The sequence below is a fragment of the Stomoxys calcitrans genome, chromosome 5 (assembly GCF_963082655.1).
Source record: "Stomoxys calcitrans chromosome 5, idStoCalc2.1, whole genome shotgun sequence".
Lineage (NCBI taxonomy): Eukaryota > Metazoa > Arthropoda > Insecta > Diptera > Muscidae > Stomoxys > Stomoxys calcitrans.
In genome coordinates, this window is record NC_081556.1 from 81,109,725 (window position 1) to 81,231,756 (window position 122,032).

General features: G+C 37.5%; 1 protein-coding gene across 2 annotated transcripts; it reads left to right on the forward strand.

The window, feature by feature from the left end:
- Positions 1-1,580: 1,580 nt before the first annotated feature.
- Positions 1,581-113,206, forward strand: LOC106083738 (ubiquitin carboxyl-terminal hydrolase 31). Of its 2 annotated transcripts, XM_013246963.2 has the most exons (8): positions 1,581-2,759; positions 74,008-74,079; positions 78,058-78,291; positions 91,033-91,167; positions 91,255-91,389; positions 105,638-107,504; positions 107,577-108,553; positions 112,788-113,206. In XM_013246963.2, exons 1-8 carry the CDS (start codon positions 1,917-1,919, stop codon positions 112,836-112,838), a joined length of 4,314 nt encoding a protein of 1,437 aa, XP_013102417.2. In that variant the 5' UTR covers positions 1,581-1,916; the 3' UTR covers positions 112,839-113,206. The 2 variants fall into 2 exon arrangements, with proteins under 2 accessions (XP_013102417.2, XP_013102418.2); XM_013246964.2 differs by lacking the exon at positions 74,008-74,079.
- Positions 113,207-122,032: the final 8,826 nt, after the last annotated feature.

Here is a 122,032-nt window from a genome sequence, read left to right on the forward strand (position 1 = left end):
TGGGGCTAGTAAGATTTTTGACAGCAGAGCAAATTTTGACGTTTCATTGGGCAAAGTCCCATGCCAATAATTGTAAATTCATTTGCGTTTTGATAACAAACTTGCGTGCGCCATAACTAAGACTCCCACATTGTGAGCAGACGTCACTAAATTCAAACGACTTATTTGGCATAAAATAAGTAAAATAAATAAAGTAAAAAAAGTATTTTTCTATAGAGGCGTCAATAGTTTGTTTACCTGGCATGAATTTCGTTCATCATTTTCATGTAAACATCCCCATATCATCTCCATTTTCTGGCTTTTTCCTGCATTATTATGTGGCGCGCACATCTTGTTTACTTTTGATTTTTGACAAACGTCAAAATTTGTCAGTGTTAGAAAAAATAGTCGATTAGCACAGCAATATGATTTTTTTCTCACCGGTGTAAAAGACAACCACCACGTAATTTTTACAACTGACCATAGGAGATTGCAATCATTCGACACACGCCATAAAACATGAACTTTTGATTGCAAAGTACTAAATGCTTCGTGGTGAAAAGGTATCAGCACAAGTAGAAAAAGTACCAAAGACTCTCATCCCTGATTCTATCAACGCCCAATAGATGACTCAACATTACAATCGATTTTTCGATTGTTTTAGCTGCAAAAAGATGACTTCGATTTTGTCACACAAAAAAACCGAATAAGCGACTAGTCCAAATTTGAGTTTATGTGGACTTTACATGGCACATCATGCTGCTTTGTGATTGTTGTTGTTGTAGCATTGTGTTATACACTGATGCGGCAGCCCTCGGTACGTTTAACCGGCTGCCATGGGATTGTAATAGCATTGGTAAAAAAAATGAGTGTATACGTCACAAGTACACATAATAGAGCTGGCAAAATATAGACGTCACTATCGATATTTTTTCTGAATATCGGTTGATATTTTCCAATCGGAACTGTGTTGTTTGTGTGTTCTATGGTTCTTAACTATAATACACTCACACAACGAAAACTCGTTGACCGATAGTGCACTTCGCGAGAAAAAATTGTACTCAGCTGTTTACGGTTGTTTTATCAATTCACCCGAAATTTGAAAATAATTCATATTTGTATTTAACTCTTAAATACCTTCCATTAGAATCCCATTTTGTCCCGTTTGGCATACATGGGACTTAATTTTCATATAACCATATTATCCCGTTCGATGCATATGTCCATTTGAGGCATAATTTTGGGGTGGGGCGACTCGCCTGGAATAGACATGTGTTCTACTCAAGTATCTTTCGTTTGAATTTTTTATTATCCCGATCCATTTCGATTTATTTTCTGTGCTTTTTTATTTGTTAAGATTACTTTTGTAACTATTGCAAACATAGCTAAAAAAAAGTCGAAGCAGTCGTCAGCAAAATTCGACTTGAAACTAGATCCATTTAGACTTTTTCGATTTTTTTTCGAATTTTTCGATTTTTTTTCGACTTTTCGATTTTTCTCGATTTATAGACTTTTTTAGTCAATAAAAGTCGACTTCGACTTTTCGATTTTTCATACAATTAAAAAATTCGTTTAATCGATTAGTCGAAAGTTGACTCTCAGATCCCTAATGCGTGCCGTGCTGTAAAAAAAACAAAAAAACGAACGACGGACGGATAGACGGATAGTCTCGTATATTAATATAAAAAAATAATAATAATATAAGCAAGTGTAATAATAGTGTAAATTGGAAAAAAAGAGAGGTGTGAAATCCGGAAGAAGAAGAATATTAGAATTTTGTGTGTGGTGTCTCCTTGCTCGCTCGTTCGCCTGGGAGTATTGAGCGACTCTGTGTTTGTGTTGTTGTATCAAAGAAAAGAGAAATTTACGAATTTGCCAATATTTTTATTTATGCAAAAATTGTGCGATAATTGTTGCTATAGTTTTAAAGTGTAAATATGGTCACCATAAAAGCGACTAAAGCGGAAACCCCAGCTCCTCCGTCAACATCATCATCATCATCAGCAACATCAACATCATCGTGTAGAGCAAAAACCAGTATTGACCCTGTTAAAATGACGGTGCCTGCAGAAGATTCAGTCAACAGAGCGGCGGTAGCCACCCACACTATTTCAGGCAAAGACAATAACACCACCACTAACACCAACACGTCGTCATCGCCGCCGCCTCCAATGGGCGATGATGGCAAAATCAGTGAATTAACAGAGCAAAATGTCAAATTATTGCCGAAGGCCTCACCACCTCCGCAAATAATTATTATTCCCGCTGCAGCCCAACAGCAGCAGGCTTCCACAACAGTCAAGAAAGTTAGGCGTGCATTTTCTATGCCACGAAATCCTTTTCGCTGGTCTCACAAACTAAAGACAAACACGGCCGATAACCTCGCTGAACGCAAGACCGGAAGAGCTCAAGACTCTGGTGGAGGTAGCGGTGGCGGTGGAGTTCTCTCCATAGGCAAATCATATACCTTATCGTCGTGTGTTGGCGGCAACCGTGAAAGGTCTGGTAGTTTTGTATCCCTCAACAGCATTGAGAGAGGGGGCGGAGAAGGCGGCAGTGGTGGTGCGGCTGGCACACATCATACACCGGGTGATGACGCCACCACCTCGAATGGCACAAAGAAACAGCTAAAAGTGAAATCAAGCACGTTGAATGGTGGCAGTACAAATTTGCAAAACTCTTCGCCAGCCATGGTGGGGGCCAACAACACAAATCGTGTCTTTAGACGTTCATCTTTTCGGAAATTCTTAAACCGAATTGCTCAGCATATGACAACCACGGTAAGTGACGAAATGTTATAGCGTAATTTTGCAATGTGATATTGTTGTGTCGGAGCAAGGGTCATCAAATACACGAGCATTTAATACAATCACAAATTGTTTCGACGGAAAATCCATTACCCAACCCACTCATTTGACTTTTCATTAAATATGAGTTATTAGCATTCATATCCTTCACCAAACTAAGTCAACTAATGAAAGTATTAACCCTCCTTGTGGTGGCTAAGGAAATTATTTGTTGCCTTAAGTGATATTCGGAAATTGTTTATGAAATGCCATTACCTCTTCCCTGTCTTCTTCATTTCGATATGGTTGATAAGTAAAAACTGTTTTACAGGTTTCCTTATAACTTTTTTTGGCATTGGAAAGCGGCGAGGCTTTATGGGGCTTCTTAGTCAAATTATTTTCTTAATCTAAAGTTGATGAGAAATTAAAAAAGCAACAAAATCTTCAGGTATACCGATCGCAACATTATAGTCTAGAATAGAAATCAATGGGCCGAAATTCATTTCTTAAAGACGAAGTTTTGGTAGGTGTATATTAAAATTTCGTACAAATACCTATCACATACATACTTGCAGACGTTGTTTTAAGATTTCAAAACGTTTATGTATGAGGTCGGACTATATACAGATGTATAACCATCCCCATATCTGTTGTTATTGTAGTCATAGGTCTATACGGCAGTTATATTCAAATATTGGATATATGTAACTGCTGAGCAGTCTGCTACAAATTTCTTAAAAAGTTGGCTGGGGGGTTTAAATGAGCCCTTTGTGAGCTCAGGACATCAAATTGGGCTATTGGTGTGTATTGTATGAACAGAAATCATATTCAATACGAATCTCAAGGAGTCTAAATCAACTCACTGTATCAAATTTTACCAAAATGGGGTTATAAATGCCATTGATATGGTTCGCTTTTTCCAAGAACATAACCTGAATATTTCAAAATAAGAATTTCTTCCAAATTCAGCTCAAAATCTTGGCCTGAATTACTGCATACGTGAACGAGTAAAACCGTTCGAAATCTCTCTATTGTGAATTAAGTATTTCTCTATTGAAAGGGAGTTTTTGATATTAAAGAACGCAAATTTTTAAATCGATCATGATTTATAAAAAAAAGATATTAAATTGTGTATGAAAGAGTTATAACATCCATTAAATACGAGATTAATTTTAATTCGATACGAAAGCGTTTCCGATCACGTATGCGGTGAATTTGAATTTTTACAGGCGATCCTGACGGACGGAAGGACTTTCGTTAATTTGCAACAATCAAGAAAATATAGAAGAAAAAACATAAAAAGTATACGAATAGAATAGGAAGCAAACGCATATCCCTCAAGCCACCACGCGAGTACTTCCCCGGAGTGACGGCTTATGCTCATTGAAGTATTCATTCGCCTATTATCAATCATTATCACTTCGCCTCTGTGCATGCACGACAATGTGTTGGATACATATGCAAGTTTGCCGATATCGGAGGAGAACCACCTCAGTAGGATGGAAAGCATTCGTTCCTGTAATCCCGGACACGAGCATAGAAGTTGTTCGATCGTCCCCTTCCGGTGGAAAAGTGGGCGACTTCGCGGCCCACCGACTACCGATTATGGCTTCTGTCATCGTACTCATTGATTATGATCAAGAGGCAGAAATTTCCTCGCCCTCTTCTGATCAACAGTTGCCTAAAGTGTTTTGACAATCCGACATTCATCCACAGACTTCCCTCTCCCCACCTCCTGCGCACTGGCCATCTATCTCCTCTACTATGTTCAGTAGTTCGACAAAAGACAAGTGTGCAAGACCAGCCACAGGTTTGCCTGCCGTAGAGGATATCCTCCTTTCATACACATCCGCCCGTTGGTTATCCACAATACCTAGTTTCTACCGACAAACTTGCGAATTTTCCAAGTTTTGGTCAATTCCGTCAAGTCTTCAAAGAAATAGTATATATATATATAATAGTAGAAATAGTAACCTAATGTGGCACATCTTCTGGTTGCCACTGCGACCCATATACACAGCTGCAAACTTAAGTCTACCAGCATGTTGTCCAATCAGACAGTGACCTTTTACGATGGAGACAGTGAGTGAGACTGTTCTACTCACCGAGGGCAAAGTGTTGGACCTCTTTAGGTTTAGATTGTACCATATAATCGTGGATCATTAAAAAACTCAAAATTGTGTCGTTCCTTGACCATCGTGCATTATCTCGAAGAACTAGCTTACATGTCGCCAGAGACATATCTACAGATTCCAATTCCTGTAGAATGTGTAAGGGGGCTACTAGACCGTCAAGCTCATCTGTATTGCAATTACCTGGTATATCTCTGTGGCCCGGCAACCGAAACAATCTTCTATTATAGTTGAGCCATATCGTTGAGTTTCAAAAAAATTTGCAAAAATCTACTATTGGTTAATACTACAGTGATAGGGTACACCCTAAAACTCACATAATCTTCTAATGTGAAGCCATCCATAAAGAAATTTTTGTATCATCTATTACCAGTGATGTTGTAGTTTCTATCGGTTTTATCAGTTACAGCACTTATGATCATATAGCGACACGGAAAATCTGTATTTCACACAGCCTGGAACATCGGGCTATGTATAACGATTAAACGGTGTCGCATGACCAAAGAGAAAGCTCCCTTAGCCTCACAGCAGTGGTCGCAGCAATTTGTCTAGCAACAATGTACAGATGTAGCATTAAATTGAGCTCAACAGCTGGTGGCGTTCTCAAAGCGGCTGTGATGTACAAATGTGTCATCTTTTGAATTCGGCTGAGTATTGAAAAGCAGTATACAGCCGGGGAATGAGACGCGGTTTAAGTCTCCAACTTTTGGCAATGGCAAACAGGCAACAGTTGCTGAACATTCTAATAAGGTACAGCGGCAAGCTTCTCAGATATCGATGAGTGCTGTCCGATTGAAGTTTAAGCTCCTTTTTATAGCATAGTCCGAATGGCGGGCCGCTGTGCGACACCTCTTAGAAGAGAAGTTTTTACATTGCCTAGTACCTCACAAATGTCGCCTGCATTTAGAGGCGATTACCAAATATGATAACTTTTTGGATATTCTCGCCAGGATTCGCACCAAGGCGGTAGCGTCATAAGCGGAAATGCCAACCTCTGCGCTACGGTGGTCTCTCAACCACCGTACTTACGCTTTTAAACTATTCCCAAGACACGCGGTTTAAACCCCCAAGTTTTGCCATTGGCTCTCCTAATGGCAAAAGTTGTCTTTTTCGCGCTTTTCAAAATGTTAGATTTGAAGTTCAATTTCCTTTCAAGCAAAATACCCAGGTATTATGCACCCTCAGTAAAAGGAATATTCTCTCCTCCCAAGGAGACAGTTGCCACAGTGTGTAACTTGTATCTCCTGGTGAAAGGAAAAATGTTCGTCTTAAACGGATCAACGCCTCGCTATAGTCTTGCTTTTGTCCACTTGCTATAGGCTTGCTTTTGTGGAGTAAGGGAATCTTTAGGAATCTTCTTTACAAAATGTTTCAGTTGTTGCGGTACCCACATATTTGCATGTAAAGCATGCATGTCAAGCTTCTGTAGGTCCATACGACCGACGTCCGCGACAACATGGTGATCGTTGTTAATTTAAAGCCGCCTACAGTACTTAAGCAAGAACCGGTGCCGCCCCGCCCCTCACTGGCACTCTCTACTCGATACCGCTGATGTTCAGCTACTAAGAGTTTCAAAATCAAAGCTCTCAATCCCATAGCAGCCGGTTGTATGTTCTGGATTGACCCGATGAAAACTTTTATCGGCAAGGGCTGCCTCCTCAGTGTACAACACACTCCTACAACAACAACAAATTACCACACTATCCCTAACTGTGCCCTGTAGCTCTCAGCTGAGCTTATCACGATGATGATGACACCACATAGAACGTAGCTCAAGGTTCCAACCTGTGTGGTGTTCATAGTTATCCAGTGCCGGGCTCACCAAAATGTAGTACCTTTTAATGTCAATCTTTCATTTTTATAACCACTTCACCCCCCCTATACTAGCCTAGTCATTCCGTTTCCTAGAAATATCAATCTGTTATACCTAATATAATGATGCGTATCTATTTTTGATCGCTTTGCTAAAATGTACACAGATACTTCCTACTGAACATTTGACATGGAGTAATATCTAAAAAGCAGATAATATCAACAACTCCTTGCAATTCTATTTTAGCTTTCACCATTCAATTTATTGATATCATCAACTATTATATCACTTCAAAGTGGAAGGTTAATAGGTCGGTTTGTGAATAAATCAAATAAATAAGACAGTTAATGACAGAATCAAGGAAAATACGAACTTTAGTTTCAAGGATTTGGCCTTATGGCGTTGGTCATTTACAGCAAAACTACTCAACCATTTCCATTTCCCATTCCAATTCATTTTGTTTCTTTTTTTTTTTGGGAAAAAAGTGAAAACCAACAGCAGAACAAGACGACAGCTAGAGTTCAGAGAGAAGAAATGGAAATGTACAACAAAAACACAAAGTGCAACTAGAAAGTGAATCACGCGGTCTGGAAGACATACAAAACAGAAAGAAGAAAGAAAACAAACGAAAGTATTTCATGGAACAAAGAAACACTTACTTAGATGCACTCACTCAACGCTAAAGTCTGTCCCTTGGAGAAGGCAAAGACACAATGGCGACACTTTAATAGAAAAATAATTGCAATCTGTTATGGCAATAATCTGGCTATTTGTTTAGTATTTCCATGTATGGGGCCAGCCAAGCAGATGACTGACCAATGCTCCCAATTTACCGGGTGGTTTTATTTCCATCATTATTAGAGTAACAACTGCCGAGTGGCACAGATAATTTGCAGTTATTGCTGATTGTCATGCAGTTTTAATGGAAGTTAAATTTTTGAAAATATTTCACAATTGTCCGCTGCTTGAATTCACTTCTTGTTTATGATTGCTGTTTTTGTTGGTTTAGTTCGCTTTGTCCAAAGATTGTCTGTAGAAAATGCCAAGCTAAGCATTTATTAACTTAAATAGGTTTTAAATGCTAAAATTTTATATGCTAATCGTTATACGGCGGTTTCTGAAAAGACAAACCTGCAAGAGTGCTCTACTTAAACGTTCATATATACACAATTCAATGGTTTATTTCATAAACAAAGGACTTAAATATGTAAATATACATACATACGTAAGTTAGTAAATTTATAAGAATACAAAGACGTATGCGATAAGACTTTGGTTTTTTTTGGTTCGATTAGACTGAATGTTTTACAATAAGTCGTCTGAGCTGTCATTTATTTGGCCCTTGGGACTTAAGAAATCGGTTTGTAGGAGAGCTATGGATAAAACTGGCCGACTTTGCATTGCCAACCGTCCTAGGTCTATAAAAAATTATTTGTGTACAATTTGAAGTAGAAGAATGGTGGCCTTCAATTAACATTTCAAGGTTTACGAATGAATTGACGTTATTGACGAATTTTTTATACACGTCATCCAATAGATGGCACCGTAGCGCAGAGGTTGGCATCCACCTGTGACGCTGAACGTCACAACGTCTGGCTAGTACATCATAAAAAAATGTTCGGCCGTGGTAGCTATGTAAAAACTTCTCCCCAAAGATGTGTTGAACTGCGCCTCGCCGTTGGGTCTCGACTATAAAAAGGAAGTCACTTAACATTGAGCTTAAACTTGAATGAGAAAGCACCCATTGATACGTGAGAAGTTTGCCCTGTTTCCTAATACTGATGACCAAATTTGCGATTGGCCAAGTGAGGCCTTTAGAGACTCACTTAGACAATTTTAAGTCCATTGTGATACCACAGTAGCGACAGACCAAGGATTCTGGCGGTAATCGAACCCACGACCTCTGCATTGGTAATCCAAGCGCCCTGGAGGGCGCTTTAAATTTTTTCAATAGCATTTCAAAAACATGGTCAAGTTTAATGTGACCGAATATGCAGCGTTGAAATACTCATTAATGACGCCATCGTGCAAACTTTTTTGTACAGTTTTTAAGGACAATTCCTAATTCTTTTATAACTTTTTCCACTGGTATTTATTACTTATCTACTTTTTTTAATATTTTGTTTGAGAAAAATTGTTTCCCTGGTCCACTTCATATATTTTTGGCATATTTATAATCTATTCGTCGTAACACTCACACGTATGCAAATTTGCATTCCATTAAGGATCAAGGTCAAACTTCTCACAGATCAATGAGTGCTGTCCGATGTAAGTTTAATCTCAAACACTTTGATTTGGTGCACTTATGTTATTTTAGGTTGCTATCTTCTTCTTTCGGAGACTTTAGGTTCATTGTATTCGCCCTAGAAGAAGGCGGAACAGAAAAAGACGACGGAGAGAAGCTAAAAGATATTGACCCACGTAAGGTATATGATGGCAGAGAGGACAGAAAAACAAAAACCAACGCACAAGACAAAAAGAAGTGAATTAATCTGACCGGGTAGAAACTCTCAGCTGTGAGGATATGGTCCAGCCAAACAAAGCAGGCCTCTACAGAACTCCAGAAAGGCAAGAGGACAAGAGATTGAGGCGAATCTTGGTACGAATAATGGTGTTCACCAATTATTCTGATTTTTTTTTGCAATTAGGAGGCAGTGACGCAAAATGTGTACGATTGACCCCAGTTTACTTTATTATCAGAAGTGGAGCTCGGGTCAATGCAGAAGTCTACCCCACCCTGTGTCCATCACGACGTCAAAGACCTGACGTTGCAAGAATCATATGGGACCCAGAAGTCAGGCTTCTTTAGACCCAACATAAATGATTTACTCGGTCACAAAGAAGTCTGTGCAGGGAAGGGCTCAATAATTCCATAGGACGATCTGCGCTTATCAGCAGGACGTGGGACGATCAGCGCTTATCAGCAGAACGTAGGACGATCTGGGCTTAGCAGCAATCTATTACTGACCAGCTCGTCTACCGCCTCCTTCCCCGCCTCTTCTTGATGATCTGGTTATACAGCAGAGCCTGAAAGCCATAAGAGTTCGAAAAAACTTCATGCAACTTCTAATCAGTCTCGATTTATCGTAACAGTCTTATCGGGCAGACGCTCCCGACATCGGCTGAATTTTATTTGTTTGCCCAATTTTGTAATTTTAAACCGCATTTAAAATTACAATGGAACTAAACGTTGATATGAGGCAACTCTCTTACAAATATAATACAAAATATTTCAATGTTTTTTGTTTTGTTTTTCAAATACAAATTTAAATAAATTTTTTTCATAATTGAATTCCTACATAAATTAACAAATTAAAGATAGTAAACCAATCAGGTTAGGTTAAAGGACACCCGACTGGCGCCCGCAGTTGCCTATCGCTTCACTCGGAGACCATTGTGATAGTCCTAGAAAGAAATGAAATATGAGAGAGAATGATGAAAGTAGGGGAGGGAAAATTTTGGAAGAGAGAGAGAGAGAGAGAGAGATAAAGGATAAGTCGGCGTAAAAACCGAAAGTCTCTCTGACAGCCACAGCTCCTTACAGAAGTCCAAATGACTCGGGGGTCGAAAGATTGCGGAGAGCTAAGTGAAGTAAATAGGTGTTCACCCATAATTCTATTCCTTCTCCCTGCCATCACAGAGCATTGGCACAGCAGATGCTCGACCGTTTCCAACTCCTCTTCATCTCCACAGACCCTGCCGAAATCCTTCTCGTGTTCGAGCCCATCGCGATGTCAGCGACATGACATCGCAGTGGCCAGTCAGGACTCCTATCAATAATCCAAGGTCAATCAGCCTAGCCGAACTTCACACGCTTTCAGTTGCTCTTGGAAGCAGCTTTCGATATCAATACTAATTTGGGTTCTAAAACAACAAACCTCAGTGCAGAGTCACACAAACGTGTACAATAAACGACTGGGTGCATAAATAAAAACAACATCAAAGGTCATATTTCACTAATCAAGGTTGGCTTTTTTATCTGTGGCTGATAAAAAATAAATCATAACAAATGACTTTGTTTGTAGGGGTCTCTGCTATTCACACCATTATCAAAAACTAATCCATAAAACATGAATTCCTTGAAGGCATTTAATCCTAATAAAACCTCTCGTTTAACACACCACATCAGACATCATGCTGAGCTTTGTTTATGAATTCACAACAGTGATCCCTTTTTATTAATAGTGCTGTTGCACAGCTACTGTAACTGTTGTGTGAATTCATTGTGCTTTGGAACAAAAAATACAAATAAACCTTTCCATAGCAATTTTTTGGCCGAGAAGTATTTTGTTATTACTGTTAAGACATTTTTTAATTCTTTGTTTTGCCTGATTAACTAGATTTGTATTCTAAAAAAAACACCTTAGCTGCTGGATTTAGCAGATTTTTATTATTTGGTAACAAATTTTATGGAAAATGTTGTTAGACGAAGTTTGTGATTAAAATAAAGAAAAAAGTTCCCCAATATTCGAACCACCCTCGTACATATGTGTACCAGAATCTTGCATTTATATTTGATCTTTGATTTCGTGTCTGTTTAAACGAATTTAACTGAATTACAATACAGAAAAATTAAAATCACAATAAACAATTGAAACTGATTGATGACTCCTCTTTGAAACCAGAGAACGAAAGAGTGAGGCAGAGCAAAACGTCTTTATTCTAATATTCAAATTGCAATTAGTGAAATTTAAAACATCTTAAGTAAACGAAATACCTGCAAAGCCTGTCACCTTAATCAACATTATCGCTAAATAATATGTGTCTGTACAAAAAACTCCCTTCGAATATTGAACTCTAAAATGCAATAACAATAAATTAAAATGTAAAAACAAGTTGCAGGTTCATCAATTGCATTATACGAAAATTTTGAAAATAAAAATCAATTGGAATGTAAAGATTCGACTGCCAAAATACCTATCATTATTACCATTAAAATCTTTCTAGGGTTAAAGAGTGAGAAAGTGAATTAATTACCTGTCGTCTTTTCTGTTTCCAAATCAGCCCAAATGGATTTAAATTCGAAAGTTGCAACTTTGTTAAATAACAACTTGTTTGAAATCTCCTCAAATTTCACACAGCATTTCTTGTTTGAATTTTATTTCTGTTTCTATTTGCAATTGCATGGAAAAAGTAATTTCTGATTGGCCCATATAAGAAATTAATAAGCTAATAAAAAATGTTCTCATTGACACTTGTTTTCTCATTTATCTGAGAGACACGTTATTAAATTTGCCAACAAAAACACTAACTCAACCAAGCGACTTTTAAACTTTCATCTGTTTGGAACATGTCATTGCATGTTTCTCATTGAATTTTTAGTTAAAGTTAGGGCGGGGAACGAAGTAAAACAAAATGACACACATCACGCGACTAATGTGTGACTTTAGTCTTTGTTCTTTCTATCCCTTTGTTTCTTATTTTTGTTGTTTCAAATTACTCCTTTTGCTTGTCTTCCTCTTTCTTTATCTTTGACGTAAACAAAACCCAAGAATGTTGAAAATAATAACAAATGTAAGCCAGAGTTGCCGTTTTTAAAAAAGTTTCTATTTGAGCAATTTTATACGTAGAAAATGACTAACTAAAACTTTTATAACTAAAACTTCATACATTGAATTAAAAAAGTTTACCACAATACGGAGAAGAAGAAGAAGTGAGCTGTGTGAAGTTTTGCTAATTCCAACACTTCACACAGCTCACATTTTTTGTGTGATAATATTTTTTTACCCTACACCACATGACGGCGGTATACTGATTTCGTCATTTCGTTTGTAGCACTTCGTTATATTGGTCTGAAACCCAATAATTTATATATACGAGGGTTGTTATATAAGTTTCTGGCCTAGGCAACACCACGTGTTCCCAGGTGCAATCTGCAATCTTTCCATTGGAAAGTTTGACGTTTTCTAGCATAATCGTACTCAGAACAATCATTTGTATTGTTTGTGTTCCAGTGACTTAAATATTTTCATTCGACTGTTTATCAAATTTTTAGGCATGGATCATCAGGACAAGAGTGACAAGATGAACTTAAATCTTGCACACACAATCCGTCAAGGTCGTCCAGAAACGTCCGCTGTACTAGAGAACATTGATGCTGTGCGTGAACTTAGAATGCAAGTTCGTCATGTGACATACCGTTAGATAGAGACATCATTGGACATTTCTTCCACAAGCATACAATCGATATTGGACACACACCTTGGATACACACCTTGCCGTAAAAAAAGTTTGTTTTAGTTGGATTAAGCAAAATTTGACAATCGCTCAAACAAATGCTTATGTCGATTAGTGCGAAGAGATACTTAAAAAAATACGATAGCGATGTTTCCAAATACGTTTATGAGATCGTCACAGGTTGCAAATCGTAGATCTACCCCAGGGTCGCACAAAGCTAAAATTTTCTTTACGCTAGCGTTGATGCTCAATTCCCATATGTATATTATAATTATTTTGGATTCAGTTGTTGTTGAGACAGCAACGAATGAACACACGCATGAGTGTACGCATTATTTTCTATTTTCAATTCAACGACAATGTTTATTCAAATTTGACGCTAGACAGAAAATGAAAATTTATTTAATTTTCTTATTCTTATGTTTACTTTTAAAAAACTTCATTCGTTCTGTTAAACAATTTAATTTTTAGTCACAGAGAAGTTTAAAAAGGTTTGATGAGGGTAAATCATACAGTGGGCCACCGTAGCGTAGAGGCGAGAACATCATCAGCGTTGGTAATCCCTTCTTAAAGCCTAGTATTGACTACGAGGTTTCGCTCGAACAAACGTCAAAACGCATTATAAAAAATAAATGCGACATGTCGCTGCGTCAGTATTAATTTCGCTTCAATTTATTGCGAATGTGACTTGCCACCCAATGTTTTATTTTTATTCCAGCACATGAAGATAAAAATGCGTGGTCAATGATTTTCGTCGCCAAAAAATGCTGTTGAAGCTTTCAATATCAATGTTTTGGAGGCGTCTCAATCAGAGTGAAATAAGTGCTTCGACAATTGGTTAGAGCGCATGCAAAACTGTATAAATCATGCTGGAGGGTATTTTAAAAATCAATAAAATAATTTTTGATGATAAAAATTTGCAGTTTCATTATTGGGTCAGTTTTGTGTGTTCTGTCATAGCCAATCAAACTGCATTATTAGGCCAGAAATTTATATTGCAGCTCTCCTATACTCTCAATCGTCTTGATATTCTAAGTTAATTTAGCCATGTTCGTCCGTTTGTCTGTCGAAAGCACCCAAACTTTCTAAGGAATAAAGCTATGCGCTTGCGGTATGCTTATCAATGGCTCCAGTTCTTGCGTTAGACAAATGTACAAAATTACAATCAAATTGTTCCTGATGGGTATACAAATATTTGCTTGTGGCAACTCTGGTATATGCCGACAACATTTGCATGTGTCAATTGTTTGGAGTTTAATACTACGAAAGCGAAACAAAAAATACGGAAAAAACGAACTTTAGGATACAATGTTAAATGCCATATTTAAACTACAGGGTGCGCCAGAAAATCCTACTTCTTTGAAAAAACTACCGAGCGGTAACTTGGGCGGGTTTATTTCTCTTTCCAGTAAGTTGCCATCATTCTCTGGTCTAGGAAGCTGCGGGCTTTCGCCGTCGAGAGCTTCTTTTCTAACGGTTGCTCACTTGTTGCTACGCGACGTGCCTTGCGCGCCCAATCTGAAATCCCTCACAGAGTCGTTCCTGGCCGTAATTCGATTCTATCGTGGGTTAACTCATTAAGGGAGTATGGAAGTGTCACCTTACCCAGAAATGGACTTCGGTCATTGTGAACGATTGACTGTCAGGTGTGCGATGTCGGTAATGGGAATAATTGTTCCTTATTTTTTTTTTTTTTTTTTGAAGAAAACGAACTTGCAGTTACCTTGAATGCAGCTCGTTACATGAACATGATCGAGGAATTTTTTATTCTAAGCGTCGAAGAAATGAACGTTAGAAACGTGTGGTTTCAGCAAGATGGAGTCACAGCCCACAGAGAATGAGACTACATGAATTTGTTGCGACAACATTTCTCCGACCGCCTCATCTCTCTCAGAGGCGACCTCTAATGGCCTGTACACTCTTCAGATCTGAGTCCTTGCGATTTCTTTTTATGGAGTTATTTCAAATCCTTGGTTTATGTCGATCGACCACGGACCGTAGTACATTGCCAACATATCGATTGATATGCTGCTAAAAGTGGACACGAATTTCAAAAATCGACTTAATCCATGTACGCGCAATGAGGGTCGCTATTTACCCGATGTCATTTTCAAGACAGCATAAAAAAATTGCAAATTGTATTCTCAATTAAAAAAAGTATTTAAACAATAACTGAAGTAGTTTTGTTCTTATTGACTTTTCAAATAAGTAAGTTTCTCTGGCGCACCCTGTTCATACTTTCAACTGAACTTTTTTGTTTCTTGAAAACAAGCGCAGGCTTCAGCAACAACAACAACCAGAAGTACAAGCACAATGAACACGCACGTTTCTTCGCGTCATTGTCATCTTTACCCTTGATAGGGAGGTATATCCCCACTTCACTTAAACTACCCAAAGTATACGCAATCTGTCATAGTGCAGTTGTTGTTGCACATATGGATATTTGTATGGGGAGTGAGTACGCGTAACATATGTTGTACACCCGCACAAATTGAGCTCTCTACAAACAATACCAAGTGAGAGAAAATGAGTTCGGTTATTCTTGATTTGTTGTCAGTTTCCTTTGTTGGTGTAAATTTTCGCTTTGTTGATAGTTCTTAGTTGGTGGTTCATTGTTGTGAAAAACAATTACAGATTTAAAACAAATGCATGCGGCTGTGTGTGTGTGTGTTTGAAAATACAATAACTAACTACTAATTACACTCATTTACTAATTATGTAGTATCTACATACATATTAAGTTACATAAACACTTTTGGTGAAGGGGTTTTGTTTTTCTAATTAAACTGTTGTCATGTTACAAGCGAAGCGTATGCACGTATTGTACAGATTTACTTACCTACAAAAACAAATGTCAATGGTTTAACAAGTTACACTATTAGAAACAATTTTTCATGCTGTGTTTCCGGCCAGATTATTGAACCAGATTATTGAAATATTGTGTCCGAAATAGGCGGCAAATTACGACAGACTTAAATTATGTTGTTAATAATAATTTAAAACAAAAGGGTCAGATATGCTAAAGGTGCTATCATATGACATGTCAAATTTAGCATATGCAAAAGTTGTACACATCGTCTGATACATATGAAGCAGGTTATGTGAAAAACGGATGTTGGAACAACTACGATTTTTTTGATTAAAACGGACATGCATGCAGTCACATGTGGATAAAAAAGTACAATATATTTACTAAATACATATTGATAAGAGTGCGCTCTTTTCAGTCTTATGTAAACAAAAGGTGGCATGTCCTATAACAAATACATGCCATTTGACAGCACCTTTTAACTATACACCACAGTGGTCCCGACATTCAAAATAATAAAAATTAACTCTTAAAACATTAACAGATATTAAGTACATATGTATATTTAAAAATATATTTTTTTAAATTTTCCATTAACCATAACCCGTTTTGGTTTCCAATACACCCTCTTTAAGTTTCCTCAAGCAACTGTTAAATGAACTTGTCATGCTTATTAATATTCACTTAGATTCCTCATAGACCTAAGCTTCTACAATCTGCGACAAGTATTTGCACAATGTTTTATTTTGAACAATTATCTTCACGCTTCTTCTATTGGCTTTTGGTGGCGACAAGCCACTAATCCTAGTTGTCAGTGCTATATTCGAGAATATTATTTGCTATGCCAATTATCATTAAACAAAAATAAATTTATGAAGCGGTAGACAAAATGCGAAAATGCTTGGCCTTGTGTGGTGTCAATGGAAACACCAATTCAAGTAGGAAAATTACAGAGTTATGAATGTAGACTTTTTGACTCTTAAAAATATACAATTATAGTAGGCAATTCAGCTATAGGAGTAATATATAATTATATAGTGATATAATTTCAGCCATATTAGTTATAAATAAAACAAAACACATTTTAGTCATATGTACGTACAATTACTTTACTTTAATTGGCCTATGACAGAATATTTCCACTAGTCGAACGTAGAATAACTTTCCAAGCACCTCGATCTTCTGCGCTCATTCTAAAATCTCTGGCACCAAGTTTCGAGGTATCTCCCACCACTTGATCTTTCCATCGGGCTTTTGGTCTTCCCGGTTTGCGTGTACCACCGTGTTTGCTTCAAAAGTCTTCTTTGCTGGAGCTTCTTCATCCATTCTGACAACATGACCTAGCCAACGCAGCCGTTGTATTTTGATGCGTGTAACTATGCTATCGTCGTCGTACAGCTTGTGGTTCATATGTCGCCTATATTCTCCATTAACGCAAACTGGTCTGTCGAAAGGTGGCCTTGTTTCTAAACTGCTTACTTAGTCCAAAGTATCATCTGTTTGCCAGTAGTATTCTTCGCTTAATCGCAAAACTAGTGTCATTCGTTTCGGTTACGGCGGTGCCAAGGTAGATAAAGTTACTGACTGTCTCAAAATTGTGGTTCCCAACTTTCTCCATTTTCTATACGTACAATAGTTTGCACTTAATGTAAACTATTTATACCATACATGTCTACTAAAAACTTAGAATGTAATCAGTTTTGAAAAATGTCTCTTGATTTTTTTCCTGACGCTGTATATTGTCGCATTTTATGCACTCTTAAAATGGGATTCTACCCGTCAAATACCTACACATTAATATTTTAGGTATCATAGATTTAAGTATTTCTTTAAAATGCTAAGCAGAAGAAGAGCTTGATACATAGATCGATCTACTTATAATCGCTTTCTTATACTCTCAACTTATAATCACTTTCTTATTGCGTCCGTATATCTATCCACGCACAGACCTCATTTATTCGATGTGCCACCATTTTTTGGCCCAAGGACTACTGGATTTGATTTTGGGAAAAATTGTTTCAAGTTTAGATATAGCTGTCATACATATCTTAAATCTGATATATTTTTCTAAAACTGTAGTAGCCTTAATCTGTAAACAAGAAGTCATGGCATGCTGATCATATTTAGATAAAACTCCTATATAAAAGGTTTTTTAGCTATTATCTTTTTGTCAACACTGGTTTTGTTTCACTGTCAAACATCTACAGTTTGGTCTATAATTTAACCATGAATCGTTTTACAAATTAACAACTCTTGCAAAGTATTGAATTTTATTATCATAATGCGTGCTCTGTTAAGAGAGTTCATCGCGGAGTGAAGATCAGCCAGAAGCATTGCAAGAACTACAAATGCATCCAGAAAAAGTCACAGTTTGTTGCGGTTTATGGGCTTGTGGCATCATTGGATCGTACTGCTTAAAAAATGATGCGAATCGTAACGTCACTGTGAATGGTGAGAGCTATCGTAAGATGATATCCAACTTTTTTGTCCAAAATGAAAGAGCTTGACTTGCGTGACATGTAGTTTCAACAAGACGGTGCCACATGCCAGCCGGCACGCCTAACAATGGACTTATTGAGAGGCCAGTTTGGCGAACATTTTATTTCACGTTCGGGACTATTTTTTGCGGGGTTATGTTAAAGCTCATGTCTATACAGAAAAGCCCACTTCAATTGACACATTGGAAGACAACATTAAATAATTTATTCGTGAGATACCGGCCGAAATATTGGAAAGAGTATGCCAAAATTGGACTAAGCGAATGGACCATATAATTTTATGTTTGATGATTATTTCATGCAAATGTTGACCGTGCGCCTCAAATGGTCCTAGCGATTCCACCATGCACATCGTCCTCAACACACTCAAGTTTTGAAGGTGACAAACCATTTTCTCGTAATTATATTGCCGCTATTGTATTGGCACAGATTTCTGTCTAAAATGCCGCACATTTGCCCGGCAGTCTCAGTGATATGCCAACATCGAGTGTCTTGTAGTAGACCTCCAATCCCGTCCCTGATTCCATTTTGTAGCCATGAGTTCTCATGCTCAAAGCCAGAGTTCTCATGCTCCTCAAACACAGCACCCGTCTTCCAATTCTCTCTTTCGGGTAAGTGAGTGCAGGTAGCCTGATGTGCACAGTGACCTCCGGATTCTTTCCTTCGTATTCCCCTCTGAGAACACACTCGAATTGAGAACTGGGCCTGTCCGTCAAACAAATATCTACTTAAACCATGTTAATGCTTTTAAATAAAAAATGAACGCCTATAATTGACAAAACTAGATGTTAACAGCTTTTAAACTGTTTCCTTCAAAGGTGAAAAAAATATTGTAGTATAGAATCAGCGGACAGTGTTTGCTGATATTAGTAAACTTATTTTACCGGGTGTAGCATCACATTGCCCGCATATGAGATGACGCTGCATACCAATTGAGGAGATATTTGATCGATTATGCTTAAAAGGAAATCACTGATTGAATTTGTTAAACGCTGAAACAAAGAATTTACTAAAAAAGACTACTACTCTTTTATGTAAAAATTGTTTTTGTTAAAAAAGGAAACAGCAAGTCTCTAATAGCAGAATAATTCGTTTGCTGTCCTAGCAAATGTGGTTTGTTGGATAAGTAGTAATATGCGTTTATTATTTTAGTATACTTTGCAGTATAAACAGTGGTTAAAATAGCATCCAAAAGTTTGTTAAAACAACAGTCATTTGTTTGCCAACGCAGCAGTAATGTTTGTTTCCAATTTTTAAAAGACAATTAGCAATTTGTTTGCTGAGTAACAAATTTTGTTAAGTTTAATTGATTTATAACCTTAATATAGCTATATAAAGTCGATCTTTGAATTTTTACCTTTGAAAACATCCTCCTCAGTATTTTTTGTAGCTATCTACTAGCATTTGGGTCTGAATTTAGGCTATTACAAGATCCAATAACATATTTCTTCTCATAGTAATAATTTAAGGTAAAAATTATAAAAGTGATGGTGCGCCCCCTATTTTAAAACGATGGTTAGGGTAAATGTATTCTTCCTATGATATGCGTCATTTTAGCCTCTGTTGTTTTAAAGATCTGTTTACAACAACATAAGTTTGAAATCATTCTTATTTAATTGTTATTGTTTATGTATCTGACTCTGTTGTTTACAATCTCGTATTTTAGCATTTGAGTTTATTTTCATGTTAATGCACATGGTAGCCGCTTGCCTCTGTGTGTCATTCGAACACATTTTCTTCGTACTGCCACTGCCATTGCCAAATGGTGTAATGTGTAATGACTACATTCAGTGGTGGCGATATGGTAGAGCTGGTGACGTCGTTACTACAAGCAATGCTCACTTGATGATGAGTGCTACTTATACGGCATTCAAACAGCCTTCTTTAAATAGCATTTTTTTTGCCGTCATAGTTATTTGTTGGCTGATGGTAAAAGCAAAAAGTCGATGCCGGCAGTTACTTGGTTTGACCATTTACAGAAGTTGTTTGTTTGCCAATTACTTTAAGGTTTATTAGATGGTGGCGAGTAAGCAAAGTTTGAGAATAAGTACAAGCATAAAAAAAAGAGTTTTTTAACCAAATTATATATTATTATTAAAAAAAAAAAAACATTTATTTCAAAAAACCTTTTTGAAATATAAATATGAATTATTTATATTAATGCATCTAGAACAGATAATTATACTCAAAGAGAACAGTCTGTTGATAATAGCAAAAACTGTCTGATATTAATTTATCTGCTACTACAACATTAGAAATGTTGTTTAGCAAAATGTGTGCAATTTCAGAACAGCAGGCAGCTTGCTAAAAAACTGTCGTTGCTGAAAACGGTTGCTGTTCAATTTATGACGGACTTATTAGGAGGAGAGAATCTTATATATAAAAATCAACTTGTGTTTGTTTGTGTGTTCCTTACGGACTCAAAAACGGCTGAAACAAATTTCCATGAAATTTTCATTGATGCTGCATATTGATACCGTGGTGAAAATTTTTGATATCTGAAGGGGGGCGGACCCTCCCCCTTACCCTAATTTTCAGAAACGCCAGATCTCGGTGATGGGTGGTGCTATTTAAGCGAAATTTTGTGTGCTCTCTTATAGTAACCTTAAAATAAAATTTTGGTATCCAAATTTCGGATGGGTTACATAGGTGGCCGCCCCACCCTTAAACCTACCAAATATATATTTAGACCAATTATAGCAATATGGGACTCAAATGAACGGTATTTAGGATAAGAAAACTTATCTGATATCCAGCTGTTGGAACAAGTGTAAGGGGGACCCCCCAACCCCCAAAACACCCCTAAATCGTACATATTTACCGACCATGGCAATATGGGTATTTGCCAGTAGAATACGAATGTGATATCTAAATATGGGATCAAGTTTCTGGGGGTCCACCCCTTCCCCAAAACTACCCCCAATAAGGCTTTAATAAAAGGTATTTAAGTGTAGAACACAAATCTGATATCCAAATGTGGGACCAATTGTTTGGGGGCCGTTCAAATGAAAGGTCTTTGGGAGTAAAGCACTAATCTGATATCAATATTCGGGAAAAGTGTCTATGGGGCCACCCCACCCCCATAACACCGCCCATATAGGATGTTTTAACTGACCATCCCAATATGGGGCTGTAATAAGAGGTATTTTAGAGCAGAACACGAATCTGATATATATTTTCAAAGTCAAGTCGCTGAACGGCCGCTCTATGTATATATGGGGCTCCAATGAAAGATGTTGGGAGTAGACCACGAATCTGATATCATCATTCGGGATCTACTGCCTAGGACGCATTTGCTCACCATGACAATTTGGGTCTTAAAGGGAGTGGATCTCGATATTGATAGTTTTTAGGCCCCATACCCCAAACCGGAGATATTTGTTGACTTTTGCAATAAGGAGTTTAAATGAAAGGTATTTGAGATTCGAAAATTAATTTGAAATCCAATTTTGAGGCCAATGGCGATATGGGGTTCAAATAAATGATGTTTGAGAGTAGAGTACGATGCTGATATATTTTCAGGGCTAAGTGTTTGGGGGACCACCCCACTCCCCAAAACACACCTAAATCGGACATATTTACCGACCACGTCAATATGGGGCTCAAATGTAAGGTATTAGGAGAGATTTGATATGGTGTGTATTTAACATCAAGGGATCAGTTGATATTGCGGTTATATCTATTTATTCATCTATCTGGATAGCATTCAGTGTGAGCGCATATGTGTAGTTTTCGTACCAAATTTCATTATGCTCGGAAAAGAATTCAGCCTTTTTGGCCCTCAAGCAGTCAAATAGAAGAATCGGACTATATGGGGATATGATCAACATATGGACCTTTATGAACGATATTTGCGTGGATATGTGGAGGCAATAATATATTTCAAGTATCAAATTGCAATCAAATTGGATGAAGCATTTAGGGAAAAGTGTACGGAGGCCACCGTAACGCAGAGGTTAGTATGATCACCTATAATGCTGAATGCGTGGGTTCAAATCCTGGCGAAAATCCCCTCCTAATGCTGACGAAATTTATGAGATACGAGAGCTGCTGTATAAGTTTATGGCCTAGGCTACACCGAAGGTGTAGTTTGACATTTGATTGGACAGTTTGACATTATCTAGCATAATCGTACAGATAACGCTCTGACGTACGACCATCATTTGTGTTGTTTATAATAGGGATTTGAAGAAATTAATTTGTAAAAAAAAAGGAATTAACTCTTGAACATTTTTGTGCGACCATTTTTCACAACTTTCGGCGTGGATTATCACGACAAGAGCGCACTGATGAACTTTAATTTTTTATGGCTATGGCACCATCCTATAGCATTGTGAAAAACTGATGTTATGAATTCAGTCGTGGCTGATGCTCGCTCAAAGTCGAATTCCGTGATTGTATCAGAGAACATACCGTAAGATAGAGCCAACTTTGGGCGTTTCTTCCGCCAGCATACATTCGATATTGCATGAACACTTTGCCGTAAAAAAGGTTTATTTTCATTTGAGTAGTACCAAGAAATGTTGAAAAAGTACGATGGTGCTTCAAAATACGTTTATAAGATTGTAAGAAAAGTGGATCTATGCGTAAATGCCTGAAACAAAACAACAATCGACTGTATGGGTCTTCGAAGATGGGTCAAATTCTGCAAACGTTGTTGGTGAAAAAAAAAAAATACACTTCGAAGCAAATGGTCGTCTGCTTCTTTGGCAAAACTGGTCATGTGGCGACTGTTTAGCTTAAGCATCGTAGGGCGGTCAATTCTGAGTGGTACACCACAATTTGATTGCCTGAAGTCTTGGGAGAAGTTCGAAAAAATGAACAAGAGTAGACGAGTCATTTTCTCCTTGAAAATGTGAGCTCTCGCACATCGGCTCAAACCAACGATTTTTTTGAACGGCCAAAAGCAGTCAAATTGATGGGTCAACCGTCGTACAGCGCTGAATTGGCACCCAACGACTTCTTTTTATTCCCGCACATAAAGATAAAAATGCTAGGTCATTGATTTTCGTCACCAGAAAATGCCGTCGCCAGAAAATGCTGTTCAATTGCCATGTTTTGTAGATGTCTCAATCGGAATTGAAAAAGTGCTTCGACAATTGGTTTGAGCTCATGCATATAGAATCCGATTTCACACCAGACATCCATACGTGAGAATTGTCCGAACCAATGCCGTAAACATCCAGGGCCTATGTAAACCCTATTTTGAATCTTTCCTCAACGTTACATCTTCAACTTAGACTCTGTTCAAGAATCACTTACAGGTGCTTAGTCTCCGAAAAGAGCGTCAGCTCCACCAGGATGAGTCCTCTGAAAACTCTGCTTTTGCCTCCTGGTCAAAAGAACCAGCTCAGCTTCATTATTAACGCCAAGCGCTTTGGTCCCTGCCCATTCAAACATTCTCCACAACGATCCCTTCATGAAGTTTGTAATAGTAGAGAGGATATGGTCACCCACCATGAAGACGACCTCATACGCGTAGGCAACGACCTTCACTCTTTCTTTGAAAGACCTGAAAAACCTCAAAAGAGAGGATAAAATCACTACATGTAGAGTTTTCTTAGTAACAATCTTCCTAATCGGACTCCGCCCGATTGATTGTTTTTGACCTATGAATCATGGCTATACTAGTATAGGTGGCTAAACAACTCAGAATTCTTTCAAAAGTAAAATGAAGATTGAAGTCGGTACAAACTGCCTACGCTAAGAACAATTTCTTGGTCATTGTCTTGCGGGTGGGAAAATCAAATTTAGGGCGAGGTACTTGATACCTTGATAGTTAGGCGTGCTCAGGCCGATATTTTATATTGCCTTGCATATAACTTCTGCCGTAGGTGAGGTTCATATTCTTTAAGGATTTTTATACCCTCCACCATAGGATGTGGGTATAATAATTTCGTCATTTTGTTTGTAACACCTCGAAATATGCGTCTGGGACCCCATAAAGTATATATATTCTTGATCGTCACGTCATTTTAAGTCGATCTAGCCATGTCCGTCCGTCTGTCTGTCGAAAGCACGCTAACTTTCGAAGGAGTAGGTTAGCTGCTTGAAATTTTGCACAAATACTTTTTATTAGTGTAGGTCGGTTGGGATTGTAAATGGGCCAAATCGGTCCATGTTTTGATATGGCTGTCATATAAACCGATCTTGGGCCTTGACTTCTTGAGCCAATAGAGCGCGCAATTCTCATCCGATTTGGCTGAAATTTTGCATGAGGTGTTTTGTTATGACTTCCAATAACTATGCTAAGTATGGCGGTATAGAACCTGATATAGCTGCCATATAAACCGATCTGGGATCTTGACTTCTTGAGCCTCTAGAGGATGAAATTCTCTTTCGATTTTGCAGAAATTTTGTACAACGGTCTCTCATGACCCTCAACATATGTGTTTAATATGGTCTGAATCGATCAATAGCTTGATACAGCTGCCATATAAACCTACCAACCGATTTTGCTTCTTGAGCCCCTACAATGCGCAATTCTTATCCGAATGAACAGAAATATTACACAATGACTTCTACAATTGTTTAGCATTCATTTATGGTACGAATCGGGCCAAAACTTGATATAGCTTCAAGAGCATAACAGTTCTTATTCAATATTCTTTGTTTGCCTGGAAAGAGATACCGCGCATAGAACTCGACAAATGTGATCCATGATGGAGGGTATATAAGATTCGGCCCGGCCGAACTTAGCACGCTTTTACTTGTTTTCTTCTGACATATTATTTCAATCCTAACTTGGAATTACCAAGCCCACGAACGGGGTGTTATACGAAGTCGGTTTAGATAGCAAGCAAATTTCAGCTAAAGATTAATCCCACATTTAAGTGAGTTTCTATTTTCTAATATGAGGGTCAAACAATGGCTATACACATTGAAATTTACATTGAGCTACATACATGAACATGGTAATCCCATTGACAAATAATTTATAGTGCAATGTGATACAAAAAGGAGCCTATCGTATACATCATAACTGCATCGAGTTTACATGAGAATGACACATAAATTTAGTGCATGCCAACTTAAGTTGTGCACGTGTTTGTGTGGAGCTGAGTAGGGTAGGGTAGAGTGGGGCATTTTGTGTTTGTATTCAAACAGATTTGTAGTGTCACTGCCAATTAAAACCACTTTTGGGCTTTCAAACAATGAACCTTGTGAAGCAGGAGGTGGGGAAGGCTGATTGTTGTTTGCCACTCTTGCAATACTTGTTAGACAGGAAACCTAGTTTCTCTTTGCTGACTGTGTTTGCGCTTTGGCGCTTTTCTCTTAACTTGGTTTATTTGTTGTTGCAACCGGTGTTTCTGTATGTATGATGTGGTGTGGTGGTGGCACATTAAACTCTTTTATCGCTTATAGCGATGATGACCGAGACGATGGTTAGCTACAGCGATATTGATGACAGAGTGATGATTGTGGTGTTCATTTATGACGATACCACCAACGATAGCAGTGATGACGATAATGATTTTAGCCACATTTTGCACGCTATTCGTAAACTCGATAATGACGTTTTAGTTGAGACATTTTGTGCTGGTTTAATTATTATCGGGTATTGTTTGTTTGTTGCTGAAGTGTTGTTGAGGCCAATTCTTCGTGGTGTATTGTGAAGTGTAAATTATTTCGTTTGTTGTAGTTGTTGTTCGTTTGCTAGGTTTTTGTTTTTGATTTATTATTATGGCTGTGACTTCCGTAGCGTTAGACAAAACATATCCGCAGCTCAAACTGTGCTCACCATATTTCAGCCATCTAATAGACACGGTAGGCACAGGCACATGGACAGATACAATTTGCACCAACTATACAAAAAATACAATTTGCACCAATCTGTTTTAAATATGTGTGCGCGTAATCGCGTAGAAATTCGAATTTATGTTAGCAGTGAGAGCAAGTGTAAATTAAGTCAGAATTTGCTTAAATAAAAGTAAAGAAGTATGAGCGCATAAAGTTTGGGAGGGCCGAATCTTATATACCCTTTACAAAAGATCACATTGAACGGTTTTTTATGTGCAGATAAGGCGGTTTGTATGAGAATTACTTGCGTCCAAAAATATAATCAAACCGTATAAGAATTCGCAATCCAGTGGCTCAATGGATAGACTGATTTGGGCCATACTTAACATCGATGTTGACACTATGTGCCATTTTCAGAGAAATCGAATAATTGCTTACTACAGTTGGACATTTGCCATTTAAAACAGACCCAAATCAATGTGAAATTTAGGTCGAACGCTACACTCAACCAAATTTGTTATTCAAAACAGCAGAAAAGTTTGCTAAAACAGCCGTTTTTGTCTGCTGAAATTAGTAAAGCAAACATTACTACTGTTTTAGCAAATAAAGAGCGGCTGTATTAGCAAACATTTCTGTCAGCAAAAAATCAGCAAACCAAATCTGCTGCACAAGTCTGGTGATCAAAAATAGCATGCACCTACTTTTTGCCTGTTACTTGTTTTGATTACTTTAGACATTCTTTATAGGTTTTTTTTTTTTTAATTTTGTTGGAATATTAATGTTAAGAAGTTACCTGATCCATCTACGGGTATAGGTTAGGTTAGGTAAGAGTGACCTTTACAAACTCACGTTGACAATTTTAAGTCCATTGTGAAACCACAGCAGCGACAGATCAAGGTTTCCGGCGGGAATCGAATTCACGACCCTTGTACTGGAAATCCAAGCACGCTACCAACTCGGCTACCGGGGCGCCCATACATTTCGAAATGTGGCTGAGCTCGCTCGCATTTTTTATTATTGCTCTACTAATGTGTGCTTGACTGGCATGGCCTTTTGTTTCTAAACTTGAAGAAAACAGATTATGGAAAGTAAACATCCACTGAGACTCACATTTACATTTGTATTTTATTATTTCTTCTAACATCCCCCTCATAATTAAGCAGCATTCTTTTTCAGCAAACAACAGACTTTTCAGCAGTAAGCTTTTCTGAATTTCCAGAACTACTGCTGTAATAGTAGAACTACTGCTATAATAGCAGAACTACTGCTGTAATAGCAGAACTACTGCTGCAAAAGCAGCAAAATTAACTACTAACAGTCAGCAGACAGTGTTTGCTATTTCAGCAGACTAATTTCTATGAGTGCAGTTTTGTTCGGTCGGAAGATTTCGTTAAACGGACATAGGGCACTTAGAATACCAACAATATACTGGGTAGTTGTGTAGAAGTAATATAAATTTCAGACTCAATTTACTTTTGCTCGATGTGGCCACCTTTTGCCTTGCAAGCTGCTCTTCCAAAAGCAGGCAAGCTCGATAAAAACGATTTTAGAGCGAGCATCTGCGGTTACAGCTGCCCATGCCATCACTTGAGATGGAAAATTGCTAAAGCTTCTATTACACGATATGTATTGTCCTATATATTTTCAAGATATCAACTCTGAAAGTTGTACACATCATGTGATACGTGTGAAATATATAATATGAAAAATGGATTTTCGAATAAATATGCAACACTTTCGATTAAGCGAGCACTTATTTCATCGAACATACATGAAGACACATGTGTATGAAAAAATACAATACATATTATATGTCGAATAAAGCACACTCTATTCGTATTTGATGTACATAAGGCAATTCTGATGAATACAGAAAGTGACAGCACATATGTAACGCACATATCGCGTGAGAGCAGCTTTAGGTTGTTTGTATGCACATATTCTCGAACGTGCGCAAGGTTAAGTAAACACGACCAGTTTGTGACTTTACGAATTGTTCAATTGGGAAAATTTTTTTCACTACGTTCGTGCTAGCGTAGCATCTCCTTTGCATTTTCGAGTCTAACTTTTCTTTGCTTTGGTATAAGATCGTACTTCTTTTGGAACTTGTAAGGCTTTACATTGATCTCGTTTTTATTCCCTCCACCATACTAATTTCGTCCTTCTGTTTGTAATGCATCGAAATATTGATCTGAAAAAACCAAGGGTGATCTTTTAGCTATTATCTTTTTGGCAATACTGGTTTAAAAAGCTCACGCACGTTTCGTGTTTTATTTCACTGTCAAACATCATCTTACAAACGATCAACGCTTGTAAATTATTGAATTTCCGTTGAGCGACGAAGCTCATTTTTGGCTCAATGGGTACGTAAATAAGCAGAATTGTCGACTTTGTAGTGAAGATCAGCCAGAAGCATTGCTACCAATGCATCCAGAAAAAGTCACAGTTTGGTGCGGTTTATGGGCTGGTGGCATCATTGGACCGTACTTCTTCAAATATGATGCGAATCGTAAGGTAACTGTAAATGGTACAGTGAGATGATATCCATTTTTTTATTTGCCCACAATGCAAGAGCTTGACTTGCATGACATGTGCTTTCAATAAGACGGTGCCACTTGCCACACAGCACGCGTAACAATGGACTTATTGAGAGGCGAGTTCGGTGAACATTTTATTTTACGTTCGGGTTCCGTTCAATTGGCCGCCTAGACCGTGCGATTTAACGCATTTAGACTATTTTTTGTGATGCTATTTTAAAGCTCATGTTTACACAGGCAAGCCCGGTTAAATTGACGCATTCGAAGACAAATTAAAGCATTTATTCGTGAGATGCCGGCCGAAATGTTGGAAAGAGTATGCCGTATGCCAAAATTGGACTGGAGCGGATGGACCATTTGAGTCGCAGTCACGGTCAACATTTGCATAAAATAATCTTCAAACATTAAATTATATGGATCATACTATAGATTTCATGGATTTTTCTGAATTTTATATATTTGTTTTTTTTTTTGAAAAACTTTCCTACAGCTCTTAAAAAACCCCTTTAACCCTTTATATACCGAACTTGTGTTTTAACTTCTTAGGCCCTTAGAAGGCGTAATTATTATCCGATTTGGCTGAAATTTTGCACGTAATGTATTGTTTGGACTTCAAAAATACGCGCTTAATATTATCTAAATCAGTTCCTTACATACGGTTCCCATATAAACTGATCGCCCGATTTTATTTCTTGAACTTCTAGAGGGCGCAATGACCATCAGATTTCGCTGAAATTTTGTAGCAGTCATGACAAGTACGGTCCACATCGGTTCATTACTTAATAGCGCTTCTTTATATTTGAACACGTCATACAAATGCGATTCCATGGTGGAGGGTATATAAGATTCAGCTCAGCCAAATTTAACGCACTTTTACTGTTCAATATATGTTGCACCCTATCATGGTATATTTGCAGATCAATAGCGATTTGATTGCCACTACGGCGTAGATTTCGTTGAATTTGAGCCTTTACTAGCCGAACCATGGTTTGTTGTAGGTTTTTTTTTTACCACCACCATGACGTTTGATAATGTTACCAGTATCATTGTACTAATTATGGTGCGATACACAAACATTTTGTTCATTTTGAGGTGTATGAGTACGCCTGCAATAGCCGTTTGTGGTTTTCTAGCCAAATAAAACGCGCTTGAATTTCATCACTAGTAACTTCCTTTTTGAATAAAATCCGAAGCAAATGCTTTTAGTGGATTGTAAACAATATAATGAACTGTCAATAAAACAAATATTATATAGCTGTCATTTTAATTTGACAAATATACCACTGAGAACTCGGTAACACTTCGTGTTAGTCACCCTGAAGATATAACCCCCATAAAAACCGATTCCTGGATTTAATTTCTCAATTTTTGTCCGATTTAGCTGAAGTTTGATAAGTGAAGTACTCCTAAAACTTCCAATACTCACATAAAATTTTTATCAGAATCCTTGATGGTGGAAACTCAAGTTTCGGCCTCGCCCCTTTATACTAGTTCAAATTTGTGTGTTTAACCAAAATTTCCTTTTTGATGCCATTTTTGTTATGATTCTTTTATAATATGTTTAAGCTACTTTCACATGGATTGAAACAACACTTGTTTGAACACATACGAATGTATAGCGTACACAATATTGAATATAATAACCTCGACTAGATTGCAGAATTGAGTTAATCTGTTTGTAGTGCATTAGTATTCGTACATTTGTTATGGCCTTTTTTTCTGGCTAATCTTTCTCAACATAAGGCATCTGTGTTAGAATTAGTCACTGTTGGCTTTCCTAACAATACCATTAGAGTTCATTCAGTATTTTTTTCTTTGCCATTATTATCAGTTTTTGTGATCTGCTCATATGGGATTTTTTACTCGTTTGGCGCTCACGGGTCTGGTTTGATAATTAGGTTAGATAGTTTTTTTTCGCTTACTAACTTGGTCAACAGCAGCAAAGTATTTCAAGAACAGACAAGGCAACGAGAAATGAAAATGAAGAGTAGTTTTTTTAACTTCCTTGGCTTTGTTGATTTTAAAATTGGTTTTATGTTTAAGCTATGTATATGAAAAAAATTTCTTCCACTATTTTGCCATTTCCTCTCCACCCTGGAAGTTTCTTTACATACATCTTTATTGTAAATTAATCGCCTACTTGATTTTTTTATCTGAGCCTCTCTGTCTGTCTATTTTCCCAATCTCGTGAATTTTTGCGGCAACTTGTTTCATAGTGGGATTCAAATTCATTCTCAAGGTGAAATCAATTGAGATAAAACTAATTGAATAGAATTGAAAAATTTGCTGTTGTCGGACATACTCTCGCATGGTTTTTGCTTTTGGAAATTTTGCGAGAATGGGTTCAAATCAAACAACACAAATAGAAAATGACGAAAACATGTGTATCTAACATTTGAGTAAGGAAGGAAGTGTCACGGCACGTGTTCAAATATTTCTATAGTGATAGAATCCCATTAGGAACAACTTCTTATTTAAATATTAAAATAAAAATACATTTTTGCGGCTGAATGTGGCTAAATCTAGAATATATACCATCATAAAAAGTCTAAGTGAATTTGTTTAGCCTATGTCTCACCTATGTCTCAAAAAACAAATAAAAGCTCCAAAGGTCCGCAGACTTTTTAATAGAACACGTCGTAAAAAAGCGGAAGTTTAATGGGATGTGTATTACACACGGCTCAAGGAATACAATAAGTTTACCAGAGCGGCAAAACGTGCCTCCTGGAAGCTTTTCTGCGAACAGGTCGATAGCGTTAACAACGCCGCCGAGATAAAAAAGTTTCTCTCAAAAACTCACGTCCAAACTGAAACTTTAGTAGACGACATAGGAGTGAGAGCAGATACAACGGAGGACATGTTGAGGCTTTTGATGAAAACTCATTTTCCACAGAAAACTCATTTTCCATAGGAAGCGACTCACGGAGACACCGGAATCTTGGAATAATGATATTGATCGGAGGTTAATAATTTGGAATTTATGGTGAAGGAATCCTTGAGGGGCTTCAAGCCAATTAAGTAACCCGGACTTGATGGAATATTTCCGGCGTTACTACAGAAAGAGGCAGACTATCTGGCGCCTCATCTGGCCAATATTTTCACAGGAGGCAAGGGTGGTGTTTATACCCAAGTCCAGCAAGGAAAGTTGTGCAACACCATAGGCCTACAGATCCATAAGCCTTACGTCCTTTCTACTCAAAACCATGGAACGCAATGTGGACACAATAATAAAGAGTAGGACATCCAGCGAACTGCTTAAATACAAACAGCATGCCTATATCAAGGAAAGGTTGGTGGAGATTGCCCTGCACGAGGTTGTGCATAAAATAGAAGAATCCTTCGATGCCAAAACGTACACACTGGTGGTATGCATTGACATCGAGGGGGCTTTTAACAATGTGCGGACCGACACACTGATCCAATCCTTAGACCAGTACCGGGTGGACCCGGTCCTTAGAGACTGGATAAACCATATGCCAAGGAATAGGTGGATAAATTGTGTGTCCCATGTCATAAATATAAGGGAGAAAGTGGCACAGGGCACGCCACAGGGGGTCATTTTATTGCCACTCTTATGGGTGATCACCATAAATGAACTATTACGGATGCTGACTGAGGAGGGATTTTAACCCATTTGCTACGCAGACGATGTTATAATACATCTATGGGGTAGGGATCCGAACGAACTATGCTGAAGGGCCGAAAGGTTCTTGCATATGGCATATGACTGGGCTAGACCCAGAGGTCTCAATATTGACCCAGAGAAGATTAAAATATGCCTGTTCACGAGGAAGACAAAGGTGGGCGAAGTTAACGGACCATGTTTCCTCAATAAGACGATTTCGATATCTGACAAGGTCAAATACTTAGGTGTGCTCCTTGACAGGAAACTGATATGAAAGTGTCACATTCAGGAGCGTACTGAGAAGGCTCACAGATGTTGGGCACTCTATAGACGGGCCGTAGGCTCGAAATGGGGCCTGAATCCGACGATAGTCTACTGGCTCTACAGGAGCGTGATTAGACCAATACTTACTTACGCCTCAGTAGTTTGGTGGACTGCTATGGAGAAAAAGTGTAACATAAGAACCATACAACAGGTTCAGAGAACATGTTGTCTTGGGATAGGTGGAGCGATGAGGACCACGCCCACTAGGGCGCTGGAGACCATTCTCGATATCCGACCCATTGACATACAGATTAAGTGTGAGACAGCCACTGCGGCTATGAGACTTAAGGCGATGGAAGAATGGATTGAGGATGGGAGCAGTTCATACCATCGCGGTATAATCGAGCCGACGATAAGAAACCTGGAAGGAAGGGAAGAGGTTTCCGATCGGATACCTGAGATGAATCTTGAAGTCGAGTGCGAGGCACTGCTGCCAGAGGCACAGTCTTGGATTGACGTAACCCTAGTATTGCCATCTGGAAGATCATGTTACACTGATGGATCAAAGCTAGAGGACAGAGTGGGCCTGGGGGTTTACATTGAGAACCCAGAGACTGAGAACTGTTTTAGACTACCTGACCATAATATGGTCTTGCAGGCGGAGATCCGGGCGATCACGGAATGCATGTAATGGTGTGATGCTAACGCGAGGACGTCGAGTATGAACTCTTTACCGACAGTAAAATTGCCATAAGGACATTAACAACCAGGACGGTAAGGTCACGAAAAGTCTTGCAGTGTAAGGAGATTATCGCCTTCTCTGAGGATGACAAAATCCGCTTCGTTTGGGTGTCGGGCCATAACGGAGTAAGGGGAAATGAAAGGGTAGACGATTTGGCAGTGAAGGCCAGAGGACGGCCGTCAATAAACTTGATTGACCCGTAGCCTTTCGGGTCGACGCAGTCCGAGTTAAGGGAGTGGGCGACAAATGCGCATGCAACATTGTGGAACAGCGAAACGGTTGGTAGGACGGCGAGAATCCTATGGGGGGATTCAGATCGTGAGAAGACGAGGCTATTACTGAAAGAAAGCAAGAAGGAGGTCAGTATAGCTATTGGCATCCTAACGGCACACATAGGACTACGAGCTCACTTATGTAAAATCGGTGCGGCAACTGATATCATGATGAGACGTTGGAGCATTTCCTTTGTCATTGCCCGGCTTTCGCATCCAACAGATGCCGGCATTAAGGTGGAGACACAATACCAGACATGAACCAACTTAGTGGAGTATTATTGAAAACAATTAAGTATTTTGTAAGTAGTACGGAATTCCTATCTTAAAATTTTCTTCTTAGGGGTTACTTTATAGTTTTTAGATCGCACAACAAGCCGGTTTTAATATCTGCCGGCGGTTTAATATCTGCACCCTCTTTTCAACCTAACTTAAAGGTCTCAAATAGTTTTGCTTGAGGACTTTTAATATTTTATAGCTTAAGCATTTTATTTAAAGTATCCTCTCAAGGTGTTTCCCAGCAGAGCTAGTTATAATGTGTTGGATCATCATTTTATCAGCCTGGGATTTCCATAATATTTATATCGATTCATTTTCTTAAAGAAGTGTAGTTTATTATTATAAATTTTCGTTGTCGATACTTTATACAAAAGTAAGTTATGTAAACCCGTTTGTAATATTACTCTTACACAAAATGTGACCCACGAGTCAATGAACTAGTCAATTGCTGGTTGGGGTATTTATAGCTCCCTAGCTGTCGCTTGAAACTAAAATTGCAATTTTAATAATAACAAAGTCCAACGCAGTAACATAATAAAAAAAATTAAAATTTCAAGTGAATTACCTTCGCTCATACGATCATGTCATTGGATGAACCTTCCGTCCGTCAAACCCTTTTTGGCATTTCAACTAAGCAGCAGTTATACCGGACACCTATGGAAATGTTTATGGCTCTTATGTTGTGTTTTGCCATTTTTATGGCTTATGTGGCACACTATGGGCGCTTGGATGATATGATAGATAGAAAAGCATTTGGTAACATACCTTTGTTGTTGAATTTCTATTGTATTTATTTTAATATTTAATTACAATTAGTTTCCTGCCCCTTTGGGTTAAATTCACTCTAGTTGCAACCGCCAACCATAAGTATGGTTATAAAACAGTTTTTTTTTTTTAAATCCCTTTTAGTGGTTTAGAATATTCCTCGTAAAAAGAGTATAAAGTGTAAGTAAAAACTTTTAATATATGTTTAAAATTTTGTATTATAAGGCTGGCAAACCGAAAAAGTTCCACTGTTAAAATATTATGAATTGTAAGTATACGCAATAGTTGCGATTTTTTTTTATCATATTTGTTGTATATATTGTGTAAATGAGTCAGATTGGCTCCATAACCTTGCCTTATCAAATCCTATCCAATTAAAATGGCAGTTCTGATAAGAGTCAATTTAAGTGGCGGTTATGATAAGAGACACTATAATGCGATATAATTTTGCAGAGGCTCCATAGGTAAAAGTTGAGGGGCGCATACCTTGTAAACTATACACTGGATATACACCAACATTATGTTTCCAAGTTTAACCTATCTACGCAATATAAATGAAGTGCAGTATTGACAACTTTGTGTAGCCAAAACTAGACAGTACTTAAAGTGTTTGCGAGAAAGATTCTTCAAAAAATTTATTGAACAATCTGTGTTGATGATAAATGTAGCTGTTTTATAAACCACGAACTGTACGATGCTGATCAAAAAACTACTATAACTTTGTATAGGTCATGTTGTTCTAACTAATGAAGAAGCTGTAACTAAAAAGTCATTTGATTGGGAAGACCAAAATTCTTCTCGTCAGCTCGATTCTAGGTGTCAGAAATTGGAAAAACTTCGCAGAAAACCGAGGGGCTTGGAAATTCAATCTGAGTTGGGCTAGGTTAACTTAGGTTAGGTTGGAAAGAGAGTGCAGATATTAATCCGCCCCATGCCACTATGGACGTACACCTAAGCCAGTAATCGGCTTGTTATGCGCTCTAAAAACTATAAAGTAACCTCATGCCCTACACATGCCATCACTTGCCGCACCTAATTTACAAAGGTGAGCTTGTAGTTCTATGTGTCCCGTTATGATACCAATAGCTATACTGACCTCCTTCTTGCTTCCTTTCAGTAATAGCCTCGTCTTCTCACGATCTGGATCCCCCAATAGGATTTTCGCCGTCCTACCGACCGTTTCGCTGTTCCACAATGTTGCATGCGCATTCGTCGCCCACTCCCTTCACTTGGTCTGCGTCGACCCGAAAGGCTTTGGGTTAACCAAGTTTATTGAGGGCAGTCCTTTGGCCTTCACCGCCAAACCGTCTGCCCTTTCATTTCCCCTTCCTACGTTATGGCCCGGCACCCAAACGAACCGGATTTTGCCATCCTCAGAGAAGGCGTTAATCTCCTTCTTAAACTGCTAGACTGTTCGTGACCTTACCGTCCTGGTTGTTTTTGCCCTTATGGCAATTTTACTGTCGGTAAAGATGTTCACACTCGACGTCCTCGCCCGGATCTCCGCCTGCAGGGCCAGGCAGTCTAAAACAGATCTCAGTCCTTGGGTTCTCAATGTAAACCCCCAGGCCCACTCTGTCCTCTAGGTTTGATCCAACCGTGTAACATGATCTTCCAGAAGGCAATACTAGGGTTACGTCAATCCTAGACTGTGCCTCTGGCAGCAGTGCCTCGCACTCGACTTCAAAGTTCATCTCAGGTATCCGATCGGAAACCTTTTCCCTTCCTTCCAGGTTTCCTATCGTCGCCTCGATTATACCGCGATGGTATGAGTTGCTCCCATCCTCAATCCATTCTCCCATCGCCTTAAGTCTCATAGCCGCAGTGGCTGTCTCACACTTAATCTGTATGTCAATGGGTCGGATATCGAGAATAGTCTCCAGTGCCCTAGTGGACGTGGTCCTCATCGCTCCACCTATCCCAAGACAACATGTTCTCTAAACCTGTTGTATGGTCCTTATGTTGCACTTTTTCTCCATAGCGGTCCACCAAACTACAGAGGCGTAAGTAAGTATTGGTCTAATCACGCTCCTGTAGAGCCAGTAGACTATCCTCGGATGCAGGCCCCATTTCGAGCCTACGGACTACATAGTGTCCAACATCTGTGAGCTTTCTCAGTGCGCTCCTGAATGTGACACTTACAATTCAACAAGTTAAGTTCTTGAATATGTAAAATCTGAGTATATTTGGATATAGCTGCCATACAGACCGATCTGCCGATTTAGGGTTTTAATACCATAACATGAGTTACAAGACATCAGTGTACCTTAGTTAAGGAATGAAAATAACCTTAGAAATAGCAGCGACTTTAAATATTTAATTTTTATACCCTCCACCATAGGATGGGGGTATACTAATCTCGTCATTCTGTTTGTAACACCTCGAAATATGCGTCTGAGACTCCATAAAGTATATATATTCCTGATCGTCATATCATTTTAAGTCGATCTAGCCATGTCCGTCCGTCTGTCTGTCGAAAGCACGCTAACTTTCAAAGGAGTAAAGCTAACCGCATGAAATTTTGCACAAATACTTTTTATTAGTGTAGGTCGGTTGGGATTGTAAATGGGCCAAATCGGTCCATGTTTTGATATAGCTGCCATGTAAACCGATCTTGCGCCTTGACTTCTTGAGCCTCTAGAGGGCGCAATTCTCGTCCAATTTGACTGAAATTTTGCACGTGGTGTTTTGGTATCAACAACTGTGCTAAGTATGGTTCATATCGGTCCATGTTTTGATATAGCTTCCATATAAACTGATCTTAGGTCTTGACTTCTTGAGCCTCCAGAGGGCGCAATTCTCGTCCGATTTGACTGAAATTGCAAAATTGAAAATGCACGTAGTGTTTTGATATCACTTCCGACAACTGTGCTAAGTATCATTTAAATCATAATCTGGTATAGCTGTCATATAAACCGATCTTGGATCTTGTTAAGGTTAAGATGCTAAGTTTAAAAAAATAATTTTTCGAAAAAATAATAATTGGACAATCATCTGTGAAGTAAAATAAGAATCAATTAATAGAAAAAAAATAAATTTAAGGACAGCATCTTTATTTTAAAGTTTGGTTCTTTGCCTTGTTGCCAAAATCCTACGAATAATAAAAAATTTAAAATTTGCGACCAACTTTTTTCTATGTTCAGGCTGCCTCTGTATCCAAACCTAATATATGTATGTACCTCTACAAATGTTTTTGTGCGAAATACAATTGTACGAATACTTTTAGTCATATCTTTTTGAAACTTTTAACATGATTTTTTTTTGCGCGTGTATTTTTAGCATAAACAACTGTTTAGTTTGTACTCTATTTTTTAAACTTATGTATGTGTATGCGTACACTTTGACATTTTTTGTTTGTTATCATATATTAGGTGATAACTTTGTCAGACGGTGTAAACAAACCCAAAAACCTGAAAATCATGCCACCACTCGTTATGACTTAAAAGTGAACTCATTGCTCGTGCCAATTTTAGGTGACAGCATTATAGGGTGATGAAAACTTTACCTTGAAAATATTTTCCAAAAGAAATAAAGATAATACATTTCGTTGACAAATTAAATAAAAAAATGTTCAAATAGAATAATTACGGTCAAAATGGTGGATGAAGGGGGAGGTGAAAAAGAAAGTAATAAAGTTTTGTATGCTGACTTCTCTAAAGAAGCTCGTCACATTAATGATTGGGAGAAGTACAAGTAAAGTTTAAGCAAAATTTAATATGGTTGAAAACGGTGTGTAAAGATATTTCACAGATTTTACAGTAAGTAGAAGCCGTTGTAGTTTATGGGTCATTATGCTGGCTTATCATTCATATATTTTGCATAACGGTTCGGCCGTGATAATCTCATGATATGAAACGATATGAAAAGAAACAGTTAGGAACACCTCCGTTATCAAAACCGCACGGACTTATTTGTAATGAAGGCGTCCTGGTAGCCACGTTAGCGTGTTTGGGAGCAAATATCAATCCTTAGGTTAGATTCCCATCAGAGGCTTTAGCTTGTCGCCACAAACTTAATTTTTATACCCTACACCACTACTGTGGTACAGGGTATTATAACTTAGTGAATTTGTTTGTAACACCTAAAAGGAAGAGAGCTAGACCCATTCACAAGTATACCGATCGACTCAGAATCACTTTCTGATTCGATTTAGCTATGTCCGTCTGTCTGTCTGTCCGTCCGTCTGTCCATGTTTATTTGTGTACAAAGTACAGGTCGAAGTTTTTCAGCCTAGAGACAAAGCCTATTGAAATTTGAAAAATCGGTTCAGATTTGGATATAGCTCCCGTATATATGTTCGTCCGATTTTCGGTAATAATGCAATAAAATGGTCATTTGTTAACCGAATCTCTCGAAATTTGAAAGGAAGGATTTTCTTATTACATGGAAATCGGTTCAGATTTAGATATAGCTTTCATATATATATATATATATATATATTGGGTTGCCTAAAAAGTAATTGCGGATTTTTTAAAAGAAAGTAAATGCATTTTTAATAAAACTTAGAATGAACTTTAATCAAACATATAATTGCCATTTTGTTCGATAACCTTTTTCCATCTTCCTGGCAAATTTAGTATTCCACGCTCATATAACTTCTGGCCTTTATCTGCAAAAAACTGAACCAAGTGCGATTTTATAGCCTCATCATTGCCGAAAGTTTAACCATTTAAGGAGTTCTGCAAAGATCGAAATAAATGGTAGTCTGATGGTGCATGGTCATGGCTATATGGTGAATGCATCAAAAGTTTCCAGCCAAGCTCACTCAGTTTTTGGCGAGTAACCAAAGATGTGTGCGGTCTAGCGTTGTCCTGGTGGAATATGGCACCTTTACGATTGACCAATTCTGGTCGCTTCTCCTTAATGGCTGTATTCAATTTGTCCAATTGTTGACAATAAACATCCGAATTAATCGTTTGGTTCCTTGGAAGCAGCTCAAAATATACCACACCCTTCCAATCCCACAAAACAAACAGACAGCATAACCTTCTTTTGGTGGATTTCAGCCTTTGAAGTGGTTTGAGCTGGTTCACCATGCTTGGACCATGATCGTTTTCGACTAACGTTGTTGTAAACAATCCATTTTTCATCTGCAGTTATGATTCGTTTTAAAAACGGATCGAATTCATTGCATTTAAGGTGCATATCACAAGCGTTGATTCGGTTTGTTAAATGAATTTCTTTCAATACATGTGGTACCCATATTAAAATTGACGCCAAACAAACAAATGTAAACAAAATTTCGCGCACTTTTTTTCTAAAGCAAGCTAAAAGTAACAGCTGATAACTGACAGAAGAAAGAATGCAATTACAGAGTCACAAGCCGTTGAAAAAATTTGTGAACGCCGACTATATTACCGACAATTACTTTTTGGGCAACCCAATATATGACCAGATTTTCACTCCTAGAGCCACTGCAAGCGCATTTATTGACCAATCTTCGTACCACGCTTTCCTCGATGACTGCCACTGTATCTGAGAAGTTTTCTCGAAATCGGTTCAGATTTAGGTATAGCTCCCATAAATATGTTCGTCCAATTTTTGGGAAATATTGCAAGAAACTGCTCAGTTTTAAATAGATTCTTTCGAAATTTTGCAGGAAGGATTTTCTTATGACTCTCGATATTACTGGTCAATTTCTTAGATTTAGATATAGCTGTCATATATATATATCGACAGATTTTCACCCCAAGAGCTACTGCAAGCGCATTGTTTGACCAATCTTGCCAAAATTTTGCACAACGCTTTTCTCGACGACTACTACATTATCTGAGAAGTTTGTTCGAAATCGGTTCAGAATTAGATATAGCTCCTATATATATGTTCGTCAGATTTTGGGCAATTTGCAATAATGTTGTCATTTGTCAACCGCAGTTATTACAGTTTGTACATATTTGCTCGCCAATGTCCATCGAAATTGGTTCAGAATTGGATATAGCTCGCACATTGTACTTATAGGGTAGGTGTAGGATATTATAGAGTCGTCACCGCCCGACTTTTGTCCTTCCTTACTGGTTCTAAATGATTCTGTCTAAAAGAATGCCAATATAACCCTACCCAACCAAATTTTTTTATATGTAAACCCCAAAATGTTTATCGAATGCCAACACAATGGCGATTCGAAGAATACTAAAATCATTCTAAAATGTACACTCGAATTATAATTTGCAGTGTGAATATCAAAATTCAAACCAATGGCGTAAAACACTTGGAGACATGCCTGCCTAAAAATCCATTATTAAAATTGCAATATTGTTATCCTTGTTCTATTATGTTCTTGCAATACATCAAATGTTTTTGAACCACCTACTGGCAAATATGTTTTTTGTTTTTGGTAAATTTAAAAATGAGCTTTAAAGGTCAAAAGTCTAAGCAATTGTTGCTGGCTGATATCAAAACAAATTAAAAATTCTTTGCCCATCAACTATACAGAGACACGTCATCATGCTTTGGATGAGTGCATTTTGTGTAGCCCTTTTATTTTTGTTTAATCATCATTATTTGCTGAACAGAGTTTAGGTTAAAGTTCAAGACCGCGAGTACCGATTGCCAGACAAAAATAAACAAAACATGAAGGTGGAACGGATTCGATTTTTTCTATTGCAACTTAAAGATGTAATATGACTAATACAAACTTTAAAAGTAATCAATATAAAATAAATATATTATATATAAAAATCCAAGTTTTTTTCTTTGTTCCATTGTTCCTGCTAACAGAGGTTAGCATGTCCGCCTATGATGCTGAACGCTTGGTTCGAATTTCCCCTCCTAATGCCGGCGACATTTGTGAGGTACTATGCCATCCATAGAAGCCATGTAAAAACTTTACCTCAAAAAGGTGTTGCATGCCGTTCGGACTCGGCTATTAGGCCCTGAATGACACGCTTCTATCAGTAATTCCCCGAGCTAAACGGGTTATGGAAGAATCGCAGAAAAGTCTTTAAAAGGAGGAATGTCATCAAACGTTTGGGACGTCTATAGGGCTGAGCTAAGAAAATACAAGGGCGAGCTTAAAATGCTCAGAACAAATCCTGGGTGGAATTCTGCAGGTTCTAAGGCCTCTAGGCTAAGGAAGATCCTATTGTCGAAACCCATTGCTGTGAGATATAATCAGAAGTCAGAGAATGTATGGACATTTTCTAGTGAGGAAACACTGGAACTACTCGTTGATATATATTTCCCGGTAAACTCTCCAAAAGACAACTTCACGCCAGAAGGGGTCGTCTCTGATGTGAATTCTTCTGAGGTTATTATCGAAATTATGTCTGAATAGAAAATCGTTTGATCGATGAAAAGTTTCGATTCCTTTTAAGTCGCCAGCTACTGATGATGTATCACCGGTTGGAACACAAGCTGTGTCCGATAGACTGACTTACTCCTTGGCTTAGGGAGATATACTCTACTTGTATCAGCCTGTTTTACATGCTGTGAAATGGAGGCACACAAAGGTCATTTTAATTCTAAATACAGAAAAAACTTAACACATGAATGCGACAGATTTTCGTCTCATTAGTCCGTCATCGTTTATGCTGAAGACTTTAGCGAGGTTGATAGAGGCATATCTTAGAGCAAAGATCACTGGAGATCGCTTGTCTCAGCAACAGCATGCATATAGTAAAATTTATGTGACCCAATCTAGATTTGGAGAGGTCTACCGCTCTGCTGTCGCTGGCTAGAACAGATGTATCAGCCATTGTGTCCGTCAGATGTATCAGCCATTACTATCTGATCGGAAAGCATGCTGACAGACTGAAGGTTGCAAGTAACGAATTTTGCCGAAGCTGTGAGGACGAAGAGACTATACAACATCTGTTGTGTGTGTCCCGCACTGGCAGTCAGAAGAAGTCCCACTTTAGGATCTTATTCTTTGAGAACTTGTCTGATTTTGCGCATGCGACCATTAGCAAGTTGTTGGGCTCTTTTAAGCGATCTGGTACGTCGCACGGTGGTATGGGAAAAAAATAAGACTGTCATTTTTGAACGGATAGAGATATCTTGCATATAAACTGGATAACACCTCAGCTATAACCATGTAAAATTACATGAAGATATCTCTATCCGTTCCAAAATGGCAGACTTATTTCCATTCCACTGTACGTCGGTAGGAGTTAGAAGTCAACTTCCTTCTCGTAAGGAACTAAGTCTAAGTGCGTTTGATGGCATACTGCTTCCAGATCGGACCATATTTGGATGTCTCTGTCACTTAGAAGGCATTTCTGAACCGATTTTACATTAATTGATATGAAAAGCTGATAAAATTTACTCTTTTGGCCCCGATATATACTAAGGTCCGATTCTTAAGTTATGCGAGGTACAAAACAAAAAATTGAATTTTTCGCATTTTTCGTAAAAATTGTTGTTGATTCTAGTAGAAGATATGTGAAGTACGATATTGGCATTATTTACAAAAAAAAAAACTTGGAAAACCTTTTGAGTTCTCAAAACAAAAAACTGAGACCCCCATCTTATTAACAAATTTTAATTGCCCCAAGTGGTTCCTAATTGCATGTAAAAAAACATTTTTGCGCCATCCAAGGATTGCGGTCTTTAAGGCTATTTAACTAAAAAAGGTAAGGACAAAATTTTTGTCAGTGTGGTATTCAAATAAATGGTATTTGGGAAAAGGCTTCAAATTTTATAGGACTCAAATAAAAAGTATTTGTGTGTTGTTACGAACAGCTTTCTTTTTAAAAAAAGCCGACTCGTAGCTTCGGCAGTAATCTAGTTTTCATTTGCTTTACTTAAGTCGATATAATACAAATACCGCAATTATATTGGGTTGCTCAAAAAGTAATTGCGGATTTTTTAAAAGAAAGTAAATGCATTTTTAATAAAACTTAAAATAAACTTTAATCAAATATACTTTTTTTACACTTTTTTTTTAAAGCAAGCTAAAAGTAACAGCTGATAACTGACAGAAGAAAGAATGCAATTACAGAGTCACAAGCTGTGAAAAAATTTGTCAACGCCGACTATATGAAAAATCCGCAATTACTTTTTGGGCAACCCAATATAACATTAAGTTTGACATAATCTACATTTCGAAATGTGGCTGAGCTAGCTCGCATTTTTGTTATTGCTAACAAGACTGGCATGACCTTTTGTATCCAAATTTAAAGAAAAAACATTATGGAAAGTATACATTCAGTGGTGCTTATAAACATCCACTGATACACACATTTACATTTTTGTTTTATTTTTTCTTTTAACATCCCCTTCATAATTAAGCAGCAATCATATTCAGCAAACAACAGACTTTTCAGCAGTGCTGCTCTGAAATTGCAGAACAACTGCTGTATTAGCAGAACTACTGCTGTAATAGCAGAACTACTGCTGCAATAGCAGAACTACTGCTGTAATAGCAGCAAAATTAATTACTAATATTCAGCAGACAATGTTTGTTATTTTCAGCAATCAAAACTAAACAAAAAAACAGCTGAAAATCTAGTGGAATATTATCAGTGAAGAATAACGAATTCAATTGGGTTGCCTATAAGAAAAGTTGGATTAGCTTGGATTTAAAAGTGTGTTGACATACTGAGATGTTTCTAAGACTAGCAGGTAGAGTATCCCATAACCTTGACAGGCGTATTACAAATAATCTTTCTATACTACTCTTCTTGCGATAACTTCGAGAAGTAATATTTTAACTCATAACTGTTATTAGGCAATGAAGTGCAAACATTGGCAAAATTAACACAAACACTAAAATAAAACTTTGCAATATACGAAGAACGGACTTTCGGTTGAAATTTGTAAAAAAAAAAACATTTACGTATATAACTCTAAAGTATAATATTCAATTGTTTAAATGAATACATATGGACTTTATGTTTTTTTCTTTTAATGATGTGATAAGTGTTTTTTTCTTTATGACATCGTCTATAAAAACAATACGTTTTTGTTTTATTTTGTTAAGTACCTTTAATTATACAATTATTCAACCATCTTTGACCTTGACAACTTTGATCACATCCAATTAATCCAATTTCACATTTGGCGTTGCCGAAAATTAAAATCGAGTCACATCATCAAACATAGATAGATACAAAGAATTGCAATGTGTGCGGCAATGACCTGTCCCCCATTTGAGTTCTAAATTGATATTGAACTTTACCCAATTAGGAAAAAAAATCGCATGACTGGTTATAAATGGGGACGACTACTAAGCAGAGAAACAAGCAAATCAGGTGGTATAATGATTGATGGGAGTAAGAAAGATGGATTGGTGAAAAATTACCAATCGAAATCAAGATATATCAGACCGGTTTGTAGAAACAATAAAGAGTTGTTTCAACAAAATTTTAATATTCTCAAAGTTTATGGAGTGCGAATTGTTTGTTAAAGGTTTCTACAAAATTTAAATTCAAAAGAATGAATTCTCTAACTCTCTACAAAGCTACTTTCTCCAATTGCATGCATATATGAAATTTTCAAATGCTACAGTTGTAATTTAATTAGAAAAAATTTTAACATTTTGGTGAACCGTACGTGGCTAACTTCTTCGTTGGTGGTTGGTTATCAGTCAAACACCTTTTGACGTTTACGACGTTGAGACCGTCGAATGGTGCTATCAACTTTATTTTTATTTATATAAATGAATGCATGGGCATTGTTTTTATCTCTTTCCTTGAAATGTTAACATAAAATTGCCGAATGATAATCGTTCAAGGTTGAAACAAAATGTAGTTGTTGAAAAATATTTAAGAAAAAGTTAGAAGTGACGCCTTTCGCATGTGCATTATCTGTCATTCGAATCATATTTCTTTTTTATTATAACAAAAAATACAGGTGCCAAAGTTAGCACGACAAAATTTGGGTGGTTAAAAAAAGGTCTAGTAAAATTTTACTTAATTCTAATGAAACTTTGTTTGGGCACCATTCTTAATTTTTTCGCAATTGATTTAAACAGATCATATGTCAGCCAAATCAGACAAAAAAACAGTAAAAGTGTGCTAATTTCGGCCGGGACGGATCTTGGGAACTTACCACCATGAATTCTGATAAAAGATGATACAAATCTAGTTGAATGGTATTATTTTATTCTTCATACCAAACGGTTTATATGGGAGCTATATCAGGTTATAGACCTATTTAGACCATACTTAACAAAGCAGTTGGAAGTCATAACAGAACACCGCATTCAAATATTCAGCCAAATCGGGCAAAAATTGCGGCTTTCAGGAGCTCAAGAAGTCAAATAAGATCGGTTTATATGGGAGCTATATCAGGTTATTGACCGATTTCGACCGTTCGTGGTGCAGTTGTTGGAAGTCATAACAGAACACCATATGAAAAATTTCATTCGAATCGGATAAAAATTGCGGCTTCCAGGGGCTCAAGAAGTCAAATCGGGAGATCGGTTTATTTGGAAGCTATATCTTAATCTGAACCGATATGGCCCATTTACAATATACCGATTTAGACCGCACTTAACACAGTTGTTGGAAGTCATAACAGAACACTACATGCAAAATTTCAGCCACATAGGACAAAAATTGCGGCTACCAAGGGCTCAAGAAGTCATATCGGGAGATCGGTTTATATGGGAGCTATATCAGGTTATAGACCTATTCAGACCGTACTTAACAAAGCAGTTGGAAGTCATAACAGAACACCGCATTCAAATATTCAGCCAAATCGGGCAAAAATTGCGGCTTGTATGGGCTCTAGAAGTTAAATTGGGAGATCGGTTTATATGGGAGCTATATCAGGTTATAGACCGACTTGCACAGTACTTAACACAATTATTGGAAGTCATAACAGAACACTACATGCAAAATTTCAGCCAAATCGGACAAAAATTGCGGCTTCCAGGGGCTCAAGAATTCAAATCGGGAGGTCGGTTTATTTGGAAGCTATATCTTAATCTGAACCGATATGGCCCATTTGCAAGACCTACATCGATATTAAGTATTTGTGCAAAATTGTGCAAAAGCCGCTAGCTTTACGCGTTCGACCTCTATCGTGACTTCAACAGACGGAAGGACGAACGGACATGGCTAGATCGACTCAGAACGTCGAGAGGATCAAGAATATATATACTTTATGGGGTCTTTTTGTTACAAACGGAATGACTAGATTAGAATACTCCCATCCTATGGTGGTGGGTGTAATAATGTTCTAGGGGCTAATGAATTTGTATTGGAGGATCCATTTTATACCCAGAAGTTCTAGTTCCAAAGTAATCAGGACTAGTTCCAACTGGTTAAACATGGGGTTGTCATTGGAGTAACCAGTAGACCCTTTAACATGGGTTTGTCGTTGGATTACCCAGTTGACCCTAGAACTAGTACTTCTGCTAATTCCAACAAGCTAGTTCCGTAATTGATTTCTTGTGACATTTGTCAATTTTTGAAAAATATTTTTATTCTTCTACTTGCTCTCGGATTTCTCTCTGTCCTGTCCACTTAAACAATTTCATTAGTTTTGTAAGTGGTCGATGGGGAGATTTGAACTCATCATCTTATGTTTGGCAGTCTTCTACGGAGTAGTGTAATCTCAAAAAATTAATTTGATAAAAAAAATAAAATTAACTCGTGAACATTTTTGTGCGACCATTTTTCACAACTTTCGATGTGGTTTGTCTCTACAAAAATGCCTTGGGTGAACTTAAATCTTTGAATGGTGAAGAAGCAACATCCTACAGCACCGTGAAAAACTTGTTTAATGAATATCAGTCGGGGCCGACGCCCGCTCAACGTCAAATTCCGTATAGGTCTCTAAAATGGCTGTTGTACTAGAGAATATTGATGTCGTGCATGAACTTATAATGCAAGATCGTCATGTGACATACCATGAGATATACATTCAATATTCCATGAACATCTTGCCTTAAAAAAGGTTTGTTCTCGTTTGATCCGCATAATTTGACAATCGTTAAAAAAAAACGGTCGTGTCGACTAGTGCTAAAAAATGTTTAAAAATACGATCGCGGTGCTTCAAAATACGTTTATTTGATCGTCACATGTGGCGAATCGTGGATCTATGCGTATGAGCCCGAAACAAAACAACATCCTACCGTGTGGGACTTCGAAGTAAATCCAACGCAAAATTGGTCATGTAGCGACTGTTCCGCTTGAGCAACATAGGGCGGTCAATTATGGGTGGTACTTCATAATTTGATTGCCTCAAGTCCTGAGAGAAATTCGAAGAATAAGCAAGAGAAGACGAATCATTGTTCACCATGACAATGCGAGCTCTTACTCATCGGTACAATCCAGCGCCTTTATCACCGGCCAAAACGTCGAATTGATTTGTCATCCGATGTTGAGTCCTGACCTGGCTTCCAATGACTGCTTTTTATTTCCGCTTAATATGATAAAAATGCGTGAAGCATTCAATCACCTCCACCCAATTGGATTGGACAAAGTGCTTCGACCATTATAAATCATGTTGGAGGCAACTTGGAAAAACAATAACAAACATCAAAAAATTTTAAAGCGGTGGATATCCCCTTACTAATGTTGGCTAGCTTCTCTACCTAGTGGGATTGCTATGCGACACGCCGGTCGGATTCGGCATTAAAAAGGAGGCTCCTTATCATTAAAGCTTAAACTTTAATCGGACTGCACTCATTGACATGAGAGAAGTATCCCCTGTTTCTTAATGGAAGGTTCATTTAGTTGGGTAAGAGCAATTTGCCAGTTTGACATTATGGGCTTGTCAAAGGCTTTTTTATCATTAATAAAACAGAATAAAATAATATAAAATGAAATAAAATAAGATAAGAAGATAAAAAAACTGAAATAAAATAAAAGAAAAAAAGTTAGAAAATCAACTAAAATAAATTAAAATAATATAAAATATAATAACACAAAAATAATTGCGTTAAGTTCGGCCTGGTCGAATATTATATACCATCCACCATGGATTGGTTTGAATAAACTCTTTCAAATATGTAGGAGCTCTATAAAATAATGGACCGATGTGGGCCGTTCTTGAAATGGCTGGTAGAAGTCATAAAAAACAGTAATTGCGCCCTCTAGAAGTTGAAGAGGTCAAGTTGGGAGATCGGTTTTAGTCAGACGGACGGATATGGCTAAATCAATTTAGAATTTCAAAAAGATCAAAAATATTTAGTGGTGGAAAAAATAATAGGGACAACAGTTACTAAGAATAAGAATATTAAACAAAAAGCGTAAGAAAACATGCTCAATTCTGTAAAAGGATGAACCTGATTATTCATAGATCTGTTGAATTTTGAACGGTGAACTTAAATTTGATATAAAATCTCTTATAATTTTTGAATACTCGTCATGGTGATATTTTCTATGAAATCCCTTGGAAAAAATAAAAGGACACTTATTAAAACGTTATTATTTGTAAAATTAAAGAAGAGAAGAAAGTGATATATAATTATATAGGGTTGCAGATTAAAATTTCGAGTTGTTACAAACGGAAGGACTAGAAAAGCATATCCCCATCCTATGGTAGAGGGTCCCAAAGGTAACCAATCTAACAAAGAAACAACAAATTTAAGAAAATGTATCCTTATTTCTCACTCCTTTTAGTTGAATACACCTTTCCAACAATTTTCAGTGACTTATACCTGTGACGATACCCTGTTTGTAGTAAGAACTGTCTAGCTCCTTAAAATAGTCATCAACCACAACTTCCACCTCTTCATTACAGGCAAACCTTTTTCCACCGAGTCATTTTTGTCAGTTTGGAAAAAATAATCCGAAAGAGCAAAATTTGGCGAATAACGTGCGAGATGAAGCAATTCGAACTTTGACTTGATGAAGCAACAAATGCGGCATCCATCTTGCGCACAGCTTTCTTATCATTATTTTCTGCAAATGTACAGCACTTTTTAAGATGTCTGTGACTTCAGCTAGCTCATGAACTTTCAATCCAATAACATTTTGTAGATTTTTTTAACCATTTCTGGCGTGAACACCTAAGCAGGTTCACCACCTCAACATGTTCGCCACTACGGACCGCCCTCGTAGTATTTTTTGAAAAATAAGATATTGGGAAACATTTGAGAAGTAAAATAAGAATAAGTCAGCGATTGAAATTCGAAATAAAAGGTTGTTTCCATTAACTAATTAAATTTAAGTTTAAGTTCATTTCGTTTTAAGTTTTTCTTCGAAATGAAAAAAATCATTCATTTGTAGTTTTTTTGCGATATAAAAATAAATAAATAAAATATATATGCTTTTACTTACTATTAATAACGTACACAATAAAAACTACACGCACAAATTTGGAAATTAACCATTCATTAACATTTAATGGGCACTTAAAATAACAACATATCTCAGGTGCAATGACAACAACATTAGGGCAGTAATTATTCAGTAAACGTTCTCTATAAACAATTTCAATGGTCACAATTATAAAGAAATAACAACCATTAAAGTTAAGTTATTGTTAAAAACTCACGCGCTTCAGCTGGCAAATGCTAATTACAGTCTTATTAATACTACACATATTAGCGTCGCAATACTGAATAGTTTACGCATGACATACAAGCGAATTTGAAAACAAACTAAAATGACAGCAATATTCGAAATATAACTTTGATCGCATCATCAACATGTTGAGATACATAAAAACGTGCTAAGTTCGAATCTTGGTTGCCAAAATTTTACAGTAATTAACTAGTTTATATTTGAAATAGTTTGCGGAAATCTTATTGGGTAATGATTAGGGCTTCTAGAGCCTTAATAAGTGAAATCTGGATATCGGCTTTATCTATTTAAGGACCTTTCTGGCTGAAATTCCGTACTATTTGCAAAACCTACACAAAATACCGGCCAGATAGGTGAAAAAAAACATACTTCAAAGGTACTAAAGGGTGATTTTTTTGAGGTTAGGATTTTCATGCATTAGTATTTGACAGATCACGTGGGATTTCAGACATGGTGTCAAAGAGAAAGATGCTCAGTATGCTTTGACATTTCATCATGAATAGACTTACTAACGAGCAACGCTTGCAAATCATTGAATTTTATTACCAAAATCAGTGTTCGGTTCGAAATGTGTTCAAATTTTGACAAATTTTGTTCAGCGATGAGGCTCATTTCTGGTTGAATGGCTACGTAAATAAGCAAAATTGCCGCATTTGGAGTGAAGAGCAACCAGAAGCCGTTCAAGAACTGCCCATGCATCCCGAAAAATGCACTGTTTGGTGTGGTTTGTACGCTGGTGGAATCATTGGACCGTATTTTTTCAAAGATGCTGTTGGACGCAACGTTACGGTGAATGAACACATTTCGAACCGAACACTGATTTTGGTAATAAAATTCAATGATTTGCAAGCGTTGCTCGTTAGTAAGTCTATTCATGATGAAATGTCAAAGCATACTGAGCATCTTTCTCTATGACACTATGTCTGAAATCCCACGTGATCTGTCAAATACTAATGCATGAAAATCCTAACCTCAAAAAAATCACCCTTTACAACCAGAGCACCCTTAATATAAATAGCAACCCTCGATTATCATTGTCTTGAATTTAAATTTCATTGACGAAATATCCCACGTTTTAACATAAATATAAACGTGAATATATTTACACAATACAAACCACATCACATGACTTGGCATTCCGTAATTCGATTGCCCAGATTTGCAAATTGTGTTGTTGGTAGGGGGGCAATTGCATTGACTGTGTCAGTGGAACAAAAAAAAAAAAAAACAAAAACAAAAACACAAAACATACAACATTACAGCTAAAAAGTCAAATGTCAATTGTATAGTGTACAACATTAGCACATATGAATGTATGTATACAATCATTACCGTTATATGCGCACTTTTGTGGAAAATGTTTTGCCCACAGTTGCAAATATACATATGTATGTATTCATATTCATGCATGTACACGTATACACATAAATAAATTCAAATAAAATGATTAATTTAAAAACAAGCGAAAACAACACGGTCGATGAATAAAATCAAAAATACAAACCTCCCATCTTGCTTACCCTCATTTATTTTCAAAAAATATCGTTGCCGTATTGTTCTTTTTATACCCACTACCAAAGTGATTTTTGTAACACCGTGAAATATTGACATAAGACATGTGTGATACGGAAGAAAGTGTATTTACCACAGACAGAATGTATGCCATTACACAAGAATAAATGCATTGGAAAAGGTACAGCTAACTGTCGAGGGTTGTCGAGCTTGGTTAATGTGGTAATTGTATTATAGATGCGTTTTCGCAATTAATTCGGTTCAAATACAACATACCAACGCACGGCCCTTGAAGCCATCACACATAATAAGGTTGAAAAGTCTTCTAACCAAAGACGAAACGCGTCCCATAGTGGTTGGTGTGTGTTGCTATCTTTGACTTTCCTTTTCCATTTGTATATCCGATCATTGAGCTTGTCTCGAAAGAGAAATAAACAGGATTTGTTAAATTTAATGAGCTCGCCCTAACAGGCAAAAAACTTGAGGAATGGGAAATTCGGCAGAGCCCGGCCAGGATTCGAACCTGGGCACACGAAAGCCATTGCCGTTGTCTTAGCGTTCGAATCCATCAATACAACTTCCAACAGATGAACTTAATCATGTGTGGTACGGAAGAAAGTGTAATTTACCACAGACAGAATGTCTGCCATTACACAAGAATAAATGCATTGGAAAAGGTACAGCTAATAAGCAGGGTTGTCGAGCTTGGTTAATGTGGTAATTGTATCATAGATGCGTTTTCGTAATTAATTCGATTCAAATACAACATATCAACGCACGACCCTTGAAGCCATCACACTTAATGTGGTTGAAAAGTCTTCTAACCAAAGACGAAACGAGTCCCATAGTGGTTGGTGTGTGTTGATATCTTTGGCTTTCCTGTTCCATTTGCATCTCCGATCATTGAGCTCGTCTCGAAAGATAAATAAGCAGGAATAAGACAACATTTTCATAAATTCCTTTTTATATCCACCACCGAATGAGGCGAGTATATTCATTTTGTGATTACGTTTGCAACACATCGAAATGTTCATTTACGACCCTAGAAGGAATATATGTTCCGGCTCTGTCTGTCCGTCTGTCTGTTGAAATCACGCTACAGTCTTTCAAATGAAGATAATGGTCTGAAACTTTGCACAGATGCTGTTTTCGTCCATAGGCAGTTTAAGTTCGAAGATGAGCTATATCGGACTAAATCTTCATATAGCCCCCATATAGAACGATCCCCGATTTGGAGTCTTAAACTCATAAAAGCTGTATTCATTATTCGATTTGGCTGAAATTTGGGGCAATGATATGCGTTAAGTAGGGATTTTCTTTTCCCGACCTTTTTAATGTCCTGGAAAATAATTTCCTATATTGGGAATTCCCGCTCTCTACGTTAGATTATTATCAACTATGGTCGAGTAACCGATAAAAGATAAAAGATAATATTCTTTTTGGCAACACTGGTTTAAACAGCTCGCGCACGTTTCGTATTTTGTTTCACTGTCAAACATCTTCAGTTTGGTCTTTAATTTAAGCATGAATCGTCTTACAAACGAACAATGCTTGCAAATATTGAATTTGATTATCAAAATGCGTGCTCTGTTAAGAAAGTTCAGAGCGCGCTGCTTCAATTGTGCAACGAAGCTCATTTTTGGCTCAATGGGTACGTAAGTAACCAGAATTGTCGATTTTGGAGTGAAGATTCGCCAGAAGCATTGCAAGAGCTACCAATGCATCCAGAAAAAGTCACCGTTTGGTGCGGTTTATGGGCTGGTGGCATCATTGGACCGTACTTCTTCAAAGATGATGCGAATCGTAACGGAACTGTGAATAGTGAGCGCTATCGTGAGATGATATTCAACTTTTTTTTTGCCCAAAATGAAAGAGTTCGACTTGCATGATATGTGGTTTTAAAAAGACGGTGCCACATGCCTCACAGCACGAGTCACAATGGACTTATTGAGAGGAGAGTTGAATCGGAGAGCACTCATTGATATGTGAGATGTTTGTTCCTGTTCCTTAATGGAAAGTTCATAGGAAAATTTGCAAAATAAGTTGTGTTTGTAAGTTGGAGGCCCCCGTAGCGCAGAGGTTAGAATGTCCGCCTATGAAGCTGAACGTCTGAGTTCTAATCCTGCCGGGAATGCCAGAAAAATTTTCACCGGTGGTTATCTTCTAATGCTGGCGAAACTTGTGAGGTACTTTGCCAAGTAAAAACTTCTCCCCAAAGAGGGAGAGCTTAATGTTAAATAATGGAATGTTAATGGGAAAATTTGCATTTGAAAATTAACCAAAACTGGTAATATTTGGATATATTATATATTGTTGAATCACAAGATTTCTGTGGCCAATTGTTATCACCTCTTTCAGAGATTACACGACACGGAAACTTTTCCCGCCGGAGCATAAACTGCACCAAAAAGTCACACGTTGAGGAGAGGAGAGGGTTCTCAACAATAACTCTTGAGTTTTCTAAACCCCAGATGCGACAATTTTGCTGTATTGCGATCTTACAAGGTGCTTCACGACGACCCAAAAATGCTTTAGTTTTGCGAACGGTAACTGCAGGATTTTCGCCATTTTTATACCCACCACCGAAGGATGGGGGTATATTCATTTTGTCATTCCGTTTGCAACACATCGAAATATCCATTTCCGACCCTATAAAGTATATATATTCTTGATCAGCGTAAAAATCTAAGACGATCTAGGAATGTCCGTCCGTCTGTCTGTTGAAATCACGCTACAGTCTTTAAAAATAGAGATATTGAGCTGAAATTTTGCACAGATTCTTTTTTTGTCCATAAGCAGGTTAAGTTCGAAGATGGGCTATATCGGACTATATCTTGATATAGCCCCCTTATAGACCGATCCGCCGATTTAGGGTCTTTGGCCCATAAAAGCCACATTTATTATCCGATTTTGTTGAAATTTGGGGCAGTGAGTTGTGTTAGGCTCTTCGACTTCCTTCTTTAAATTGGCCCAGATCGGTACAGATTTGGATATAGCTGCCATATAGACCGATCCTCCGGTTAAGGGTCTAAGGCCCACAAAAGCCACATTTATTATCCGATTTTGATGAAATTCGGGATAGTGAATTGTGTAAGGCCCATCGACATCCTTCGTTTATTTGGCTCAAATCGGTCCAGATTTGGATATAGCTGCCATATAGATCGATCCTCCGATTTATGGTGTAAGGCCCATAAAAGCCACATTCATTTTCAGATTTTGCTGAAATTTGGGACAGTGAGTTGTGTTAGGCCCTTTGACATATTTCTTCAATTTGGTCCAGATCGGTTCAGATTTAGATATAGCTGTCATATAGACCGATTTCTTGATTTATGGTTTTGGGCCCATAAAATGCTCATTTATTGTCTGATGTCGCCGAAATTTTGAACAGTGAGTTAAGTTAAGCCCTTTGACATACTTCTGCAATATCGAACAGATCGGTTTAGATTTGGATAAAGCTGCCATATAGACCGATATCTAGGTTTTAGGTTTTGGGGCGATAAAAGACGCATTTATTGTCCGATGTCGCTGAAATTTGACACAGTGAGTTTGGTTAGGCTCTTCGACGTCCTTCTTCAATTTTGCCTTGATCGGTTCAGATTTGCATATAGCTGCCATATAGACCGATCTCTCGATTTAAGGCCCATAAAAGAGGCATTTATTGTCCGATTTCGCCGAATTTTGGGACAGTGCTTTGTGTTAGGCTTTTCGACATGTTTATGCAACTTGGCCCAAATCGGTCCAGATTTGGATATAGCTACCATGTAGACCGATATCTCGATTTAAAGTCTTGGCCCCATAAAAGGCGCATTTATAATCCGATTTCACTGAAATTTGAAACAGTGACTTATGTTCGGCTTTTCGACATCGTGTGTTATATAGTTCAGATCGGTATGAGGTATATGAGTATAAGGTATGAAATTTTCACCGAATTTTGATGAAAGGTGGTTTACATATATACCCGAGGTGGTGGGTATCCAAAGTTCGGCCCGGCCGAACTTAACGCCTTTTTACTTGTTGTAGTGCGTTTTGGAATAGTTACTACTTGTAAAATGTCAAAGTATAAAGGTTTCAAAAGCTACCAATATAATATCTGTTGTTGGAACCCCCTATATAATCTAAATAGATTCAAAGTTTGAAATATAGGTTTCACTTGGTTAACCGATCTTCCAGTTTGACTTCTTGAATTTCTGCAGGGGAAACAATTTTCCATGAAAATTTTTGTTATGACTTTTAATAAGTTGTTTTAATACAACGATTGGAGGCCACCGTAGCGCAGAGGTTAGCATGTCCGCCTATGACGCTGAACGCCTGGATTCAAATCCTGGCGAGACCATCAGAAAAAATTTTCAGCGGTGGTTTTCCCCTCCTAATGCTGGCAACATTTGTGAAGTACTAAGCCATGTAAAACTTCTCTCCAAAGAGGTGTCGCACTGCGGCACGTCGTTCGGACTCGGTTATAAAAAGGACGCTCCGTATCATTGAGCTTAAACTTGAATCGGACTACACTCGTGAGAAGGACTACATATGTGAGAAGTTTGCCCCAGTTCCTTAGTGGAATGTTCATGGGTAATATTTGCAATTTTTAATACAATTTTTTCAGTTTATATGCATTGTGGTTTTAATGGAATTTCAATGAGAAATTAAGGGAAAAAACGTTTGCTTGTGGCAACGCTGATTGGGATTACGGCGAAGCAAGCACAATGAAGAAGAAAGTACACACTGCGAGTTAAACAATTGTAAAAATTGCAACATTTTATTTTAATTTCTTTTTCATGCATTTATTTATTTTTATTTATGGTTATTTGTTTTTACAAATAAAAACACAACAATAAATACACAATTTGTACAGTTCTATTTAAGCGCTGATTGTATGCATGACGAATTTGTAAGCAAACCGACCTGGCTAATGGAAATCCTCTTGTGGTTGAGAACGATGTATGACATATTCCAAGATACGTTTTTATGGATATGTACAATATGTATGCATAGTACAAATGGACAAGCGTCTTTTAAAATAATATGTTAAAATTATTCAATTACCAATGGCACAGTACATCCGCAGTTAGCGTTCGTGATGGTATGATTTATTATACATATGTACATACTATAGAAACATACACGCTACTTATGCTAAAACAATTTCTGTAGATGAACTAATGCCAAAAATGGCCTTGCTGTTTAAAAAGTTCACCAAAATTGAATTTCATGTTGTCGCAAATATTATACGGGGCCTGCTATTCATATTTTGGGTAAAGCAATAACAAATCATTTAAATGGTGGAAACATCAGGTGAATTTTGTAATCTGTTCAGACGTCTTGTTGAGAGATATGAGACAGTCGATGCACGGTGAGGTATTTGACCCTAAAAATGGCGCCTTATTGATTTTTTTAAATTTTCGATATAGTAATCGATTTTTGATTTAGGACAAATTAGACAAAATTTGATGGTGTTATCCGAAAATACAGCAAAATTTATCAATAACTTCGATCTCTGGGCTAGCTTCAAAATTAAACTTTTTCAAAGTTTCTTTGAAATATACTTAAAGAAAAAAACAAAAATAGTTTAAGTCAAAGAATTAATTTTTTTTATTAAATGAAGCCTTCAAGTCTAGGAATTCAGCAATTATTTTATTCTGCAGTTGTCTATCAGAATGTTTTTTTATACCCACCACCGTAGGATAGGGGGTATATTCATTTAGTCATTCCGTTAGCAACACATCGAAATATCCATTTCCGACACTACAAAGTATATATATTTCGGATCGTCGTAAAATTCTAAGACGATTTAACGATGTCCGTGTGTCTGTCCGTCCGTCTGGTAAAATCACTATAGCCTCCAAAAATTGAGATATTGAGCAGAAATTTGACACAGATATGTCTTTTTGATGCACGCTGCTATGTAGTCCGATTTTCCGATAAAGGGTTCATTGCCCATAAATGCTTTATTGTTATCTGATTTCGTTGAAATTTGAAACAGTGAGTAGTTTAAGTCTTGCCGATATCTGGCCCAAATGTGGTTCAGATCGGATTATTTTTAGATGTAGCTGCCATATAGACCGATCTGCCTGAAGCCCATAAAAACTTTATTTTTTACCCAATTTCGCTGAAATTTGAATCAGTGGGTTAATTTTAGCCTCCCGTCATCTGAATTAAATATGGTTCATATTGGACTATATTGAGATATATCTGCCATATAGACCGATCTCCCGATTAAGGGTCTGAAGACCATAAAGGCTTTATTTATTTCCCTATTTCGCTGAAATTTGAAACAGTGTGTAGTTTTAGGCCTCCCGACATCCGTCCCAAATATAGACTACAGACCGATCTCCTGATAAAGAGGATGAAGCCCATAAAAGCTTTTTTTTCATCCGATTTCGCTGAAATTTGAAACAGTGAGGAGTTTTAGGCCAGAGAACGTGATAAAAAATTAACTATTTTCGTGCAGGCCCAGCAAATCCCTTGCTCTCTCGATTTTTTCTGCTTTGTAAGATTTCGTCAGAGAGTGTTTTTGAAAGGGGTCACTTAAGGAGTGTTTTAATCCTGGGCCGGATGGAATTCCTTCCAGCAAAATAAGGCATTATGCTACCTTCCTCAGATTCCCACTAAGTTGTGTGCTATTCCTAAATTTGTTGAAAGATGTTGACCAATGTAATATCGTATCAAATTTCATTCACCATCTGATTGTGAGCACGGTTTTCGGAAGTCTAAATCAAATATTACTAACATCTTAGAACTAACTACACTGGTTAATGATGGATGCGATTTCAGCAAAGCCTTTAATAAGGTCGATCAAGTCACTGAAATGGATGGATTTTTATTTGTCAGATCGAAGTCAGAAAGTGAAATTCGGGGAAATCCTTTCTTAACAAATTGCTGTACCGTCTGGGGTTCCACAAGGTAATCGTCTTGGCCCAATTCTATACGCTCTGTTCATAAATGACTTACCCCAAGTTATAAATCACTCTCATGTCCTTATGTACGCAGATGATGTCAAAATATTTCGTTCCATTACCGATACATTTAATCAATGCTTTTTGCATCAGATCTCGATACATTTACTAATTTGTGTGATATAAATCTTATGCAGCTCAATATTAAGAAATTTAAGCAAATGTGTTTTTATCGAGCTAGACTTTTGGATACAAATTGTTCACTTTTTTGACGAGAACTTCAACGGGTGGAAACATTCATGGACCTCGGCATTCTCTTGGATAACAAATTGAATTTTAAGGCACATGTACCAACTATGGTTAACCAAGCTTATAGTTCACTTCGGTTTATGAAGAGATGGAATAAGGAAAGTTATATAGTTCTTTTGTACGAAGTATACTGGAATATGATTCGGTAATATGGGACCCTGACTCGTTTTTCAATATATGGTGCATCCTTTTACGATATATTTTCAGATCTTTAGCCTTTTTATTGACACTACGGCGTGGATTTCGAGCCTTCACTAGCCGAACCATTTTAGGTGTTGTTGCAGTTTTTTTTTTCGGACCGCGTTCATGTGGTTGGCAACGCTACCAATATCATCAAAACAATTTCTGATGTGATACACAAACATTTTGTTCACTTTGAGGTGTTTGAGTTCGTCGTCAATAGCCGGTTGTGATTTTCTTTGCTTTTGTTGACAATATAATGAGCTGTCTATAAAACATATCATGTAGTATAACTTCTATTTTGGCAGTTATATCATTGTGAACTAGGTAACACTTCGAGTGAGGTACCCTGTAGTACATTAGTTGTGATAAGGATAACACACTGCCTATAACTGCTGCTGGACCAAAGACAGAGCTCCCTCATTTTTAGGGCAGTGGTCACAGCAACGTCCAGAGGCATTGAGTGTAGGATTAAATTCAGATCATCAAATGCTGTCTTCAGTGCGACGGTGCTGTAAAAACAAGCCATCCTTTGGATCCGACTGACTATAGAACAATACAGCGGATTTTTAAGTGTACACCATGTATATTATTAAATGTCTAACAACTGTAGTATACAGCCACTGGAAGCTATTAAAAACCCCAAATACCGCTTTTCAAGATTTCTTTTCACAAACATATTTTTCAATTATAAATGAAATGGGCGCAGTATGAAACCTCAGCATTTCTTCAAAAAAGTCTATTAATCTCATTAATGTAAGCTTCATTTTCCAATTAAACTATCTTGTTTCGGTACTCATTAAAAATATGATAATAATTTATAAGATGTTTATGTTGATACTCTAGTTTTGAATAGCTTAAGTCGTAATAATTCTCATTTCCACCCAAACGACCCATACCTTTTTGGGTAACAATAATAATGTAAAAATGTTTGTGTATAGCAAGTATTAGGCCGCATCAACGCAGACCCTCAAATTAATCATTAAATGGTCAATGATTTATTAAGAAGCCTGTGCTGCGGTCAGTTGAATGGAGGCGGTGCTGGTGGTGGAGGTGTAGGCCGCCCAATGAATGTCGGATGATACAACTTAACCTTTATGAAATTGTACCCAGTACTAAAAGTACACAATGTAGCTACCAAGTAAATCTCATCTGCCCAAGTAGCTATTGTTACTCGCGCTGAAGAAGATGATGATGATGCCGATGCCTTTACTATTCATCTCTGGGACTATTAGTAACTTGAGAACTCAACAATGTCTGGTCACTGCTTTACGTCTACTGCTCGCATTTAATCATCGTCATCTCAGCCAGCTACATGGATAAGAATAACTGTAAACAAAACAAAAAAAATCCTGAATATGTAGATCATTATTTAACTACTTGGCCGATGTGGTTGTAGTAGTCTGTTTGTTTTTCCTATATATGTTTGTTTTTTCTTCTTACAAATTAGTACAACGGGCGCCGTAGAGCTGGTAAATACAAAGCAAACTTTCTCTTCCACAAACATTTAGATACAATATATAAAAATTGATATGGGCTTATAAACGATGAAATTCAAAAGAATATTTATTATCCCTGTCAAATGGAATGTTGTATAAATCAGCAGTATTAATGCTTCAAAGTTTAGGGCTCAGATAGAAAATCATCGTTTTAAAGTAAAAAAAAACAAGTAAAAAGGCACTAAGTTCGGCCGAGCCGAAGTTTGGATACCCACCACCTCGGCTATGCATGAAAAGCCCCTTTCGTCACAATCCGGTGAAAATTGGATAACTTATGTACCCAAATTCGACACGGATATTGAGTGGTGTAATAAATATAATCCACTGTTGAATTTTTTATTTCAAATTTCAACAAAATCTGGTAATAAATAAAGCTTTTATGAGCTTCAGACCTTAATCGGTACATCGATCTATATGACAGCTATGTCTAAATACAGTCCGATCTTTACCATATTTGGGTCGGATGGCGGGTGGCGTAAAACTCCTTACTGTTTAAAATTTCAGCGAAATCGGATAAAAAATAAGGCTTTTATTCGCTTTAGACCCTTTATCGGGATATCGGGCAGTTATATCTAAATATAGTCCGATCCGAACCATATTCGGGACGGATGTCGGGAGAACTAAGACTACCCACTGTTTTAAATTTCAGCGAAATCGGGTAATAAATAGAGCTTTTATGGGCTACAGACCCTTTATCGGTAGATCGGTCTATATGGCAGCTATATCTAAATATAGTCCGATCTGATGTTTCCAATTTCAGCAAAATCGGTTAAGAATAAAGCTTTTATGGGCTTTAGACCCTTTATCGTCAGATCGGTCTATATGTCTGCTATATCTAAATATAGTCCGATCTGAAGCATATTTGGGTCCTATGTTAGGACCTATGGGCTTCATACCCTTAATCGGCAGATCGGTCTATATGACAGCTATATCTAAATATAGTCCGATTTGAAGCATATTTGGATCCTATATTAGGAGGCATAAAACTACTTACTGTTTCAAATTTCAGCGAAATTGGTTAAAAAATTAAGCTTTTATGAGCTTTATACCCTTTATCTGGGGATCGGTCTATATGTCAGCTATGCCTAAATATAGTCTGATTTGATTCATTTGAGGCCAAATATCAGGAGGTTTAAGATAACCCTCTGCTTCAAATTTCAGCGAAATCGGGTAATAAATAAAGCTTTTATGGCCTTCATACCCTTTATCTGGGGATCGGTCTATATGACAGCCATATCTAAATATAGTCCGATCTGAACCATATTTGGATCCTTTATTGGGAGGAGTAAAACTACTCAATGTTTCAAATTTCAGCGAAATCGGTTAAAAAATAAAGCTTTTATGAGCTTTAGACCCTTTATCTGGGGATCGGTCTATATGGCAGCTATACCTAAATATAGTCCGATTCGATCCATATTTAGGTCAGATATCAGGAGGCTTAAGATAACCCTCTGTTTAAAGCATTTATGTGCATTAGACACTCTATCGGAAAATCGGTTTATATAGCAGCTATATCCAAATATGGTCCGATTTGGCCCGTTCAAGAACCAGCGTGTATCAAAAAGACTTATCTGTGCCAAATTTCAGCTCAATATCTCAATTTTTGAAGGCTGTAGAGTGATTACAACAGACGGACGGACAGCGGATAGACGGACAGACACACGGACATCGTTAAATCGTCTTAGAATTTCACGACGATCCGAAATATATATACTTTGTAGGGTAGGAAATTAATATTTCGATGTGTTGCAAACGGAATGACTAAATGAATATACCACCTATCCTACGGTGGTGGGTATAAAAATTTATGGGTCGTTTATGGATTGTAACTCGACTGCGTTGCCAGGAGGCAAAATCACAAAATAAAAATTAGTATTAAGTTGGAAATTTTTGTCAATTTCATTCATTATCAGTATATTTAAAGTTCAGCTACTAAGAAATTTGTAAAAGAGTACGTAAGCCAATACAAAAATGAAAATTTTTGTAACAAATTTGGCCGGTGGCAACGCAACTGAAGTTGGGTTGCCATCCATAATCGACCTTTTAATCCATGGTGACTAGCTCCCTAGCGTAAATCGATAGAATCTGCATGTTGGTACCTTTAATAATGTAAAATCGAAATCAATATTTGGTTTGTTTTAATTGGAAATCTGGCGGAGTCGCTAGCTTATGGACAAATAGAACGCCCTTACCGCTAACAACACTAGAAAATGACCAATGACCAAAGAGAAAATCAGCTTATCGGGTAAATAAAATAAACCTATTTTTGCTTCTAGAATTAAGTAATAGATTGTTAATTAGTCTCGTATGCTGACAACGTGATTATTGTGGTTAAGGGAAGTTATCCAACACTTTTAAACAAAAATCTTATAATTACAGTACGGGTTTTATACTATGAATTATCCGCATTAGCTGGTTGATTTTTGTGTATAATTAATAAATCTTTATGAATTTATATATCAGTAATTAAAATTTAAATTTCAAATAACAAAAATTTAAGTAATGCAAAAGAGAGAGGAATTTCAAGATTTAAGGAATTAAAATTAAAAAATAATTAAAATTTTTTTAGTTATAGAAAATGGTTGAGAATATGGTTTGAATATCATATGAAAAAGTATTCCAAATACGTACATTGTTGATGTAAATTTGCCACTCTGCAATTAGGCTTCGTCTTATGAACTAAGGAACTCTTTCTCTGTCTAGCAATAAGTTTCAATAATGTGAAACCAACGTCAATCATGAAGGAGTTGGATTTTCATGGCATCAATACTAACGTAAGAAAGTTTATTAATAACTTACTTACTAAAAGATGAATTACGACAGACTTGGGATCTGTAGATCGCCAGAAGATGGGTCATCAAAGGAACCCCTCAAGGAGGCGCACTTTACATTGGAATATAGCCATTAACAATGTATTATGGTGTAATTTGGAAAATTAGATGTATTTTTACATTGGCCACTAAATCCGGATTCATGTCCTTTTCGATATTTAATTGCTAAATCCTGTGTTTTTTCAGGTTTTACCATACAAAAATAAATCCCATTTTTGCAGTATTTATTTTTAAATCGGTAAAAAAAACCACTGTTTTCAAGAATTGTGTATGGATGTGAGTGATATGCACGTTCGTCAATACGCATGTACACGCTTGTGTATGCTAATTAAATCCGCAAAAACGCAGTTTAAACATACAGGATTTGTTTTTGGATTTAGTTAAATCTAGATCATACAAATTTTAATTTGAACGTGCTATAAAAGTAGTCGCATATGCTGATGACGTGGCTATTGTAGTTAGGGGAAAGTTTCGCAGCTCTCTTAGAGATGTACTTTAGGAAGCTCTACGTGCAAACACGAAATGGGCTATCAAAAGTGGTCTAGATGTAAATCCGTGAAAGACAGAATTAGTTCTTTTCAGCAGGAGATACAACTTACCTACAGTGGCACCTGTCTCCTTGGGAGGAATGTTCCATTTTCAGAAAGCGCAAAATACCTGGGTGTTTTGCTGGACAAGAAATTGAACTTCAAATGAAACACTTTGAAAAGGGCAAGAAAGGCAACTCTTGTTCTTTACACCTGCAAGAGAACCATTGCAGTAATTTGGGGGTTTAAACCACATTTCCTGCACTGAGCGTATACTGCAGTTGTCAGACCCATAATGCTAAATGGTGTTGTGGTGTTATCGACGGCTGTTCCTACTGTTCAATACTCAACCGGATCCAAAGCATGGCTTGTTTGTACATCACAGCCGCACCAAGGTCGACACCATCTGATGCACTGAATTTAATGCTACACCTAGTGCCTCTGGACATTGTGGCGAGATAAATTGCTGCGAGGCTAAGAAAGCTTTCCCTTTGGTCATGCGGCAGCAACTGACACAGTGTTATGCAGTGGATTACACCCTACCTAAGCCGCTGTTTGATAAAATGTACTCTACCTCCATTCCTGATAGAGCCGACTGGAACAAAAATATTCCTAGCAATTGAATTTACATGTACTTTTATACGGATGGTTCCAAATTAGACGACGGGGTGGTCTTTTGGGGTGTATTCTGAGGAATTAGAACTTGTAATATCGAAAAGGTTACCCGACCACTGCAGTGTGTATCATGCGGAGATCTTTGCGATTATAGAAGTGAATGTCTTGAATGGCTAAGATATAATGTCATTATGACGATAGGCATAATATCTGCTCTGACAGCCAGTTAACGAGACTAGGAAATATCTTGCACATTCCAGCGGAACTGGAATCTGTGGATATGCCTATAGCGACATGTAATTACGTCTTCAGGATCAGGCCCATAGATCAACGAATGATAGATGGTCACAAAGGGCGGGTTGTGTACATTCCAAAGTTATGTGACCTAATCTAGGCTTGAAGAGAGGCACCACTTTCCTGTCGCTGAACAGACGTCTCAGTCGTTGAAGGTTGCAAGTAACGAATAGAACATCTGCTGTGTGTGTGTCCCGCACTTGGAGTCAGAAGGAGTTTCAACGTAGGTTCTAATTTCCTTGAGAACTTAATTTAGCGGATGTGAATTTGTTGGGACTTTCCGCAAGTTGTTTTGATTTTTATGGCGATTTGTATGGCATCTTTCTTCTACTTTGACATCACCAAGGACGAAAACGTCTAAGTGAGTCTTATTGCCATTTAAACCTAACCTAAACTATTCATTTTCCCGTTTCACAATTATCTTATTAGGGAAATTAATGATATAATTCGAAGAAGTGTGTTAAAACTAACCCAATAAAGAGCATCTTTAAGACGAGAGACATTCTGGCTCCTCTTCAGTCTCTAGACATAGCGAATAACTTTGTTGAATGATACTTTTAATTTGCGCTGTCTTGATGTGTCGTAGTTTGTGAAGGGATAACATCCATATAACAATATGGGAACTAGAAAATTGTTTGCCAAAAGGGCTTGAACTTAAATTTGAGAGAGGGAATGCGTAACCATAACGGAGTTATGCAAATGTTTGACAAATTACACATGATCAGACCAACTTTATGTACTGTTAAATACAACACCAAAGGTCTTTGCGCTGGAAACTGTATCAATATATTGATTATCTATAACGATGTCGGGGTTTATGGAGAATTTTTTTCGAATACTTTTGAAAGACATGGAAGAATTGAAATACAACGTAAATCATTACCGGATTTCGGAATTAGTATAACTTTAGTATGTTTCCATGTGGTTGGATATATGCAGGATGTCAAATCAGAATTTGAAAGGTATGTGAAATAAGGTAGAGGTGGGGTAGCACAATCCTTATGAACTTAAGATCAATATCTTCAAGCCCGATGGCATTTGACTTCACAAAAGAAAAACTATATAATACTTCGTCACATTACACGTCTAAACTCAAATCCATCATCGTGCGTGTCCTTCCCTAGACCCATTGTTAAATCCATGAAAAGAATTATCAGTCTGAACATCTGGTATGTTGACAAAAGTTTTGTTCATTTCCATATTCCCTTGGAAACGAGCAACAGACTTCGATTTTCCAATTCCGATATCGTGTATAACCCTTGATTTATTTTTCAAGTATTTGTAATATTTATATATCTATTAACTATCCTTCTTTTTGAACGGAATTCCTCATAATGCTTCGGAGTTTTAAACGTTTCCATCTGGAGTACGCTAGATTTCTGCAATTTATAAAAATTTTAATTTTAGGGAAAAACCAAGTCTTGATAGTTGTTTTGGCACGCATATTCCTAATTGAAACCATCTGGTTATAAATTCGTACATTATGCTCCTTCAGAAAAGCTAACTGCTGATCGACAGACACAAGCGTTAATAATAAATCTTAATTGCTAATTTTGCTACTTTGCCCATTAACATTCCATTAAGGGACAGGCTAACTTTTTACATATCACTGAGTCCGATTCAAGTTTAAAGCTCAATGATAAGGGGCCTCCTTTTTATAGCCAAGTTCGAACGGTTTGCCGCAGTGTAACATCTCTTTAGAGGGAAGTTTTTACATGGCATAGTGCCTCATAAATGTCGAAATGTCGCCGCTGGATTTTTTTTTGATGTTCTCGCCAGAATTCGTACCTACGAGTTCAGCGTTAAAGGCGGATATGCTAATCTCTGCGCTTCGTAAACCTCCATTTAATAAATCCTAATTTACTTACATATTTTTTCATTCATAATTGTATGATCCAAATATTTTAAATCGCGGTAGAAAAACGTCTCCATAGTTTCATGAACGTTAGAATCGCATGCAAGGGAAATAAGTTCGTGTTGCATATAACATGGAACAGATATTTGATAAAAAGGAAAAACATTTAGTGAACTTTTAATGAAAAATAAACCTAAAAGTGTGTTGACAGTTGGCGACAAATGTGTGGGATTCGTCTGATTAGCAGCGGTAAGGTTCAAAGTTAACGTATCCCTGGTTAAAGAAGAATCAACCAGCATATTGCAGCTGAAGTCTCCTGCAATAACAACGTCTTAGAGACCTCAGGAAGCTCTCACAATGAGGCATTAAGTGTTGAGTAAAATTCAGTACGTCAGATGATTCGTGCACAATGCAGCTGTGGGGCACAAAATAGTCATCCTTAAGATCGATTGAGTAGTAAACGGTAAGTGGGCTTTGAAGTGACGTCCACCAGACCTCAACATCATATGTGTTAGTATTATAGGTCTGATGCTTACAGTATGAAGCCAATGTGTGAGATGTGGTTTAAACCCCCAATGTTTGCTTGCGTTTAAGGCAAGAATTGTATTTTTCCACCTTTTTTTGGATGTTTCTTATATTTCTTGCGGTAAAGAACAACTTTTGTTTTAGACTTATTTTCTTTTTGAACATTTTCCCTAGTCCAAATTTTTTTTTTTTGCGATTTTCAACAACTTTACGTGTAGTGCCCCATTTGAATACAACTGTATATTCGCAATCTGACGATGATATGATTCACATCGCTGAATAAATTCTTGATTTCAATTGGACTTAACTGCCAAGTATTTACGTTGCTGCTTCATCAGAATAGTAACAACAACAAATTCAAATTGAAAATGAAAATAAAAAAACAAAATATGAGTATTCGCATTTAAATTTTAAATTGGTAGACGGGAATTTGAAAAATGTGTGGTATGCATTCTATTGAATGAGTTGTCATTTCATATTTTTGTTTTCAACTAATTTATGAAGCTCTTGATGTCTTTTCGTTCATAATTATGTCATTGATATACAAGCAGAATTGATAATGAAATACCGGGTTATGAATTGAGTTTAATATTACGTAATTGTGTTTGTTTTAATTGTATGGTAAATGCAATTTTGAATTTCATGAGAATAAAATAAATAAATATCATACATATGTAGAAAGAAATCGCATCTTATTTCAAGTTTCAAATATGTGATAGAATTTTAAGCCATTGTTAACAATAAGTCCTTGATATGTAATATTAAAAATGCAGGGAATTGGATGAATTGCGAAAGAGTCTAGGGTCCTTTGAGTAATCAACAGTTTTGGGCTATTTAAATCACCAGACCCAAAAAATTTTTCATCGCATCGGTTAAATTAAAGCTGTACCGAATAGATTTGCTGCCTGGCCTAGGAAGATATGCAATGCTTATTCATATGGTCCATATAATTTAATGTTTGAAGATTATTTCATGAAAAAGTTGACTGTAACTACGCTTAGTTCAATTTTGACATACTCTTTGCAATATTTCGGCTGGTATCTTACGAACAAATGTTGTCTTCCAATGCGATTGAAATTGAAACGGGCTTGTCTGTATAGACATGAGCTTTAACACGATCTGGAGATCGGTCTATATAGCGGCTATATATAAAATCCGATTATATGAGATCAGAAGATCAGGTTTATATACAAATAATACGAAATCATCAAAAATTTTTTGGAAATTTTTTTTTATACCCAAGATATCTGTCTGCAAAATTATAAATTATTTTCCCAATTTACCTTTTGGGACCCTCCCCCTTACTCTTGTTTTCAGTAACGCCAGATCTCGGAGATGGGTGGTGCGATTTCAGCAAAATTTTGTTTGCTTTCTTATAGTAACCTAAAAACAAAAATTTGGGATCCAAACTTCGGGTGGGGTGCCTAGAGGGGCCGCCACACCCCCAAAACTCACCAAATATATATATAGAACAATCACGACAATATGGGACTTAAATGAAAAGTACTTAAGATCTTCATCTCGGATCTTCATGTTCTGTGATATTCAATAATCATTTGGAATTCTTCTAACTAGTGACTAGGGTCCAGCTAGCTGAATAGAACGTCTCCATGACACATCTTTGTCGTCGTCAACCAGAAGGGTGATTTTACCACGAGCCAAGAAATCAAACAAGTCAAGAAGGGAAAACCACAAGATGTATGTATATAATGTTTGGTTATATAATTCTATTGAGCTCAATGTCTTGTTAGTATAAGATAGTCAACAAACAGTTGGTTGCAAAAATGACAGATGCATGATGCATACTTTAAATGTGATTATTTATTTTCACATGGAGATTTAATTATTAAATGGCTATAAAAAGAAACTCAAAAGTATAGGACAATTTAATTCATAATATATGAAAAATAAAGATTTTTACGCTGAAAAATAAACTAAAGATTAAATTTTGTTTTTTCCTTCTCCAATTTATTTGTTTTCCCCCATTCCTTGTAGTTTTCCATAAAGGGGGAACAACAGCGTAATATGTTAACACTTTAATCTATTTAAGCTACATTAAAACAACATGTGTAGTTACACAAATCAAGTTCAATGGCATTGTTGGACAAACATTTGAAATCATCGTGTGCACCATCGTCATCATCATCATGGTGAGGACCAACCCTTACATGAAATGTCGGTCATGACTACAGAATTCCCATAAGGGTGCACATGTGTATGCATATTTACATACATATTAGAAACCCCCTTTGGTTTGGGCAACAGCTTGTTGGTGTCTTTGTCTCGGAAGGGGTGGGAGGTTCAATTACTCGGTGGGGACAAATGCTGTCAATTGGTTTATCGACTCCGACACACACATCAGCCCAAACATTGCAAAGTAATCTGAATTTATTGATGGCCAATAAAAGAAGAAGGGCGAGAAAGATGGTGGCGTATGAATTGTGTGGTTAAGCTTTCATATGTCGTTAATGTATGTAATTGTACACCTATAGACGATTATGTTTTATCCTGTTAGAATACATACCACTGACAGTATACATCCCTTTGGGTTTGAGTCAACAACGTTTTCATACGTTCATTGATTAAATCCACATTATATACCTATTAGTGTATTTCCACAAACTAACATACACCCCTCGTTGCGAAGAATTTATTACCATATTGTATCCAAAGTACCATTTTATTCATAACACTATCATTCGTTTCTTGTTATCAGACCATTAGCACCACAAACCATTTATTGTGACTGTCATTCCCTCATCCCTTACGATGCAACAAGTTATTAATAAATAATTATGTGTTTATAACATAATAATATTGATTGAGATATATAAAAAAAAAAACAAAAAAAAAAACACCCCAAGAACACAGAGGGCCAATTAGGATGGCATTATGCGGGTAGCAAATTTCCAATCACATACCATATTTAAAGGGTTAAAAGGTTTTGATAGTTTAACCTACGATTTGAGTGGGAATAAATGTTTCAATCAAGTGTTGAAGGGAATTGGAAAATGTGCAGGTTAAATTTTGATGTCGATGATTTTTAATTTTTTATGGCATTCAAAAAATTAAGTCATCCGTTGAAATGTCAAGAGCAAGCTATACCATATATAATTAGTTTATTCGAAATTGCAATCAATTTAAAACAAAAAGGAACATTATTAGAATGCTCTTAAATACGCTCATGGAACCAACTGCTTTGCTAAAGTTAACTTGTACCAGTTTGTACCAATTGGAATGAGTTTTCTATAAGTTATGCACGATTTATAGGCATACATACGGCAGATGTGTGTATAGAAATAGCAGCGATGTTCAAAATGAAAATGTGACTGTATGTGTGAAATACTCTCATTAGGTTAGGTTAGGTTGAAGCGGATTAATACCCGCATACATATTAATCCGCCCCATGCCACTATGAACATACACCTTACACCCAAAATTGCAAACAAATTTCCCGAAAAAAATCCCCAATTAAAATTTTTTTCCCTACACTCATAGAAAAAAGTTTGCTGAAAATAGCAAACACTGTCTGCTGGTAGTTAATTTTGCTGGTATTGTTGTAGTAGGTCTGCTATTACAGCAGTAGTACTCAAATTTAAGGGTAGCAGGCTTACCTTAAGGGTAGCAGGCTTACTGCTGAAAAATCTGACAGCAACCAGAACGCAATGCTTAAAAAATTCAAACAACTTCAACAAGTTCTCAAAGATATAGGAACCCAAAATAAGACTTCTTTTTGCCAGTGAAGGAGAGGCATACAGCAGCAGAAGGCAGTAGCAGAATGACAGGCATGCAGCAGTTTCCTACTACTCGACGTATTCATAGCTTCTGCAGAAATCGCAACTTGCAACTTGCCATGAAGGACACGATGGGTGGGACTTCTGTTCTAGCTAACAACAGCAAATCGAAAGCCTCTTCAACTTGGGCTACACGCAGACCCCAAATTTTGAACCATCTGTCATCCGTTGCCCTTTGGGACTTTCAAAACAAATACAAATTGCCAATTAACATTTCATTAAGGAACATCGAGTATACTTTCTCTCTCTAATATCAATGAATGTTGTCCGATACAAGTTAAAGCTCAATGACAAATGACCTCCTTATTATTGCCGAGTCCGAACGGCTTGCCCCAGAGCGAAACCTTTTAGAGCCCGTTTGGCCTTATCTCGAAGAATTAGCATACACCGTCGGGTACACAGACATCCCAGGGTGAATTTTGAACGGTTCAGCCATCTCGTTGAGAGATAGGCGACAGTCACTTGTGGCTTTTTAATTCAACAACACGTTTTCTAGGGGTTTAATGTTTGGTTGTCTGCGAAGATATGCCAACCCCAAATCTGCATTGTAGACCAGTCTGGAACCAACCGTATATAAGTCTATGTACCTTTTATTACCTGTTAGGTATAGTGGTACAATATTTTTTTGTCAAAAAGCAGCTCAGACAATGTTCAGTCCACATTGCCTGGGACATCAGGCATTGTGTCAGGGAAATATTGGGTTGCCTAAAAAGTAATTGCGGATTTTTCATATAGTCGGCGTTGACAAATTTTTTCACAGCTTGTGACTCTGTAATTGCATTCTTTCTTCTGTCAGTTATCAGCTGTTACTTTTAGCTTGCTTTAGAAAAAAAGTGTAAAAAAAGTATATTTGATTAAAGTTCATTCTAAGTTTTATTAAAAATGCATTTACTTTCTTTTAAAAAATCCGCAATTACTTTTTGGGCAACCCAATATAATGGCCGTAGCTGATGCTAGATCAAAGAAAAAAAACTCCTGTATCCTCATAGCAGTGCTGACAGCAATTTGTTTACCCACAACGTCCATAGACATTAAGTGTAGTATAAAATTCTGTGCATCCAATGGTATCGTCCTCAATGCGACTGTGATACACAAAGAAGACTGAGTATTGAACAGTAGGTGGAGTTTTGGAGCGCCGTCCACCAGACCACAACACCATATAGCATTATGAGTCGACAACTTCATCACGTGCAGTTTAAGCCTCCAACTTTTGCCAACAACCCAATGGTAGGTGTATAGGGCGAAAGATGCCTTTCTTGCCCTGTCCAAAATGTTGGATTTGAAGTTCAATTCCCTATTCTGCGAATGCCTAGAAGAGAAAAAGCTGAAAATGCATTTGAAATCTTGTGGAATTGTGTACCAATCACCAGGGATTCTGCTTAAAAAGCACCCTTATTAAGCCAATTTGTATTTGTACAATAAAATCGGGTGTTGATTAAGAAGTCATATCGAGGTATATGGGGGTAGGATTCGTTGTGAGTATTGAAGGACACAAGTGTACTTCACGAACCAAAATTTCAGCCAAATCGGACAAAAACTAAGGCTTCTAGGAGCTCAAGAAGTCAAATCCGGTGATGGGTCTTTATGGTGACTATATATATTTTAGAAACTATCTTGTTGGGATTTGGCGTGAGTGTTGAAGGGCATACGAGTCTTGCTCATTCTAAGTTTTAGCCAAATCAGAGAGAAAATTGAGGCTTCTAAGGGCTCAAGATGTTTAATTCGAGGATCGGTTTATATGGGTGCTATATCTGTATTTCGACCGATTCGGATCATACTTGGTCCAGATGTTGGAAGTCATAACATAAATCAAAAATGCAAATGCAAATTTTGCCCATCAACATTCCATTAAGCAACCGGGGCAAACTTCTCACATATCAATGAGTGCAGTCCGATTCAAGTTTAAGCTCTATGATAAGTGACCTCCTTCTTTATAGCCGAATCCGAACGGCGTGCCGCAGTGCGACACCTCTTTGGAGAGAAGTTTTACAGGGCATATTAAAACAACCGCTGAAAATTATTTCTGGTGGTCTCGCCAGGATTCGAACCCAGGCGTTCAGCGTCATAGGCGGACATGCTAACCTCTGCGCTACGGTGGCATCCATAACATAAATCATTGTGTCAAATTTCAGCCAAATCACATTAAAATTGGGTCGTCTAGGAGCTCAAGAAGTCAAATCCGAGAATCGGTTTATGTGGGAGCTTTATCAGTTACAGAACATTATGTACAAAATTTCCCACATCGATAATAATTTTTGCTATGGGCTCTGAAATTCAATTGAAAGGACCACTGTTTATGGGAGTTATATCCAAATCTGAACCGATATTGCCTATTTGTAATCCCCTATGGTCTACAAGAAGTGTCTGTGCAAAATGTTAAGCGGCTAACTTTACGCTTTAATGATTCCCACAAACAGACGGACACAAGGACTGACGGACATGGTTAGATCGACTTGGAATGTAAAGACGATCAAGAATTTATATTCTTTATGGGGTGGTAGATCAATAATTTGAGGTGTTAGAAACGGAATGACTAGATTAGTATACCTCCATTCTATGGTGGTGGGTATGAAAAGAAAGATTTTTGGAAGATATATTTTATTGATGGAGGCCACCGTAGCGCAGAGGTTAGCATGTCCGCCTATGACGCTGAACGCCTGGGCTCGAATCCTAGCGAGACCATCGGAAAAAAATTTTTAGCGGTGGATTTCTTCTCTTAATGCAGGCAACATTTGTGAGGTACTATGCCTTGTAAAACTTCTCTCCAAAGAGGTGCCGCACTGCGGCACGCCGTTCGGACTCGGTTATAAAAAGGAGGATCTTTATCATTGAGCTTAAACTTGAATCGGACTGCACTCATTGATATGTGCGGAGTTTGCCCCTGTTCCCTAGTGGAATGTTCATGGACAAAATTTGCAATTTGCAATATTGTATTGATCCTTTTTTCTGTCTCCTTTTTCTGATCCCCCTCATACTTCTTAGACCTACCGATAATTGTTTTAAGTTGTTATTGTCTATTCGATCATATCAATTACGTAATTGATGACCAATTCATTTAACAAATCAAATATTATTAAGAAAGAAGCACACACACACTCAGACACAATAAAATTCCAGAGAAAATAGTTTTCACACACAATTTCATATTTGTGTCACAACATCTTTAAATTGTTGTTATTGTCATCTTTTCTAATAATTGTTGATGTTATAGTCGCCGCCGTTATTAATTAATAATAATAATAATAAAAAAATGTTACATTTTTTTACTCTTTTTCCCTGTGTTCATTCACACAATACCATCGGCGTACATGATGACACCACAATTTGTTCATGCCAAAGTCTTCCATGTCAGAGAAGGCCAATTTAATTGATTTAGTGCCTTTTTATACCGGATGCTGGCGTAGAAAAAAGGTACTTAAAAACTTACATAACAGATAAAAATAATAAGACAAAAGTGCAACTTAATCAATATGGCAAAAAAAAGAACAATAGCAAAATATGTCTTAAGCAAATATTCACTCTCTATGGCTTATTTAATGCTGCTATGCTCCTTTCAAGCTTTAAATGTTTATTTTGTATGTTTATTGAAGTAAAGCTCATCTCTAAACCTCCTTTGTATAAGAAATAGAACAAGATACAAAAAACTGTTAAAAATAAAAATAGGGAAATAAAAAATAATTTAAAAATATTATCAATAAATTGAGTGATACTCAGATGTGAATTAAATCAAATGTAGGTATTTGTTGTTTCCTAGAGCTCTCATAGAAAATATTTATTTTATTTAAGTATTTAGTTGTTATAAATTAGTTTTGTGTTCCTAATCTTTGGAAATTCTTGTTTTGCATAAATAATTAACTGCTTTCTTATTTAATTGTTATTATACTTGATGTAGCGGTTGGTATGCAACACCCTAAAAAGTTATTTCTCATATTTCTGGTAATGTGGATTCTGTACCAAAAGAACAGCTCTGATAAGGAGGTATCAGACCAATTTCGGGCACCCTGCTCTGAATCATTTAAAACAAATGATATTTAGAAGGGGCAAGGTCTGGAAAAGAGTTTTTCAAGGGCAACAGATATCAAAGCGTTGTAATAATGGGATATTAACGCCTTGTGTGAGCCCTTTTTCCAAAAAAAGAGTTTCGTATTCTACACGAAGTGTTACCAATTTAAACGACAAAAAGTGTGGAAGTAATCTAAATTTCAAAGTTCATTACCTTTTGCTCGAAATTACCACCTTTTGCCTTGACTATTTCTCTGAGTCAAAAACAAGTTTCAAACTGCACGAATTTATTCTGTTATATTCTATTATAGGATGGGGGTATACTTATTTTGTCATACTGTTTGTAACTCCTCGAAATATTCGTCTAAGCCCCCATAAAGTATATATATTCTTGATTGTCATGACATTATATTTTCGATCTAGCCATGTCTGTCCGTCTGTCAGTCGAAAGCACGCTAACTTTCAAATGAGTACAGCTAACCGCTTGAAATTTTGCACAAATACTTCTTAATAGTGTAGGTCGGTTGGAATTGTAAATGGGCTATATCGGTCCATGTTTTGATAAAGCTACCATAAAAACCGATCTTGGATCTTGACTTCTTGAGCCACTAGAGGGCACAATTCTTATCCGATTTGGATAAGATCCGACTGAAATTTTGCACGAAGTGTTTTACTATGACTTCCAACAACTGTGCTGAGTATGGTTTAAATCGGTCCATAGCTGTCACATAAACCGATCTGGGGTCTTGATTTCTTGAGCGTCTAGTTCTTACCTTGGTCTATAAAAAGTCCAAATTGAAAAGTCCATCGGATTGGCATCTGACGAATGGGTTTACACGTGTTTTATGTGATAGTGCCGATCCTTGTTGGTACGTCCATGGTGGACGACCGAAATGTTTGAGTGACTGAAATGTTTGCCCGATAATAGGTCGTATTTACTTTGCCGCAGACCACCGTAGCGCAGGGGTTAGCATGTACGCCTAAGACGCTGAACGCCGGCATTCAACTTCTGGCGAGAACTTCAAAACAAATTTTACATCAGTGGTTTCCCTCCCAAATTTTAGCAAAATCGGACAATAAATGTGCTTTTTATGGGCCCAAAACCTTAAGTCAAGAGATCGGTCCATATGGCAGCATCCAAATCTGAACCGATCTGGGCCAAGTCTAAGAGGGATATCGAAAGGCCTAACACAACTTACTGTCCCAAATTTCGGCGACATCGCACAATAAATGTGCCTTTTATTAGTCCAAGACCTTAAATCGTGGGATAGGTCTATATGGCAGCTATATCCAAATCTGGGCCAAATTGAAGAAAGATGTCGTAGGGACTAACACAACTCACTATCCCAAATTTCAGCAAAATCGGACAATAAATGTGGCTTTTATGGCCCTAAGACCCTAAATCGGCGGATCGGTCTATATGGGGGCTCTATCAAGATATAGTCCGATATAGCCCATCTTCGAACATAACCTGATAATGGACAAAAAAAGAATCTGTGAAAAGATTTAGCCCAATATCTCTATTTTTTTAAGACTGTAGCGTGATTTCAACAGACAGACGGACGGACATGGCTAGATCGTCTTAGATTTTTACGACCATCCAGAATATATATACTTTGTAGAGTATAAATGAATATATACCCATCCTTCGGTGGTGGGTATAAAAATGTTCAGCGATTGTTTCCCCCTCTTAATGCTGGCGACATTTATGTGGTACTATGCCATTTGAAATAGTGGTATGGCAGCCATGTTAAAACTTCTCCCCAAAGAGGTGTCGCACATCGGCATGCCGTTCGGACTCGACTATAAAAAGGAGGCCCCTTATTATTGGGCTTAAAATTGAATCGGACAGCACTCATTGATATTGAAGATTGTCCCTGTTCCTTGGGCAATTTTGCATCTTTAGCCATACCAGTATCATTATAACGATTTATGATTCGATACACAAACATATTGTTCACTTTGAGGTGTTTGAGTTTGCGAACAATAGTCGGTTGTAATTTTCAATCTAAATAAAACGCAACGAAACTATTACGATTGAACTTTCTTTTTAAATAAACTCACAAGCAAATGCTTTCAGGGGTTTGTAAACAATATAATGAGCTTTCAATAAAACAAATATCATATAGCTGTCATTTCGTATTTGGACATATATACCAGTGAGAACTTGGCAACACTTTGTGTAAGCTACCCTGTACTTTATTTTTGACTTTTTTAAGTTTTATTTTTGTTTTTTTTTTATATAAACTTTACCATTTTAGTCCTCCTTCTTCATAAGTTTTTTTTTTAACTTTAAAAATATTTTTTTTATTTTTTATAAAAATACTTTTAACTTTTTTACTTAATTTCTCATTTAATATAAATTGCGTTTGGACTTACCCTAGGATCTGGTAATGTATGTATACTATTGCAACATATTCTGTTACTTATGGGGTATCATAACGTTTTGGGCAAAGCCGTCTAGTATTGATTTTTAATTGATTTTTGTCTTCTTCCCACAATTGGCATCTTTTATGTATTTTCTATTTAATGGACTAAACGCCCACACACGATATTCTGTCACCAATGCCTTGTAAATGGCAACTACAATTTTAAATGGCACATGATTTATTACGTCTTTGTTTGCAAAACTTAGTGCATCTCCCGTTTTTGGATTGGCCGCTTTTGTTTGGGTTTAATTTCAAAACAGGAAAAAGGGAGTGCTGCAGTGATAGACGCCTTAAGATTCTAAACTTGATATTGAAATCATTGAATCAAGTGGCAAAAACAATTTTTATGTATTATTTATTTGCACGTAGGAGAGTTGGCAATTTTAGTTGGAAAGGTAACAATATGAGCTACATTATGTTTATGTTTGGTGCCATTGGGTATTGAAAAAAAGGGTATGAAGAAAAGGAATTGCAAAACTGTTTAATCCAATTAACATAAAAAAATCTTTTAAAAAATATTTTTGTAATTTAAGTCAAATCAAAGGGTATGAAGAAAAGGAATTGCAAAATTGTTTAATCCAATTAACATAAGAAAAAATCATTTAAAAATTATTTTTGTAATTTAAACCGATTCAAGTTTTTGTTTCAGCTTTTTCTGTGTTTTAGTTTTAGCTTACTTAGGAATTCCAATCTTAGCCAATTCAAAAAAAAAAAAAAAAAACAAAGATTAAATATCTAATCTTGTAAGAAAAAATGCTATTTTCCTGTAATTATATATTTTTTGAAAACAGTTGCTTTTACCAATGCATTCCTTACACGCTTTTGGCAAACAAAAAAGCAAATAACATATCTATACCACTCTGCCTAGTATTAATACTTAGATATTGCTTACATTTCATGTTGCAGCTCAATAAATAATTGAATGTTTGGTGTGTGTTGTTTTTTTCTCTTTTTGCAGTCGAATAAACCTCAATCTTCTTTGGCTTCTGGTAATGGCTCAGCTAATGGTGGTCATATAATATCATCGAGTGATCGTGTGCCGCCCATTGGCGGCTATCAATGGCCAACGGATCAAACACCTGGCGTAATGGGTCTGAAGAATCATGGTAATACTTGTTTCATGAATGCCGTATTGCAATGCCTTAGTCACACGGATATATTGGCAGAATATTTTGTTTTGGATCAATATAAGGTAAGTGCAACACAAGAAGAACAAATTTCAATCTAAATGTTAAGAAAACAAGTAAAAGCGTGCTAAGTTTGGCCGGGCCGAAACTTATATACCCTCCATCGCAGATCGCATTTATCGAGTTCTTTTCCCGATATCAAACAAAGGATAAAAAAAGAAAAGAATTGATTTAATATTGGAGCTATATCAAGTGATCAATTGAATTGAATGTTGGAGACCATAGTAGTAGTTGAAGTCATCGTGTAAAATTTCAGCCAATTCGAGTAAGAATTGCGACCCTTAGGGACCCAAGAAGTAACATAGAGAGGTGGGTTTTTATGGGAGCTGTATCCGGCTATAGACCGAATTCCACCATATTTAACATATTGAAGGTCATGTGAGAAACTGTTGTACAAAATTTCAGCCAAATAGGATAATAATTACGCCCTCTGGAGGCTCAGGTTGTTGATCGATTTGAACCATATCTGACAATTGTTAGAAGTTATAACAAAACACTTTTTGCAAAATTTCAAGATCCAGATCGGTTTATATAGCAGCTATATCCGGTTATGAAACGATTTGAACCATACTTAGCACAGTTGTTGGAAGTCATAGCCTAAGACGATAGGTTTATATGACAGTTATATCAAAACATGGACCGATATAGCCCATTTACAATCCCAACCGACCTACACTAATAAGAAGTATTTGTGCAAAATTTCAAGCGGCTAGCTTTACTTCTTCGAACGTTAGCGTGCTTTCGATAGACAGAGGACGGACGGACATGGCTAGATCGACTTAAAATGTCATGACGATCAAGAATATATATACTTTATAGGGTCTTAGACGAATATTTAGAGGAGTTACAAACTGAATGACGAAATAAGTATATCTCCATCCTATGGAGGAGGGTAAAAAAATTCATTGAAATAGACGGAGCATTCAAAAAAGAAAATGCTTCAGGTGCGCAAGTAAAATAAAATAAAAATTTTCTTTTATAAACGAAACAAAAATAAAAAGTCTGTAATTTTTTGAACGTACTGAGGTATTTATTCGACAATAGCTCCTGTGGCGGAGAGTTTAGGATGTCCTCCTATCACCCTGAACGCAAGGTTTTAAATCTTGGCAAGAAATGTAGAAAAAATTTTAAGCGTAAAATATCCCCCAACAAATGTTACCTGCAACGATTGGGAAATCTATAAGGCTGAGCTAAGAAAATATAAGGGCGAGCTTAGAAAGGCTCAGAACAAATCCTGGGTAGAATTCTGCAGCTCGGTGGAGGATATATCTGAGGCCTCTAGGCTAAGAAGATTCTGTCCTCGAGACCAATTACGGGGGGGGTATATCCAGAAGTCAGAGAATGTATAGACAATGTCTAGTGAGGAAACACTAGAACTACTCGTTGATACACATTTCCCGGGAAATTCTCCAACGGACAACGTGGTGCCAGAAGAGGTTGTAACTGATATACATTCGTCGGAGGCCATTAGTGAAATTGTGTCTGAGCCGAAAATCCTTTGGGCGATAAGCAGTTTCGACTCCTTTAAGTCGCCAGGCCCTGATGATGTATCACCAGTTGAATTGCAAGCTGTGTCTGATAGACTGGTTCCCTGGCTTAGGGAGATATACTCTGCTTGTATCGGAATGTCATATATATTGTACCTGTGGGATGGAGGGCACGAAGGTAATTTTCATTCCGAAAGCAGTAAAAACCTACCACACGAAGGCGAAAGATTTTCGTCTTATTAGTCTGCCATCCTTTATGCTGAAGACTCTTGAGAGGTTGATAGAAACATATCTTAGGGCATAGATCCCTGGAGATCGCGTGTCGCAGCAGGAGCATGCCTATAGTAAAGGCAAATCCACTGAAACAGCCCTTCACGACCTAGTCGGCTACATAGAGGGTTCTATCGCTGTCAAGGAATATGCAATGGTAGCATTTCTTGACATTGAAGGTGCTTTCAATAATGTAAAACCGACGTCAATCATGAAGGAGTTGGAGTTTTTAGGCATCAACTCTACCGTAAGAAGGTTTATTAATTACTTACTTAGTAAAATATGCATTACGGCAGGCTTGGGATCTGTGGATCTAAAAAGATGGGTCATCAGAGGAATGCCACAAGGAGGTGTACTGTCTCCTTTACTTTGGAATATAGCAATTAACAATATTTTATTGTCTCTGGAAGAAAAAGGCGTAAAAGTGATCGGGTATGCTGATGACGTGGCAAGTGCGGATAGGGGAAAGTTTCCCAGCACTCTAAGAGATATACTTCAGGAAGCTCTACGTGCAACAGCAAAGTGGGCTACCAAAAGTGGTCTGGGTATAAATCCGTGCAAGACAGAAGTAGTTCTTTTCAGCAGGAGATACAAGTTGCCTACAGTGGAACCTGTTTCCTTGGGTGGAGACAGACAGAAAACACAAAATACTTGGGTGTTTTGCTGAGCAGAAAACTGAACTTCAAATACAACATTTTTGAAAGGACAAGAAAGGCAACTCTTGCCCCATACACCTGCAAGAGAGCAATTGGCAAAAGGGTATATACTGCAGTTGTCACTGGTGTTGTGGTCTGGTGGACGGCGCTTCAAAAATCCACCTATTGCTCAATACTTAACCGGATCCAAAGGATGGCTTGTTTTCCAACACAGCCGCACTGAGGACGACACCATCTGATTCACTGAATGTAATGCTACGGACACTGTGTTATCCTTGATTTAATATCCGATGTTCCAGGCAGTGTGGATTACATCTTACCAGAGCCGCTTTTTGATAAAAATTACTGTACCACTATTCCTGATAGAACCGATTGGAACTACGATATCCCTGGTAACGGAAGTTACATAGACTTCTATACGGATGGTTCCAAACTAAACGACAAGGTGGGCTTTGGTGTGTACTCTAAAGATCTAGAACTAGTCATATCGAAGAGGTTACCTGACCACTTACCTGCAATTAAGGAAGTGGTGGAATGGCTAAGATATAATGTCATTACGACGATTGGCATAAATATCTTCTCAGACAGTCAGGCAGCCATTACATCCCTGGAGAACGTATTTCTGAACACAAAAACCGCCCTCGACTGTCGCAGATCTTTCAATGAGATGGCTGAACAGTTCAAAATTCACCTGTTCTGGGTGCCGGGCCACAGATATCCCAGGGAATTCTAAAGCAGACGAGCTTGCGAGACTAGGAACTACCTTACACACTCCAAGGACACTGGAATCTATGGGTATGCCTCTAGCGACATGTAAGCTAAGTTTTCAGGACCAGGCCCGAACGGTAACGAATGATAGATGGTCACAAAGAGGGAGCTGTGAGCATTCCAAAACTATGTGGCCTCTTCTAGACAAGAAGAGGTCTACTGCTTTGCTGTCATTGCCTAGAACAGACGTCTCAGTCATTGTATTCGTCATGACAGGTCACTGTCTAATCGAAAATCATTCTGACAGACTGAAGGTTGCCAGCAACGACTTTTGCAGAAGCTGTAGGAACATCGAGAAAGAAGAGACTATAGAACACCTTCTGTATGTGTGTCCCGCACTAGCAGATAGAAGGAGTTCCACTTTAGGTTCTCATTTCTTTGAGAACCTGTCTGATTTAGCGGATGTGAACATTTGCAAGTTATTGGGCTGTTTAAAGCGATCTGGATGGTTCAACTGTAGGAACTAGAAGGCATCTTCCTTCTTCTGTTCCTGTGGTATCAGAATGGACGAAAACGTCTAAGTGAGTCTGATGGCAGACTGCCACTTAAACCTTACCTAACCTAGGATAGCGATATACTCTTTGAGAGCAAATTCAGCTTTCGTTCTTAGATAATTCTCATGTATCGATATTTACAAGCGCCACCACCCATTCTATGTGCGAAGTTCAAATTCTTTATTTATACATAATTTATCTGTGTTGTGCATATTGAAAATGATTCCAAATTCAATTAAATGTTGTGACATAATACTTACACCATTTTTCAAGAATTATATGCAGATCTCAGTTCGTAATTCAAACTCTTTCGGAGTATATTTGGATTTATTTCGATGTTATGATACACAATTATATTAAAAGCCTTCCATTTTCGCATAATACATTATGGTTTTTTATTATGATCTACTGTATTCGTTATGCTATGAATAAAACAACAAAGTTGTTGTTGTTTTCCCACATTTAAATACTTTCCTTGTGATGGATATTTCTTTATCGTATAAACATTACCAAAAAATGTATGTGACTTCAAAATTCTTGTTGCGTGTGTTCTTGTACCTGGCAGCCGTTTGTGTGTTGCTGTAATGATTTTTTGTCATTGGATATACCAGCATTTTTTGTACCGAAACTTTAAAAGCTGTCAATTTTCGAGTTTACCATCCGCACTCGTCCGAGATGCTCAATATATTGACTGCTCTTTGGTCAGTCAAAACAAAAAAGTAAAAAATGTTCTATGTGACAATGTACCTATACCAGTGAGGAGCACACATTTGTAATTATTTGCAGGCCTGTGGATATGTTTTGGATTATTTTCTGCAATAGAGTGAATATTTTTGCCAACCACTGTCTTGTTGCCAGTATTGGAAATTTCTCCTCAAATTGGGGACGAAATTTTTGTCTTGGGGACTCGGGATTTTTTGGGGAGTAATTTTCTGTTCAAAATTGATGAATCTGTTTATACATCGTTCCTTTTTGCTCGTATAATAGTTTAAACAAACTCTTGAATTACACGATAAATTCGTTTCTATTGGGTTGCCCAAAAAGTAATTGCGGATTTTTTAAAAGAAAGTAAATCCATTTTTAATAAAACTTAGAATGAACTTTAATCAAATATACTTTTTTTACACCTTTTTTCTAAAGCAAACTAAAAGTAACAGCCGATAACTGACAGAAGAAAGAATGCAATTACAGAGTCACAAGCTGTGAAAAAATTTGTCAACGCCGACTATATGAAAAATCCGCAATTACTTTTTATTATTGGGTGTTTTATTTCAGCACTATGTGCAAATCACAATTAACTGGTTATTATCATCTGTAATCGCATAATATCGACAACTTTCCAGGACAACTTTGCATTGAAATTCTATTTTTAAGGAAAGCTTCTTCTTTTATTCAATTGTACATTTAACTTTGGCTATTGTTCCTCTTATGCCTGCCCGACAAAAAAGAAGCATCAAAGAAGAACCGTTGACTGTGTAGGTCATAAAACAAAAAACGATGGCAAATTGTTTAACAGGTGTTTTTTTTTTTTTCACTATTAACCCCTTTTTTAACAGCCACCATTTGCTTTGTTTACCTTTGAGATGGCAAAATATGTTCGGCGGATCGATTTTTTTCCTCCCCGAAAAATTGCGATCGTAAGCCATGATCCATTTTGTACTTATGGAACGGAATTAATCTTCGAGGAAAAACTCGCTTTATAACGAGAATTAGGCCCCAGTATTTCGAGGCGTTACATACTGTATAACGAAGTTAGTATTCCCTCATCCTATGGTGGAGAGAATAAAAAAAATTTACACAATTTTTTTTTTGTAAAATAAATAAATTAAGCCCGAAAATTGTGATATATGAATCTACTGTAAAGTGAAAATAAGTCCCAATTTGGTTTTTCAAATTTGAATTTATTTCTTGTGATAAACTAAAATTGGCAAAACTGGCAAAATCTGTGAAAGTCAAAAAATCTGATAATAGTTAATATTTAGGGTCAAGTAACCAAACAGACATGTAGGCTGATTGAGCCAATATGGACTTCAATACACCTTTGGCACAAATCTGACATCAAAATTTGGGATTGATTTGACAACGATTGGACCAGTGAGTATTTAACAAGCAAAAGCATACTAAGTTCGTTCAGGCCGAATCTTATATACCCTCCACCATGGATCGCATTTGTCGAGTTCTTTCCCGGTATCTCTTTTAAGACAAACAAAGGATAGAAGAAAAGAATTGCTATGCTAATTGAATTGAATGTTAGAGACTATAGTAGAAGTCCATGTGTAAAATTTCAGCCAAATCGAATAAGAATTTTGCCTTTTAGGGGCTCAAGAAGTAAAATAGGGAGATCGGTTTATATAGGGGCTGTATCAGGCTACAGACCGATTCAGACAATATTTGGCACGTATGTTGGAGGTCATGGGAGAAGCCGTTGTACAAAATTTCGGCCAAATCGAATAATAACTGCGCCCTCTTGAGGCTCAAGAGATCAAGATCCCAGATCGGTTTATGTGGCAGCTATATCCGGTTATGTACCGATTTGAACCACATTTGGCACATTTGTTGAAAGTCATAACAAAACACCTCATGCAAAATTTCAGCCAAATCGGATAGGAATTGCGCCCTCTAGTGGGTCAAGAAGTCAAGATTCGAGATCGGTTTATATGGCAGCTATATCAGATTATGAACCGATTTAAACCATTCTTGGTACAGTTGTTGGAAATTATAACGAAATACGTCATGCGAAATTTCAGCAAAATCGGTTGGACATTGCGCCCTCTAAAGGGTCAAGAAGTCAAGACCCCAGATCGATTATATGACAGCTATATCAGGTTATGGACTGATGTAATTGGCACAGTTGTTGAAAATCATAATAAAACACTTCGTGCAAAATTTCAGCCGAATCGGATAAGAATTGCGTCCTCTAGTGGCTCAAGAAGTCAAGATCCCAGATCGGTTTATATGACAGCTATATCAAAACATGGACCGATATGGCCCATTTACAATCCCAATCGACCTACACTGATAAGAAGTATTTGTGCAAAATTTCAAGCGGCTAGCTGTACTCCTTTGAAAGGGTCAAGAAGTCAAGACCCCAGATCGGTTATATGACAGCTATATCAGGTTATGGACTGATTTAATTGGCACAGTTGTTGAAAATCATAATAAAACACTTCGTGCAAAATTTCAGCCGAATCGGATAAGAATTGCGTCCTCTAGTGGCTCAAGAAGTCAAGATCCCAGATCGGTTTATATGACAGCTATATCAAAACATGGACCGATATGGCCCATTTACAATCCCAACCGACCTACACTGATAAGAAGTATTTGTGCAAAATTTCAAGCGGCTAGCTGTACTCCTTTGAAAGGGTCAAGAAGTCAAGACCCCAGATCGGTTATATGACAGCTATATCAGGTTATGGACTGATTTAATTGGCACAGTTGTTGAAAATCATAATAAAACACTTCGTGCAAAATTTCAGCCGAATCGGATAAGAATTGCGTACTCTAGTGGCTCAAGAAGTCAAGATCCCAGATCGGTTTATATGGCAGCTATATCAAAACATGGACCGATATGGCCCATTTACAATCCCAACCGACCTACACTGATAAGAAGTATTTGTGCAAAATTTCAAGCGGCTAGCTGTACTCCTTTGAAAGTTAGCGTGCTTCGACAGACATACGGACGGCCTTAGATAGATCGATTTAAAATGCCATGACGATCAAGAATATTTATACATTATGGGGTCTCAGACGAATATTTCGAGGAGTTACAAACCGAATGACGAAATTAGTATACATCCATCCTATGGTGGAGGGTATAAAAATATATTCGATATATTTTTGGAAGCAGATAGCAAATTTTCTGCAAAACATTAAATGCATGGTGCTGATAATTTACCCAGAATATTCAGAAATATAATTTTTTTGAAGAAGACACAGGGCCAGCTGGTATTATTTATAATACCTCAAACGCCTTAATATAATAAAACAAATATCTTAACGTATTCAAACGCCAACGTAGTCTGTCTTTATCCATATTTTAGCATTTATCACGGCATGTAAACATTATAAATATTATCTTCAATTATTATATGAATGGAACGATGACTCAATTTGATATGGAATGTCTTTGTCTCTGGTCTTTGTTGCCAATTTCGTTCTGCTGAGGTCTGTGGCGAGCTTTGTATTTGCATATCTTAAATATCTTTATATAGTTTCAAATGGCTTAGACAAAATAATTGTTGATAATAAAAAACGTTTTCATGGCGAATATTTATTTATGGCCAAATGCAATATTTACCATAAGTGGTCGTAAATAAGCAAAACTTAAAAATAGTTTTTCTCTATATTTTTATGGAAAATAAAAACCAAACTAAAGAAAATGTGCTGAATGCAAAATTCTATATTTGCCGTTATTTGTATTTACATATTTGCAATGAAATAATTATACCCTACACTACTACTGTGGTACAGGGTATTATAATTTAGTGCATTTGTTTGTAACACCCAGAAGGAAGAGAGACAAACCCATTGATGAGTATACCGATCGACTTAGAATCACTTTCTGATTCGATTTAGCTATGTCCGTCTATCTGTCTGTCCGTCTGTTTGTCTGTCTGCCTGTCTGTCTGTCCAATTTGTGTACAAAGTACAGGTGGCAATTTTCATCCGATCGTCTTAAAATTTGATATAGACATGTTTTTCGGCCTCTAGACGAAACCTATTGAAATTGGAAAAAATCGGTTCAGATTTGGATATAACTCCCATATATATGTTCGTCCAATTTGCAGTAGTAATGCAATAAATTGGACATTCGTTAACCGATTCTCTCGAAATTTGTCAGGAAGGATTCATAGAAATATGTACAGATTTAGATAGAGCTCTCATATATATATATCGCGCGATTTTCACACCTAGAGTCACAGCAAGAGCATTTGTTGGCCCATCTCGCCAAAATTTTGGTAAACACTTTCCTCCCCGGTAGCCGAGTTGGTAGCTTGCTTGGATTACCAGTGCAGGGGTCGATTCCCACCAAAAGCCTTTGTCTGTCGCTACTGTGGTATCACAATGGACTTAAAATTGCATAAGTGAGTCTGTAAAAGATTGCCACTCTTACCTAACCTTCCTCGACGACTGCCACAGTATCTGAGATTTTGGGAAATATTGCACTAAAGTGTTAATTTTTTAACCGATTCTCTCGAAGTTTGACAGGAAGGATTTTCTTATAGTATTCTCAACATAACTGGTGAATTTCATAGAATTCGGCCCAGATTTAGATATAGCTGTCATATATGTATATCGCCCGATTTTCACTTCTAGGGTCACCGCAACCGCATTTATATACCAATATAGCTCCCACATTGTATTTACAGGGTAGGTGTTAGGTATTATACAGTCGGCACCGCCCGACTTTTGCTCTTCCTTACTGGTTTTAATTATGTCTATCTTTGATGACTCAAACGATTCAATTTGTTTTTGAAAATTTAGATTTTATAAATAAAAATCAATCAATCAATTTGTGTTGGTATGTTTGTTTGTGTATATGTGTAGTATAGACTCAAAAACGGCAGAACAAATTTTCTTGAAATTTTCACAGATGATGTAGAATGATCTCGTAGTAAAAATAAAGTAAAAAAAAATCCGACAGACAAATCCGTTCTCATGGGGAAGTATTACTTTTATAGTAACCGTGTAACTTTGGAGGCCACCATGGCGCAGTATGTCCGCCTATGACGCTGAACGCCTGGGCTCAAATCCCGGCTTGAAAATCAACCACATTTTCGGCGGTGGTTATCCCCTAACTAATGCTGGCTGCATTTGTAAGGTATCCTGCTTTGTTAAAATTTCTCTACCAAGTGGTGTCGCTATGCGGCACGCCTCACAGTGACAGAAAATCGAAAAAACTAAAAAAATATGCCGTGTGACAACGGGTAGAGATATCTCTTTGAAATTTGAAATGAGCGGAAGTGTTAGCGAGATTGTGTGCAAAATTTCAAGGCCCCGAAAGTTGGTCACCTCGGTATTTCGAAAAATTGTTCAGGGTGCCAAAACTTCATTTGTGATCCGATTTTCAAAATTCTGGATTTGCTTAAAAATTCCCACTTGAGGTGTACAATATCTCCACTGGTTTTGGGGATATACGAGTTCTAATTTTTATTTGTTTAAATTTTGGCCGAGATTGGCTTCGTATTTTGCAATTTACGAATGCATTTGAGTTTCGATCTTCATTTTTAAACATGATTTGGACTCATGACAAACTTAACAATGACTGTGCCGCAAAAGTGTCCGTCAGGTGGAAGTTATACAATTTGGAAGTCAACAATGTGAAAAAGGTGTATTTTTGCATTTTTTGTCAAAAAGAGGATTTTCATTGATTAGTCTTTATTGGAAAAAACTTGCTTAAATACCTTATTATACCTACTACTATACTAATTTTGTCATTCTGTTTGTAACACCTCGAAATAAGCGTTTAAGATCCTTTAAGTCGATCTAGCTATGATCGTCCGTAAGTAAAGTCTATAAATCTGTCTATGTTTTGATATAGCCGATCTTGGGTCTTGACTTCTTGAGCCTCTAGAGGGCGCAATTTTCGTCCGATTTGAAATTTTGCACGTTGTGTTTTGGTATCACTTCCAATAACTGTGCTAAGTATGGTTGAAATCGGTTCATAATCTGATATAGCTGCCATATAAACCGATTTCGGGTCTTGACTTCTTCAGCTGTTAGAGGGCACAATTTTTATCCGATTTGGCTGTAATTTTGCGCTAGTATTTTGGTATCACTTCCAAGTATGTGCTAAGTATGGTTCAAATCGGTGTGCTAAGTATGGTTCAAATCGGTTCATAACCTGGTATAAACAGATCTCCCGATTTTGCTTCTTGAGTCCCTACAAGGCGAAATTCTTATCCGAATGCACCGAAATATTACACAATGACTTCTACAATGTTCAGCATTCAATTCATTTATGGTCCGAATCGGACTATAGTTTGATATAGCATTTAAGCAAGAGCCGTTGCACATCCACTCACCGAGACTATACACTCAATACCGCTAATTGTCCGTGACTGCAGTTGCAGCTACTCCGTATACGGGGCATTCCACTATCCGCAACCTATGGACGCCAGCGGGAGCTCACAGTTGAGCTTCTCATAACAACGATGAACACGGCACAGATCGGAGCACAAAGTTCCAGACAGTGTGGTGCTAACAGTAGAGCTGGCAAAACATCGATGGCACCATCGATATTTAATTTTTTGACTGAATATCGATTGATATTTTTCCAGTGGATACTATAGTAGAAGTTAAATTTTTGCAAAACTAAATAAAAACAAGTAAGAGCGTGCTAAGTTCAATCGAGTTCTTTGCGCGGTATCTCTTTTTAGACAAACAAAGAATAATGAATAAGAACTGTTATGCTATTGGAGCTATATATGTATGGAGCTATATAGTTATAGTACGATTCGGACCATTAATGAATACTGAACATTGTCGATGTCATTGTGTAATATTTCAGTTCATTCGGATAAGAATTGCGCTTTGTAGGGGCTCAAGAAGCAAAATCTGGGGTTAGGTTTATATGGGAGCTGTATCAAGCTATGGATCGATTCAGACCATATTAGACACGTATGTTGAGGGTCATGAGAGAAGCCATTGTACAACTTGTATGCCAAATCGGATGACAATTGCGCCCTCTAGATGCTCAAGAAGTCAAGATCCCAGATCGGTTTATATGGCAGCTATATCAGGTTATGTACCGATTTGCGCCATACTTAGCACAGTTATTGGTAGTTATAACAAAACACCTCAAGCAAAGTTTCAGCCAAATCGGATAAGAATTGTGCGCTCTATTGGCTCAAGAAGTCAAGATCGGTTTATATGACAGCTTTACCAGATTATGAACCGATTTGAATCGTACTTAACACAGTTTTTGGAAGTGATACCAAAACACCACGTGCAAAATTTCAGTCAAATCGGACAAGAATTGAGCCCTCTAGAGGCTCAAGAAGTCAAGACCAAAGATCAGTTTATATGGTAGCTATTTCAAAACATGGACCAGTTTGAACCATACTTAGCGCAGTTGTTGGAAGTGATACCAAAACACCACGTGCAAAATTTTAGTCGCATATTTCGAGGTGTTACAAACTGAATAACTAAATGAATATACCCCCTATCCTACGGTGGTGGGTATAATAAGCAATCCGACACTGATTGTATCCTTTAAGATGCATTGCCCCTATAGAGGGCGCAATTTTCATCCGATTAGACTAACATTTTGTACAATGATTTCTCTTATAACTTCCAACTGACTTTATTAACGTTAGTTTTATTTGGTCTGTGCATTGATATTGCTTCTATATAAATCGATCTCCTGATTTTTGCTTCTCAATTTCGTTTGAAATATAAGTGGTGGGAAATTAACGATAGTATCTATAATATCCATATTTATTACTAAAACCATCGAAAATATCGAATGCTGCGATTATCGATAGTTTCCAGTTTTAGCTGACAGTTATCGCGTGCCACGTCCGCACTGGCTACTAACTCGGCTAAAAACTCTGCTACCGGTGCTGATGAGGCGTATGCGCCGGTTCGTCTGCGCACAGTGTGAGAACATTGACGCTGAACGCCTGGCTTTGAATCCTGGCGAGACCATCAGAAAAAATTTTCTGCGGTGGCTTTTCCCTCCTAATGCTGGCAACATTTGTGAGGTACTTCTCTTCAAAGAGGTGTCACACTGCGGCACGCCGTTCGAACTCGGCTATAAAAAGGAGGCCCCTTATCATTGAGCTTAAACTTGAATCGGACTGCACTCATTGATAAGTGAGAAGTTTGCCCCTGTTCCCTAGTGGAATGTTCATGGGCAAAATTTGCAATTTTTGTATTGTAAATAGAATATTTTGTTGGTTAAAATAGCAGATCAGATTTATTTGAAAGCAGTAGTACAATAGGCCAGACTTTTATCTTTCCTTACTTGCTTTACAGTTTATTTAATTTAAGATGAGGGGACTAGAAAATCCAATTATCAAAACCAAATTCTGTTATCTAAGGTTTCTTATTTGTCTTTCTGTTTACAGGCCGATTTGAAGCGGCGCAATAAAATTAATTCCCGAAAATTCGGCACCAAAGGTGAGCTAACCGAGCAATTGGCCAATGTTTTGAAAGCCTTATGGATGTGCAAGAATGAAAGTGATCACAGCACAAGTTTTAAGGTAAGATGCAATCTTTTTTCATTGCAAATCAAATTGCCTATTCTTTTCTTCAGCCATTTAACTTGTATCGTTTTTTTTCATTTACAGGCTGTTGTCGATCGTTATGGTTCACAATTTCGCAGTTCAACGCAACACGATGCTCAAGAATTTCTGTTTTGGCTTTTAGATAAAGTCCACGAAGATTTAAATACAGCTACAAAGAGACGCTATAAAAGTGTCAAGGTATGTCAGAAAGTAGTCATTTATCAACACCATGTCCTAAGCCATATTTACACAAAAAGGCCATTAGAAATGCCACACGGTTGACATCTCATTCTACGTGTCCCCAGTCTCCGACATTGGAAATATGATGGCCATTTTCAGGGGTATTCATTTGGCCGTTTCATTAGCGCCCATGTTATCATATAACATCCAGCATTACCATTTGAAGGCAGGCGTACTTATATTTGTTTTTAAATAATTTTAAGATAAGGGGTGGGGTAAAGTGGGTCGGATGATGGGTGTTTTAATAAGGCTTAGCCGCTATTGCTGCTGTATTCATTTAAGGCTCTTTTGTTTCATCTCATTAGCCAGACAAATTGTACGATAAGACCTGGAGATTATTTTCTAAACAAAAGTTCCATAAATGTTTTGCTCTCCGTGCAGCATTTGCCATTGGCATTGAAAGTGGTTGATAAAATAACGTATCTACAAAGACGCCTTTAGCAACTAACGCTGACTTGTTTGTATACGATGTTATGTGTTCTCAATTTTGATTGGCACAATATAGCAACATCTAACATCTCACATTTCTAGTGAAAACAACAGGTGAAACCTCGATTCAAGTTCAGTACGGGATTATGACAAGTAGTTGCTATGTGCATTCTCGACTACAATATGGCCATTCGTTTTATTACGAATTCGCGTGGGAAAACCTATCAATGTCAAAGGGCATAAGAGTTTCGGTATAAGAGATTTTGGGAATCCTTTATTACTGCAGTGCAAATTTATTTATTTATTTGTTATTCCTGCACAACAAGACAAAGAGTCTTATACATTATAGTACAGGATTTAAATTTATATACATATCCGTCTTAAACTTATTACATGAATCAAATTTGAAGATTAAAATTGAAAGTTTATAAAAGTTAAATTAGATTTAAACAAGTAAGAGCGTGCTAACTTCGGCCGGGCCAAAATCTTATAAACCCTCCACCATGGATCGCATTTGTCGAGTTCTATGCTCGGTATCTCTTTTTAGGCAAACAAAAAATATTGAATAAGAACTGTTATGCTATTGGAGCTATATCAAGTTATAGTCCGATTCGGACCGTAAATGAATGCTGAACATTGTAGAAGTCATTGTGTAATATTTCAGCTCATTCGGATAAAAATTACGCCTTGTAGGGGCTCAAGAAGCAAAATCGGGTGATAGGTTTATATGGGAGTTGTATCAAGCTATTGATCGATTCAGACCATATAAGACACGTATGTTGGAGTTCATGAGAGAAGCCGTTTTACAAAATTTCAGCCAAATCGAATGAGGATTGCGCCCTCTAGAGGCTCAAGAAGTCAAGACCCTTGACCGGTTTATATGGCAGTTATACCAGATTATGAACCGATTTGACTCATACCTAGTTGTTGGAAGTGATACCAAAACACTACGTGCAAAATTTTAGTCAAATCGGACGAGAATTGCACGCTCTAGAGGCTCAAGAAGTCAAGACCCAAGATCGGTTTATATGGCAGCTATATAGAAACATGGATCGATTTGAACCATACTTAGCACAGTTGTTGGAAGTGATACCAAAACACCACGTGCAAAATTTCGGACGAGAATTGCGCGCTTTAGAGGTTCATGAAGTCAAGGCCCCAGATCGGTTTATATGGCAGCTATATCAAAACATGTACCGAGTTTTCCCATTTACAATCCCAACTGACCTACACTAATAAAAGGTATTTGTGCAAAATTTCAAGCGGCTAGCTTGACTCCTTCGAAAGTTAGCGTGCTTTCGACAGACAGACGGACGGACATGGCTAGATCGACTAGAATGACACGAGGATCAAGAATATATATACTTTATGGGTCTTAGAAGCATGTTTCTAGGTGTTACAAATTGAATGACGAAATTAGTATACCCCCATCGTATAGTGGAGGGTATACAAATATTGTTATGTTAGGGTGTTGGAAGTCTCTCTCTCTCTATATCCGAATTAGGCGAATAAACTCCTAAGAGAGGTGAAAGAGAAAGTGCCTTTAACAAATCTTCCTACAGTCCGGCTGAGCGAATAAAGCCAAGAAGAGTTTGGAGGGAATTTTCCGCGAAAAGGAAGAATTCTCCTACGATCCGAGCTAGCGAACAAGCTCCATAGCAAGTTGATGGAAAACTATAAGAGCTACTCTTTCTACGCCCAGCTGCGTGTAGAAGCTCAAAGGAGGGGGGTAGAAAAAGGTTCACAATAAATAAAAAGAAAAGCAAAATATTTATAACAAGCCGTATGTAAATTTAAACTAAACAAAAGCAGATTGAATTTAAAAGTTAGCAACATTTTGAAGCAAAATATAAAGAAAAAGAGAAATGATATCCGTTAACTATGAGAAAAATTGCATAAGCCGTTTTTAAATGTGATTGCCTTGCTGATTCTGATACCCGAACTGTTTTTTCGAATGGGAAACAGTGGTTTTATGATATTAAGGTAGAAACATGAAAGATATTGTGCGATGGAAGCGTTTTATAACACCTGAACTCTTGAATGATTACAAGCGTGCGAGGAATCAGACCACTTCTTGAATAAAGACGAAGAAAATAGCTTATTTTAGTCGTAAATTTCAAGAGGCATTGAACACGAAAGATACTTGGAGACATATTAAGTCAATTGGAATAGGAAGTGATAATGCATCAATTGATAGACATGTTGATTTAGATGAGATTAATAGGAGTTTCTTGAACAAATCTTTTCCTGAGCCAAACGTACATTTCTACGACAGTGAATTAAGTAACGTAAACCATAGTAGTAACAATACCTCATCAGTTTTGAACAAAGCGATATCGTTAGCGCTGTAGAATCGATTAAGTCGAATGCCATTGGTTCTGATGGTATTGAACCAAGTTTTTTTTAGAATAATTATACCCTTTATTCTGCCGTATATGTTCCATTTTTTTAACAATATTATTTTGAAGAGTTGCTATCCACAGTCTTGGAAACGGGCAAGGATAGTCCCAATACCAATAACCAGAAATTTAGGCCAATAGCAATACTTCCATACGTCTCTAAGATATTTGAGACTCTAGTCAACCGGAAAATATCAGAATATATTGCGAATAATTCGCTGCTAACAGATTTTCAATCTGGTTTCCGGCCAAAGCACAGTTGCACTACTGTACTTTTGAAAGTAGTTGAAGAGGCAAGGAGTGATATTGACTGCGATAAAGTTACCTTTCTTGTTCTTTTAGATCATTCGAAGGCATTTGATTCCGTTGATCCCAATATACTTTGCCTTAAACTGAAACCTTTATTTAAATTTTCTAAAATAACAACGGATCTTATATTTTTCTATCGTTCGAATAGAAGCCAATCGGTATGTGTTGATAGCCGGTGTTCTAGTTATCTTCCAGTCTCAAGAGGTGTTCCACAGGGGTCTGTATTGGGCCCACCCCTTTTTTTTCCTTATATAGCAATGACCTTCCTGGACAGTTGCGCAACAGTGGTATTCATATGTATGCCGACGACGTACAGCTGTATATGAGCTCCTCGCCGGAGAGGCTGATCGATGGCGTACTTCGCCTTAATAGTGACTTGGATAGGATAATTAATTCAAACAATGTCAAAGTGCCTTGTAATTGGTAGGAATCGGGTGACAATGGCGCCCAATCTTGATGTGGCAATTGCTGGAGCCCCAATTGAGATTGTTTCATCTGCAAGAAACTTTGGGTTGGAGTTTGATGATAGACTTTCATGGAAGAATCATGTCAGTATGACAGTGGGCAGAACCTACGGCGTTTTACGTAACTTATATATGAGTCGACAGTATAGCCCTTTGCCAATAAGAATGCTTTTGGCTAGGACATTTATTCTGCCGAAACTATTATACTCTTTCAAGGTTTTTTACGGTTGTGATGTAACTCATAGGAAAATAAATTGCAGTGGCCTTTAGATACATTTTTGGTTTGCGTAGAAGAGACCGGGTATCTTACTATGTCAGACAAGTATATGGTGCCTCATTTAACTCACTCCTTAAGATACGCTCGTTGCAAATGATCCACAAGATAATTTATGCCAATGAACCGTCGTATCTGGCTTCTGTATTGCGTTTTGCAAACTCTACAAGAGGTAAACAAGTAATACAAATACGTCATCAATATCGTGTATCTGAAAAACAATTCTTTGTTAATGCTATACGTCTCTGGAATAATCTTCCCAATAGTATTCAAATTATAAGTAATGAACGACAGTTCAAATCTTTGATTTATAAACATTTTAATTAACTATTAGTTTTGTTTTTTTATAACTATTTATCAATTTATTTTTATCAGTAACATTGATTAAATTGTTAAATTTTCTTTAAAGTTTTTTTTTTACTTAAATATTGTATCAGTAACTTTGCTTAAATTGGTAAATATTTTTTTTACCGATTATTGCTCTATTTAAATGAAAACTTGTTGAACTGATTGTATTAATCAATGCTTTATATAAGACACTGTCTTTTGTATGGGTTTTATCATAATAAAATACAAATACAAACACTGTGAATATCGTGTGGAAAATTATTCCAAAGACGAATGCCGCCGATATAAAACTGTCTCTCAGACATCAAACTTCGTCTTCTGAAGGGTATTAGCTTCTTTCCTCTACTAGATCGAGAAAACTCTAGTCTCTTAAATAAATATTCTGGTTTCTGTTTTATGACAATCTTATGTAAAAATATCAGTGACCTACTACTCAGTAGATTGTTGAAACTCATTTGCATAATCTGAAATATGCTGAGTGCTTCTTAAACCATATAAATAACCAATTATGCTGTTAAATGCCACATTCAATTTGCGCAGGCTCGAAGAATCGCAGTTTGCAAAAAGTTCACATCCATAAATCAGACCAGAACGTTTTTGCCTGAAGAACCCGGATATTGATGAGTGTAAATGACTGTGTGATCCATAAAGCACGAAACTTCGTATATGTCTGCCCGGCAACCACGTTGGCATGATCGGACCAGCCCAAGGCACTGATAAAAACGACGCCAAGATTCTGCGCACTCCGTACAATGTCTATCATCTGATTGTTTATAGAAATATCTGGTCGTTGCATGATAAAACCCTTATTCCTATGAGTAACCAAACATTTAGACTCAGTAGGATTTAAATACAAACCATTCGCAGTCGCCGAGTAATAAACACGAAACAGATCCGCGTTAAGTTTATCTATACAGTCGTCTATATTGTTCACGAGACCACTTTGAAAAACCTGCACGTCCGTCATCAGCATACATTATTATCTGACTGGGCTTCAGATCGTTTACATACAAGGTAAAGAGAAGTGTGCCTACTATTGAACTCTGAGGAACTCTCTTAGGTACTAGTAAGGGATTAGAGACCTTATTCTCCGCATACACAGATTTATATCTGTCGCTTAGGTACGACATGACCAAGTTCCTTACCGTCGTTGTGAAATTCGTATTTTCATACATAAATTCCGATGATCAACCGAGTCGAAAGCATTGGAGTGATCCAAAAAAACTTTGTTATCATCGATATCACCCCTGACTGATTCAACCACTTCAACCAACTTCAACCACTTCAACTATGACCAGAACGGAAGCATGCCTGTCTTCTCAACAAGGATTCCCGGTTTAGGATCTGTGTTGGTCCATGTAGAATCTTCTCGAAAACCTTAAAAAGATAACAGAATTGATATCGGTCGATAATCAAAGGCGGATTTAGGGATGGGAATGACCTTCGTATGCTTCCAAATAGTGGGTTATATACTGGAGCTCAAAATTGTATTAAACAAGTATGTAAAGTACGGTAGGAGATGTTGAAGTAGGTTAGGTTAGGTTAGGTAAGAGTGGCAGTCCTTTACAGACTCACTTAGACAATTTTAAGTCCATTGTGATACGACAGTAGCGACAGACCAAGGATTCTGGCGGGAATCGAACCCACGACCCCTGTATTGGTAATCCAAGCACGCTACCAACTCGACTACCGCGGCGCCCAGATGTGGAAGTAATATTCTGACAAATCTCGGGTCGACTCCGTCCAAGGCTATCGCATTTGAATTAACATGTACAAAACTCCCAAAAACTTCCTCATGGCTAACACATCTAAACTCAAAAGGACTGCCGGAATTAGCTTGCTCACCTATGGAGCCTGATAAGATTCGCTACCTCCACATACAAATGCAGCCACGACAACCAAATCAGAGCATATACTGTGACTTGTCTGAAGAGAGATAAGACATGTCAGGTTCGTAACATGATAAAGTTCCCAAGCGAGCTCCCCAGCAGGATACTGAAACAGCACAAGAATTAGAATATAGTTAGGTACAGGGCGCACCGGTATCCGAGTTGGTAGCATGCTTTGATTACCAGTGCAGGGGTCATGAATTCGATTCCCGCCATAAGCCTTGGTCTGTCGCTGCTGTGGTATCACAATGGACTTAAAATTGTCTAAGTGAGTCTCTAAAGGACTGCCACTCTTACCTAACCTAGGTATTTGTTGGAGGTTATCATGAACGCTAGCATGCCTGTCTTCTCAACAAGGATTCCCGGTTTAGGATCTGTGTTAGTCCATGTAGGATCTTCTCGAAAACCTTAGAAAGATAACAGAATTGATATCGGTCGATAATCAAAGGCGGATTTAGGGATGGGAATGACCTTCGTATGCTTCCAAATATTAGGTTATATACTGGAGATCAAAATTGTATTAAACAAGTATGTAAAGTACGGTTGGATATGTTGAAGTAGGTTAGGCTAGGTTAGGTAAGAGTGGCAGTCCTTTACAGACTTACTTAGACAAGTTTAAGTCCATTGTGATACCACAGTAGCGACACACCGAGGCTTCTGGCGGGAATCGAACCCACGACCCCTGCACTGGTAATCCAAGCACGCTACCAACTCGACTACCGCGGCTAACAGATGTGGAAGTAACATTCTGACAAATCTCGGGTCGACTTCGTCCAAGGCTATCGCATTTGAATTAACATGTACAAAACTCCCAAAAACTTCCTCATGGCTAACACATCTAAACTCAAAAGGACTGCCGGAATTAGCTTGCTCACCTATGGAGCCTGATAAGATTCGCTACCTCCACATACAAATGCAGCCACGACAACAAAATCAGTACATATACTGTGACTTGTCTGAAGAGAGATAAGACATGTCAGGTTCGTAACATGATAAAGTTCCCAAGCGAGCTCCCCAGCAGGATATTGAAACAGCACAAGAATTAGAATATAGTTAGGTACAGGGCGCACCGGTATCCGAGTTGGTAGCATGCTTTGATTACCAGTGCAGGGGTCAGGAATTCGATTCCCGCCATAAGCCTTGGTCTGTCGCTGCTGTGGTATCACAATGGACTTAAAATTGTCTAAGTGAGTCTCTAAAGGACTGCCACTCTTACCTAACCTAGGTATTTGTTGGAGGTTATCATGAACGCTAGCATGCCTGTCTTCTCAACAAGGATTCCCGGTTTAGGGTCTGTGTTAGTCCATGTAGGATCTTCTCGAAAACCTTAGAAAGATAACAGAATTGATATCGGTCGATAATCAAAGGCGGATTTAGGGATGGGAATGACCTTCGTATGCTTCCAAATATTAGGTTATATACTGGAGATCAAAATTGTATTAAACAAGTATGTAAAGTACGGTTGGATATGTTGAAGTAGGTTAGGCTAGGTTAGGTAAGAGTGGCAGTCCTTTACAGACTTACTTAGACAAGTTTAAGTCCATTGTGATACCACAGTAGCGACACACCGAGGCTTCTGGCGGGAATCGAACCCACGACCCCTGCACTGGTAATCCAAGCACGCTACCAACTCGACTACCGCGGCGAACAGATGTAGAAGTAATATTCTGACAAATCTCGGGTCGACTTCGTCCAAGGCTATCGCATTTGAATTAACATGTACAAAACTCCCAAAAACTTCCTCATGGCTAACACATCTAAACTCAAAAGGACTGCCGGAATTAGCTTGCTCACCTATGGAGCCTGATAAGATTCGCTACCTCCACATACAAATGCAGCCACGACAACAAAATCAGTGCATATACTGTGACTTGTCTGAAGAGAGATAAGACATGTCAGGTTCGTAACATGATAAAGTTCCCAAGCGAGCTCCCCAGCAGGATACTGAAACAGCACAAGAATTAGAATATAGTTAGGTACAGGGCGCACCGGTATCCGAGTTGGTAGCATGCTTTGATTACCAGTGCAGGGGTCATGAATTCGATTCCCGCCAAAAGCCTTGGTCTGTCGCTGCTGTGGTATCACAATGGACTTAAAATTGTCTAAGTGAGTCTCTAAAGGACTGCCACTCTTACCTAACCTAGGTATTTGTTGGAGGTTATCATGAACGCTAGGGTTCGATTCCTGGCGAGAACATCAAAAAAAAACTTTCAGCGGTGGTTATCCCCTCCAACTACAACAACCCTCCTAATGCTGGCCACATTTGTAAGATATTAATTCGTATAAAAACTTCTTCATCCCGTTCGGACTCGTCTATAAAATGGATGTCCCTCATCATTTAATCGAAAAGCACTATATTGGAGGCCAACGTAACACAGAGGTTAGCATGTACGCCTATGACGCTGAACGCCTGGGTTCGCGTCCATCAGAAAAATGTTCAGCGGTGGTTATCCCCTCCTAATGCTGGCGACATTTGTGAGGTACTTTGCCATGTAAAAACTTCTCCCCAAAAAGGTGTCTCTGCGGACCTTATCACTGAGCTTAGTTCCTTAATGGAATGTTCATGGGCAAATTTGCATGTTACTTAATGGAATGTTCTTAAAGGTGTTTACAAATTTTAAGGGATTTATAAAGTCTAAAATAAACTTTGATTTTTAGAATATTCCCATAAACACGAGTAAACTAGCGCTTAAATCCGAACATTTTGATTAACTGCAATTCCATTTTAAAGTTATTTTTACCCCTTTTTTCTACAAAAAAGAGATTCCGTTTTTAATTGGTTAGAGGTGCATACAGGTGGATCGGATATGTCAAGATATTGTTCTTCCTAGATTATAATATGATGAGATGCCTATACAATCTGCTGAAAGGCTCGTAACAACGATAATTATTTATTTGTCGTTAATAAGCAGGTGTAAACCAAATATGCGTTGTAGAAATTATTTATCATTTTACAATATAATAACAGTTATTCAAATTCATTGTAAATATATCACAAAACACCACACGCCCGTTGTGTTGCTATTAAATAATCTATTTTTTATAATCCATGTGATAACAATATATACAAGTGCAAGTGCTTGAAAAAAATTTTATATGCATACAATTGCTAAAATGTGTAAATTTGCTTGTTTGTTAATTGAAAACAAAGTTATTGGACCTCCTCTATCTAAATCTGAAGCAATTCGTTGACAATCGAATAACAAAAGCGGCCTGTACCTTGAGTACTAGACTATACGGACAAACAACAGTTCTTCCGCTTTTAACCTTAAGAGCCATAATTTGTATATTTGGCAACAAAATATCTCAAAAATGCTTCAAATGTAATTGCATGAGGCTAAATTCATTCATTTTCATTAATCAAACATCGCCCAAACAAAATCAATATTAAAATCTAATATAATACTATCATTAAAATAAATAACTAACAAATTTATTGAATGTAAAAAAATAATTGTTTTTTAAAAAAATTAGTAACTTAGTCTAACGCACAATTATCCGTTCAAATACCAAGAAAATCAGCCAATGTGAGATATCATCAGTGATGAAAACGAATTCAATTCAGTTGCCTATAAGAAATGGTGGATGAGCTTAGACTTAAAAGTTTGTTGACATACTGAGATGTTTTAAAGACTAGTAGGAAGAGTATTCCATAGCCTTGACAAGCGTATTACAAATGATCTTTCAAATACAACATAATTGAAACTTTCAATACGAATTTGAGAATTCCGGGTTGAATGCAAGAATTGAAAGTAAGGAAGAAGCTATATGGGTTCACGGTACTTAAGGATAATGAAGAAAAAGCAGAGGCATCTAATATTGAGAAAGTGCTCAAAAGAACATCCAAGTAATTGTTTCGCAAAGTATTGGTAGTGTCGTCTTCAACGACGACCGCAAACAAACCGTACTATGATATGGAAACTCTTTTGAAGGTTAAGCAGATTAGTCCTATTGGATTCGGAATATCCTCAGCACCATACAATATATGAGGCATCAGCAACGAATGAGCCAGGATATATTTTATTTGTGTGGTGTTTAGTTTGGAGCATATATGTGCAATGTAGAAGGAAAATACAATATCAGAATCAATTACAAAGCCCAATGAGGTCATAGTATCAGTCAATGTGACAACATTGTTTCGAACAATAATATTTTGAGAAGAGTATTGATGACGTGAGCTATTGAATACCACGCATTTTGTTTGTGTTAATTGTTAAGTTATTGGACCGAGCCCATTGACACACTCGTCCAATATCTTCATCAAGGGTCGAGATGCAACTTTCTAACGTACCAGAGTCAGTTGTACTTAACAACTGAAAATTATCGGCATATATTGCCAAGTCTACATGTTGTACACAAGAACGATTTCACAAAGTATTCGTAGTGTCGTCTTCAACGACGACCGTAAACAAACCGTTGTATGCTAAGGAAACACTTTTGAAGCCTAAGCAGATTAGTCCTATTGGATTCGGAATATACCTCAGCACCATACAATATTTGAGGCATCAGCAACGAATGAGCCAGGATATATTTTATTTATGTGGTGTTTAGTTTGGAGCAGATATGTGCAATGTACAAGGAAAATACAATATCAGAATCAATTACAAAGCCCAATGAGGTCATAGCATCAGTCAATGTGACAACATTTTTTTGAACAATAATATTTTGAGGAGAGTATTGATGACGTGAGCTATTGAATACCACGCATTTTGTTTGTGTTAATTGTTAAGTTATTGGTCCGAGCCCATTGACATACTCGTCCAATATCTTCATCAAGGTTCGAGATGCAACTTTCTAACGTACCAGAGACAGTTGTACTTAACAACTGAAAATTATCGGCATATATTGCCAAGTCTACATGTTGTACACAAGAACGAACGTTATTAACATACAGCATAAAGAAAACAGGTCCGAAGACAGAACCTTGGGGAACACCAGTAGAAATATAATTAACATTAGAAACACGATCATGGCAGACTACATACTGCGAGCGAATTGACAAAAATTACATAAGAAGTCTACAAGAGGTATGTGGCAAATTGAAATTGTTAAAGAGTTTTAAAAAAAGAATGTCATGGTCAACAGAAGCGAAAGCTTTGCTGATGTCGAGTGCGGCAAGAACAGCACGTCTGTTCTCATCAGTATGTTTGACCATAAGAGATGTGATACCGAATGACAAGGGTCAATCAATCCCTTATTATTATTCAATTGATCCCTTATTATTATTTCAAATGTTTTCGATAATGCTGGAAGAATGGAGATTGGACGAAAATCTGAACAACTTTGACCGGTAGTGTTTTTTTTCCGTAGGGGAGTAACTCTAGCTAATTTCCATGCAACAGGAAAGACATTCGTCATTAAGATAGCATTAGAAAAATGTAGTATATGCATCTGAATATAAGGTAAGATTAATTTAATAAATCAAATAGGTATACCATCGGTTGCCAAAGCATTCGACTTAATTCTAAATATTGCATATTCGTCCGGATATATATTTCTAAAGTTAAGGGTGTTGTTACGGCTATCAGAGTAGGTACTATTTATTTAGTTAAAATCAGGTACGTTGTTAGAAATAGAAGAAGTAAAATAATTACTCAACAAACTAGGATCTATATCACAGTTGCTATCACATATAACTGAATCGAAACTGCCGGGGTGGATCGTATTTTAGACCACAATTCTCTCGAATCTGTGGAACCAGCAAAAAAACGAGCGCCATATGAACGTTTAACCCTTCTTATAGTACTACGAGCCATAGCCTAGTATCTCTTATACCGCAAATTATTACTGGCAGAGGGTTCTTCAATAGAAGCGCGATATGCCAAATCTCTGTTAAGGATAGCTAGTCGCACATCATTATTATTGTACCATTCTGGTTTGCTATATCTAATTATTTTCGTTTTCTCAGGAATATGATTGTTAAACCAAAGATAGAGTTTTTCATTTAAAACTGATAGCTTTAAGTTCGCATCATTAGTATAGTAAATAGACGAAAAGTCAGTAAGCAATATATCGTTTACTAAACTTTCTATATTGACAGAGTCGTAATCATGAAAAGATTTGAAAAAAGTATTACTGCTGGTAGGCAGCCGATATTGCAAAACCATGAATGCATGTTTAGAATTAAGTGCAGGAAAGTTGAACTGGCTGCTCTGAATCACGGAGTCGGTGCAACTAACAAGAGTGTTATCAATAAGAGATAGAGAGAGTTTCGAAGTAGTAGTGCGTAGAAATATTGTTGTGGAGGACGGAAAGATTGCAGCGAGTTAATGATAATTTAAGACAGAAGTAAATACTTTCTAGAATCTAAAATATCACAGTTAAAGTCTCCTAAAATTATTACATTAGAGTATCTATCAACGATATCAGAAATCACATTTTCTAATGCATCTAAGTCCCCATTCGGCAATTATACAGTTCCCGCAATATCAGAATTGATTCTTAAAAACAAGGCTTCACAATGCCTAGTCTCAGAAGATGACAAGAGAACTTTTGCATTAAGATTTTTTGAAACATATTTACCGACACATTCCACTCCGATCAGCTCTAAACAAACTATATCCAGAAATGCTAACAGTCTTAGTAGGTACACAAGGCTTCAGCCATGTCTCAGCTGTTGTTGTTGTTGTTGTAGCAGTGTATTGTACACTGAGGCGGCAGCCCTTGCCGATGAAGTAACTCATCGGGTCAATCCGGTACGTACAACCGGCTGCCATGGGATTGAGGTCTCAGCTATACCTATAATGCTAAGATAACCACTGCTTAATAAATTATTTATCTCGTCAAATTTTAAAGAGTAACGGGAAGGTTTCAAAGATTCGAGAGGTTCCGATTGGAGTAAAATTGTCTTAAAAATGAGTCATCACTGATAATCACACCGATGCAATTAGCCGCCATCATAGTGTCCGTCCAGAAAATTGTGCGTTAGAACTAAAGCTAAAAAGATTATTAAAATCAGCAAAGAATATGAGACTAAAATTACGTTTAACATATTAAATAAATCATATCAAAAATAGCTAACTAAAAATAAATTTCAGTAAATTAAGACCAAAATCTAGATAATAATTGTTGAATTATTGAACAAGTGTCCAATAATTCGACAACTAACCCTCCCTACCTCATTGGTATTTTTTTTACGCTATATCAAATGTTGCATTGCGATGTTAGTGTCAAAATTATTAGTTTTCCGCATACAAAATATGTACACTCAGGTATTTATAACACACACTGACTGACGTGTCGATTTAGTCAAAAGTAGCACTTTGCTACAGAAATTGTCACCGAGATGGTCTGCACCATGGCGAAAATTACGTAAATAAAGTTTGCTCTTGAATGTACTCGTACATATGTATGTACATGCACAGATACGTATATTGCGCGCGATGTCAGTTTAAGGGCCTTGTGGCACTTGTTTCAATTTTTCTTATTCTAAAATGTGTATCATATACGAGATAAGATAACAAAAGACGCCAAATTTCAAGTACTCTGTCGATTAATGTATGTGCAAATAATTAACGTCTACAAGTTTCTTCTAGTCAACCAGACGTCATTTAGGTATAGTTGGTTGTGTGGAGGTAACAAAAATTCGTCATAAAAATTGGAAAAAATATATTTGTGCAAGTTGATGATAGTATTTTTGTTTGGAAACCAACCCCAATAGCCATAATAAAAATTTTCCATATTGATTAAAAACAAATTTCGTTTAGTTGTATAAATAAGATTTTGAGGTGTTTTTAGATTTAAATCTTTCTGGCATAAGCTAGATAACGTAATTTAAAATATATGGAAAAGTAGATAGGTGGAGCAACGACCATAGCTTATTAGTCTGCAATCAGACTCATTTATACATTTCGGTACATTGTGATACCATAGGAACAGTAAAAGAAAGATGTCTTTTAGTTCCTACCGTTGAACCAACAACATCTCTTTAAATAGACCAAAAACATGCGAACTTAACTTACAACAATCACAAACTGCAGATTGTATGTACGTTACAAAATTTGTTATTTAATTTTACTAAGGCGCCTAAAAATATGCTACAAATTTTGAACTTAATTATCTAATGATTTTTTTGGTTTCGTTAATTTCTTTTAGAACAACTATGGCCGTCCAGATGAAATAATTGCCGCCGAAACTTTAGCCAATCATATACGCTGCAATAATTCCTTCGTTCAGGCTGTATTCCAAGCACAATTTCGATCATCACTGACTTGTCCTCGATGCAAGAAACAATCAAATACCTTTGATCCATTCCATTGCATATCCGTACAGCTGCCTCAGCTGACACAGCAGACAATATTCGCCACGGTTGTCTATTTGCAAAAGCAACCACGACAAATGCGCATGGGTCTTACCGTAACTGCCGGCTCACCAATTGTCGCCTTAAGGGAACAACTGCACAAAGACACTGGCATACGAACCGAACAAATGGTTTTGGTTGATCTCCAAAAGGAGGGTTTTATGCGTGTCTTCTATGATTCGCAACCCGTAAATACTTTGCAAGGCATCGAAACGATCTATTGCATAGAGGTACCTACAGAGAAGGGAGGGGCGGTAACAGCCAGCAACACCAAAGGCAACGAGCAAACACAGGCGGCAACAACTGCAACTCCAGCGTCAGCTTCGGCAGCGACTACTGTCAACAATCCCCAATCTGCCGATTTATTGGTGCTAGTAGCAAATGTCAAGAAGACAAAGAAAGTAAATGATGAAACTTCCAAGGAGGAAGTATCGCTGGATCGTTTTGGTGCTCCATTTTGCTTACAAATACCCCGGGACTGTTCTTATTCAGAGTTGCAAAAGAAGTTGCTAAAAGAAATGGCAGCCATACTCAAACCGGAAGTTTTCTCCTATTCAACCCCTTTGAAGGAAATGTTTCAAATTCGTTTGCAAGATCCATCCGCTGATCCGGATACTTTTATAGAACAAGTCGAGCATCCATTGTTAACGGAAATGATTGATTTGGCCCTATCGGTGCTATCGGTTGAGGCGGGGCCGCCCCATATAAAACTGTTGCTTGAATGGCCAGATCCCGAAGCCCATTTCACCGATTTCTCTGATCATGTGGTGGAACATGAAAGTGTTCCCCGTCTCTTGGCCAATAAAACGAACGATACGGCCACTTTGACTTTGGAACAATGTCTGGAACATTATACCAAAGCCGAAACATTGAGTGCGGAAGATGCCTGGCGTTGTCCCCACTGTCAAGAGTATTTACCGGTTGTGAAGACCTTAGGTTTATGGTCATTACCTGATATTTTAGTTGTACATTTTAAACGCTTCCGCCAACATCATGGCAAAAGCACGAATGCAGCCAAACTTACCACCATGGTTAAATTTCCGCTGCACTCGTTTGATATGTCACCGCATTTGGCCAAAGGAGCCAATGAAATGACGCAGGCAGCCGCTACGCTATCTGCAGCTGGAGGTTCGCAAACCACCCGTCCAAGTCCGTGGCGCAAATCAAAATCTAGCGATTCTCGTTCTTCCACACTGAGTTCCCGCGATAATCGGGAGACGCGTTATGACCTTTATGCCGTCTGTTACCATCAGGGAGATACCCTGGAAACGGGCCATTACACTGCCGCCTGCAAGAATCCCTACGATCGCCAATGGTACAAATTTGACGATCAACGAGTTACCAAAGTCTCCAATGACGCTATGCCCGATGAAATTATCAATAATGAGGCATATATGCTATTTTATCAGCGCAGAACTTCTGAGAATGTTGAATGTTCTGGTTCTAGTTCCAATTCTGGTGATCATTGGGTATCGCGCATAGCCCCACCGGCCCCGTCAACCAACCCCTCGAACGCCAATGCAGTTTCTATCGAAAACGAAATTAAATCCGAAAAACCAGTAGTCAATGAAATGGAAAAAGAGATTGTGGCAGAAAAGTCGCTAAGCCAGGAGGTAGAGGAAAGTAAACCCTCTGGCGAAGCGGTTACAATGGAAGTAAATGGTAAGTGGCGGCGTATCTTAAATAAAATCTCTATTCATTTTAATTTGTTCTTGAATTATTTTTTATTTCCAGAAGCCAAGCAAAGCAATAATGCCACTAAGGCGCGGCCAGAGGTACCTATTGTTAATGGTCCGGATTTGGATGCCATAGAACAGCTTTTAGATTATGCTGATGCTGAGGTCATTAATGATCCCAATGATATAGACATTACAGATAGTAACGAATGTAAAATCATCGAAGCACTATGTCCAGAAGACACAACTGAAATTTTCACCATGGATGAGGATTGCAAAATTGAAGAAGGCGAAGAAGAAGAAGCACTAGTTAACGCCAGTGCTAGCGTCTTATCGAACCTCGCTCAGGAGAAGACAACTCCAAAACATACCTCACTTTCCAATGGCACAGCTAAGGAAATCAAACTAAAACCCTCACCTATATCTCCAAAAAAACTCAATGGTCACAAGTCACCTTCGACTTCCACATCCTCATCAGACTCCTCGCTGGGCTCAAAATCGGCAACGTCACCAGCTTCTTTGGCAATTTCCAAATTAAATGGTGGCATAGATTCTCAAAACATGCCAAACAAATCCAATGGCTTTTCCCCACAAGCCACATCAGCGCCAAATGATAAAGAACACCTACTCTCCACCAGTTTGAAGAGTAACAGCAGCAGTATTATTAGTTCCGCTTTAGCGGGTCATTTTCAAACGTATCGTCAACCCTGGCATGGCAGTCGCTCGAGTGTTTCCGCTGTTGAGAGTGTCATAAATCCCAGCAGTTCTGTGACATCGCATCCTTCGTTGCATTTGAGGCATTCCTTTTCGACGGCCTCCAACTATCGCTTGCGTGAATGCAATGACACATTATCCTCGGTATTACGGAATTCTGTGAATACATGTAGCAAGGATACGCTAATATTTTTGGATCAACAACAGCATCACAATCATCATCATCACCACCATAACCACCATCATCGCAATAATCATAGGCATCATCATAGTTTAATGGAGGATGATGATGATTCATTTATGGGCAGTCGATCGTTGTGGGTAAGTTAAAATAATTAACATTAACATTAAAAACTTCTACCATTGTGCAACTAAGCTACAATAGTTTACTAAGATATTGTTTCAGATGCTTTAAATAAACCCATATACTCCATAACCTTCAAAATATAACTATTGGGTTGCCCAAAAAGTAATTGCGAATTTTTTAAAAGAAAGTAAATGCATTTTTAATAAAGCTTAGAATGAACTTTAATCAAATATACTTTTTTTACACTTTTTTTTCTAAAGCAAGCTAAAAGTAACAGCTGATAACTGACAGAAGAAAGAAGGCAATTACAGAGTCACAAGCTGTGAACAAATTTGTCAACGCCGACTATATGAAAAATCCGCAATTACTTTTTGGGCAACCCAATATAACGCCAGAAAAACTTTGTTTGAGAGAAATAACTACTCATACACAAAAATTGGTTTGGGATGGACCAAAATTTTCTTTTCCCAGCACTTAGAACTATCCGCGAAACTTGTGTTCATTTCATATCAGTAGGTTGGGTCGATTTAAGGCTATATCAAAGTTCGATAGTGGGGTCCATACAACGAATCCCATCACGTTCGTCTGCGAGTACCACTGCTTGCGCTGGGAAATTGGGCCGCACTTGGGGTATTCGGCCGGCTGGTATAAAGCGAGCGGCTGCTGCGGTTATGATGTCTCGGAATATCCTCTCGGGAACTTGCATATCCGAGGGGGGTGGCAGTTCACTGATGCTGCGATTGGTATACTCTCTGAAGCCAGCCCAATCGGCTTTCTTCTGATTGATAAACGTCCGGCGCTCAGAGGTTATGAAGTCGGGTGGTCGGTCGATGGTGAGAATTATGGGGAGGTGGTCTGACCCCAAAGAGATGACGGCTTGCCAGGATACATCACTCAGGAGATCAGGGAACGCAATGGAAATATCTGGCGAGCTGCTGCACCTCCTCGTAATCCTAGTGAGGCCATTCACCGTGCAAAACGTGGAGCCTTCAATCTGCTCTGCCAAAGCTATGCCACGCTGGTCGTTACCAGGGGAGAATGCCACGAAGTGTGATGCGCATTAAAGTCCCCTTAAAACAGACGATTATGGCCAGATAGTAACCCACTTATGTCGGGGTTGTAAGCTTGGCCATTAATCGAGACACAGCTACCAACCGGCGGTATGTATACGTTGTATAGTCGGCAGTACCGAACCTGACTGCTATCCCCATATACTCAATGTAGGGGTCACTAGCGCCAGGCGCAGGCGAGATGTGTCTATATTGCACGGAGTAGTGTATCACGAAGGCCAATCCCCCACCTCCATTCCTTGAGCGGTCTTTACGTAGCACATTGTATCCGTGACAACTTTGCAAGCTGCAAATGTTGGTCAGCTTTTTGCCTGGATCGATGCGACCAATATGCTCTTCCGACTCATAAAATCCACAATCTCATCGATCTTGCCACGGAGACCGTTGCAGTTTAGTTGCAAAAATGATACATTTCCCGGCACTGGCCTGGCAATTTTGCTTGTATTGCTTATATTGCCGCACAGGAGAGGTCGGGTCAGAAGGCGACGACGCTTGTGACTCACTGCTGGCGATGTTCGCACAGCACCTTGCGACATATCCAGTATGACTATACTCCCGTAGTGAAGTGAGGCCAGAGCAAGATCGGAAATGTACCCACTCTATGCAGCGGTAACACCTCACCGACACCGACCGATGATGGAGGCGGTTCTGACAAACCGAACAGAACTAGGGCCCGGGGTTTTTTCAATCCCGGCACGGACAAGAAGCGTGCGGAGGAGGCACTCCGGAATGTGCCCCTCCCATGACGAAAAAAGACGAACACTTACACTAAAGCGCCAGTCCTTGCCGATGAGGGTTCCATCAGGTGAATCCGGTGCGTACAAGCGGCTGCCATAGGATTGTCATTCTGCTTTGTGTTACAGGGTGACAATGACGGCATCGGTTTTTTTTGTTTTTTTTTTTATTGCAAGAAAACTATTGCTATGATAATGTTTGCGTCACTGAATGGATTATTTTATACAAACAAGCTGAACCGGGCCCGCTCCGCTGCGCCTACTTTTACTTTATATAGAACACAATTATCCTTTGAATATTTATTTTCGACAATTAAAGATGTTTACCGCAAAAACATAACAATATAAATGCTTTTATCTGAACCCATATGATCTTTACTGGTCTATGGATTCGCTCGCAGGGTTTAGGGTGATTAACATATGGGTTTTAGATATACTCCATTATTAAAAGTCTTTATTTCAGCTCGATATTGTCATGATGTCCGGGGGTAAGGTAGTCCCTTAGAGTCTTGGCTCAGAAAAAATATCACCATATTGCCATTGGTTTAAGGGGAGTTTATGGAATGAGGCGTCCTCAAACATTTGGCCCCAAAATTTGTACTCTTTGAGGGGTGTTTTGGGAAAGGGGCGTTGCCCCGAATACATGGCCCCACATTTGGATATCAGATTTGTATTGTATTCCCAAATTCCTTTATTTGAGCCCCAAATTGCAATGGTTTGTGGGGTGTTTTAGGGAAAGGGTAGACCCCCAATACATTTCATTTGAGCCCCACATTGACGTGGTTGGTAAATATGTCCGATTTAGGGGTGTTTTCGGGAATGGGGTGGTCCCCCAAACACATGGCCCTGAAAATATATCAGCATCGCGCTCTACTCTCAAATATCATTCATTTAAACCCCTTATTACAAAAGTCAGCAAATATGTCCGGTTTAGGGTATTTGGGCTCTAAAAACTATCAATATCGAGCTCCACTCTTTTTCAGACCCAAATTGTCATGGCGAGCAATTACCTCCTATTTGGGTGGGACGTCCCCTGGCAGTTGGCCCCGAATGTTGATACCAGATTCGTGGTTTACTCTCAAATGCCTTTCATTTGAGCCCCATATTTCCTTAGTCGGCAAACATGATCGGTTTCGGGGGTATTCAGTGACTTGGCCCTGAAAATATATAAAAGATTTATTACAGCCCCATATTGGAATGGTCAGCAAATACGTCCTATATGGGTGGTGTTATGGGGGTGGGGTGGCCCCATACACACTTTTTTCCCAAATATTGATATCAGATTCATGCTTTACTCCCAAAGACTTTTCGTTTGAGCCCCATATTGCTATAGTAGTAAATTTGTCCTCTTAGGGGGTTGTTTTTGGAAGGGGCCGCCCCCATACACTTGTTCCCACATTTGGATATCAGATTAGTATTCTACACTTAAATACCTTTTATTTAAGCCCCATATTGCCACGATCAGTAAATAAGTCCTGTTTGGGGAGTGTTTTGCGGAAGGGGTGCACCCCCAGAAACTTGATCCCACATTTGGATACCAAATTCGTATTCTCCTCGCAAATACCTCTCATTTGAGTCCCATATTGCCGAGGTGGGTAAATATGTCCGATTAATGGGTGTTTTGGGGGTTGGGGTGGTCCCCCAAACACTTAGTCCAACAAATGGATAGCACATACGTTTTCTACTCTTAAATACCTTTCATTTGAGTCCCATATTTCCACGATTGGTCTACATATAACTTTGGTAGGGTTTGGGGTGGGGCTGCTCCCCTAGGTACCCCATCCCAAATTTGGAAACAAAATTTTTATTTTTAGGTTATTTTAAGAGAGCACACAAATATTTGCGCACCACCCATCACCTAGATCTGGCGTTTCTGAAAATTAGGGTAAGGGGGAGGATCCGCCTCCCCTTCAGATATCAAAAAATGTAGTACCCTATTTTCACCACGGAATCATTAGGTACCATCTGTGAAAATTTCAAGAAAATCGGTTCAGCCATTTTTGATTACATAAGGAACACATAAACAAACAAACAAACCGACAAACAACTACAAATTGATTTTTATATATAAGATAACGCCTAATTTTGATGAATGCGTACTTTTTCATCAAAAAGGTGTGGCAGATTAGCCAAACGAAGGCGAAGTTTTTTGTCGCCATTAGTTTGCTACCGAAAATTTCGCTGCAAGTGCATACGGGACCTTAATCAGAAAAGGCAGACTGGAGAACATCTTCCGTTGTTAATCGGAACAGAGAAGGACATAGTGGACTTTCAGTTGTTGTTGTTGTGGCAGTTGTTATTTGTGACATTAAAAAATTGTGGCATATGCATAGTCTCTTTATAATTATTTTTTCCCGATCTAAGAACTAATGCTCGTATTAAGCTAAGTTAGGTTATTAATATTAATTCTTTTTTTATAAAATTATTTCTTTCTATTATTACAGATATCTCCGGTTACGCCCCATAAACTCATAACTGTTTCGCCGAAAAATTGAGATACGATTTAAGAATAAAAAAAAAGAAAATAAAACAAATCAAAGAAAGACGACCTATAATTGTTGTGTACGTATAAATTTAGATTAAGTTTTAACAAATTCTCTAGATAGGCATAAACCAAAACAAGGTGAAAACCCATGAAATTTAAAATAAATTTCATAGAATGCAACATAGCAAGGCAAAAACAAAGTGAGAAATCTATTGTATCAATTAATAAAATACAAAACAATTTAATTTTTTGTTGAAAAAAAAAAACAAACATTGAAAAACGCAGGCTCATTATAATGAGAATTACTTTATAATTATTACTTTATATATAGATATTTTACATACATACATACATATTATCATTAAAAAAAAAACAAAAACAAAAACAAAACATGAATATTTATATTTATTGAATATACAATCACATGTGTATATACAAAATATCTACAACAAACATACATATATAAATGTATATGAAAATGTTAATTTTTTTCTACATAAATACTATGTATTGCATAATATTTAAACACAAAAAGAAGAAAACCATAATAAAGATACATAAATGAAAAAAAGAAATATATACAAACATTTATAATTATTATATTTATTTTAATTGAAAGATAACGATACCGAATGGAAAGGAGAAAAAAATTCAAAATAATAATAAAAAAACACAAACAAAATTTATTAACTGTTTACTAAATGTTTTGAAATAAACAATTTATACGATTTATACACAAACAAAAGAAAACTACAATACGATACGATAATAAAACAATGAGCTAGAAAAACAACAACAGCAGCAGCGCAGCAGCAAAGAAAAAATTTTTAGTGTATGTTGAAATGTGACTTTTCCATGTTATTTCTTAAATATAAAACAAAAATAATAAAACAAAACACAAAATAATAACAAAATCTAAACGTGAATGTATGAATATAAGAAAGTAAGAAAAAACAAACAACATTGTTGTTTTTGTAGAGATCGTAATGTGGCAAACATTATAGAATGTTGTAGTTTAGTTGTTGGTTACTGTGGCAAATTCTTTTGTTCTATCATTCATCAGTTTGGGATAGTTTGTTCACTTTTTTATTCTGTTCTCATTTCATACATCATACATCAGGAGTATTTGTACATTTTTTATACCCTCTACCATAGGATTGGGATGGGTATGCTAATTTCGTCATTCTGTTTGTAACACCTCGAAATATGCGTCTGAGACCCCATAAAGTATATATATTCTTGATCAAGTCAAGTCGATCTATGTCCGTCCGTCTGTCTGTCGAAAGCACGCTAAATTTCGAAGAAGTAATGCTAGCCGCTTGAAATTTTGCACAAATACTTTTTATTAGTGTAGTTCGGTTGGGATTGTAAATGGGCCAAATCGGTACATGTTTTGATATAGCTGCCATATAAACCGATCTTGGGTCTTGACTTCTTGAGCCTCTAGAGGGCGCAATTCTCGTCCGATTTGACTGAAATTTTGCACGTGGTGTTTTGGTATCACTTCTAACAACTGCGTTAAGTATGATTCAAATCGGTTCATAATCTGATATAGCTGTCATATAAACCGATCTTGGATGTTGACTTCTTGAGCCAATAGAGCGCGCAATTCTCATCCGATTTGGCTGAAATTTTGCATGAGGTGTTTTGTTATGACTTCCAATAACTGTGCTAAGTATGGCGCAAATCGGTATATAACCTGATATAGTTGCCATATAAACCGATCTGTGATCTAGACTTCTTGAGCCTCTAGAGGGCGCAATTTTCATCCGATTTGGCAGAAATTTTGTACAACGTCTTCTCTCATGACCTTCAACATACGTGTCTAATATGGTCTGAATCGTTCAGCTCCCATCGATTTGGCAGAAATTTTATACAATATCTTCTCTCATGACCTTCAACATACGTGTCTAATATGGTCTGAATCGATCAGCTCCCATATAAACCGATCTCCCGATTTTGCTTCTTGAGCCCCTACAAGGCGCAATTCTTATCCGAATGAACAGAAATATTACACAATGACTTGTACAATGTTCAGCATTCATTTATGGTTCGAATCGGACTATCTGCCCTATTCTGAATAACAATTCCCTGGGAGTTTATTCCCTACTCCCTTTTCCCCTATTCTGAATAACAATTTACTGGTAGTTTTTTCCCCAATCCCCTTTCCCTTATTCTAAACAAACTTCGAAAAAGGGAAATCTCTCCCAGGGAAAAAAGTAACTATTCTGAATCGATATAAAAGGGAGAATGAGGCGATAAAATTTGGGTAAAATTCCCCCAAACAAAAGAAAGGGAGTTAGGATAAAAAATTGTGAATTTTATGTTTTTATAAAAAAATGGTACCACTTATTACTTACGAACAATTTAAAATATATGGAGATTATTTTTTACTTTTCATCATACATCATAACACACCATAGAAGATTTTCTTAAGTTTTTCAATTTCATTGGCACTCCGTTCCGAGTCGGATACGTAAAGGAGGTCTCTTATCATTGAGCTTAAAGTAAAATCGGTCGGCACTCAATGATGTGCAAGAAGTCTTCTGCCTGTTCCTTAATGGAATGTTAGTGGGCAATTATTCAAAGATACTTGGCGCCACATTTGGCGGCATTTACTCCACAGGAGTAAGAATAAATCCATAAGTCGCTTTCCGGCAGCACTATGTCTAGCAGCCGTCCCAACTACCAAGAAAAGCGGCCGCCGCCCGGAAATGTCGATTAGATCTTCAAGTTCTAGTTCCATAAAAGTAGACCTTTAGATAAAACGGCGTATCAGGTAGACCACCACAGCATTCATACGATTCAGCCACCTTAACTCTTTTTGGCAAGGGAGAACGCCAACATGCAGGATGTATGCCCCGCATGCAACCAGGGACAACACGCCACAATTAATCTGTCTACTAGACCACTCTGGAAGCATCTAATTTAGCCAACGATTGTTGGATGAAGACGGAAAGTTGTTATTACAACACACAAATATGGTGACAAGCTGTAGGCCATAATTGTGCACTATTATTGGGTTGCCCAAAAAGTAATTGCGGATTTTTTAAAAGAATGTAAATGCATTTTTAATAAAGCTTAGAATGAACTTTAATCAAATATACTTTTTTTACAATTTTTTTCTAAAGCAAGCTAAAAGTATCAGCTGATAACTGACAGAAGAAAGAATGCAATTACAGAGTCACAAGCTGTGAAAAAATTTGTCAACGCCGACTATATGAAAAATCCACATTTACTTTTTGGACAACCCAAATATAAATTCTTTTTGCTATTTATCCATTTGTTCTTTTTCCAATAAAGAATAGTAAAATGTTTAGCCAAAATAAAACAGCAGAAGCAAAACAGCTGTTTTCGAGAATTCGAAATTTTCAAAAATTTCCTCTCCCCATTCAATCAGAATCGGAGGATTTTATTCGAGGGAGAAATAAATGCCCTGAGAGTTTATTCCCAGGGAGTTTACAAAATTGGGCTGTTTAACTTGATATAGCTCCAATACCATAACAGTTCTTATTCAATATTCTTTGTTTGCCTAAAAATAGATACTGCACATAGAACTCGACAATTGCGTTCCATTGTGGAGGGTATATGAGATTTGGCCCGGCCGAATTTAGCACGCTCTTATTTGTTTTTTATTGTAATTTAGGTGGTGTGCCAAATGATGGCAATTCATGATGGTGAGATGTAAATTTGCTCTGGTGGATATTTTTTTAACACTGGTAAAAAAATTCTTTTTGCTGTGTTAAAAGGGTTACTTTCTCACAATGCAAAAACTCACGTTTTGCTACGTCAAACGGTAACTTTCCCACAATGGCCCAGATCCAAGGAATGGGGAGTCGTGCAACTTCCAACAATCCCCTTAAATGGGCATATTAGTCGTCATGCCTATATGGGACTTAAATGAAATGTATTTGGCAGTAGAGCATGAATTTTATATCCATATTTGTTGCGAAATGTCTGAAGGGCCATCCCACTCCTAAAAAGAACTCCCCATTATCCTAGTTTTTAATTACAGCAGATCTCGGAGATAGGTAGTGCAATTCAAGTGAAAATTTTTTGCGCTCTTATAGTAAACTAAAAATAAACATTTGGTTTCCAATCACGGCAATATGGTATTCAAATGAAAGGGGTTTGAGAGTAAGAAACGAATCTGGTATTCAATTAGGGAGCCATGTATTTGGGGGCCATCCCACTTCTAAAACTTCTTTCAAATCGGACATATTCGCCGACCATGACAACCATGCACAAAATTGATACTTTATTTGGGGACAGAGTTTCTGCCCGACACGAGATAGCTGTGATCACCACACAGGCTAGAACATTGAGATCCGATCTGTGTGGTGTTCATTGCTGTCACGAGAAGCTTAGCTGCGACCTACCAGGCGCGTCCACAGGTTGCGGATAGTGGAATGCGCCATACGGAGAAGCTGCAACGGCATTCGCGGACAACCAGCGGTATCGAGCGGAGAGTCTCAGTGAGAGGCTGGGCGGCACCGGCTCTTGCACAAATACTGAATGCCTATGATGTTTGATATGACAAAGCGACTTATTGCCGCGTTAAATAACCAATGGCCACCCTCTTCCCGGCGATCGGTCCTATGGACCGCAATGAGCTTGCACACCTACAGGAGCTTGACGAAGATCGCCACCTCCACAATGAAATGTGGCTACAACAACAACAACACAGTCTCACCCCACCCCAAAAAATGCCACAAACAGGACTTATTTTGCGTTGGCAATTAGGAAAGTTAAGGGTTGGAGGGGGGAAAGAGGGAGTAGTGTTTATTGATATTCGTCTTAAATTTCTGATTGTTAATGTCGGTGGCTCTCCCAATGCTGGCAACATTTGTGAGGTACTATGTCATGTAAAACTTCTCTCCAAAGAGGTGTCGCACTGCGCCACGCCGTTCGGACTCGGCTATAAAAAGGAGGCCCCTTATCATTGAGCTTAAAACTTGAATCGGACTGCTCTCATTGATATGTGAGAAGTTTGCCCCTGTTTCTTAGTGGAATGTTCATGGGCAAAATTTGCAATTTGCAATGTCGGTGGGAAAGACATTAGACGGAAGTCGATTCCTGGTGAACAGGAATACAAGACTTGCCACGAACTCACACCCGTTTGGTGTTTGGCCAGTCGACCGAACCAATTGGCCAGTCGACCGAACCATGCATTACCGAGAAAATTTATTTTTCGCCCGAATCATTCGTATGTGGAATCGACTTCCGTCTAATGTCTTTCCCACCGACATTGCAAATTGCAAATTTTGCCCATGAACATTCCACTAAGAAACAGGGGCAAACTTCTCACATATCAATGAGAGCAGTCCGATTCAAGTTTTAAGCTCAATGATAAGGGGCCTCCTTTTTATAGCCGAGTCCGAACGGCGTGGCGCAGTGCGACACCTCTTTGGAGAGAAGTTTTACATGTCCTAACGTCAGGGAACACACGCCATGAAAATAACGATAGAACAATACAACGCTACCCACATTCCATCGATGTTCAAAAGAAGCAATAGAGTTGGATACTCTTCTGTTCCCAATCAACACCATCGCTCTCCGTTGAACCCGGTCAAGTAGATCCAAGGATGGTTTTGGAGTTATTTCCATTCTCATTCATATGTGACAGTTATTTCCTTTCTCCTTCTTATTTGCCGACCATGGTAATATGGGGCTAATATAAAATTTATTTGAGAGTAGATCACGAACCTTATATTAACTTTAAGATACAAATATATGTGTGGGTAAAATTTACCCACTATGGTAATATAGACTAAAAAAAAAGCAGTTAGAAGTAGAGCACTAATTCGATATGCATTCATATTCAGGGTGAAATGTTAATTGCAAATTTGCCCATGAACATTCCACAATGAAACAGGGCGAAATGTTTCCACCCCAAAAAAGAACTTTTTTGCCGACCCTGGCAACAAGGGCTCAAATAAAATGTATAAGATAGTTAACGTAGGTGCAGGGAATCATATCCGTTCGGTTCGGCTTGTATCTGAATATAGTCATACTAGTAGGTCTAGTGCAACTCACTGTTCCAAAATTCAGCGAAATCGGGTTATAAATGAGCCTGTAATAGCTTTAAGACCCTATATGAGGAGATCGGTCTTAAAGACAGCTACACCTATATATATTCCAATTGGGACCATATTTGACATGGATATCAATGAAATCTCACTGTTCCAAATCGGGTAATAAAGGATGTTGAATCGCCATATCGTTCTATATGGCAGCTATATTCAAATATAGTCAGATCTGAACCATATTTGGTTCCAATTTCGGGAAGCCTAATACGACTCACATTTTCCAGAGGTTTTATTCTGCAGCAATCCGTTCGGACTCGGATATAAAATGGAGGTCCCTTATCATTGAGCTTAATCTTGTATCATACATCACTCTTTGATACGTAAGCAGTTTGCCCTGTTCCTTAATGGGATGCTCATGGGCAAATTTGCAATTTTTAGGATTGTCCACCACCCTTTCGGATATCAAAAAAGTAAGTACCCTATTTTACTCTGTGGCTCAAAGTCTACATTCTTGAAGTTTTAATTGCCTATAGGGAAGAGCAATACGTATCTTATTTTAAATCTCAAAACTTCTCTATGACATTGAAAATTACACTACAATACAGTATTATGTTGGTCGAATCACGTTCCTGTAGACCTAGTAGACTATCCTCGGATTCATTACCACCATGCATTCTGCTAAAAACTTGCACAAAATAAATTTAGTTGAACGACATAATTTTACTCTCTGTACCAAATTTCTGGCAAAAATTAAAATTTCTATAAACCCATTAAGTATAATCGGTTTAAATGGGAGATATACCAGGCTAAAGACCGATTTTAACCGCCCTTGTCACAGTTGTTGGAAGTCGCAGCAGCGCATTACGTGCAAAATTGGACAAAAATTGATATTTCCAGGGGCTCAATCAGGAGCTATATCAGGTTATAGATCGATTTCAATCGTACTTGGCACAGTTTTTGGAAGTCGTAACAAAAAACTTCATGTACAATTTCAGCCAAGACGGATAAAAATTACGGCTACGCCGCACAGTGTTGCCTCTTCATACATTCGTTGGACAAAAATAGTTAGAGTTAAGATAGAGCTCTAAAATTTTAAATACATGTATATTTGACTTAAATTAAGAAAAACATTAAGTATGGACCAAATCGGGCTATATCCTGATATAGCTCCCATATAAACCGATCTCCCGATTTGACTTCTTGAGCTCCTGGAGGTCGCAGTTGTTATCCGATTTCGCTGAAATTTTGCACAAAGGCTACTGTTATGACTTTCAACATCCATGGTAAGTATGGTTCAAATCGGACTATGTCCTGATATAGCTCCCATATAATCCGATCTCCCGATTTGACTTCTTGAACCAATGTAAAGCGAAATTTTTTTCAAATTTATTTTATTTAATTTTTTATTTCATATTTCTTATAAAACAACATAAAACATAATAACACTTCAAAAAAGGTATCAACATTTCTTTGTATGGTTTTCAATCTTGCTCAATATAATATTGAATATCATTTAAGTTTTCGGAGATATTTCTATTCTTTTGACTTAAAACACTAATGGATGGCTCTGAGTGTAAAATCATATATACAAACAAATCTTTATTAGTTTTTTCTCTGTCGCACTTTCGTGTATGCTCTAGTCTTGCCTTTCTGATTATTTTATGGCATGACTCCATTGCCTCCTCTGACAAAATTCCAATAGGAATTGAGAAATATTTTATGAATCCTATTCCATGGACAAGTACTTTGTGCACCGTAGCTGGCATGAAATACCAAGCATACTTGCTTAAATACAAATCCCTTGTTTCCTTCAAGAGCGTATCGAAATTTTCTATATTTATTTTTGATCCACTTGAAATAGTTCGCAGTATTATTGAAAAGTTTCGTATTAAATTGTTATCAACTCCAGTTATTTTCGATGCAATTTCAATATTTGAGAAAAATGTTCTGGCGCTATTTCCATCGTTTGTTGTGCCATAACCATTTTTAACTTTATCTACTATTAATCCTAATTGTTCTTTAATTTTTTTTTGAATCTGTGACTTAGTTTCAGAAACTACTTGTTTCTCCTGTTCTTTTGAAACCCTCCATTTTCTCACTTTTAACTTATACGCAATATGGAGTATACATTCAAAAAACTTAATTCTAGCATGCAGCGTCGAGAGTCCATATTTATAATGCTCTTCATTTACATCGCGTTCAGACACTGCAGTTGAGTTCATTTCGGTAGGCTTCGCCCCACAAATACAACAATTTGAACTGCTTTTATTATTCGTAAGAACATTTAAGACAGCGCCATCTATCATAGTTAGCTTCATAGAAAAACTAACATTTACGTTTTTTTCTTCATGGTGAAAGCTGTTCAAGCTTTCGATTTGAAGTGAAATATTCCGTTCCACATCTCTCACCAAATCAGGGTTTTCTTTCATAAACATGAATTTTATTGGTCGACAATATCTGGGTGAGGAATGGCGATCGTTTTCCCATAATGTTGTGGAGGTTTTAGGATCAAAAAATCGCAATGGTACCAGAGATGCCACAAATATAAACTCATCATTAATTCTTGGGTTCGAAAATTTTTGTTTATATACGCTGTGGTTCGAACTTCCATCGAACCCCCATTTACATTCTAATGTAATATCTTTTTTGGGGCACAAGTTATGGGAGTCCATCAAGCTTTTTGCGGTTTGATTTAATAGAGACTGCAATGGAATTTCTGCAGAGCTCTCTGTTACCTCGATATCATGTGGTATAAGTTCTTGTTTAGATTTGAATAAAGCCTTATACGATGGGAAACAATCCTTATGAAATGAATTTACTAAATTTCTCATCATATTGTATGTTCTATAGGACAAATCCATATCAACGTACAAGCCCAAAGCCTCTTTAACTGATATGGTGCTTTGATTACTCAGGATAGTTAGCTTTTCCGCAGCTTTTTTAATTAATTCTGATGAATTCGATGTAACTAACTCATCCACTCGCCTTCTCTTTGTTCTATTGCACGATTCTTCAAAGGACTTTCGTGGTCTTCCTCTACTGCCACTAGTACTTGGTTCCTAATTTTAAATATTTTTGGTCATAGTGGTGATAAGCTTTAAAAAAAATGTTTTAATTACCTCAAAGAAATCATTTACGCCCAGACGCATGTCGGTATCCAGCCAAATATTATTGG

Coding starts and splice junctions, on each gene's coding strand:
- LOC106083738 (XM_013246963.2), top strand. CDS start 1,917: ATGGTCACCATAAAAGCGACTAAAGCGGAAACCCCAGCTCCTCCGTCA. Junction 91,168..91,254: donor ATCACAGCACAAGTTTTAAG/GTAAGATGCAAT, acceptor TTTCATTTACAG/GCTGTTGTCGATCGTTATGG. Junction 107,505..107,576: donor GGTTACAATGGAAGTAAATG/GTAAGTGGCGGC, acceptor TTTTATTTCCAG/AAGCCAAGCAAAGCAATAAT.